This window comes from Triticum urartu, chromosome 6A (genome assembly GCF_056163025.1).
Source record: "Triticum urartu cultivar PI428250 chromosome 6A, HENAU_Tu73, whole genome shotgun sequence".
NCBI lineage: Eukaryota > Viridiplantae > Streptophyta > Magnoliopsida > Poales > Poaceae > Triticum > Triticum urartu.
Genome location: NC_141878.1, coordinates 227598581 through 227742759, shown reverse-complemented (window position 1 = coordinate 227742759; position 144179 = coordinate 227598581).

The following is a 144179-nucleotide window of genomic DNA, read 5'->3' as shown; positions in this document are numbered from 1 at the left end:
TCTCCCCCTTTTGTCAGCAAGGACCAAAAAGGTTTGAAGACATAGTGTGTCTATTCGTTCCCAGGGGCAGCAGGGTCGTTGGAGGTGTTTGGTGGTGCAGAAGAGCTTGGAGGTGCTGAAGCAGGTGGTGGTGATGTAGCATCGTCTTCTTCATCAATGATTCTGGCAGTGACTGTGGCAGCAGATGAAGAAAACTCAGAGTCTTCAAGTGATGGTGTGTTTCACATCACAGCCCTTCTAGGAGGTGCGGTGTCAAACTTGAATCGCTCTGTGAAGCCATCCTCTTCAAGTTCAGCTTCAGTACATATCATTGAGAGCCCTTTCCATGTACGACGACAGGTTTCATGAGTGACGAAGGCATTCTTGGTGGCAAGATTTCAAAGATGATTAACATCCACCAAGAGGCTCTTCATTTGACGCTTTAGCCAGTCGTGATGCCTATCTTGTTTTTGACGAAAGGCCACAAGAAGCTCTCGGTCAGTGAGAACACGAGTGCGCTTCTTGGGTCTTGAAGCAGTTGCACTATCAGTGGCTTCAGTTGAAGCAGGGTGTGGCGCACGTGTAGTGCCAGCCAAAGGATACACCCTGGAGATGGCTTCAACGCCTTCATCATTCTGAGTGAAGCTCTGGTGTTCTGCATTCTGAAGACTTATCGGTTGCTTGGCAGGCTCAGGATATATAGCTTCAGCAGAGGTATCCACATCTGGCAAGAAGATCCGATGGTTTCGGGCTGAGGGCTGATACGAGATCGCAGAGTGCAGTTTGATTAGCCTCATCACCCAAGGAGCATAGAACTTCAAACCAAATAAATCTGAGCCTGACGCTGCAAGTTGGCGTATGAAGAAATCATGTGCGTTGAAGCATTTTCCATGAAGGATACAGAATATCATAGTCTTCATTGCACCCTCGATCTTGGCATTTGGAGAGTGCCCTTTAATAGGCCAGAGAGTCTGCCGGATGATGTGATATTAGGTCTTGGGCAGGAACTCAAAGTCTTCAACGAAGAACTCTGTTGGATAAGGAGCATCGTGGGGCAATGGCTTCATCATTGAGAGCATCTGACTCATATTTGGTTCAGGCCTCTGGAATATGCTCTCAATAGCTTCAGCATGTAGTTGACAGCCTTCCTCGAAGAATTCGCCAGGAGTGGGCAGGCCGGTGAGCTCAATGATATCAAATGCATTGGCTTCATGATGGACATTGCCGGTCATCCATTCCAGGACCCAAGTCTTCGGATCTCTGTTGTATCCTTTAATATGTAGGGTGGCATAGAACTGAAGCAGAAGCTCTTCATTCCAGTGCTCTTCATCAATGACAAACTACAGCAGACCCACTTGCTTAAAGCAATCCAAAGCTTCCTCTAGACATGGCAGACCAGCAATGGCTTCAACCTCAAGGCGCTTGTGTGGGAAAATGCGACCTTGGTTGTATAGGATGCTTGAGTAGTAGCTGCACTGAGGATAGCTCCAGAACCTATCTGATACAATCCTTTCCCTTGAATAGGGGTTCTTGGAGCTGTTGAAGAACGTGTTATCTGCCTTGAAGCTATTGATATCAAAGGAGCCAGGTGCTGATGCAGGACCTGGGAACCTTGGCAGCCTTGGGACTGGCTTCTGTACATGAGGCCTGTGCTCAACATGGTAATCAAATTGAGGACCTGCAGCAGACTCAGGAATAGAAGTGTCTGGTTCAGTAGCTTCGCTGTCTGCTGAAGCTTTTGGTGGGGAGGGCTCCACATTTGCTTCAGTGTTGGTTGTGGCAGTCTCAACATTTTCAGCCTCCGCTTGTGTAGTTGGAGGGACAAACTCAGGCATGTTCTCCTGGAGAACTGCGTCTTGATGGAGCGGGGGAGTGGGTTCTGGTGGTGCTTCTTCATTGTCTTCGGCTGATGCAGCCGGAATTTCTTCAGTATAGACTTGAGGCCTTGGACCTTTGTGAAGCCTGCGGAATGCAGACGACGCCTGTGGGGTTGGAGTGGGTTGGGCCTCAATGTCTTCTTCCTCTTGAGGGCGATCCGCCCATGACGCATCTTGTGCAATTGGCGTCAGAGGACGACCAATGCTGATGAGGTCGCTTGTTTCAAGCTGAGGAAGGACTGCATCATCTTGCACATTGTCCTGGTGACCAATGTCTTCAGCAGCTATGGGGTCAGCTGCTGGAATATCTTCAGCTTCAGGAGCCTCGGTGGGAGCAGGCTCATGAACTGTCAGTTGTCTTTCTGCATATCCGTGAACCATAGAGAGGGGTTCAACCATCAAGGGCTCTGTGGGAGCAGCCCGAGCTTTCTTGATCTTGCACTTCTTCTTGCTGGGGTCAGAAGGAGAGGCTTCAGATGCCAGGACGCCCAAGTGCCTTGCGCTTCTCGGCCTCATTGTAGGCCTGCACACATCTGTCTGCTAGAGACTTCATCCGCTCACGTGAACCTTGAGCTTTGGCACGCTTCTTCAGAAAATTTTCTTTGAGATCATGCAACATGGTTTTGAAGCTCTTCACTTCCTGCACGCTGAGCCTGGCCATGTGCTTCTTGAACTGAGCCTTTTCATGATCAATTTTCTGCTTCAGTTCAACAATGCGCTGGGCAATGGCAAGTTCTGAAGCAATTGCGCCTTAGAAGGCGACGCTGAGGCCAACGGGCAGCTGCAGATCTTTGAAGCTAATGTCTGGTGAGGCAAACCATTCGTCGATGAAGTTGTGGATGATGGCGACATCAAAGAGAGGCAAATTGTTGAAGATTTCAGCTTCTTCTTTGCTTTTGATAAGCTGCTCTAGAGCGGCATCTCCAAGATCTTCATCGCTTGATAGATCAATGGCTTTGCTGCGCAGAATGGCAGCAGCAGTGAGCTCTTTGCCGGTGTGTTGCTGGAGCACCTTTTCCTTCTGGGGCTTGGAGACGCGGGATACGTCTTCAGACTGCACACTAACTTCAGGAGGTGCAGTTGCCAATGGCTTCGCCCTTGAGATTTTTGACGAAGGGCCCGGCTTTGAAGCTTTTGGCTTCTTGGACTGCTTTGGCTTCGGTACAGCAGGAGCTTCATCAGACTCAGAGTCAGCTGGAGGGTCATTCACGGCAGTCCCTTGGACTAGGACGTGGGTGATGAGGCCTTCAAGGTTGGCCAACAGACCGATGATATTGGGTTTGGCGTCGCGTGTGCCATCTGCCCTTGGTGCGGAGGGACCAGGGTTGAAGTCTAACCCAAATTTCTTCTTGTTCAGCTTCGCTGATTGTTGAGCAAACTGGAAGTTGCGCTTGAACAGATTGTCGTCACGACACCAGAGTAGTGACGACGGATGTGGATCATCAGGCTGTGGTCCTCGGACCATGCATGGGTAGAAGCCTTGAGCAATGGCTTCATCTCTGGTCCTGGGTATGAGATTCTTGAAACGGATGTCCCCCCATGGTCTCCTGATGGCACTTTTCTCAGCATACTCCTCGGTGACGAAGCGATATTTGAACCATTGTTCTGCCCAATAGTGTCGAATCCATTGGATTCGAGTCTTGCGCTGCCCATGGTTCTCTTCAGGATCTGTTTTATACATTTCTAACAGGTCTTCAGGCAGATCTTTGGAAGTTCCTTCACGTCTCTGTCTGCCCCCTTTCCTTGCTGCTGCTTCTGAAGCCATAAACTTTAGCTTGAAAGGCTTCAAAACTTTCAAAGGCTTCAAAGGCTTTCTTTTACTGGACCAACAGGAACTGGCTTCAGGAGAGTTTATGTGATGCTGTAGGAATTCTGCAAATGAATGCAGACTATGAGAACCGAAGGATTCTCCCACGGACATGTACCTGTGACAGCATTAAGGTGCGAGGGAAGGGGAAGAGGTCCTATGCATTCTCAAAAGGTTTTGAAGATTAATAAGTTTAGAAGACATTGACCTCATCGTGCGAAGACATTCACTCATAGATAAGAAGTTGGTTCCAGATTTGTACGAACCCACAGATCAGTACAAGTGAGGAATCTAACTACTTCATGAAGCACAAGTGAATATACTAGGCATGTTATGAGATGTAGATTGAGAGATCTAACTTGTGTGAAGATAAACCTTTTATGGTAGAAAGTGACAGAACCATGAGATCGAAAGAGGCTGTAAAAAGAAGTTTTATTTACCACACTTGGAACTGCTAGACGGAAGTGAGAGATGATGCCGAGCAGTTCAGTCCTCCGTGCCCTAACTTGGCAACAGAAGACACCTACGGCGACGGCGGAGAGGACAATGTCCGCGATCGGCGTGAAGACGGCATCGGAGAAGTTGCGGCAGCGAAGCGCTTCGTCGCCGGCGTCGTCTAGTGCTAGCGATGGCGTTAGGGTTCGTGCGAGGGTGGAAGAAGGAGATAATGACTGCGGTAAGTGTGAATTTATAGGCTCAGGGGCGGCACTGCGCTATTACTCAGGTGCCCCTGGCGATTCGCATTTGAGTAGTACGTGGCCATCATGCGATATTTTGGGGGCAGTTCCATATCCCACGCACGCCTGGATTGTCGGGCGGTCGTTCCTACTTCTCCGGATTTTATGTGGAGGAATGAGCATTGAAAATGGACTTTATGGTTGTCTCTTTATCTTCTGCTGACAAGGACCCAGTGAAGACATTCGACAGTTTCAATAGAATGCATATGACTTAGAGAGATAGAGTTTGAGATAGAAAGCATAGAGAAGTTTGGGGTCCGATCACATTCACTTAGTTCAAAAGATTCAACCAAGAAGACATAGCTATAAGTGAATGCTGTAGAGGACAGAACACTAGTATGTATATATCTATATAATCAACCTAGTGAAGATAATCATGCAGACATGTTGAGTTCGAAGCCAAACCAAATGTGAAGATATTGCAAGGTAACGCCATGAGTGAAACACTTCAAAATAGAACGTTTGGTGGTGGCGTTACCCACCGTATAGGAAGTATTAGACCCAGACACGGCGCACAATTATCGTGGCACTCCGAAGTCAAATTCCGCATTAATGTATTCACACTTAGAATGTATGTCTTCATTGATTGAAGATATACTTTACTTTGTGTGTTGTACATCTAAGTCATCAATATGCATAAGTGTTAGGATGTGTGCCTGATCACAGGACATTTGAGGATTCCAGGATATTTAGCTCACACCGTAACTTGCAAAATCTCTTCTCATCCAAGGGCTTGGTGAAGATATCTGCCAATTGCTCTTCAGTGTTGACATGTATGATATCAATGTCTTCCTTCACAACATGATCTCTGAGAAAGTGATGACGAATTTCAATGTGCTTTGTCTTCGAGTGCTGAACTGAGTTGTTGGCAATCTTGATGGCGCTTTCGTTGTCGCAGTAAAGTGGCACTTGCTTCAGATGAATGCCATAGTCCTTGAGTGATTGCTTCATCCACAGAAGCTGAGCGCAGCAAGATCCAGCAGCAATGTATTCAGATTCAGCAGTGGAGAGAGATACACAGTTCTGCTTCTTTGAAGACCAACATACAAGTGATCGTCCCAGAAAGTGACATGTGCCTGATGTAGACTTGCGATCAACTTTGTCACCAGCATAATCAGCATCCGAAAATCCAACCAAATCAAACTCTGAGCCCTTGGGATACCATAATCCTAGAGTTGGGGTGTGAGCCAAATATCGAAGAAGTCGCTTCACAGCTAAGTGATGCGACTCCTTTGGTGCCACTTGAAATCGAGCACACATACAAACACTAAGCATAATATCTGGCCTAGATGCACATAAATAAAGCAAAGAACCAATCATGGAGCGGTATACCTTTTGATCGAACTCTTTACCATTGTCGTCAGGGCCTAGGTGATGTTTGGCTGGCATTGGTGTTGTGAAGCCTTTGCAGTCTTGCATACCGAACTTCTTCTGGCAATCTTTGAGATACTTCTCTTGAGATATGAAGATGCCATTGCGTTGTTGTCGTATTTGAAGACCAAGGAAGAACTTCAGCTCCCCCATCATTGACATCTGATATTGCTCTTGCATCATATATCCAAACTCTTCACTGTACTTCTGATTGGTGCAGCCGAAGATAATGTCATCCACATATATTTGGCACACAAACAGTTCATCATCATATGTCTTCGTGAAAAGAGTGGGATCCAGGGAACCAGGTATGAAGCCTTTGCTCTTCAGGAAGTATTTGAGTGTGTCATACCAGGCCCTAGGGGCTTGTTTAAGGCCATACAGTGCCTTGTTGAGCTTGTATACCATGTCAAGATGTTTTGGATTTTCAAAGCCAGGCGGTTGTGCAACATACACTTCTTCTTCAATTTTTCCATTGAGAAAGGCACTTTTCACATCCATTTGATATAGAAGTATGTTATGATGATTTGCATAGGCCAGCAGTATGCGTATGGCTTCAAGCCTAGCCACAGGAGCAAATGTTTCATCGAAGTCAATGCCCTCCACTTGAGTATATCCTTGAGCAACGAGACGAGCTTTGTTTCTGACAACTTGACCATGCTCATCTTGTTTGTTGCGGTATATCCATTTGGTGCCTATTATGTTGTGCTTCCGTGGATCAGGACGCTTGACCAGTTCCCATACATTATTCAGCTCAAACTGTTGAAGCTCTTCTTGCATAGCTTGAATCCATTCAGGTTCCATGAAGGCTTCTTCAACTTTCTTGGGTTCTGATATTGAGATGAATGTGAAGTGCCCACAGAAATTTGCTAGCTGAGTTGCCCTTGAACGAGTGAGTGGACCAAGTGCATTGATGCTGTCAATTATTCTGTCAATCTGCACTTCATTGGCAACATGAGGATGTACAGGGCGAAGACTTTGCTCTTGCTGATCTGTGTTGTTGTTGGGAGGAATGTCTTCAGGCTGAGCATTGTCTTCATGTTGATCAGGTGCTGAGATGATAAGTTCTTCTTCAGGATGAGCTTCAGAAGGTATAATCTCTCCAGGTCCCATAAGCTTGATTGATTCACTAGCTGGAACTTCATCTAGCACATTTGGCAGTTGCTCTCTTTGTGAACCATTTGTCTCATCGAACCGCACATCCACTGTTTCAACAACTTTGTAATGAAAGAGGTTGAAGACTCTGTAGGAGTGCGAATCCTTTCCATATCCTAGCATAAAGCCCTCATGTGCTTTTGGTGCAAACTTTGAGGTGTGGTGTGGGTCCTTGATCCAGCACCTTGAGCCAAATACTCTGAAGTAACTGACATTTGGCTTCTTGCCAGTTAGGAGTTCATAAGATGTCTTGTTCAGAAGCTTGTGAAGATAAACACGATTGATTGTATGGCATGCAGTATCAATGGCTTCAGTCCAGAATTTTCTTGGAGTCTTGTATTCATCTAGCATCGTTCTGGCCATCTCAATGAGTGTTCTGTTCTTGCGTTCGACGACGCCATTCTGCTGTGGCGTGTACGGAGTTGAGAATTCATGTGTGATGCCCAAGGTATCAAGATATGTATCAAGGGCAGTGTTCTTGAATTCAGTGCCATTGTCACTTCTGATGTGCTTTATCTTGGCGCCAAAATTGTTCATAGCTCGATTGGCGAAGCGTCTGAAGACATCCTGCACTTCAGTCTTGTAAAGGATTATGTGCACCCAAGTATATCTAGAGTAATCATCAACAATGACAAAGCCATAGAGGCAAGCAGTAGTAGTAAAAGTTGAGTAGTGAGTGGGACCGAAAAGATCCATGTGGAGCAGTTCGAAGGGTTGAGTAGTAGTCATGATTGTCTTTGAAGGATGCTTTGCCCTTGTCATCTTTCCTACTTCACAGGCACCGCATAAGTGATCTTTCTTGAACTTGACGCCCTCGATGCCTATGACATGCTTCTTCTTCGCAAGGGTGTGGAGGTTCCTCATGCCAGCATGCCCAAGCCTTCGATGCCAAAGCCAGCATTCCAAAGCTTTTGCAAGAAGACATACTGCAAGTTGTGGCCCTGCTGAGAAATCTACCACATACAAATCATCTTTCCGATACCCTTCAAACACTAGAGACTTGTCAGATTCCATTAGTACTAGGCAACGATATTTTCCAAACATTATGATCATGTTCAAATCGCAAAGCATTGAGACAGACATTAAGTTGAAGCCAAGGGATTCAACAAGCATGACTTTATCCATGTGTTGATCCTTTGAGATTGCAACTCTACCTAGACCCAATACCTTACTTTTACCAGTGTCAGCAAATGTGATGTGGCTCTTGTCGGATGGACGTAAGGTTGAGTCCATAAGAAGGCTTCTTTTGCCAGTCATGTGATTTGTACATCCACTGTCAATAATCCATTCTGAAGACTTTGAAGACGCTGGTGTCATACCCTACAGTGCAGTTAGGGGGATAGGCTTCACGAAGAGAATTGTGAAGCAAAAACATTTGACGAACCAGTGGGTTATGAAAACTTAGATCCAGATTAGGACTAATAGGAAGAGTAGCATGCGATTCAGGAACGAAGTACATAATGATGCCATTCGGGCATTTTATCTTGCGCCCTACAAGATTTTTAAGGTCCCCAGCAATAGCGTCAGAAGATTTTGTTTTTCTGCTGGAGACCTTTCCCTGCAAAAGAGAGTTAAGCTTTCTTAACCACCCACATCTTCAAGGGTGGCTTAGAAGCAATAAGTCTAAGTGCAGCATCTGAGAATTTTGGCTTTGAAGCCTTAGCAAACAGTTTTGCAGGTGGACAATAATACTCATAGGAATAAGCAGAATAATTTTTGGTCATATGAACATGATGGTTCGATGAACCGCTCTCATATTCATATGCCTGAGTATGGTTTCCCTGCAAAACATTTGCGTTAGTGTGACTCAGGTGAGTCCTCTGATTGTATGAAGCCTTTGGACCGTATGAAGCCTTTGGTCTGAGGTTTGTCTTCTTCAAGTGAGGTGTCATGAAGACATTCACAGGAAGATTTTCCAGACACTTTTTCAGAACCCAGATCTTCTTCATAGGCGGTCCATTCCTGCAGTTAGTACCAATGTACCTGGCAAACACTTCACCATTTTGATTCTTAAACAGTTTATAGTTTGCATCAAAGGATTCATCAATGATAATGGGGTTAGCACAAGTGAAGCCAGATAAATTGGATGGATCTGCTGAAAGTTCCTTTGCAGCAACCCATGTGGTTTTGGGGTACTACTCAGGTTTCCAGTAAGAGCCATTTGCATTTATTTTCCTTGCGAACCCAACACCCTCTTTCCTAGGGTTTCGATTCAGAATCTGCTTCTTGAGGACATCACATAAAGTCTGATGTCCTTTAAGACTTTTGTACATCCCTGTTTCAAGCAATGTCTTCTACCTAGCATTCTCATCAGCAATAGCAGTGGTATCCTCAGCAGAGGGGTTAGTTACCACATCAACAGTTGAAGATATTGCAACAGCAGTAGCAGTGAAACATTTAGCAACAAAAGTAGCATTATCACGCTCAATGCATTTAAGACATGGTGGTTCAAATCCTTCTTGAGCGGAACTGATCTGTTCGGCGCGAAGTGACTCGTTTTCCTTTTGAAGATCTTCATGAGCCGCTCTCAATTTCTCAAGTTCTTGCTTCCTTTGAAGATAATCATAGGAAAGCTTTTCATGAGTTGTTGAGAGAGTATCAAGACGATCTTCAAGTTCCTGATACTTAACGTGAAGATTTTTTATGTCTTCAATTAAGGATTCAGATCGAGTCATTTCAGCACCCAACAGATCATCGCTTCTGTCTAACAGTTTTTGAATATGTTCCATAGCTTTTTGTTGTTTAGTTGCAATTTTAGCAAGTGTTCTGTAGCTGGGTTTTGAATCACAGTCAGAGTCATCGTCACTAGATGTTTGATAGCGAGTAGTGCGTGTGTTTACCTTGGCACCGTGTGCCATGAAGCAGTAGGTAGGAGTGGAGTCGTTCTTGTCATTTGCGTTGGTGTCGGTGATGCAGTCATTGTCTTCAGTGTTGAAGATGGACTTGGCGACGTATGCTGTTGCCAGACTCGCAATGCCAGAATCAGACTCCTCCTCAGACTCCACCTTTGCCTCCTCAAAAGCGGACTCCTCCTCTGAATCCATTTCCTTGCCAACAAACGCACGTGCTTTGCCAGATGAGCTCTTCTTGTGTGATGAAGACTTTGAGGAAGACTTGGAAGAAGACTTTGAGTATTTCTTCTTCTTCTTGTCGCCAGAATCATATTCCTTGCTCTTCTTCTTCCTTCTGTTCTCATTGTCCCACTATGGACACTCAGAGATGAAGTGTCCAGTTTTCTTGCACTTGTGACATGTTTTCTTCTTGTAGTCATGAGCAGAAGCTTCATCATTCCTTGAGCTTGATCGTGAAGATTTTCTGAAGCCTTTCTTCTTGGTGAATTTTTGGAACTTCTTCACTAGCATTGCAATTTCCCTTCCAATGTCTTCAGGATCATCAGAACTGCTGTCAGATTCTTCTTCAGATGAGGAAACAACTTTTGCCTTCAAGGCACGAGTTCGCCCATAGTTTGGACCGTAGATATCTCTTTTCTCAGAAAGCTGAAAGTCATGTGTGTTGAGCCTCTCAAGTATGTCAGACGGATCGAGTGTCTTGAAATCAGGACGTTCTTGAATCATCAGGGCTAGGATGTCAAATGAACTATCAAGTGATCTCAGCAGCATCTTGACGACTTCATGTTTGGTGATCTCAGTGGCGCCGAGGGCTTGAAGCTCATTTGTGATGTCAGTGAGCCGGTCAAATGTGTGCTGGACATTCTCATTGTCATTTCGCTTGAAGTGGTTGAAGAGGTTGCGAAGAACACTGATTCTTTGATCTCTCTGGGTTGAGACGCCTTCATTGACCTTGGAGAGCCAGTCCCATACCAGCTTGGATGTCTTCAAGGCACTCACACGGCCATACTGTCCTTTTGTCAGATGACCAGAGATGATATTTTTGGCAGTAGAGTCCAGTTGAGTGAACTTCTTGACATCAGCAGTAGTGACACCTTCTCCAGCCTTCGGAACGCCGTTCTCGACGACATACCATAGGTCGACGTTAATGGCTTCAAGATGCATGCGCATCTTATTCTTCCAGTAGGGATATTCAGTTCCATCAAAGACGGGGCACGCAGCGGAGACTTTGATTATCCTTGCAGTCGACATAGCTAAAACTCCAGGTGGTTAAACCAAATCACACAGAACAAGGGAGCACCTTGCTCTGATACCAATTGAAAGTGCATTATATCGACTAGAGGCGGGGGGGGGGTGAATAGGCGATTTTTATGAAAGTCTTCAAAACGTGGGAGTTATGAAGACAAACAGTGAAGACTTTGCCTATTACTATGCAGGGGAAGTTAGATTACACTAGGCAAGCCATGGTCAAGTATTCAATAGAGTGAAAGCACAAAGACAAACAGCTGCAGTGTAATAAGGATCAGGTAGGAAGAAGTTATGAAGCCAAACAGATCATACATTCACGTTGTGAAGACAAAAGATAGAGCAAGCATGCAATGGCTTCACAATGAGTAACAGTAAGAAAAAGGAAGTGAATATGAAACCAGTGACACGTTGAATACAATGATGTGTTGGACCAGTTCCAGTTGCTGTGACAACTGTACGTCTGGTTGGAGCGGCTAGGTATTTAACCTTAGGACACACAGTCCCGGACACACAGTCCCGGACACCCAGTCCTGAACACGCAGCTCAGGACACCAAGTCCTCACCGTATTCTCCTTGAGCTAAGGTCACTTAGTCCTCGCCCAATCACTCTGGTAAGTCTTCAAGGTAGACTCCCAAACCTTCACAGACTTCGTTCACTGGCAATCCACAATGTCTCTTGGATGCTCTGAACGCGACGCCTAACCGTCTGGAGGATTCACAGTCCTCAAGTGTAATAAGTCTTCAGATCACACCGACAAGAAGACTTAAGTGATGCCCAATGTTCTCTGGCTCTGGGTGGTTAGGGCTTTTCTCCTCGCTAGGAATTTTCTCTCAAAGGCTTCAAGGTGGGTTGCTCTCAAACAACAAAAGCCGTGCACTGAAATCTGAGCAGCCAACTGTTTATGGTTGTGGGGGTGGGCTATTTATAGCCACTTGGCAACCCGACCTGATTTGTCCAAAATGACCCTGGGTCACTAAGGAACTGACATGTGTCGCAATGGTCAGATTTCAAACTCTCATGGCAACTTTACTTGGGCTACAAGCAAAGCTGACTTGTCCGGCTCTGGACAAGATTCGCTCTCATTGTCTTCACTCGAAGACATAGGTTTTTGGATTAGGCATCACTTCAGTCATTCTGACTGGTCCTCCTGGACCCCACTTAACAGTACGGTGGTTCCTATGACTCAGCACAAAGGAAAAAGAACTACGAAAGATCTAAGTCTTCGAGCTCCATTGGCTTCATAACGTGTCTTCTTTTGTCATAGTCTTCCATGTGAATATCTTCATATACCACCTTTGGCTTCAATGTCTTCATACATTTTTAGGGGTCATCTCTGGTAGTAAAACCGAATCAATGAGGGACTTCTACCTGTGTTATCCTGCAATTCTCACAAACACATTAGTCCCTCAACTAGGTTTGTCGTCAATACTCCAAAACCAACTAGGGGTGGCACTAGATGCACTTACACTACACGTTGCTGTTCAAAGTTTATAAGATTATATTTACAAAGTCCCTGCTCATTATTGCAGAATGACCCGGCCCTTGGGGGCTACACTGGTTGAAGTTTTTATGAGCATCAAGCAATTACAAGTCCCAGGTTGCTGCAAGCATGACAACCCGGCACTTGGGGGCTACATATGTGGAATACTCAATTCTGACTAGTGACTGGGATGAACAAGATGGATTTCTTCAAAATTGGTAGTATTTATATTGAAGAAAGTCTTAATCCATCACTTTGTTCTGCTCAAGACTTGGGGGCTACAAGTATTATATTATTATCGAAGAAATATTTTCAAATTCTCTGTTTGAGCAAACCAGATTGACCTGGCATCACCAATCATTATGACCCTGTGGCTGCAATCCGGCGTAATCAATAATCATGAACCGGCGTTGTGAACCGGCGTTGGCAACAATCATGACCCGGAATTATCAGTTTTTATAACCCAACAATGGTGGTAATCATAAACCGGCAAGTTCTACATCTTCAAGCCGGATGAATATCAGATGAGTATTTCAAGACAAATATTTCTTAAGCCCGCGCTTTGGAAGCCGACTCAAGTGGATTATTCTTCACAATATTTCTCTATGAGAAACCAATGACAGCAAATTGAGTATGAAGCTGGCTTATTGGCCTGGATTTTCTAGAAGAAGGAAATGACAAGGAATTAAGGATGATCAGGTGGCGGTTTACAAGAATTCTTAACACGGAGCATAATCTGTCAAGTTTGTTCTTGTGTTTGTTTTACAAGATCAGTTTAACATGGATAAATCCAAATTAAACTGGGGGCTAATGTCGGGGATATACCCCACGGCGTAAACCGGCCGGAAGTATAACCCGGCTGACTTGGCGGTTTACTTGAGACCCGGTTTACACTTGGTGATTCACTGGCGACCTGCCCTGACCTGGCGGTTTACAAGAAACCCGCCGGAACATTATGACACACTGGTGACCCGGCGGACGGGTCAGATGAATGACAAGGCCCAGAAGGCCAGTTTATGTTAATGGTGGGCCGGTTTAAGAAGAAAGGCATGAGGAATATTTACCTTACAAGGAGTTAATACCCGAACTTGTATCCGGTTTGTATTAGAAGGTAGACTAGTCCTAATCCTAATAGGACTCCACATGTAACCCGCCCCTTCAACATATATAAGGAGGGGCAGGGCACCCCAAGAGGGACAAGATTCACAAGTTCCACAAGTTGGACAAGTTAGGTTTAGACAATAGCTCTCAAGATAGAGCACTCTTGAAACCGTGATCATCATCATCAATATCAATGAAGCAGGATGTAGGCTTTTACCTCCACCGTGAGGGGCCGAACCTGGTTAAAACATCGCGTCTCTCATCCCGCTCAACCCCTCTCAAGCTACCACATAGATGCGTTGGCCTCACGACTAAGTCCTGACACTAAGGACATCTGCCGTGACAATTCCACGACACTTTCGACGCGACAAAACTTATGACACGCTCCCCAAGAGCTATTTTTGGCCCAAGATGTTTCGTGATGTCGTCCGCTTCACCAAAAGATGCTCTAGATGTTGCAAAGCTAAGTCACAATCTCAAACCCATGATTTACATATGCCTTTACCTATTCCACACCAACCTTGGGGAGACATTAGCATGGACTTTGTGCTTGGATTGTCTAGGATTCAAAACGGCAAGGACTTCATATTTGTTGTGGTGGACCGATTCTCTAAAATGGCTCATTTTATCCCATGCAACAAGATAGACGATGCTTCACATGTTGCCAATATCTTTTGTATGGAAATATTGCGTCTACATGGAATACCAAGGACAATTGTCTCGGACCGCGACGTCAAGTTTTTGAGTTACTTTTGGAAGACCTTATGCGCCAAGCTTGGAATCAAGCTACTCTTCTCCACGGCTTACCATCCTCAAACCGACGGCCAAACGGAGGTGACGAACCGAACACTCTCCACTCTACTACGCGTCTTGATCAAGAAGAACACCAAGGAGTGGTAGGAGTGTCTACCAATCGCCGAGTACGCCTACAACCGTGCAAGACATTCGGCTACCGGCAACTCCCCCTTCGAGGTCGTCTCTGGTTTCAACCCGTTGTCCCCATTGGAAATTCTTCCTCTTCCACTACAAGAGAGCATCAACATGGACGCGAGCAACCGAGTGAACCACCTCAAGAAGATGCATGAAGATACAAGGCAAACCATCGAGCGCCAAGTACAACAACTCATGACCAAGCTCAACACCCACAAGTCTCCAATGGTGTTCCAACCGGGTGACCTAGTTTGGGTACATCTCCGCAAGGACCATTTCCCCAAGGAGCGCAAGTCCAAGCTCCTTCCACGAGCTGATGGTTCATTCAAGGTACTCGCACGCTACAACGACAACGCCTACAAGGTCGACATTCCATGAGATAAGTACAATGTGAGCGCACATTCAACGTCAAAGACTTGGCCAAGTACCATGGTGATGAAGATCACGATCCGTGAACGGATCTCTCCCAAGGGGGGGAGATGATGCGGAGCATCCTTCCATCATCCCCATGGACTCTACACCAATACATCAAGCCCCACGTGAACCTGTGGCAGGAGCTAGAGCTCGTGCTTTGGAAACCGAGGTGAACTCCTTCCTACTTAACTTGCATACGGATACGAACGGAACATTGTTGCTACCTCACCAAAATATGTTATGTCTCATTAGGTACAAAGAGGAACACCACCAAGAGGCTCAGGAGCATCTACAAGGAGAAGACGGACCCCCCCCCAAGGCCACGCGGACCAAGACGGAGTGCAACAGCAGCAACACAGGATGTCCCAGGCGACCCCATGTGCACGGGCCCCCGAGACCGCATGCCCACGGACTATCCAGGGAGTTGGCACTGGAGCACCCCATGTGCACGAGCCTGTACCGTGCCCACGTGACCCCCGTGCGCACGGGCCTCCCAGGATGGCCGGCTGAGATCTCCGGTTCAAGCCCCTCTTTATCCACTTTGACCCCAAGCCTATATAAACCATACCTAGGGTTATGTTGAGGGTTAGCAAAGTATTTTAGAACACAAAGAGGGCTTTGCTCATCTTCCTCCTTTTGGAAATCTAGACCTCCTCTTGGAGTTGCTCCTTTTGGAGATCAAGCCCTCCTTCTTGGCGAAGATCCTCTTGGATTCAAGACCTCACCTTGTGGGAAGAACTTTACCCTAGTGCTATTTTCCTTGAATTGTTCATGTAATATTGTGGATCTCTTGTGTGCTAATCTACTGGATGTGATATTTGGGTTTGTTTGAGTGATTTGTGTTCTTGTGTTCTTGAGTCTTCTTCCTCTTTCCCCCCTCCAAGTGTGAAAAGATCCCCTCTAGGGTTTCACCCTACAACAATGAGTCTTGCCGAAAGTAAGCAATTTGTGGAAATTGTACGCAAGCATGGAAGTCACCGAAAGAATCAAGGTATTTGGTTTGAACGAAAGTTCAATGCCAATATAGTTGAGTGGGAAGAAGATCAATACCCCAAGACGAAGTTTGTTCCACAACAAGAAAAGTATGGTCCTACTTCTTTCCAAGGGACACAAGCTGAAGATGATCTTCCACCACAAGACCAAAAGCAAAAAGGGAAGGACATGCTTCAAGACGAGATTGATGCATTTGAAGAAGCTCCTAAGGCCTTGGTCAAGTGGGTTCCCAAGACTACATCAAGTTCCACTTCATCAAGTACGACTACAACTCCAAGGATTCCCATCAGGATGATGTGGATCCCGAAGAAGAAGAACTAGAGAGTTCTTAAGGGTGACTCTGCCAACATACTTCACTCATATCTTTTTGGCAAGGACAAGTGCAAACAACCTCCACATCTTGCACTAGTTCAAGGAGTCACAAACCCTCTTGTTGGTAAGACAAGGGACAAGGTAACCTAATTCTTTCATGGACATCATCTTGTGTGTACATCACTCTATGTCTATGGATATCCTTGTTTGTTCCTCATGGGACTAACCCGTATAGGTATTGCAAGTGCAACTCACTCCAATGGATTGCTCCAAATGATCTACATCAACATCGAGCATCCACATCTTCAACACCTACATGAAGTCATTATCGACAAAACCCAAGGTTAGTTCATCCCTCTTACGGGGGATATCACATCTAGGGGAGCTTTACTCTAATCAACTGAGCTAAAGCAACTCTAAAGGTGTGAGCACAACAACTCTTTATGTAAAAGTGGTAACCCCACTTGTGCTTAAACGATGAGTATGACCTATGATCAAATGTTCTCATTTGACTCCTCAGTCAATATACTCATATATAGTGACCTAGTCATCGCCAATTGCTTGATAGATGCTAGAGTGTTTGTGCATGCTTTACCACATATTTCATTTTCCATTTTATTGTGTGAGCATGTTGCTTGCATATTTTACTCATTCAAGGACATCCACTTGTTGTTTTGATTGTTTGGAGTTTTCTCTTTTGCCAAGTGGATCGACAAGAATGACTAAGAACCTCCTCTAGCTATCTATGCTTTTCTCGTGTCAAACTCTATTCATGCTACATCACAAAGTTTGATCAAGTCAGATTCAAACCACACAGTGTGAGGAACACTCGGAGTCCCCGATTCGCCATAGGCTTAAACTTCCAAAACCGCTTTGTGCATTTCGGTATGACCAAGTCATCCACTTCGGTCACACCGAGTTCACCAAGTTGATCTAGGTTTTCCATCTCGGTGCAACCAATTTGAACTTTTTGGCCACACCGAGTTGCAGTAACCGCTTGTGATTTTGCATCTTGGTGCCACCGAGTTGTTCCACTCGGTCACACCGACAGGGTCGGGATATATATACCCACGGGTAAGAATTTGGAAATTTGTTCAAACCTCCTCAGCCCGCGCATATCCTGCTCTGCCTCCTCGGGTCTCCAGATCATCTTATCGCCGCCAGCGACCTCCCGCCGCTGGTTTCCATCGCCGTCAACGGAATTCTGCTCCACCGTTGTCGCCGTAGCGAACTCCCGCTGAACTAGGGTATGGGTTCGATACTTTGTGCTATTTCCTTACTCTGATTCCTAGCACATTGCTTTGCCATGATCATTACCACGTATGAAAACAATCTATCCATAGAAAACATCCTTTAGGTTAGGTTTGACTCGAAAATTTAGGGTTAGGTTTCCGCTGAATTCATCTCGGACCGATTGAGTTGTATAAATCGGTCTCACCGATTTGTCTTAGGCCATTGCACATGCGTTTTCGGTCTGACCGAAAATTGCAACTCGGGGCGACCGAGTTCAACTCTCTGTGTAACCCTGGCAATCTCGGTGCCACCGAACTATGACTCGGTCTGACCGACTTCACTAGTTTAGGTTCCAAAAGTTGCTTCGGTATCACCGAGTTTATCAAATCAGTAGCTCCGAAATGATTTCTGTGGAGAACTAAAACTAAGTTTTTGACTCATTTGTTTTTGCAAAAACTCCTCACTTTGTGATGCTCATCTATTCTACCTCATCTGTATCTATTCACAGGGTTTGCTGTCAGTTTGCTTACCAAGATGTCTGACCAAAGTGACACCCAAAACAGATCTGAAGGGCCAGTGCAATTGAGTGAGGGCACTAGTCCCTCAAGTACCTCAGATGATGGCAGCAGGAGCACTCCCAGTAATTTGCCAAAGGCAGCCACCAGGTCAAGGAAGAAGAAAACCTCAGATTCTGAAGATGAGGACTATGTGGCCACTGAAGAGGAAGTCACCTCTAAGAACAAGGTGCTAAAGAAAGAGTATGGTACTGCTGTGACAACCAAGCCAGGGTTGCATAAGAAGGCACCTGCAAAAAGGATTCCTATGTCTAAGGCCAGAGCCTCCACTCAAGAAACTATGGAGTTCACTCTTCAACCAAAAGAGGCTGGAGATGGCAAGAAGAGGAAGGAGAGGGTCAAGAAGACCACTGCCAGAGTGCTTGGTAGATCCTCCATCATGAGAGAGCTAGAAGAATATGAAGCAGAAGAGGATGCTGAGTCGAGGGCTGCCACATCAAAGCCCAAAACTGCTCCCAAAGCAACAGCTCAAGCTCAGAAGCCTTCTAAGCCCAAGAGAAGCACCAGAAACATTCCTGCTGAAGAGAAGAACAAGGCCCAGTGCCTAAAGTCGAAGAAGAAGATGATGAAGCCCAAGTGCTGAGAAAACTGAAACCCAAGATTCTAGATCACAATGATGCTCATCTAGTGGCTGAGGACATGCTCATCAGAAAGGATGCCGGATTGAGACTTTGCAGGCAGTCTGATCCATATGCTATAAGGAGGAGAACTATAGTGGACTATAGGTTCCACACCAAAGAACAACAAGACTTCTATGAGACCATTCTGCTTGACAAAAAGCCAATTGTCAGTGATATGTGATGGGTCGATTGGGAATTTATTGATGAGAATGAGGATCACTTCATAGGTGTACATGAAAGCTTCAAAGCTTGTGGAGTTGACAAGTTTGTTGAACAAAAGCTCACAAAATGGAATGATGAGCTAATCATGCAATTTTACTCCACTGCTCATTTCTATCCAGATGGGACGATAGTGTGGATATCTGAAGGTACAAGGTACCAATCAACTGTAGATGAATGGTCCAAGTTGATTAATGCCCCAGAAGAGCAAGAGGATGATTTGGATGTGTATGCCAAGAAGAAGAAGGACCACAACACAATGGCAAATATGTACAACGAGATCCCCGATAAAGCTTTGGAGACACACAAGCTTGGATCTATGCACTATTTGTTGTTTGTTCTTCCCACTAACAACACCATCTTAAGGCATACTTTGTTACCCAAATCTAGAGATCACAAGATGATAAGGGGACATTCCATCAACTTGGTGCAAATCTTTGATGTACCACAAAAAGTCAAGGTCATGAGTCCGATTGTGGAGACAATCAAGAGGACAGCTGCTGACCAGAAAAGATCTTGTGGGTATGCTCCACACATTCAGGTGCTCATCAACTCAAATATGGGCACAGGTACTTACTTGTTGGATAAGGAGCATTTAGCCATATACCCAGATTTTGAAGATAATGATGTTGTAATGAATGAGAATGAACCTTCATTAGCGCAATCACAAGAGAAGAGAGCCAAGGCAAAGGAAGAAAAGGCTGCAAGGATGCCAACTGCTGAGGAAGCATCTCAGGTGTTCCTGAAGAGAAAACAAGATCAATTGGGTTATCTGATACAAGCAACATTGAGGATTGATAAGGGCTTGTCCACCCTGGCTCATAATCGAGAGAGCTTGGAAAGGATTATTGAGACAAAATTATATGATCTTGACCTCAAGGTGACTGAGATACAGACTGCAGTTGAGCAGCTCTAGGAGGAAGCTGAGGAAAGGAGAGGAAGGGAAAATACGGATGCTTTTTAGCGTGTGCTAAGGAGTCAGAGGTCAGCTGCAGTGCCATTATCAGATATAAGAGCTACTTCATCTACATCAGCAACAACTTCAGTACCACCTCCAGCACCTGCTCCACCAGCTCCAACATCATCCACCAAGCCTTCGTCCTTGGAGTTCTCTCTACACGACCTCCCAAAGAACAAGCTTGAGAGACGCATAGCACTATGCATTTTTGTCTTTTTGGTAACTTGTTGCCAAAGGGAGAGAAATGTATAGATCATAGGCTTCGAGAGAGTGTGTTTTGCTTCTTTGTCTCTCTTGTTTTTGGTTGAACTTTTTTGTGTTCTTGGTTAATACTCTATGTCCTTGTGTGAGATACTTGTATGATCATGTGTTTGATCATATGCTACCTTAATGCTTGCTTGGATGGCATTCTCTTTTACTTCCTTATATGGCCATCCACTTTGCTTGGTGATGAGTGCATGTTTTAATTCATATCATTTTGAGTGCTCCACCAAGATGTATGTGACATGAAAGAGTGAACCATGATCCTAATCGACTGTGCATTTGCGTTCAAAAGCAAATCTTAAATAGTGCACAAATTTAGGGGGAGCTCTTGCTTATCACATACTTCTCAAAGCAATGATGTATTTCGATCTTATTATCATTTGTTGAAGCTTTGATCTATATGTTGTCATCAATTACCAAAAAGAGGGAGATTGAAAGTGCAACTATCCCTGGGTGGTTTTGGTAATTATTAACAACACATAGCTCATTGAACTAATACTATTTCAAGATGATCATTTCAGAAAGTTCAATGATTAGGATGGCGTGGATTAAGAATGTGGACCCCTCAAAATGCTAAGGCCACATATTTGCTCAAGCTCAAGACTCTACCTTTTTCATTTTAGTGATCCAAGATCACATTGAGTCCATAGGAAAAGCCAATACTATTAAAAGGGGGTGAGGTGTTTCTTAATGGCTTACTTCCTCAAAATGCTTAGGGATATGCTCTAAAAACCCTCAACCACTTTCTCATATCCACATATGTCCCAAACCAAAAAGTCAAACTCAGCTCCACCGAAATGTTCTATCCGGCGCCACAGAGTTCACTTGAAATAGCCACTATCAGAAACCCTAGTCATATTGGTCGTACCGATAGGGATCTTGGTCTCACCTAGATGGGATTGCAAACTCTCTGTTTCCCTTTGTAACGTCTCGGTCCAACCGAGATGAGCGATCGGTCCCACCGAGTTCACAATGCAAACTCTCTATTTACCTTTCGTAACGTTTCGGTCTCACCGAAATGAGCGATTCGGTCCCACCGAGTTTGCCTGACCAACTCTCTGGTTAGCTTATTACGAAAATCGGTCCCACCGAGTTTCTGTAATCGGTCTCACCGAGATTACGTTATGCCCTAACCCTAATCAATCGATCCCACCGAGTTGACATGTCGGTCCCACCGAAAATCCTAACGTCCTCATTTTGAACTGAATTGGTTCCACCGAGTTTTCTGATCCGGTCCTACCGAGTTTGGTGAACTGTGTGTAGCGGTTAGATTTTGTGTGGAGGCTATAAATACCCCTCCACCCACTCTTCACTTGTGGAGAGAGCCATCAGAACATGCCTACACTTCCAACGTTCATTTTCTGAGAGAGAACCACCTACTCATGTGTTGAGACAAAGATATTCCATTCCAACCATATGTCTTGATCTCTAGCCATCCCCAAGTTTCTTTCCACTCAAATCATCTTTCCACCAAATCCAAATTACTAAGAGAGAGTTGAGTGTTGGGGAGACTATCATTTGAAGCAAAAGAGCAAGGAGTTCATCATCAACACACCATTTATTACCTTTTGCAGAGTGGTGTCTCCCAGATTGGTTAGGTGTCAGTTGGGAGCCTCTGTCAAGATTGTGGAGTTGAACCAAGGAGTTTGTATGGGCAAGGAGATCGCCTACTTCGTGAAGATCTACCCTAGTGAGGTAAGTCCCTCGTGGGTGATGGCCATGGTGGGATAGACAAGGTTGCTTCTTCCCTTCGTGGGTAGAGCCCTCCGTGGACTTGCGCAACTGTTACCCTTCGTGGGTTGAAGTCTCCATCAACGTGGATGTAAGATAGCACCACCTATCGGAACCACGCCAATAATCTCTGTGTCTATATGGCGTTTGCTCCCTCCAAACTCCTCCCTTTACCTTCAGGTGCAATGTTTTACAGTTCGTTGCTATACTCTTAGACTTGCATGTGTAGGTTGATTGCTTGACTTTTGCTAAGTTGTTAAAATCTGCCAAGACTTAAAATTGGGAAAAAGATAGATTTTATTTGGTCAAGTACTCTAATCACCCCCCTCTAGACATACTTTCGATCCTACAGATTATAAAGATGCTCTACATGTGTCTCCGATGGTGTTTGTTGATTTGGCATAGATCGAGATTAGGATTTGTCATTCCGTCTATCGGAGACGTATCTCTGGGCCCTCTCGTTAATGCTCATCACTATAAGCCTTGCAAGCAATGTGACTAATGAGGTGATGGAGACCATGCAGGATGGAGGACAGTCAGTGGGAGCGGCGGTGGCAATCTTCGATGACTACTATCACTATGCTTGTGATTTTATCATGACTAAATTCGAACATTGTAATAGAGAGGCAAATAAAGTAGCACATGAACTTGCTAGATTAGCTAGATTTTTTTCAACTTCGGATTGGTTTGAGGAGCCTATTAGTGAAATTATAATGTTTCTCACAAACGATGTATTGGTTATTGCTAATGAATAAAATTTCATTTCATTTAAAAAATGTGACTAATGAGTTAGTTGCTGGATGATGCATTACAAAACGAGTAAAGAGACTTGCCGGTAATGAGAATGAATTACGTATGGTGATAACGACGATGGAATCTCGGGCAAGTAACATACCGATGACAAAGGGAACAACGTATGTTGTTATGCAGTTTGACCGATAAAGATCTTCGTAGAATATGTAGGAGCCAATATGAGCATCCAGGTTCCGCTAGTTACTGACTAGACATGAGTCTCGGTCGTGTCTACATACATCTCGAACCCGTAGGGTCCGCACGCTTAACATTCGATGATGATTTGTATTATGAGTTTATGTGATTTGATGACCGAAGGTTGTTCAGAGTTCCGGATGAGATCACGGACAAGACGAGGAGTCTCGAAATGGTCGAGAGGTAAAGATTCATATATTGGAAGGATATATTCGGACATCGGAAAGTTTTCGAACGATTCGGGTATTTTTTGGAGTACCGGGGAGTTACGGGAATTCGCTGGGAGAAGTAATGGGCCTTATTGGGCTTTAGTGGAGAGAGGGGAGAAGTGCCAAGAGGGGGCGCGCGCCTCCCCTTGCCCAAACTGAATTGGACAAGGGGTGGGGGCACGGCCCCCTTTCCTTCTTCCTCTCCCTCTCTTTCCTTCTCTCCTACTCCGAACAGGAAAGGGAATCCTACTAGGACTTGGGAGTCCTACTATGCTTGGCACGCCCCCTAGGTCGGCCGCCTCCTCCCTCCCTCCTTTATATACGGGGAAGGGGAGCACCCCAAAGGCACGCAAGATTTGTCTTAGCCCTGTGCGGTGCCCCCTCCACAGTTACACACCTCGGTCATATCATCGTAGTGCTTAGGCGAAGCCCTGCGCCGGTAACTTCATCATCATCGTCACCACCCTATCGTGCTGACGAAACTCTCCCTCCGCTTCAACTGGACCAAGAGTTCGAGGGACGTCACTGAGCTGAACGTGTGCAGATCGCGGAGGTGCCGTGCGTTCGGTACTTGATCGGTTGGATCGCGAAGACGTTCGACTACATCAACCGCATTACTTAACACTTCCGTTTTTGGTCTACGAGGATATGTAGACACACTCTCCCCTCTCGTTGCTATGCATCTCCTAGATAGATCTTGCGTGATCATTGGAATTTTTTTGAAATACTGTGTTCCCCAACAGTATCCACTATGTTTTAAGATTGATGTTGCTATGACTTTGCTATGCCTAATGCTTGTCACTAGGGCCCGAGTGCCATGATTTCATATATGAACCTATTATGTTTTCATGAATATATTTGTGTTCTTGATACGATATTGCTAGTTATAGTCACCTACTACGTGTTATGATCCAGCAACCCCGGAGTGACAATAGTCGGGACCACTCCCGGTGATGACCGTAGTTTGAGGAGTTCATGTATTCACTAAGTGCTAATGCTTTGGTCCGGTACTCTATTAAAAGGAGGCCTTAATATCCCTTAGTTTCCAATAGGATCCCACTACCATGGGAGGGTAGGACAAAAGATGTCATGCAAGTTCTTTTCCATAAGCACGCATGACTATATTTGGAATACATGCCTACATTACATTGATGAACTGGAGCTAGTTTTGTGTCACCCTATGTTATAACCTTTGCATGATGAATGCCATACGACATAATTATCCATCATGGATCCATTGCCTACGAGCTTTTCACATACTGATCTTTACTTAGTTACTTTTCCGTTGCCATTGTTACGATTGCTACAAAACTTCTACTGTTACTTTTGCCACTGTAACTGTTACTTCCATACTACTTTGTTACTAAATAGTTTGTTGTAGATATTAACTCTTTCAGGTGTGGTTGAATTGAAAACTCAGCTGCTAATACTCAAGAAATATTCTTTGGCTCCCCTTGTGTCGAATCAATAAATTTGGGTTGAATACTCTACCCTCGAAAACTGTTGTGATCCCCTATACTTGTGGGTTATCACATCCCACTTCGGTGTCAACTTGTTTGTACCCTTGGCAGACTGAATGCGCCTAAGGAGAAGGTCACCTTTCTCAAAACATCGACCATGAACCTTGCGGCTATGATAGCGATGCAAGGCCTACTAATAGTGCGTAGCACGCGTAGCAGCCCGGAGACGGTTCTCCTCGAGTAGCACATTGTCGTCAGGTCGGTGTTGATCTTGCGCTACTTCGTCACAGGGAAGAACTCGAGGCGACCGGTAAAATGAGATTCATGGGGATAACTGCTTCTGCCCCGTAAACCAGGGAGAAGGGAGTCTGCCCGGTAGCTCGATTTGGTTTCGTTCTAAGGGACGAGAGAACTATCAGCAGCTCATCGATCCACCGCCTGTCGTGCTTCTACAGCGTATCGAAGGTTCTTGTCTTGAGTCCTCGCAGCACTTCAGCATTCGCCCTCTCAATTTGCCCATTGCTCCTGGGATGTGCAACAGAGGAAAATGAGATCTTGCATCTAAGGGCATGAACAGATTGCATGAAGGAGCGGCTCGTGAATTGGGTGCCGTTGTCGGTAATAAGCCTTGCTGGAACTCCAAAACGGCACACCAATTCTTTCAACAACTTGATAACTGTCGGAGGAGTCACCTTTCTCACAGCAGTCACATCCGGCCACCTTGTAAACTTGTCGATGGCAACGAACAAGAATTCAAAGCCCCCGATTGCTCGGGGAAAGGGCTGAGGATATCGTGCCCCCAAACCGAAAATGGCCATGATATAGGGATTGTCTGAAGAGCTTGGGCAAGCAAGTGGATGTTCTTGGAATGGAACTGACAGCTTCACACTTAGTGACTAGCTCGACCGCATCTTGGAGGGTTGTGGGCCAACAGAATCCTTGCCGGAATGCTTTCCCAACTAGTGCCCTTGATCCGATGTAGGAGCCACACATGCCTTTGTGTATTTTAGCCAGTAGTTCCTTTCCTTCTTCCCGGTAGACACACTTCAATTTCACACCGTTGGGCCTCCTTCTATACAGTGTGTCAGAACTGTTACATACTAGCCCTCCGGGCTATTCTTTCAGCTTCATCTTGGTCGCTGGGAAGCTCTCCATTTTGGAGGAAGTGGACTATGTGCCTTGCCCAAATTGGAGCCTGGGGCTCGGCAACGAGGACTAGCGGCACCTCCTCAAATGCGGGGGCATGTTCCTCATTCACGGGGTCCATGCGCCCAGCTGGAGGGTGCGGTCCGGCAAGTGGCGAGGAGTTGTTGTCGGCAAGGTCTCTACCAGGAGCAGGCGCTCTACCGGGAAAGGCTTACTGGAGTCCAATTTTCTCCTTTTCCGGGCCATTGTTGTTGGGGATACGGAGGGTTGAGTAAGATGGAGAACAAAAGTCCCTGCTTCCATAGGAAGCTTCAGTGTAGCACACTTTGACAGATGATCAACTATGTTGTTTTCCGCATAGGGTACGTGCTCTGTTTTCAATCCGTCAAAGCGTTCCTCCAACCTCCTCACTTCCTCGACGTATGCCTCCATCAATGGGCTTTGGTACTCCTTGTTGATTTGTCTCACCACAAGATGTGAATCTCCTCGAGTGACCAGATTCTTCATTCCCAATTCTGCGGCAATCCTGAGGTTGGCAAGGAGCCCTTCATACTCTGCTGTATTGTTGGTTGCATCTTCCCAGGCAAAATGCATCTGGACGATGTACTTCAAGTGCTCCCCGGAGGGGGCAACAAGAAGCACACCAACTCCTGCACCTTGCAGGGAAAAGGCACCGTCGAAATACATAATCCATTCTTGGGGCGATTCCTTGCCAGGGATAACTGTCTCTGGCACTTCCTCATTAGGGGTTGGCGTCCATTCTGCAGTAAACTCTGCCAATGCCCTACTCTAGATTGTTGATGTGCTCTCAAATTTCAAACCAAAACTGGATAACTACAAAGCCCACTCCACTATTCTGCTAGTAGCCTCAGGGTTTTGGAGTACCCTTTGCAGCGGGAAACGAGTGACAACCGTGATCTCATGGGCTTGGAAGCAGTGGCGCAGTTTCCTTGAGGCCATGATGAGACCAAAGATCAAGTTTTGCATGTGAGAGTACCTCAATCTAGCCCCCTATAGTAAGGAGCTGACGAAGTATACTGGGCGTTGCACCACTTTCTTCCTTGTCGTGTCTTTGGGGTTACCCTCGCTGTCGGGCTTACTTCTGTCATGATTCTTATCTGACTCTGTCGGTACTTGCTCACTTTCTGCTTCATCGACTTCTTGCTGTGCTACTAAGGATGCACTAACCACTTGGTTGGTTGTCGTTCAGTACAGTAGCAATTGCTCTTGTGGATTGGGAGCAACCAAGGTGGCCACAAAGGACAAGTAGGCCTTCAACTCTTGCAAAGCCGCATCTGCCTCTGGGGTCCACTTCATGGGCCCTGCCTTCTTTAAAATTTTGAATAACGGCAGGGCTTGCTCGGCAGACTTGAGAATGAATATGCTTAGCGTGGCAACTCACTCTGTCAGACGCGTCACATCCTTGACTGACCTTGGTGCTTGGATCTGCTCGATAGCTTTAATCTAAACGGGGTTGGCTCCGATCCCCCGATGGGACACAAAGAACCCAAGCAGCTTGCCGGAGGGAACGCCAAACACACACTTCTCCGGGTTGAGCTTCAAGTTGATCTTGCACATATTTGCAAATGTCTCCTCCAAATCCTGAATAAGGGTGGCTCTATCCTTGGTCTTGACCACAATATCTTCCATATAAGCTTCGATGTTGTTGTGCAGCTGTGGATCAAAACCAATCTGGACTACCCTTGCAAAAGTGGACCCGGCACTCTTTAATCAGAAGGGCATGCGGACAAAACAATACGTACCACATGGAGTGATGAAGGATGTCTTCTCTTTGTCTTCCTTGTACATGAAGATTTTGTGATACCCAGAGCATGCGTCCAGAAAGGAGAGAAAATCACAGCCTGAAGTGGAGTCTACAATCTGACCGATATATGGCAAGGGGAATGGGTCCTTCGGACAAGCTTTGTTGAGATTTGTGAAATCCATGCAAAGCCCCCACTTCCCGTTAGCCATCCGGACTACCACTGGATTTGCCAACCACATGGGTTGTAGCACTCCTTTGACCAAACCAGCTGCTTCAAGTTTCTTGATCTCTTCCGCAATAAACTGCTGCCTCTCCAAGGCTTGCTTCCGGACATTCTGCTTGACGGGTCGGGCGTGTGGGCAAAAAGCAAGGTGATGCTCGATTACCTCCCTAGGAACATTGGGGATATCATATGGTTGCCAAGCAAACAAAGCGATATTTGCCCGCAGGAAGGCAACGAGTGCACTTGCCTATTTGTCATCGAGGGTGGCACTGGTAGTGAAAGTACCATCAATGCCAGCCAGCCCTGCCGGGACCTTCTTCACATGGGGCGAAGTGACCTTGGATTTCTTGCTGTTGGAACTCTTTGACAAGTCATCAATAGACGCAGTGCACTCCGAAGAGACACGCTTCCCGGACTCCTTGCCAGGGTCCCTCCTACCCTTCTTCTTTCCTCTGTCCTCCTTGGCGGGAACTACTGCTGCCGCTGTCTCTGCCGTGACTGCATCCCGGTACATCTTGTCCACGCAAATGATAGCATCCTTCTCGTCTGACGGGATGGTAATGACTCCCATAGGCCCAGGCACCTTCCAGGTATTGTTGGCATAGTGGGATGCCGCCATGAATTTAGCTAGGGCTGGGCGTCCAAGGATCCCATTGTATGGCAGGGGGAGGTTGACCACATCAAACACAATCTTCTCGGTATGGCAGTTCAGCTCTCCTCCAAACGTTACCGGCTGCGTGATCTTTCCCTTAGGATGGCTCTTGCCGGGATTAACTCCTTGAAACATGCCAGTAACCTTTAAGTCTACCTCTGCTATCTGAAGTTTGCTGATAACTGCTGGGGAGATCAGATTCACCCCGGCTCCGCCATCCACCAACATTTTTGTGACCTTGAGGTTGGGAATTGTTGGGGAGACCAACAATGGCAAACATCATACCGCAGTGGTACAGTCAGGATGATCCTCTTCGTCAAAGAAGATGGGCGTGCGTGACCATTTGAGTGGTTTCTCGGCCCCTGGCACTGGTTCCACGTCATTGACTTCTCACGCCCAACGCTTGAGCTGGCGGTGAGAGGTGTGCAAAGATGCACCCCCGTCAATACACAGGGCGTCAGCGGCCTTCTGAAACTCCTGCTCACTGGTTTCCTCTTATCTCCGTCATCACTCCTATCATCACAGGCTTCCTTCTCTCGACCTCTGGCAGGCTTTCCTTTGCTCCTGAGGGGTTTGCCGAGGTGATTTGTTTCACCGCCTCGGCCCTTACTTCCAGCAACATTCTGACCCTTTTCCTTGTCACGCTTCTCATACTCTGCTCTCTATCTCCTCACGAGCTGCTCAACCTAATAGCACTTTTGAAGGACATGGCCTTTGGTCCGATGAATCTTGCAATACGACCCATCACCTTTCCCAGCCTTCTCTGTAGCCGCGGCCTCCCGGCAGTTAGCGCACAAGGCAGCTTCCTTGTTGGGAAACTCAGCCTTAGCCTCCTTGCCGGTACTAAGTGCACCCTATCCTTCAACAGCCATCACTGCCTTATCCTTGTGCTTCTTATTGCGCTTCTTGCTCTTCTTCTGATTGGTAGATTCGTCATCGTCCTCTGAATCGATGTTGGTGCAATCTTCTTCACCAAGAAGCTTCCTTCCCTCCTCCATTCAAGCACACTTATCCACCAAGGCGTAAAGCTCCTTCATAGTCTTGGGCAACCGAACAAAGTGTGGAATTTGGTTGACTTGCCCAATGATCGGCAAGCCATAGAGAATAAATGGATCTTCAAGAAGAACACTGACACTGATGATAATGTTATTGTCTACAAAGCTTGACTTGTTGCGAAAGGTTTTCGACAAGTTCAAGGAGTTGACTACGATGAGACTTTCTCACCCGTAGCGATTCTTAAAGTCTTTCTGAATCATGTTAGCAATTGCCGCATCTTGTGATTATGAAATCTGGCAAATGGACGTCAAAACTGCATTCCATAATGGATTTCTCAAAGAAGAGTTGTATATGATGCAACCAGAAGGTTTTGGCGATCCTAAGGTGCTAGCAAAGTGTGCAAGCACCAGCGATCCATTTATGGACTGGTGCAAGCATCTCGGAGATGGAATTTGCGCTTTGATAGTGTGATGAAAGCATATGGTTTTGTATAGACTTTCCGAGAAGCTTGTATTTATAAGAAAGTGACTGGGAGCTCTAGAGCAATTCTAATATTATATTTCGAAGACATATTGTTGATTGGAAATGATATAGAATTTCTGGATAGCATAAAACGATACTTGAATAAGAGTTTTTCAATGGAAGACCTCAATGAAGCTGCTTATATATTGGGCATCAAGATCTATAGAGTTAGATCAAGACGCTTAACTGGACTTTCACAAAGCACATACCTTGATAAAGTTTTGAAGAAATTCAAAATGTATCAGTCAAGGAAAGGGTTCTTGCCTGTGTTACTAGGTGTGAAATTGAGTCAGACTCAATGCCCGTCCACTGCAGAAGATAGAGAGAAAATGAAAGTCATTCCCTATGCCTTAGCCATAGGATCTATCATGTATGCTATGCTGTGTACCAGACCTGATGTGTGCCTTGCTATAAGTCTAGTATGTAGGTACCAAAGAAATCCAAGAGTGGATCACTGGACAACGGTCAAGAACATCTTGAAGTACCTAAAAAGGACTAAGGATATGTTTCTCATTTATGGAGGTGACAAAGAGCTCGTCGTAAATGGTTACATCAATGCTAGCTTTGACACTGATCCAGATGACTCTAAGTCCCAAACCGGATACGCATTTATATTGAATGGTGGAGCTGTCAGTTGGTGCACTTCCAAGCAAATCGTCGTGGCGGGATCTACGTGTGAAGCGCAGTACATAGCTGCTTTGGAAGTAGCGAATTAAGGAGTCTGGATGAAAGAGTTCTTATCAGATCTAGGTGTAATACCTAGTGCATCGGGTCCAATGAAAATTATTTGTGACCACACTGGAGCAATTGCCTGGGCGAAGGAATCCAAATTTTACAAAAGAACCAAACACATCGAGAGACACTTCAACTCCATCCGTGATCAAGTCAAGGAGGGAGACATAGAGATTTGAAAAATACATACGGATCTGAATGTTGCAGACCCGTTGAATAAGCCTCTTCCACGAGCAAAACATGATCAGCACCAAGACTCCATGGGTGTTAGAATCATTACAACTAGGAGGGCTACCCGCACATTTGCGCGACTGGACTATTTATTTATCATTACATTTTCTTTGACTTTTGACTTAATTCTTTCACTTAACATTATGATTTGATATTTTAGCATTTATTAATTATTATAACATGAAATTATTTTTCTTTTTATGTGTTCATTTTTATCATTATATGAAAGTTATATATGATTGATTTACTGTAAAGATTTTTAATGTGTGTTTGAGTGTGTATTAGAAGGTATTAAGTTTTTGTTTTGTTTCGTGAACCAGTCTGTGATTGAATGGTTAGGAGGACAATTTTCTTCCCAGCCTACCGGGGTTGAAGTACCAGACTTGACACTGGTGGTCGCATTTTTCTGAATTTAATTTAGATATTCAAACGATGCGTGTTCAGTGGAAGGAGACGTTCCGTTGACTATGAAGGCGTATGTGGCGATTTGTATATCTCAAGATGGTGTGCCTGCTCAGCCTCTCAAAGGTTCTCATAGGTGTAGGTTGTGTGTGTCTGTGTTCATGGATGTGAGTGTATGTGCGTATGTATCAGCATTTGCCTCTGTATTGTGTTAAAAAGTATTGTCTATTTTTATGTAGAATTTAGAACGGAACATACGACCTTGTGAAGTTATGTTTCAGAGTTCTGCACATTTGCATGCAGAATTTAACATTATCATGTGATATTTTAGCAATCTTAAAAGATATTGAAAATAAATGATTTTTCTATTTATGCGTTCCCTTTCTCCATTACATGTAAATTATGTATGATAGATTTAATTTATTTAAACCATAAAAACGATTTAATTTATTTGCGAGTGTCATTTATAAGCCTAGAAGCATTTCCTTTTTGATATAGTAGTGTACGGTATAAAGAAGTTAATTCCATTCATACTTTCTTCATAGACAGGACCAAAATATCTTCTAAAAAGACTAGACCAACATTTAGCATGCGCTTTGACCATGCTATTTTTGGTCATTTTTAGCTCTTCTGTAATTTTGTAAATGGTCAAACCAAAATGTTTTTCCTAGGGGGCCTCTAGCGCATCTCTTCTCCGCTTCTTATCTAAGGCAGCACCAGTGCATGCGTCCGTTGCTGGCTGCTTGTAGCGGCATACTACCGCCAACCATAGTCTAAGTGGAGGCAAGATGTACGTCGCAACGTCTCTCGCGACCTTTATTGCCCAATGGATTTGGAGGAGCCTGCACAGGTAAAATCAATAATTTTTTCTGCATCACACGTGAGTTAAATTTCTTACAATATTAGAAATTGTTGGGTAAAATCTCCGTGCCACACAACCATGCTCAAGATTTAGTAAAGATATTTAAATCTCCATGCTGCAAGCATTTTTTCATCGAGCTGATACAATAGAGATTGTGTTAGATTACGGGTTCCGGCTAACCCTTGAGGTTCGAACCCTGGGATGCGCACGAAGAACACTCTCTCCCTAGTAAGCACGCTCAATGATCCCGCGGCATAGCTCGACGAACCCAAGGAACAAGACACACAAGGGTTTATACTGGTTTGAGCCACCTTGCGGTGTAATACCATACTCTAGTGTGGTGTTGGTGGATTGCCTCGCGGGCTAACAATGAACTAATACAATGGATGAACAGCCTCAGGAGGAAAAGGTGTTCTTGAGCTCGGTGAGCTGTGGATGTGAGGATGGAATGGATCCGATCCCAGATCTCTCCCCCCACCAATGGTGGTGGCTAGTCCTATTTATAGTGGCCTCGGTCCTCTTCCCAAATGTAAGGCGGGAAGGGATCCCACAACGGTAAAATTTGAAGGGGGACAACTAGTACAAGCTATCATGACAAAAGGTGGTCTTCTCCTGCCAAAGTCTCTGGTGGTGACGCTGCAGCGGGCTCCGTGGTGACCTCCATTCTGCCGGCCGTCCTGCTGGTCTTGGTCTCGTTGCACCGTGGAAACCTTTGCCTGATGCCTCGGGACTCCTCGCCTGCGCCTGCCTCTTTAGCACGAAATAGGAAGCTGGCACACTGCGCCCACTGGCGCCCGCCTGGCCTATGTCGTCATGGCTCACATCACGCGAACCTCGCGAGGTGCCCCTTGCATAGAGATCTCCTCTCCTCGGGAGCCAGCCTAGTGAGGCTTGCCCCTAGGGAGGTCTTGGCGCCATCCGCCTCGCGAGGCTTGGCCCCTCGCGAGGGTCTTGAGTGGTTGCTGCTGAAGATGGGCCGTACTAGGCCGTTGGTGGAGCCACGCACAAGCCCGCAGGCAGGCAAGTCAGGGCACCCCCGGTCCCAGAACACCGACGGTAGCACTCTGGCCCAAGGCGCGCTCGAACATGGCTTCGAGGCGAAACCAAAGGGCAAGTGCAGAGTGCTGCGGGCCCCAACCGCCTGCGGCCTTGATTGATGCGTGGCGATTGGTGGGACGCAGGCGCCTCCACTTTCTGACGAAGGCCTCGGCAACTGTTCTCGCCTAACAAAAGGCTGGCGCACGCTACATAATCTTCATTGTCTTCCTTCGCCTTGCTCCAGATCCCCTTTCCTGTTCTTCGCCCCAAGAGACTCCAGATCTGCCAGGGCCCCTCTCCTACTCGCACCCGATGGCGTCTGACAAGGCGAAGGCTGCACGCTCGCCCTCCTGGTCCGAGCCCGCCTTGAGCACGCCCAATGTCTCAGAGAAGAACTTCACCACCGCGCTCCTGATGGTGGCAGGCGACAGCAAAGAGGGGGGAGAGACCGTGCTTTGGGTCGGCTCTGCCAAGCCGGAGGCCTCCGGTAGCACCTTCTGCCCCTTCTTCATGCACAGTGTCTTCGGGGGGTTGGTCCCCCCTTTCTCTGAGTTTTTCTATGCCGTCCTCCGCCATTCCAAGCTCCACGCCCTCCACCTTCATCCCAATTCCTTCCTTCTCCTGTCGATCTTCGCCTTCTATTGTGAGGCATTCATGGGGGTGATGTCGTCCATTGCATTGCTTCGCCATTTCTTCTACCTCCGGAACAAGGATGGCGCGGCATGGTCAGGGTGTGCCAACTTCGTTGCGGCAAACGGAGCCAATGCAATTTCGAGAGCCAGGAAGAAGGTAGAGGGCTTCCGGAACAAATGGGTCCACATGAATGCCAAGATCCCCTACCCTTGGCTAGTGCTGCTGACGGGAAGGCCTGTGCCTCACAGGGGGTGAGCTAGCGAGAAGCTCACCGACCCACGGGCGGAGCAGATGTTGGGGAGGATGGCGGCTGACCTGAAGCTAGAGGATCTGAAAGCAGAGAAGCTGATGGGGCCATGATCATCAAAGAGTTCCTGTCGCAACACTTGGCCCCGCTCCAGGCGCGCTCGCGCCCCTTGTGGAGGCTCATTGAAGAAGGAGAGGGTGACCTCCACCTGCGCCCTAATGCCTTGTACGACGAGGAGCTAGACAAGGTCCTCCACCTCTTGGTTGCAGAGGATCATGGGTATCTGCCTGACACCCATCTTCCACTGTACGGCCACCTGGATGGGTCGAAGATCGCCGCCACCATGCCTGTCTTCAACGAGCGCGGGCTCGTGCCGCCGGCACCTACCGGGGATCCGGTGGTGGCGGCCTCGGTGATGGTGTCCTCCGGTGAGTCCAGCGAGGAGGAGATGGCTGACTCGGAGGCGACCAGGGAGGGCGTTGGGGACACCTCTCCTCTCCACATGGCAAACCTCCTCCGCACCCTTCCCGACGACGACGAGGCCAACAAGCACCTGGTGATGGAGTCACCGATCTTTGCTGGAGTCACGACAAGGTCTGGTGGGACCCCCCCCCGAGGAAGCCGCCAGCCGAGGTCCTTAAGAAGGGTAGATCGGCGCCGATCTCCCGACATGATGTTGCCGCTCCATTGTCAGCCGACGCTGATGCGGGTTTGGCATCCACGCCCTTGCCAGCCCCTGGAGCTCGCACGCCTGCGCCCTAGGCCGCGAAACCTTCGGGCTTGGTGTTCCAGAAGAGGCCGAGGGAGTATGTCGTCGTAGATTAGTAAGCGATTCATCCTAATCCATCGTTCCTGTCCTTGCTACAGTTTCTTGATATCTTCCTTGCACTGGCAAGCCAACATCGGTGGTAAAGAAGAAGAAGGAGGCGACCACAACCCCTTAGGCTCCACAGCCAGCTGCTGCTGTGCCTCCTCCGACGCAGAGTGACGATGGTGGCCCCCGAGCCTCAACATCCGGGTCTTCTTCGCGAGATTCAAAGGTCCGACCTCAGGAGAAGGCGATCTCCATGGCCAAGCCAGCTCTGGAGGCGCCTGCCTCCAGTTTGCTTACTGAGGATCTAGAGGCTCAGGAGCCCCCGGCCCCTTCTGCTGCTGCCAACCTACATGCCTTGGCACCGATACTGCCGCCTCCTCTTCTTATCACGCCACCGGGCCGTGATCCTTCTGCCTCGCCTGATGCTTCGGAGGAGGCTGTTTTCGTGCTGACCCAACTTTGTAACGACCTTGAGGGCGCCAACCGTCGCATGGCGTCAGGGTGCCTGGAGCTGATCTCGGGGTGGTTGCGGTCCGATGTATCTATGAGGGCGGTGTGGGGCCAGGTGGTGGCAGCTTTTGAGAAGGGTAAGCAGGCTGTCGACCTGGCCGTAGCCGCCCGCGAGGTGGCATTGAAGTATGTGAGGATGCCAAGGAGCGCTGCCAGGTGGCAGAAGCCGAGCCGGAGACCCTGCGCAATCAATGTGCTGCCGAAGCTCATCAGCACGAGGCACGGGAGGATAGCTGAAGGCTCGATAAGACGCGGTCGCCGATCGTGACACGGAGCTGGAGCAGCTGGCGTAGGTGCAGGCCATGGAGCGCGGCCGACTGGACGAGCTGGAGAGGAAGGTGGAGGCAAACAAGGCCCAGCTGGAGGCCAAGGCGAAGGTCCTTGCTGAAGATCGTGTGGCCTTCAAATCCCTTGAGCTGAGGTCCCACGAGGTGCTACCTCTTGAGCATGCGTTGGTTTTCCCTTGAAGAGGAAAGGGTGATGGAGCAAAGTAGCGTAAGTATTTCCATCAGTTTTTGAGAACCAAGGTATCAATCCAGTAGGAGATAACACACAAGTCATCTAGTACCTGCACAAACAATCAAGAACCTCGCAACCAACGCGATAAAGGGGTTGTCAATCCCTTCACGGTCACTTGCGAAAGTGAGCTCTGATAAAGATAGTAAGATAAATATTTTTGGTATTTTTGTTGTATAGATTGGAAAGTAAAGATTGCAAAATAGTAATGAGATGCGATAATAAAAAGAGATGCAATATAATAAGGAATAGACCCGGGGGCCATAGGTTTCACTAATGGCTTCTCTCATGATAGCAAGTATTACGGTGGGTGAACAAATTATTGCCGAGCAACTGATAGAAGAGCGCATAGTTATGAGAATATCTAGGAAATGATTATGAACATAGGCATCACATCCGTGTTAAAGTAGACCGAAACGATTCTGCATCTACTACTATTACTCCACACATCGACCGCTATCCAGCATGCATCTAGAGTATTAAGTTCATAAGAGCAGAGTAATGCTTTAGGCAAGATGACATGATGTAGAGCGATAAACTCAAACAATATGATATAAACCCCATCTTTTTATCCTCGATGGCAACAATACAATGCGTGCCTTGCTTCCCCTACTATCACTAGGAAAGGACACCGCAAGATTGAACCCAAAGCTAAGCACTTCTCCCATTGCAAGAAAGATCAATCTAGTAGGCCAAACTAAACCGATAATTTGAAAAGACTTGCAAAGATATCAAATCATGCATATAAGAATTCAGAGAAGAACCAAATATTATTCATAGATAAACTTGATCATAAATCCACAATTCATCGAATCTCAGCAAACACACTGCAAAAAGGATTACATCAAATAGATGTCCAAGAACATCAAGGAGAACTTTGTATTGAGAACCAAAGAGAGAGAAGAAGCCATCTAGCTAATAACTATGGACCCGAAGGTCTGTGGTAAACTACTCACACTTCATCGAAGAGGCTATGGTGTTGATGTAGAAGCCCTCCGTGATCGAATTCCCTTCCGACAGATCGCCGGAAAAGGCCCCAGATGGGATCTCACAGGTACAGAAGGTTGTGGTGGTGGAAAAGTGGTTTCGTGGCTCCCTCTGATGTTTTTAGGGTATAAGAGTATATATAGGCGAAAGAAGTACGTCGATGGAGCTCCGTGGGGCCCACGAGGGTGGGGGGCGTGCCTACCTCCTGGGCGCGCCCCTATCTCGTGGAAGCTTCGGGGAGTTCCAGACTTCCACTCCAAGTCTCCTAGTTTGCGTTTGTTCCAAGAAAGATCCTCGTGAAGGCTTCATTCCATTTCGATTCCGTTTGATATTCCTTTTCTATGAAACACTGAAATAGGCTAAAAACAGAAACTCGCACTGGGCCTCCGGTTAATAGGTTAGTCCCAAAAATAATATGAAAGAGCATATTAAAGCCCATTAAACATCCAAAATAGATAATATAATAGCATGGAACAATCAAAAATTATAGATACGTTGGAGACATATCACGAGGCTCTGCAGGAGCTCTACGAGAAGGGCTTGGAGAAGCCGTTGGTGACTGATGATGATGACCCCGCCCAGCTACTCCCTCAGCTTGTCACGGCGCTCGAGGATGTCGTCAACGGGATCGGCCCCATGGTGGAGGGGGAAGCCCACGCACTCTCCTCATCAGCCCTGACGCGCATCTTCAGCCACCTTCATCTTCGCGACCCCAGTGTCGACCTCGACGCCCAACTCGAGCCCGTGGACGAGGAGCGCTGCGAGGCTGCTGCCGGAGCCGTGAAAGACCGGGTGGAGGCCCTGTTGGAGAAATTCCTCGCATCGACCCTGCGCCTCCGGCTGACGGTTTCCCCTCCCCTACAACCATGGCCAATGGCACGGCCGACGGCGACGTTGCTGATGGGGAGGCGCTGCCTGATGACAACGCCAAGGACTAAAGAAGAGGCTTGCTGGTGGACGGTGGTGCTCCTTCTAGTTTTTACTTTCCTGCGATATGCAACGTGCTTCATGGAGGCATCAAAACTTGTGTTTGGTATTGGAGAAACAATATGTCTTGTAATAACTTGATATGATTCTGCGATCTCCTTCCCGTTTGCTTGTTGTTCTACGTCGGAAGGGCCCGGCCTCGCGCATGCCTCAGCCACCGTCGGGTCGTCCGGATCGCCAGGACGAGACCAAGGGGTGAGGGGCTACGTGACCAGTTAGGCTCCTGAGTCGCGATGTTCAGGAGTCCCCCTTGACGTGCAAACAGCCAGCGGAAAGAAAATGCGAAAGTAGGTCTTAATGTTATGCGTCGGCAGGACCCGCCTCGCGCGTGCCTCAGCCGCCATTGGGTCGTCTGGATCACTAGGACGAGACCTAGGGGTGAGGGGCCACGTGGCCAGTTAGGCTCTTGAGTCGCGATGCTTAGGAGTCCCCCTTGACATGCAAACAGATCTTCATACATGTGCTCGCCGAGGTCTCGCTCGGGAGAGGGGCGCGACTACCAGGTTCGGGGGACCTGGCAGGGTGGTGTACGCCAGGCATGACCTGAGCGCAGCCCCCGTGCCCAGCCCCCTCGTGTGAATCTCCCGAGGGAAAAGCGTTGCGACGAGGCTGGACACCGAGCCGGGTGGCTCCTGAGGTTGATGTGGCCATGGGGCCGCCCTCGGTTATTTATCACCAGCATGGAGCCTAGCGCTTCCGCACTTGCACGGGCATAGCCACTCATCGACCGTGTCGACTGCCAGTGTGGAACATGGTGCTTCCACTGGCGCGTTGGTGACGGCTCCCTCTGAGTGGAGCCCCTGGGGCGTGTACAGCCCCGCCCTGACACGTGACTTGCATGGCAGGGCTAGACGAGGTGTGTCTGGGCACTCGTGAGCCAGCGCGGGACTCACGAGGCCCTACCTAAAAGAGGGTTGCAGCTGGTCTTGGCTCTTGGTGGCTGTGATGGTCCTGCGAGATGGTTAGGCAACCTACGCTTGATGAATCTCCTAAGGCAATCGCATGAGAAGGCCAGACACCAACGACCCCAGGAGTTGACGTGAACGGGGCCGACCCGCTAGACAGAGCTCAGTCGTTGGGCTTATCGACACTGCAGGGACATACCCGAGCACAGACGCCGTGCCTAGTCTTCTCATGCGAAATATCCTAAGGAAAGACGACCGGCGCGCGGCTCCCGCGGTGGCGAGGCACCGGGTCACGCGCCCTGTCTTGTCCGTCCGCGATTAGCTGACGCGAGAATAGGGCACCAAGGGCCATGGGATGTGATGTACACGGGAGCTAGCCTACGAGCTAGAGCTCAGCCTCTTGGGTTTAGCGATGCTACAGGACAGACCCGAGCACAGACGTCGTGCTAGTCCTTAATCATGAGGCGGTCGTGAGTGGGCTTGCAAGGGCTCACGACGTTTATGGTATCGAAGTACCGAATAGGCAGGTGATAATCATAAGATGACTCAAGCAACGAGCTAAGCTAGTTTGACTAGATGCAAGAACGATACATGCCACAGGGACGGACCCATGCGGCCTGGGGATGATACAGCCCGAGGGGCGCCCCGAGCAGAACAAGCTAAATATGCCAAAGGATGCATGCCACAGGGACAGGCCAATGCGACCTGGGGATGATGCAGCCCGAGGGGCACCCCCAGTTGAATAAACCAGAAAATGTCACTTGGCACCATCGTTGAAGAGGTGTTGGAGCAGCTGAAGATGCACGCGGAAGAAGTCACTCCTCATGAGTCGTCCGGCGGCCGGTTCCCGGGGAACCACGGAGGTTCCGGCTCCTCCTCCCCTAGGATGGCCTGGCGCCTGGCCTCGCGAGCTTCCAGGGCGCCCTGCATGAGCCGGTTGAAGGCGACAACCGCATTCGGCAGGCCGAAGGGCATGTGAACGTAGTTGTGTGGAGGACCTCCGCACCGACCAACGCTTGATGTCCAGAAGCGCCCCTGAGTTGCGGCCCTGTTGAGCCCTGATGCAGACGCGCAGCTCGTCGTCCTTGCTAGGACAAGGAACCGCGCTAGGTGGTGAGCGGCGGTCGCCGCGCATGGCTCTCGCCCCTTGAAGCTCCTTGGTCGCCTTGGTGACGAACTCCTGAGCACCAGGCACTCCACGCCTTGCGCTCTCTTGAGGGAAACGGGCGTCGAAGCACGCCTCCAAGTGGTGCCCAAGTGCCTCCCTCATGATGTTGGCTAAGTCTGAGGCCCTCCAGAAGAGAGCCCCCAAGCCCAGCCTGAGGAGGGCGCCGGGCACGCCTTCCTATGTGAGCGAGGGAGGCGCCCCATCTACGGGCGCATGTCGTGAGGTGGTGCTGCTAGAGATGCCGCTCTCCTGAAGCCCTCGATGGAGTAGCTGTTTCTTCTTCTTGGGGATGTTCTCAGGAGGGTAGGTGGCGCCTCCGTTATCTGGGTCTTCAGCTGCTGCAGCTTGGTAAGCACGCTCGAGGGAGCACACCATTTCCTTCTCCTCGCAGGCAACCGTGATGACGCCGCAGCTCCCGGGCATCTTGAGGACATTGTATCCGTGATGGGTCACTGCCATAAATTTGGCCAGGGCTAGGTACCCGGGGATGGTGTTGTACGACAGGTGGATGTGGGCGACGTCGAAGTCGATGAGCTCGGTGCGGTAGTTTTCGCGCTTGCCGAAGGTGACAGGGTGGCAAACCTGCTCAATCGGAGTGGTGGAGCCGTCGGTTACTCCTGAGAATGGCTTGGTAGGCTATAGCTGATCGTATGGCACTTGGAGGCGGCTGAAAGTCTCGATGGACAGGACATTGAGCGCCGCGCCACCGTCAATGAGGGTCTTGGTGACTTGGACATTGCTGATGATCGGTGAGTAGAGCATCGGGAGGGCGCCGGCAGTTGCCGCGCACTTGAGTTGGTCGGAGGAGCTGAAGGTAATGGCACACTTGGCCCACCCGAGCGGGCGCGTGGCCTCGAGCCTGGGGAGGGCCGCGTTAACCTCGCAAGCAAAATGCTTGAAGACACGCTAAGAGGCTGGGGCCTAAGCGCCACCCAAGATGCAAGCGATGGTCCGAGGCTCCTGGAAGCTCCCAGCCCCCTCGTCCTGCTGATGGACGTCGTTCCATCTTGGTGGTGGTGGCAGCGGAGGGAGGCCAGCATTGCCCTGAGGGCGGTCCTCATGAGGCTGGTCTCTCCATGTGCCCTCGCGAGGCTGGTCCTGCCAGCGGTCCTCATGAGGCCAGTCGTGCCACTCCTGACGGGGGCCGCGTGTTGGAAATATGCCCTAGAGGCAGTAATAAAATGGTTATTATTATATTTCCTTGTTCATGATAATTTTCTATTGTCCATGCTATAATTGTGTTATCCAGAAATCGTAATACATGTGTGAATACATAGACCAGAACATGTCCCTAGTGAGCCTCTAGTTGACTAGCTCGTTGATCAATAGATGGTTACAGTTTCCTAACCATGGACATTGGATGTCATTGATAACGGGATCACATCATTAGGAGAATGATGTGATGGACAAGACCCAATCCTAAGCATAGCGCAAGATCGTGTAGTTCGTCTGTAAAGCTTTTCTAATGTCAAGTATCTTTTCCTTAGACCATGAGATTGTGCAACTCCCGGATACTGTAGGAATACTTTGGGTGTGCCTAACGTCACAACGTAACTCGGTGACTATAAAGGTGCACTACGGGTATCTCTGAAAGTGACTGTTGGGTTAGCACGAATCGAGACTGGGATTTGTCACTCCGTATGATGGAGAGGTATCTCTGGGCCCACTCGGTAAGACATCATCGTAATGAGATCAATGTGACTAAGGGTTGGTCATGGGATGATGTGTTACGAAACGAGTAAAGTGGCTTGCCGGTAACGAGATTGAACGAGGTATTGGGATACCGATGATCGAATCTCAGGCAAGTAACGTACCGATTGACAAAGGGAATTGTATACGGGATTGCTTGAATCCTCGACATCGTGGTTCATCCGATGAGATCATCGTGGAATATGTGGGAGTCAACATGGGTATCCAGATCCTGCTGTTGGTTATTGGCCGGAGAGTTGTCTCGGTCATGTCTGCATGGTTCCCGAACCCGTAGGGTCTACACACTTAAGGTTCGATGATGCTAGGGCTATTAGGAAGACTTGTATGTGATTACCGAATGTTGTTCGGAGTCCCGGATGAGATCCCGGACATCACGAGGAGTTCCAGAATAGTCCGGAGGTGAAGATTTATATATGGGAAGTCATCATACGGTCACCGGAAATATTCGGAGGTATACCGTTATTGTACCGGGACCACCGGGAGGGTCCACTTGCCCCGGAGGGCCTTATGGGCTGTAGGTGGAAGGGGTCCAGCACCAAGTGGGCTGGGGCGCCAAAACCCCCTAGGGCCCATGCGCCTAGGGTTGGGGGGAACCCTAAAGGGGGCGCCCCCTGGCTTGGGGAGCAAGCCCCCTCCCCCTTGGCCGCCGCCCCTCCTCTAGATCCCATCTAGAGGGGCTGGCCCCCTTCCCCCTTCTCCCTATAAATAGAGGGGTGAGGGGAGGGCTGCAACACCACATCCAAGGCGCAGCCCCTCCCCTCCCCAACACCTCTCCTCCTCCGCGTGAGCTTGGCGAAGCCCTGCCGGAGAACTGCCACTCCATCACCACCACGCCATCGTGCTGGTGTTGGAGCCTTCTTCCACAACCTCTCCCTCCTCCTTGCTAGATCAAGGCACGCGAGACGTCACCGGGCTGCACGTGCGTTGAACGCGGAGGCACCGTTGTTCGGTGCTTAGATCGGATTCGGCCGCGATCTGATTCGCTACGTGTACGACTCCTCCAATCGCGTTCTTGCAACGCTTCTGACTCGCGATCTTCAAGGGTATGAAGATGCACTCCCTTCTCTCTCGTTGCTAGTTACTCCATTGATTGATCTTGGTGATGCGTAGAAAAAAATTTCAATTTCTGCAATGATCCCCAACACCGCGGTCGTCCCAGCGTCCACCACTGCGGCCTCCTCCATGGCCGTAGCCTCAGTCGTTGCGCTCGGGACGTCGACCGAAGCGCCCATCATGGATGGCCCTGAGCTCCTAGCAATCGTTATTGTTGTGGTTCTGCACGTTGTAGAAGGCGCAGAATGGGCAGTTGGCCTTGGATTACTCGAGGTGGTCACAGCCGCGCTTCCTTTGTGGCTCCGCCGTGAGTACGGCGGCCCCTTGCCCATCACGTCCTTGGTCTTCGCCTTCTTGTCTTCTGGGTCAGCAGCTGGAAGCTCGAGGAGGGACAGGCGCTGAGGGAGTCCTGGATTAGGGGGTGTTCGGATAGACGAACTATACCTTCCGCCGGACTCCCGGGCTATGAAGATACAAGATTGAAGACTCCGTCCCGCATCCGGAAGGGACTTTCCTTGGCGTGGAAGGCAAGCTTGAAGATACGGATGATCAGATCTCCTACCATTGTAACCGACTCTATGTAACCCTAACCCTCTCCGGTGTCTATATAAACCGGAGGGTTTTTGTCTGTAGGACAACATACACATCAACAATCATACCATAGGCTAGCTTCTAGGGTTTAGCCTCTCTGATCTCGTGGTAGATCAACTCTTGTAATACCCATACCATCAATATTAATCAAGCAGGACATATGGTTTTATCTCCATCGAGAGGGCCCGAACCTGGGTAAAACTTCATGTCCCCTGCCTCCTATTACCATCCGGCCTAGACGCACAGTTCGGGACCCCCTACCCGAGATCCGCCAGTTTTGACACCGACATTGGTGCTTTCATTGAGAGTTCCTCTGTGCCGTCGCCGTCAGGCCCGATGGCTCCTACGATCATCAATGGCGATGCAGTCCAGGGTGAGACCTTCCTCCCTGGACAGATCTTCATCTTTGGCGGCTTCGCACTGCGGGCCGATTCACTTGGCCATCGAAAGCTACGCCCCTGGCCGTCAGGTCAGATTCGGATGTTTAAACTACACGCCGACATCCACGGGGACTTGATCTTTGATGGATTCGAACCTCTGCCGAGCGCGCCGCACTGTCACGATGAGCATGATCTAGCCCTGCCCCGGAGGCCGCACCCGCGTCGGCTCCGACCCCTAGTTCGGAGCAGGCCGCGCCGATCGAGGACGGGTGGTTGGACACCACCTCGGGGGCTAAGATCCCAACGGCGATCGAGCCGAACACCAGCCCCGCACTCCGCGAGACTCGTGACTCCGAGGAGCCGGACTCCTCTCCGGACTCCAAACCCCCCGCGCCCCTGCCAATCGGATCCGATTGGGCGCCGGTCATGGAGTTTACTACCGGGACATCTTTCAGCACTCGCCCTTCGGCGATATTCTGAAGACACTGGAGTCTCTCTCTCTATCAGGAGAGCCCTGGCCGGACTATGGTCAGCAAGGTTGGGATTCGGACGATGGAGAAGTTCAAAGCCCACCCACCACCCACTTGGTAGCCACTGTCGACGATTTAACCGACATGCTCGACTTCGACTCTGACGACATTGACGGTATGGACGCCGATGAAGGAGACGATAAAGAACCAGCGCCTATTGAGCCCTGGAGCGCCACCTCGTCATACGACGTATACATGGTGGACGCACCAAAAGATGATGACGAGGAGCGGAGGGACGCACCGAAGGATTGTTTCCTCGAAAAGCAGTCAAAGCGGCGACGCAAGCACCGCCTTGACAGAAATAGCGATCACACAGACCCAGCGCTGGAGCAGGGCGAACCGCTGCCGAACAACGGCAATCTGGATAATCAAACTGAACAAACAAATCCTATCAGGGATAATGGCCCGGATGACATAACGCCGGACAGGCACCCGGAGCAGCAGAATGCTCGTAAAAGGCTCGTCGCCACTACGAGGAGCCTTAAAAAGCAGAAGCGAAGGCTCAAGGCCGCGCAAGACACGCTCCAATTCAGATGGAGCAAGATAGTCAACACCGTAGCAAGGTACCGCGACAATCGCCCCTCCAAGAGATACCCAAAGCAGAAGCTGCTACCCGAATTCGATGAGGAGGCCGCAGACCCCCGACAACCAAATATCAAAGCAGCCACCCGGTAGGATAAACGACCCCTCTACCACCGCAGAACGGCATGCAACGCTGCTCAGAATACAACACGCGACCCATGCGAGGGCTCGCACCCAAAGGACGGTGCAACAAGATCCATCTATGGACCACGCAAGCGCTCCCCAACATACAATGCAGCACAACAAACATCCGAACAACGCGGCACACCCAGCTACAGGGGTGCTGCACACCCCCTATGTTTCACCGATGAGGTGCTGGACCATGAATTCCCAGAGGGATTCTATCCCGTAAACATAGAGGCACACGACGGAACAAAAGACCCTGGGGTCTGGATTGAGGACTATATCCTCCATATACATATGGCTCGAGGGGATAATCTCCATGCCATCAAGTACTTATCTCTCAAACTCAAAGGGCCAGCTCGTCACTGGCTCAAAGGCCTCCCCAAAAGCTCCATTGGAAGTTGGGAAGAGCTCGAAGACGCCTTTCGGGCAAACTTTCAAGGGACGTATGTTCGACCTCCGGATGCGGACAACCTGAGTCACATAACTCAACAGCCCGGAGAGTTAGCCCGAAAGCTTTGGAATAGGTTTCTTACTAAAAAGAACCAGATTGTCGACTGTCCGGACGCCGAAGCCTTAGCGGCTTTCAAGCACAGCGTCCGCGACGAATGGCTTGCTAGACACCTCGGCCAAAACAAGCCGAGAACGATGGCCGCATTAACAAACCTCATGACCCGCTTTTGCGCGGGTGAGGACAGCCGGCTAGCCAGATGCAGCTCCAGTGACCCCAGTACATCTGAAGTTAGAGATGGAAACGGGAAATCATGGCGCAATAGCAATAACAAACGCCGGAATAAAGAAGACAGCACGAAGGGCACGGCAGTAAACGCCGGATTCAAAGTCCCTTGGTCAAACCAAAATACGCCCTCCAAAGGCACCAGGGATGAACTGTCCAGCCTCAACAAAATCCTAGACCAAGTATGTCAGATCCATAGTACCCCTAGCAAACTTGCTAATCATACCCACAGAGAATGTTGGGTCTTCAAGCAGTCCGGCAAGCTTAATGCCATACACAAGGGGGAGGATACATCAAGTGAAGACGAGGATGACCCTCCCAAGAAAGACAAGGGGGGACAAAAGAAATTTCCACCCAAAGTCAAAACAGTAAACGTGTTACACGTGATCAAGAGAAAAAACAAAGCGGCACTCCCTGAAAAATATACCCAAGTGCCTGTCACCGCGAAGTCCCCCCACTGGTCGTCCCAACTGATCACCTTCGACCATCGCGATTACGCATCAAGTACCCGGCATGCAGGATGGGCTGCCCTGGTATTAGACCAAGTAATTGGCGGATACCACATCACACGAGTCTTGATGGATGGCGGCAGTAGCCTAAACCTAATATATCAAGATACAATCCGCGGGATGGGGTTAGACCCAACACAAATTCGCCATAGCAATACTACCTTTAAAGGAGTAACGCCAGGCCCAGGGGCTCGTTGTACGGGCTCCCTCCTACTACAAGTTATATTCGGCTCCCCCGATAACTTCCATCGTGAGCATTTAACTTTCCACGTCGCTCTGTTTAAAAGTGGCTATCAAGCACTACTGGGACGCGAAGCTTTCGCTCGCTTTAAAGCAATACCACACTACGCCTCCCTAACACTCAAGATGCCCGGTCCTCGTGGCATCATTTCAGTGCACGGAAGTATCACGCGATCTCTGCGCGCCGAAGAGAGTGAGGCTGCCTTGGCAGCCGCACAATAAAGGCGGCCGGACCAGCAAAAGCATCCAATAGGTCGTCAAGACCTCAGTCACAACTAATCAAGTCCGGCGCCTCTACTCATATCGAATAAATGGTCACACCCCTATCTTTCAAAAGTACAAGGGGCTCAACGCACGCAGACGAGTGGCGATTTCTTCTTATCTTGAATTATACATGGTTTCTTTAGAAGACTACCCTTTTGCACGACAACCTTTTCACCTAAATTCCTCTCTTTTACAGATGATCATCGTGCTACACCCATCCAGGATACGGCACAACGGAGACACAAGCGCCGACGTGCAGCAGGGACCCGACCCAAGGATTCTTTTTAGATTAAGACCCTGCTTAAACCTTTTTTACTGTCTCTTGTTGATACATATCCACTATTGAGTAGGATGCTGACGTTTTGGCATGTGGCCACGCCAGAACAATGCACGTACCTGGACACAAGGGGCTTCTTACAAAGGCCATTCTTCAGGCCCGGTTTATACCAGAAAGACCGAATACCTTAGGGAGTGTTCGGTGTCGCGAGTTTGGCTCTATATGCATCAGCTCCAAATCATTGTCTTTGGTCAAATGTTGGGTTTGCCCGGCTCCTGCGTTTTGGTGCCTTACGTTCCGCTTTACCGGCTAAGGTAGCACCACGAGAACTACTGTGATTGTGCCCTGGTTTATCCGGACGAGCACCTCAGTAGAGAAAGCCGAAAACTGACTGTCATGATCTAGCGTGAGACTGGTCAACCACTCGAGGACTCATGGGAATGTTAGAATTCCTCCGCTTTAACGAAGGGCCGCTTTCCGGCTAGGCATATACGCACCCCGGGATCGGGAGAGTGCGGAGCCACCAGGGGCTATCTAGTAGCCCTACTGTCAAACTCCTATGGCTAAGTGAAAGTGTTAAAGCATTATAGTCCGGTAGCCTCGCTCGCTCCGCTATCACCTCCTTAATAGGACCAAGACGTTGGGTTAAGTGTGAATGCGTGTTTCTGCGAACACCTCCGCATTATATGCGTGGGGGTTGAAGCCGACGACTTCAATCTTTCAGGTTATACTCATGTATACATAAACGGCCGCCTAGGAGGCATCACATTACTTTTAGGCAAAAGTATAAAGATAGCCTCATAAAAATTTATAAAAGCATTTCGCTTACAATGAGATTACATGTCACTCAAACATAATATTTTTTGAGCACTGGGTCTCTATCAAACGAGCACCCTCAAGTACTTCCTCAAAGTAGTGCTTAGCAGCCCTTCGACCTATGGCCGAATCCTACGCTGCAACAGTGGTAGCATCCATCTCTGCCCAGTACGCTTTAGCACGGGCAAAGGCCATCCATGGGCCTTCTATGCACGCCGACCTCTTCATCGCATTTATGCGCGGCACCACATCGAGGACCTACTGCACCAAGCTGAAATAGCGGCTCGGTTTTGACCTTCCAGGCCATAGATGATGCACAACAGACCTCATGGAGAGTCCGGACAACCTATTCAGTTCGACCCATTCGGCTAATTGGTCCGTCAACGAAAGCGGACGCTCGGGAGAAAGGAATTGCTTCCAAAACAGCTGGTCTACTGCGCGGTCCGTATGACTGTGGAAGTACTTGGCCGCATCGGTAGCGCTCGCTGCCAAATCCATATACGCATCCTCCAAACTCCACAGCCGATCCAGAGGGGCATACCGTGGATCTCTGTACTTCCTCTACAACATAAAGGACTTCCCGGCTACAATATCCTCGGCTTCCCGCAGCTCCTCCTTCTTCGCCCTCATAGCAGAGCGGAGGTCTTTTCCTGTTATAGTAGCCTTCTCAAGGTCCGATGCCTTCGCCTGGTTTTCCTTTTTCAAGAGCCTGGCAATGTTCTACGGCGGCTTCTAATTCTACGGCCATATTGGCCATCTTCTTCTGGCTCTCGCCATGTGCGGACTTCTCGGCTCGCAACTCTTCGGCCGCCTTCAAAGCAGCCGCATTACCCAATCTTGCTTGTTCCTTGGCTCGGGCAAGTTCCGCTCACAAGGCTTCAACAGTGGCAGCTCCATCTGCAGTCATAACATGTTAAAAACACTGGCATCATACTCTTCCTATTTGGCGTTTACCAGACAAGGATACTTACCCTGCGCCTCGTCAAGCCTTCTGTTAACAAGCTCGATGTCGGCATCTGCCACATCCAACCGCCGTTCTAAATGGGCAAACTGGCTCGTCCGGCTGGCCACCGGAGCTTCCATCTCCTGCACATAAAGGCAGTATGGTTATTACCTGGGAATATGATCCTCCGTTCGTCATCGTTTCCGACGACAACCAGAGTCTCAGGGGCTACTATATACACAGGGCACACCTAGCATGTGCAAGACTATTACACATTCCTTTTTTACGTACCTCAAAGCCTGTCAGTAGACTCATGAAAGCTTCATGCAATCCGCTTTCGGCGCACGATATCCTCTCCTTCACCATATTCATCCGCACACGGTGATCGTCTGAGATGGCCGCTCTCCCCACCAACTCCCTCAGAACGTCCGATCGCACACTAGACGGCGTCGGACTCTTTTGTCCACTCTCTTCGGGAGCCGAACACGGGGAGCCTCGAGGATCAATAGGATCACCTTCTGGCCTCTCCGAACTCAGAGAGGCCCTCCGCGACGACACTTCAGGGTCACCCGCTTCCAGAGCGAAGGAGTCCGGAGGAGGCGTCTCGCTCTCCATCATCTCTGGAAGAAGATCCCCTGAAGACGAGCTCATTCGAGAGGGGCTAAGGCCCGAACTGCACAAATGTATGCGGTGGTTATCTTCTCAGAAGAAAGGGATGGCATATCTGTACTATTAAAGTTTTTGGGTCACTTACGACTCCAGAGAGAATTGATCCCCCCGCGGACTTTGTGCGGCAGCAGCGCCCCCCAAGGTAGGGTCCCCGGCGGAAGATTTCTTCTCCCGTTTGGAAGCTTCGGCTTCCAAATTCCCGGGCGTGGTCCTTTTCCTCTTCCGGTCGTCTTCCTTCATAAAGACGCTCGCTCCCTTGGTTAGAATAGGCAGCGTGGGGGGCCCGCATCCGCCCGTATTATCCTCCATAGTGTCTTCCTTCAAGGGATCCGGGCAAGGTGCGGCCTGGAGCATCTTTTCCAATACCGGATTCTCCAAACCCTCAGGGAGGGGGGCCGAACACAGAATCAACTTCGCCTTTGCTGGCCAGTCCTGGTCAAAAAAGCAAACTCTCAGAAATAACTTCGTAACGAAGGAGAGATAATATGTTCGGCCGGAAGATTCCTTACCTGTTCGGCGGCGCGGTTACTATTCAGGCCCACGTCCTCAGTGAATTCCGGACACTCTACTTGAGTTCCGAAGAATAACTTATACATATCCTCATGCGTCAGGCCGAGAAAATTTTGAATGGCACGCGGACCCTCGGGATAGAACTCCCACAAGCGAAGGGGCCGACGTTTGCAAGGCTGGACTTGACGGACCAGCATAACTCGTATTACCGCGACCAAACTGAGATCTTCGTCGAAGAGATCTCGAATGCGGCTTTGTAATAAGGGCACGTCCTTGGCTGGACCCCAGCTCAGTCCTCTGCTGATCTATGACATTAGTCATGGCGGAGGGCCCGAGCGAAAAATGGGGGCGGCCGCCCACTTGGCGCTTCTAGGAGTTGTGATGTAGAACCACTCCTGTTGCCACAATGCAGACACCTATGGGATGGAACCTTTGGGCCACGGAGCTCCTGCCATATTGCGTATTGAGGTGCCTCCACACTCTGCATGTTGCCCCTCGATCATCTTCGGCTTTACTTCAAAGGTCTTGAGCCATAAACCAAAGTGGGGGGTAACCCGGAGGAAGGCCTCGCATACAACAACAAAAGTCGTGATATGCAGGAAGGAGTCCGGAGCTAGATCATGGAAGTCTAGCCCGTAATAAAACATCAAGCCCCTGACGAAAGGATCCATTGCAAAACCTAGACCTCGGGGGAAGTGGGGGACGAACACGACGCACTCGTTGGGTTTGGGAGAGGGGACCGCCTGCCCCCGGGGAGGCAGCCGATGCGATATTTCGGCAGTCAGATACCTGGCCTCTCTCAACTTTTCGATGTCCTCTTCCGAGACGGAGGAGGGCATCCATCAGCCTTGAAGGCTGGATCCGGACATGACTGAAGGTTCGGAGCACCTGACCTGAGCTTCGAGCGTTTGAGCTTGAGGTGGGGGAAGGATTCGATTGAACACGGGAGGGAAAAGTAGAGGCTTTGCCCCTTTATAAAGAAGGGTGGATATCAAGCGTCCTCCCTGTGTCCGTTTGGACTTGCCTATGATCTAGGAGTCCTAGAAGCGGTTGGGTTACCCACGCCCGTGTTGATGAGAATCCCGTAATAAGGGGACACGATCTCTGCTTTAACAAGACGTGCCAAGGAAACCACCTCGCATGACACGCTGAGGTGGGTAATTGAACGACTCAGATAAAGGCTTGGCCATGGCGTGTCGCACCACGGAATACGTCAGCAGATTAGATTTGTAGTAATATTATTATTCTCTCTATGGCAATATGTGGAAACTTATTTTACAGAGCCGGACACTATCTTTGTGTTCAAAATCTTCTATGAAGTACTTGGAGGAGGAACCCGCCTTGCAATGCCGAAGACAATTTGCACGCCGGACCCGTCGTCATTGAAGCCTGGTTCAGGGGCTACTGAGGGAGTCCTGGATTAGGGGGTGTTCGGATAGCCGAACTATACCTTTCGCCGGACTCCCGGACTATGAAGATACAAGATTGAAGACTCCGTCCCGCATCCGGAAGGGACATTCCTTGGCGTGGAAGGAAAGCTTGAAGATACGGATGATCAGATCTCCTACCACTATAACCAACTCTATGTAACCCTAACCCTCTCCGGTGTCTATATAAACTGGAGGGTTTTAGTCCGTAGGACAACATACACATTAACAATCATACCATAGGCTAGCTTCTAGGGTTTAGCCTCTCTGATCTCGTGGTAGATCAACTCTTGTAATACCCATACCATCAATATTAATCAAGCAGGACATAGGGTTTTACCTCCATCGAGAGGGCCCAAACCTGGGTAAAACTTCATGTCCCCTGCCTCTTGTTACCATCCGGCCTAGACGCACAGTTCGGGACCCCCTACCCGAGATCCGCCGGTTTTGACACCGACAGGCGCCCTTCCTCAGCTCTTACACACTTGGTCACCATGTTGAACATCTCCAGAGCTATGCACACGTCCTCCTGGATGCGAGCTCCTCCTTCATCTTCACATCACGGACACCATCGGAGAATGCTGAGATGATGGCCGTAACGACCCGAGACCGACGCTCCAGATGTGTCACACCCTGATTTTCATGCCACAACACTTAAGCTACTAAATCATGATAAATTGTGGTTTGACAAAAACTTTTGCATTATTTGGCTTTTATTTGGAGTTGGTTTTCTCTCAGTGTTTTTCAAGTGCTCTTTAAAGTCAACACAACTCCACCTTCTATACCTCATCTCCTTGCACCAAGCTTCTGCCCAGTGATCATGCCATGTGTATAGAGAAATATAGTATTTTCTTACAAAAATAATTTGGCCAAAAATCATTTTCTAAAATTAGTTTTCCAAAACCCCCTGAATTGAGGTTTGCACTGCAAGTACTTGATTTGGGGTGTGAAAAATCTTTCAAAAGGTATATTTGAATCCTATTAGATATAGGGTTCCCATAAACCACAAAAATATAATTTTAAAAGTTATTTTCCTATTTTATTTAAAAGCTTTTTCTTAAGGCCAGAAATGGTCTTTAATAGGGAAAAATTATTTCATTATTTCAAAAATATCTGAAAAAACAGGGAAACTCAGTGGACATATATTTTCCATATAAAAGAGTTTCAACACATGGTCATGTTCAAAATATTGGACAAAACCTCCCAAAACCATTTATGCCCATTTCAAGGATTTGAAATATTTCAATAGGAAATATTTTCATAAAAATCAAAGGAAAATCTAGCAAGTCAAAAATTCATATTGTGATCACCTTGCAAAGCCTCATATCAATCAAGGTCATTTTGGCTCACCAAAATGCCCCAAAACCCTCTCTGACCAGAATCAAATTTGAAAAACTTTGTACTACCAACTTTCTCTCCTTGACCCCAACTTTTGTGAGCATGTTCACATGACCAAATGAGGCCACTAAACCAAGTGGTGCCTCAAGGGGAAGTGATTTGCTCAACTAGATCTACACAAGTTCATTTTTGCTAATTTCTAGGGTTTACAAAAGTTGCATTGGCAACTTTTCCCAAATAAGCTCAAAATTGGTGGAAGGCCCTAATTATATGTTCCATTTCACCCTGTGGAGTATTATGCCAAACGGAGTTCATTTACCTGCCCAAACCAACAACGAACAACACGCCCGACGATGCTTCTCGGCGTCCACAATACGCTACGACCTGGTCCCCTCCTCTTTCTCCCTCCTGCTGCCCCTGCTCGCACGCGCGCCGGCCGCCCGAGAGCTCCAATGAGCAGCCTCACATGCGCGACATCTCTGGCCTTACCCCGCTCTCTCCCTTAGCTCCCCTCGGCGTAGTCCACGCCCAGAAACACCCCAGACACCGCGCCAGCTCCTCTCGAGCCCTGTGGCGACGAGCAGGAGCTCGCCGGTGCACGGGTCCATGGCACCCCGCCATTCGCCTATTTAAGGGCCTCCCCGAGCTCTCCTCTCCTCACCACTCGCTCTCTGCACCACGAAATAATCCCCGTGCACCCCCAGTTTCTCCCCTGAGCCGCCTGAGCCCGAGATCGAGCTCGAGCTCCGCCGCTTCGGCTCGCCGGAGTTCGCGAGGTAAAGGCCTACCCCGCTGCTTCTAAGCCCCGATCTGGAACTCCCGCACTCCACTGATCCGTTTCCCCCTGTTTCCCCTCTCTGTAGCTGCCGGAAACGGCCGAAACCACCGCCACCCGAAGTTCCTCCGCCGCGTGACCAGATCGCCGGTGAACCAGGCCACCCCAGCGACCAACTCCACCTCCGCCCGAACGGCGACACGACACTGAGCCCCGCTGTGCCCTTGCCCGACCTCGCCATGCCCTGCATCATCGCCGGTGAGCTCGCCGACCGTCTGGACTCAAGGTTAGGGATGACAGGCAGGCCCCACCTGTCAGCCTCTCCCCTCCATCGCCTCTCTCTCTCTTGCTGATGCCTGGGCCCCGCCCATCCGGTTTAAACCTGGCGAGCACGCGTGCATCAGTGCGCTGGGCCGCCTCTCAGACCGGGCCTGCTGCGCTACGCCTGTTCTGGCCCAATTGCACAGTGCTTCTTTTCCTTTTTCTTTTCTATGAGACTTGCAAAAATTCCACATGATTAAATATTCATCCAAATGCAATAATTCCAACTCCCATATTTTTCTAAAAATCCCACATATTTAATTGTATAACTTTCACTCATGTCCAAACAACTTTTATGTACTATTCATATTCAAATTCAAATTTGAATATATTCCTCTGAAAATCCATTTCATCTATTCTGCCACTCCAAGTCCAAAACTAGGAATTTTCCCCTTCTTAGTTTTCACCCTAGTATTTAACAAAAATGAGTTGACATTTTTTCTGAGCACTTTGGTTTTTCTGTTTTATTATTGCCTTAATTTTTCTCGTTGTTATTTTGCGACGATAGATTGCGTTGCTGACGAAGGAGTTGGACCATAACACTTTGAATACCTAGAAGACTTTGCTGAGCCAGGCAAGCAGCCCTTTGACCATGTCTATGAAACCCTTTTTCTATGCATGTCATTTAGCACCATATTGTTGTTGCAACAGAATCATGATGAGGTGGTAACCACCTTGATGGGTTGCCTCTATTACTTCCTTGTTGATACTTGCATTATGCATGACCCTACCTTCCTATGAGGGTTATGCCGGTGGGAGTAGATAGGATGCTAAAGTAGTTGCTATGCAAAAAGGGACGGGAATATGCATGGTGATGGAGACAAAGTATTTCCAAAAGACTTTTTTTTGAAAACCCCGTCGGGTGCCACTTATGCCCGAGGGTGATAATGAGATGGGTAACCATTTGATGACGAAGTGGTGTACCGAGGCAAGTGTGTGTGTTGTTTTCGAATACGGATTAGATTTAAGATTTGTCGACTGTCCCAACATTACATGCGCAACCACTCTACCCTAATATGGGAAAGGGCATTATTGATTACCTAGGCCGATACTAGCTTGGAGCCCGCTTTACTAGTGATGGGAGAGTCGTTGTTGCGCTCTCTCGGGATGGGGTCATGCCAGGTAGGGCGGCCATGACTGTTTTCACAGGGCACCGGACACAATGTTGGTACCCCGTGCTTGTGGTATGTGATGAATATGGGAGCAAGGCTCCACAACTTTAAGATGTGAAATGTTGGGCACGTGGGTTACTACCAATCGAGTGGACTCTATGTTAGTGTTGTCTAGGGAAAGATAGTGATCGAGTTCTTACCCCGGGTACTTGAGGTACCGCGGGTCATGGATGACACGGAAGTTCCCTGGATCTTGTGGTTAAAGTGTGCAACCTCTGCAGAGTGTAAAACTATTCGAATAGCTGTGTCCACGGTCAAGGACAGTTGGGCGGTGCTACTTAAACTACGTCCAGAGTTTTACAAACTGTGTTTGTGTGTGTTGATAAAACTATTTGGGTTAAGTTAGATGGCTTGACACGATGATCAAATTGGATTGGTGTACAACTCAGCTTATGTTGATATCTGCAACCTGTCCATACGGATATCTGTACTCCCATGATGCATACTTTACATGTTGATAGATCATGTCATTGCACTCAAAACTAGCTTTCTGCAAACTACCTACTTAGTGATATATCATTGCATTATTGTGCCTTGTTCCAATCATGGGTTGCTTGCAAGTACTCATTGGCTTGCCACTGGTTATTTAATTGGCCAGGCATGGAAGAACAGGAGTTTGATGAAGAATTCTTTGGAGACGAACATGCGAACTAGGACGTTTCCCAGTCAGAATGCCTGTAGGTTAAGGCAGATGGCATGGGTTCTACTTATCGACGAAGATTTCCGCTGCTTAAGTTTATTTGGTATTTAGCCCTTGTGGCTTTATCTATGTAAGAGTTGACCATAATGGTCATAATTCGTGTAAGACAGTATGTATGGATGTAAGACTATTGTTATTCAGCTTTTGTGTGTTCTGTGAGCATTGATTTGTGGGATCACTTTACACGTGCATTCGGTGATCACGACTTATGAGTCGGGGTCCCCACAGAGCTGGTATCAGAGCCATGCTGACTGTAAGAAGCCTTAGTTAGCATGGCCGTTAGATAGGACAAAACCCGTTTGCAAGACCCTCTATGCTCCTCTTATTTGCTGAGATTTCCCAAACCTAAGGGATATTTCTCCTGACCTCCCCTATTCAACTTTTGTAGATGGCCGTTGCCCCCTTGAGACTCCTTATGACAGGATTCCCATCACTCCTAAAACACCGCCTCCAACAATGCCACTATCCCTTGCTGCCCATGTACACCCTGCATGAACTGGAAAATGAAATGCTCGAGAAGGAGTTCTACGCCATGGTTTTTGTGCCTACCAAGACCTCACCCCAGGGGTGGTTCTTCATTGGGCCGCCCATGCCAACAAGAGACCTGGCATTCAGCAAGTGGCATATGAAGCACTCCTCCGTCTTTGAGACCTCCTTCCAGAAATGAAAGAAGAACATGCCACCCGCTACCTACCGGGCAAGAACGGATTTGGAGCCCCAACTAAAGTGATGATTTCCCCAGAAGATGAGGATCCAACTCTCAAGTACCAGATCCGCTTCATCAACGCAGGAGACCACCTTCTACGTCACCTTACCGAAGCATTCCTTAAGGCTCGCCAAGACCTCCCTTCACTTCTGCACCTCTACTGCCTCGACAAGAAGAAGGTGGCCGAGCGAGGACAGAAAATCACTACCTTACAAGCCCACATTGCCAATCAGGAGCAACAAAAATCGAGGAACTTCCAGAAACCCGCAACCAAACCCCACGCAGAAGGCATAGGAATGAATTTCCATATCCACCTCGTAGAAGATTGTCGTCAGGCTACCGATGACATAACCCAAGACTGAATGACAACCTTTTTGCTTCCGTCACTTGTCACGGGTGTGGTGAACTTGGGCACATTAAAAGGATGTGTCCCAACAGGTGGTCGACTGTCGCATACCCATTGGCACCACAAGGGGAACCCAGAAACTAAAGACTGAACGCCCTTCTCTCCGAGCAAGCACGACTACCAAGTCCGAGAACCCCTAGGGTAGGATGAGTCGTGTACCCCCATATGCGTAATTGAGTCTGTGTGATGGTTTGAATGGAACCACGTTCTGTGTTGCTTGTTTTTATTTGTTTGTGTTTTGATATAAGTCGCACATTTGCCCTAGGCAGCTTGTACGCGACCGTATCACCTATCATGTCTTAATGGAATTGTGTGTGGCCTTTACGACACTTGTTTGTTTACACTTGCACCATAAAACCCTCTTTTAGGCATCCCCCTTCTATACTACTCCCTCTCATCTCTGAAGACCAGGAAGACTAAATGCACCAAGGATTCCACCTCGGCAAGCAACTGACACTGAAGACTTTTGCTACAGCCTCCTCGACCAAGTGCAATCCCGTAGTATTAACCCTTATGACTGGAACCCATCCCTAGACCCTTCGAGACTTCATGAGATAAACCATCTCGAATCCTTAACCATGTGCTTAACCCACAGAACTGCAAGAGAACCATTTAAGCCTCCGTAACCTAACTCAACATTGGGTTCATTATGGAACTAGTGGACGTAGGGAATGAGCACATTATCATCCTAATATAGCACAAGAACTGACGATGCCATAGGGAAGACCAGTTTGAGGATATAGGAATAGAGGAAAAATGATTTGATGAGTTTATATCAATGACTTTGAGGAATTATATGAGACTATTTGGTGGATTATGAGGCTTTCATGTTGGTAGATGAACTTGGTGGGATCATGTTTATAGAGTAGCATAACTTTCCTTACCCTTTAGTAAACTGGATTTAGTAGGACAATTATGATCGCAAGCTGGAATTCTTGGAAGTATGTGGATTTAACTTAGCCATGGGATATCGATAGGAGACAATTAATATCACGTAAATGACTTGGGGGAAACATGTAGGAATTCTCGTTGGACGTGAGATTTGGATTTAAATAGATGATCCTAGTGGAGTATATGTGGTGAGTAAGTCTACATGGTTCGGAGTAAATTGGATTTAGACTGATGATCTCGATCATGGTACCATGTTTCTTGGTGGGCGATAAACTAGGGGATTGGATTAATTGTCGGAGTTGATATAAGATTGACCTTGGAGTTTACTTGACCATGGAAGTTGGTGGTCTTACTATAGTAGAGACAGCCCTTTCAAGTATTTGTGGATTATATGGACTTTAGGAGATCATGTGGAACACCATAGACACTGGATTTGTGGAATTAAAGGATTATGTAGTGATTAATGGAAGTTAACGGGTTGTTGGAGTTGATTCATAGGAAGGAAACAAGATTTTGGAGTGGCATACGATGTGATTCCTTAGGATAGAGATACACTAACATGGTCCTTGGAAGAATAGGATGAACACTTGGATTGTTGTGTTTTATTCCCGCTTGGAAGCTTGTATGCTCTACCCATGGATTTTTAGGGGTAGCCATACATATGAGTTTGGGGATCGTAGACATATATGATTTTTTAGACCTCCTCTCGGGAGTCACGAGAATATGGATCACATGAGTAATGATTGGATTTGACCTATACGAAATAATGCTTTCGATGGTATAAGGTTATTTGTTTGAGGGACTAGATAGACTATTGGCATCTCAGAAGCCGTGCTTAAGGATAAGATGATAAATGTCCACTCGCACACTAGAATCCTTGAAACCCTTAAGCCCTACCAAGACACAACATGGTTGGATCATGACCATGAGCTCTGGCTCTAGGTCAAGTAGACCCTGACCAACACTCAACCGTGAGCACCACCACTCCCCAGCCTACTTTATGTACCCTATGAACAAGTCTCCATGGAGTACTTAGACAAGATAGTTGTCATCATTATTTGGTAACCTACTTGTCTACCCGAAGACGGAAGAAGAGTCGTTCAGCTGGTTAAGGAACATTTGAAGACTGCCATGCCAAGGAGGAAGAACTATTGTCAAGGAGTGAACTTTCTCATCGAAGACCAGGTGTATCTGCAAGCCACTTCTCTCAAAGGAACCAAGCATTTCCATGTCAAAGGGAAGCTCACACCAAGATTTATCGGCCCTGTCCAAGATCACTGCAAGACGAAGAATAGATAGCTACCAGCTAGAGTTACCACCTGAGTCACAACATTTTACCACACGACACCACTCCAAAAATGTTTCCAACTTCCTAACTAGTCGGGTCTCTACAAGGACATCGATCACCGAGCCATCGACCTCCAGCCCAATATGACCTATGCGAGAGATCCAAATTGCAAGCTGGACCAAGCAGGACGTCATACACGAAGCCACGCCATTGAGTACTTCAAGGTTCAATGAAGCACCACTCAGAAGCACAAGCAGTATGAGGACGTGAAGACTACCCCAGGTCCAGTTTTTGTATTCCTTTCCACGCCTAGTTTGGGAATCTCGGGGACGAGATTCTTGTAAGGGGGGTAGGTCTGTCACACCCTGATTTTCATGCCACAACACTTAAGCTACTAAATGATGATAAAGTGTGGTTTGACAAAAACTTTTGCATTATTTGGCTTTTATTTGGAGTTGGTTTTCTCTTTGTGTTTTTCAAGTGTTCTTTAAAGTCAACACAACTCCACCTTCTATGCCTCATCTCCTTGCCCCAAGCTTCTGCCCAATGATCATGCCATGTGTATAGAGAAATATAGTATTTTCTTACAAAAATAATTTGGCCAAAAAGTATTTTGTGAAATTAGTTTTCCAAAACTCCCTGAATTGTGGTTTGCACTGCAAGTACTTGATTTGGGGTGTGAAAAATCTTTCAAAAGGTATATTTGAATCCTATTAGATATAGGGCTCCCATAAACCACAAAAATATAATTTTAGAAGTTATTTTCCTATTTTATTTAAAAGCTTTTTCTTAAGGCCACAAATGGTTTTTAATAGGGAAAAATATTTTATTATTTCAAAAATATCTGAAAAAATCAGGGAAACTCAGTGGACATATATTTTCCATATATAAGAGTTTCAACACATGGTCATGTTCAAAATATTGGACAAAACCTCCCAAAACCATTTATGCCCATTTCAAGGATTTGAAATATTTCTACAGGAAATATTTTCATAAAAATCCAAGGAAAATCCAGCAAGTCACGAATTCATATTGTTATCTCATTGCAAAGCCTCATATCAATCAAGGTCATTTTGGCTCACCAAAATGCCCCAAAACCCTCTCTGACCGGAATCAAATTTGAACAACTTTGTATGACCAGCTTTCTCTCCTTGCCCCCAACTTTTGTGAGCATGTTCACATGACCAAATGAGGCCACTAAACCAAGTGGTGCATCAAGGGGAAGTGATTTGCTCAACTAGATCTACACAAGTTCATTTCTGCTAATTTCTAGGGTTTACAAAAGTTGCATTGGCAACTTTTCCCAAATAAGCTGAAAATTTGTGGAAGACCCTAATTATATGTTCCATTTCACCCTGTGTAGACTTATGCTAAATGGAGTTCATGTACTTTCCCAAACCAACAACAAACACCTTCCGCCACTTTGCCAAAACAACTACTTTGACCTCTTCCACTAATCCAAATGAGTTCTCCCCTTTACCACACCGCCTCCTAACCTCCCCCTACCTCTGGCATTTAGCACAAGTCAATGCCCATTGATCAAGGGGCTGAAACCACCAATTTTCTAGTCTGGACAGTCCCATTTCCACTCTTCTCCTTCCTCTCTCTTCACCCACTGGCCACCCAAAGCATCCAAGGCCATAGCCCAATATTTACTTCCCGTAGAGCTACCAGACACCTTTGGCCGCGCCCACATTGCATAGAAAATGGCCATGCCGGCCATTTGGGCGCTCTGGAGCGCGCTACAGTGCACTCTCGCACTGTAGCAGCCCCCTGCCAAGCACATCCGGCCACCTCGGGCCTCCCCAGCATGCCCGACGATGCTTCTCGGCATCCGCAATATGCTACGGCCTGGTCCCCCTCCTCCTTCTCCCTCCTGCTGCCCCTGCTCGCACGCGCGCCGGCCCCCCGAGAGCTCCAATGAGCGGCCTCACACGCGCGTCATCTCTAGCCTTACCCCGCTCTCTCCCTTAGCTCCCCACAGCGTAGTCCACGCCCAGAAACACCCCAGACACACCGCCAGCTCCTCCCGAGCCCTGTGGCGACGAGCAAGAGCTCGCCGGCGCACGGGTCCACGGCACCCCGCCGTTCGCCTATTTAAGGGCCTACCCGAGCTCTCCTCTCCTCACCACTCGCCCTCTGCACCACGAAATAATCCCCCTGCACCCCTAGTTCCTCTCCAGAGCCGCCCGAGCCCGAGATCGAGCTCGAGCTCCACCGCTTCGGCTCGCCGGAGTTCGCGAGGTACAGGCCGTCCCTGCTGCTTCTAAGCCCCGATCTGGAACCCCCGCACTCCACTGATCTATTTCCCCCTGTTTCCCCTCTCTATAGCCGCCGGAAACGGCCGAAACCACCGCCCCCCGAAGCTCCTCCGCCGCGTGACCTCATCGCCAGTGAACCAGGCCACCCCGGCGACCAACTCCACCTCCACCCGAACGGCGACACGACGCTGAGCCTAGCCGTGCGTCGCCCGACCTCGCCGTGCCCTGCATCGTCGTCGGTCAGCTCGCCGGCCGTCTGGACACGGGGTTAAGGATGACAGGCGGGCCCCGCCTGTCAGCCTCTCCCCTCCATTGCCTCTCTCTCTCTCGCTGATGCCTGGGCCCCGCCCGTCAGGTTTAAACCTGGCGCGCGCGCATGCACCAGTGCGCTGGGCCGCATCTCAGACTGGGCCTGCTGCGCTGCGGCTGTTCTGGCCCACTTGCACATTGTACTTTTCCTTTTTCTTTTCTGTTAGACTTGCAAAAATTCCACTGGATTAAATATTCATCCAAATGCAATAATTCCAACTCCCATATTTTTCTTAAAATCCCACCTATTTAATGGTATAACTTTCACTCATGTCGAAACAACTTTTATGTATTGTTCATATTCAAATTCAAATTTGAATATATTTAAACCCCTCTGAAAATCCATTTCATCTATTCTGCTACTCCAAGTCCAAAACTAGGAATTTTCCCCTTCTTAGTTTTCACCCTAGTATTTAACAAAAATGAGTTGACATTTTTTCTAAGCACTTTGGTTTTTCTGTTTTATTATTGCCTTATTTTCTCATTATTATATTGCGATGATAGATTGCGTTGCTGACGAAGGAGTTGGACCAGAAGACTTTGAAGACCCTGAAAACTTTGCTGAGCCACGCAAGCAGCCCTTTGACCATGTCTATGAAACCCTTTTTCTATGCATGTCATATATCACCATATTGTTGTTGCAACGGAATCATGATGAGGTGGTAACCACCTTGATGGGTTGCCTCTGTTACTTCCGTGTTGATACTTGCATTATGCATGACCCTACCTTCCAATGAGGGTTATGCCGGTGGGAGTAGATAGGATGCTAAAGTAGTTGCTATGCAAAAAGGGACGGGAATATGCATGGTGATGGAGACAAAGTATTTCCAAAAGACTTTGTTTGAAAACCCCTTCGGGTGCCACTTATGCCCGAGGGTGATAATGAGATGGGTAACCACTTGTTGACGAAGTGGTGTACCCAGGCAAGTTTGTGTGTTGTTTTCGAAAACGGATTAGATTGAAGATTTGTCGACTGTCCCAACCTTACATGCGCAACCACTCTACCCTAATATGGGAAAGGGCATTATTGATTACCTAGGCCGATACTAGCTTCGAGCCCGCATTACTAGTGACGGGAGAGTCGTTGTTGCACTCTCTCGGGATGGGGTCGTGCCAGGTAGGGCGGCCATGACTGTTTCCACAGGGCACCGGACACACCGTTGGTACCCCGTTCTTGTGGTATGTGATGAATATGGGAGCAAGGCTCCACATTTTTAAGATGTGAAATGTTGGGCACGGGGGTTACTACCAATCGAGTGGACTCTATGTTAGTGTCGTCTAGGGAAACATAGTGATCGGGTGCTTACCCCGGGTACTTGAGGTACTGCGGGTCGTGGATGACACGGAAGTTCCCCGGATCTTGTGGGTAAAGTGTGCAACCTCTGCAGAGTGTAAAATTATTCAAATAGCCGTGTCCACGGTCAAGGACAGTTGGGCGGTGCTGCTTAAACTACGTCCAGAGTTCTACAAACCGTGTGTGTGTGTGTTGATAAAACTATTTGGGTTAAGTTAGATGGCTTGACACGATGATCAAGTTGGATTGGTGTCCAACTCTGCTTATGCTGATATCCGCAAGTTGTCCATACGGATATCTATACTCCCATGATGCATACTTTACATGTTGATAGATCATGTCATTGCACTCAAAACTAGCTTTCTGCAAACTACCTACTTAGTGATATATCATTGCATTATTGTGCCTTGTTCCAATCATGGGTTGCTTGCGAGTACATTCAAAGTACTCATTGGCTTGCCACTGGTTATTTAATTAGCCAGGCATGGAAGAACATGAGTTTGAAGAAGAATTCTTTGGAGACGAACATGCGAACTAGGACGTTTCCCAGTCAGAATGCCTGTAGGATTAAGGCAGATGGCATGGGTTGTACTTATCGACGAAGATTTCCGCTGCTTAAGTTTATTTGGTATTCAGCCCTTGTGGCTTTATCTATGTAAGACTTGACCATAGTGGTCATAATTCGTGTAAGACGGTATGTATGGATGTAAGACTATTGTTATTCGGCTTCTGTGTGTTCAATGAGCAATGATCTCTGGGATCACTGTACACGTGCACTCGGTGATCACGACTTATGAGTCGGGGCCCCACAAGATGCCTTCCATGTTTTGCGTGTCAATTGTGTTATTCATTTGTTTGTTGAATTTCATCATGTGATCATGTGCTTTGCGTTCGTATGTTTTCCTAAAACTTACATCCATTCATAGTGCCGCTTCTCCTTTCATCTCGTGTCCTTTCTCAGATCGACCGGGTTTTGTTTCCCTCTTGTCTCGCCGCATAACATCTCCGTACAACCCACACTCTTTACTGCCTAGTCCGGAAACCTCTCTTGAATCCGACCCATATGGTCATGACCGATGGATCCGGATCATCTCCCAAATATATTCAGTTTATTTATTGGACTCCCCTAACCTTTTATTCTCGACTGTCCAATCGTGATCCGATGATCAAATTTGCTCTGAACCCCCTTTGGTCCATATGCTATTTATTGCAGATGACCCCCTAACCAAATCTGAGCCAACCCTAATTTCTAGGAGATATGTCCATGCCACCAACGCCACACTCGTCTTCCACCTCGGGATCCATCCCCATCCATACCTGCCCAAATCACCACGCTGCGCCGGCACCCCCACAAAAATCCACTCGGCTTTCCGTGCCCGGCCAATCCAGAGCGTAGCTCCTCCCTGCCTCGATCTGGATCGAGAGGAGCGCCAAGCCACAAGCCCCAGTGCGGATCCATCCTAGCCTCTCCTCGCGGAGACCTCCCAGGGAGTCTGCCATGGCATCCAGGGAGGTTCAGGCATCAGCAGCCGCCGTTTCACACCGGATCCACCACGGGAATGGACGGATCCGTCGTGCTCGACCCCATGACCTCCTCCTCCAGGGACCCCTCGTGCCCTTCTACTTCCCTGTTGTCTCTCTCTAAGCTTTCATTCCCCTGTTCTTCTCTCAATTCTCTCTCTCCTCTCGTTCTTCAGGCAACAATAGCCGCCATGGGAGTCGTCGCGCCATACGGCCACCACTCCGGCGACCCCGGCAACCATCAGTATCTTCCCCGTCGAAGGCCGCCGCCGTTGCTCTGGTCCGACGTGACCAGCATGACCAGTGTTGGCGTTCTGGGAACAGGGGTCCCCAGACTTTCCTACCTGCGGCCCACGGCGTGGCTAAGCCAGCAGGCCGTACAGCCCATCTTCATCAACAAGGCATCCAAGACCCTCGTGAGGGGCCAAGCCTCGCGAGGCGGATGACGCAAGACCTCCTCTAGAGTGTCCTAGTCAGGCTGGCTCATGAGGAGTGGAGATATCAAGGCGAGGCAAACCTCATGAGGCTCTCGTGACATGATCCATGACGATCGACACCAGGCGGGCGGCAGGCGGGCGCCAGCATGTGTAGCGTCCTTCTTTCCTCTTTGGTGCTAAGGAGGCCTGCGCATGCAAGGAGTACCGAGGCATCAGGAAAAGGTTGCCATATCGGTGCAACAAGACCAGGGCAAGAAGGACGGCAAGACGGAGGTCATCGTGGAGCCCAAGATGGCGTCACCACCAGAGCCTTTCGCAGGCGGAGACCGCCTTTGTCAGGATAGCTTGTACTAGCTGTCCCCCTTCAAATTTGCCCGCCGTTGTTGGCTCCCTTCCCGATCAATATTTGGGAAGAGGACTAGGGCCTCTATAAGTAGGACTAGCCACCACCATAGGCAGGGAGGACCTTTTTCAGACCACTCTCACCCGCACAAGTTAGCCAAGCACAAGAACACCTCAACCTCAAGAGGTTGTTCTTCCCCTTGTATTGTTCACCATCAGCCCAAGAGGCAATCCACCACCACACTGGAGTAGGGTATTACACCACAACGATGGCCCGAACCATTATAAATCTTGTGTCTTTCTATGTTGTGAGTTCGTCAAGTTCGTCCGCGAGATCTTAGCGAGCTAGGGCGTAGATCGGTGGGAGGAAAAGACTTCGCGAGCACCCCAGTGTCCGAACATTAAGGGTTTGCCGGAACACCACATTCGACATTTGGCGCACCAGGTAGGGGTGCGCCGTAGCTTCCCCTCCTTCGATCTGCGCTCCGTCGCCACCGCGCTTCGCCCACATGGCAGGTGCCCTGCAGCCGACTCCAACGGTCAGCATTGACAACGGGTCCAGGGGGCTCCGAGCTCTGGCCCCCGCCCTACGGCAGGTGCAGTGGCCGCCCAAGTTCAGGCCAGAAATGCTGCCATGCTACGACGCCGCGGTGGACCCGTCAGCTTTCCTGCTTGCGTACGAGGAGGCCGTCCTTGAAGCCGGGGGTGATGACAAGGTCATGGCCAACTGGCTTCCTATGGCCCTCGCCGGCGAGCCACACGCCTGGCTGCTCAACCTTCCCGGATCCACGATGGCATCTTGGGAGGAGCTCCGTGATCTCTTCACTGCTCGCTACGCGGTGTCGGCGCACCACGCAGTCGCGGCCCTGCTGGGAGGCTCTCAAGCACCAGCGTCAGACCGCTACGCCAAGCCGTTCCTCCGTTAGATCGGGGCCACCTCCAGGCGCCCGGTGGCTCCGCCGGGTTGGGCTGCACTAGAGGCCGACCTGACCTTAGGCTCAGAAGACCACCCCGACTCCATCGCCGTCTCTGGAATGCTCCCGATGCTCTGCACGCCCACCATCTGCAATGTGGCCGTCACCAAGACCCTCATCGACGGTGGTGCTGGCCTCAACTTGCTCTCCGTGGAAGCCTTCAGCCTTCTCCATGTGCCACTCGAGCGGCTCGGCCTCAGTAAGCCCTTCTCGGGAGTGGGTGGTGGAGCTGCCCGCTCCCTGGGACAGATCCGCCTCCTTGTCACCTTTGTCACACGCGGCAACTACCGCACCGAGCTGGTGGACTTCAACATCACTCGCATCGGTCTCCCGTACAACGCCATCCTCGGGTACCCGGCTCTCACTCAGTTCATGGCGGCGACTCACCCGGCTTACAACCTCATGAAGATGCCAGGGAGCAAGGGCATCCTCACCATCAAGGGGGACACTAAGGAGGCCGTGACAGTGCTCAGGCTCGCCTTCAAGACCGCGGTAGCAGCACAACCCGCCGACGCCGGTGCCCCTGCGGCCAAGGAGGCCGCGCCCACCAAGAAGAAGCAGTTGTTCATCCGAGACAAGGTGGACACCAAGAAGGTATCGGTCAGCGAGGACGGGTCTTCAGGAGCCACCTCTACCATAGGATCCGGCATTGACCCGGAACAAGAAGAAGCCCTGGTGAGGTTTTTGCGCGCGAACAAGGAGATATTCGTGTGGGAGCCCAATCGGCTGGTAGGGGTCCCGAGGGAGGTGATCCAGCATCATCTAAGAGTATGCCCCAACATCCGTCCCATGAAGCAGCGAGCAAGACAGAAGTCCACTGAGAAGCAGGCCTTCATCGTCTAGGAGACGCACATGCTAGAAGTGGCAGGTGCCATTCGAGATGTTCGATACCCCGAATGGCTGGCTGAAAGCACAAGTGCTCCCTAGGTGGTTTTGATAATTGATGACAACATATCTCTTGTTGGACTAACACTTCTATCTAGCATGTTTCAGATAAGTTCAACAATGAAGTGGCATGGACTAAAGGTTGTGGGAACTCCTTCAAGATGCTAAGGACAAGGGATTGGCTAAAGCTTCAAGCTCAAGACTCTTCACTTTTACATTTTAGTGATCCAAGATCACATTGAGTCCATAGGAAAAGCCAATACTATCAAGGAGGGATGAGGTGTTGCTTAATGAGCCTCTTGCTTCATGTGCTTAATGATATGCTCCAAAATCCTCAACTACTTTCCCATATCCACATATGACCTAAACCCTAAGCCAAACTCGGTCCTACCGATTTTTCCTACCGGCGCCACCGAGTTTCACTTGTCATTAGCTACTGCCAAACCCTAGCAATTTGGTTCTACCGATAAGGATCTCGGTCCCACCGAGATGGGGTTGCAAACTCTCTGTTTCCCTTTCGTAACTTTTCGGTCCCACCGAAAGAGCGAATCGGTCCCACCAAGATTGCAATGTAAACTCAGTGTTTCCCCTTTGTAACTTTTCGGTCTCACCGAGTTCCACTCGGTCGCACCGAAAGAGCAAATCGGTCCCACCGAGTTTGCCTGACCAACTCTCTGGTTAGCTAATTACCAAATTCGGTCTCACCGAGTTTGTGTAATCGGTCTCACCGAGATTACGTTATGCCCAAACCCTAACCGAATCGGTCCTACCGAGTTGCATGTCAGTCCCACCGAAATTCCTAACGGTCACTAGGTTTACATTTTCGGTCCGACCGAGTTTATTGATTCGGTCCCACCGAGATTGGAAAACTGTGTAAGGGTTGGATTTTGTGTGGAGGCTATATATACCCCTCCACCTCTTTCTCATTCAGTGAGAGAGCCATCAGAACACACACATCATTCCAACTCATTTGTTCTGAGAGAGAACCACCTACTCATGTATTGAGACCAAGACATTCCATTCCTACCATATGAATCTTGATCTCTAGCCTTCCCAAGTTGCTTTCCACTTAAATCTTTTTTTCACCAAATCCAAATCCTATGAGAGCGAGTTGAGTGTTGGGGAGACTATCATTTGAAGCACAAGAGCAAGGAGTTCATTACCTACACACCATTTGTTACTTCTTGGAGAGTGGTGTCTCCTAGATTGGCTAGGTGTCACTTGGGAGCCTCCGACAAGATTGTGGAGTTGAACCAAGGAGTTTGTAAGGGCAAGGAGATCGCCTACTTCGTGAAGATCTACCGCTAGTGAGGCAAGTCCTTCGTGGGCGATGGCCATGGTGGGATAGACAAGGTTGCTTCTTCGTGGACGCTTTGTGGGTGGTTGCTTCTTCGTGGACCCTTCGTGGGTGGATCCCTTCGTGGACTCGCGCAACCATTGCCCTTGGGTGGAGCCCTGTGTGGACTCGCGCAACCGTTACCCTTCGTGGGTTGAAGTCTCCATCAACGTGGATGTAGGATAGCACCACCTATCCGAACCACGGGAAATACATCCGTGTCTCCAATTGCGTTTGATCTTTCCAAACCCTTCCCTTTACATTCTTGCAAGTTGCATGCTTTACATTCCGCTGCTCATATACTCTTTGCATGCTTGCTTGATATGTATTGTGTGTGTTGAAATTGTGCCTAAACTCCACTTAAACCGAAAAAGATTAAAAAATTGCAACTTTAGCACTAAGTGTCTAATCACCCCCCCCTCTAGACACATCTACTTCTAGATCCTACACTGGCAAACCCTGTCATGGTGCCGAAAAAAGGCGGGAAGGAATGGATGTGCGTCGACTTCACCAATCTTAACAAAGCCTGCCCTCAAGACCCGTTCCCACTCCCGCTCATCGACTAGATTGTTGACTCCACTGCCGAGTGTGACCTACTGTGCTTCCTGGATGCGTTCTCAGGGTATCATCAAATCAATATGGCGGTGGAAGATGTGGAGAAGATGGCCTTCTTGACACCATGTGGGGTGTACTGCTACACCTGCATGCCCTTCGGGCTGCGCAACGCGGGAGCGACCTTTCAGCGGTTGATGCACATCGCTCTGGGGCGGCAGCTCGGGAGGAACGCAGAGGCTTACGTCGATGACATAGTGGTCAAGTCTTGCGAGGCAAGGGCATTGATTCTAGACTTGGAGGAGACCTTCGAGAACCCGCGCCAAGTGAACTTGAGGCTCAACCCGGAGAAATGCGTGTTCGGTGTCCCCTCCAGCAAGCTGCTGGGATTCCTCGTATCCCACAGGGGGATCGAGGTGAACCCGGAGAAGATCAAGGCTATCGAGGACATGAGCTCGCCGCAGACCCTCAAAGAGATGCAGAAGCTAGTTGGGCGGGTGACCGTGTTAGGGCGTTTCATCTCCAAACTAGGAGAGCGTGCCTTACCATTCTTCAAGCTCATGAAGAGGAAGGGCCCGTTCGAGTGGAACCTGGAGGCCGACCGGGCCTTCCAAGACCTCAAGAAATACCTTACTAGCCCCCAGTGATGGTGGCACCGCGGCCCCTCGAGCCTTTGGTACTCTACCTTGCTGCCACCCCGTACTCCGCCAGCGCGATGTTAGAGGCGGTTCGGGAGGAGCGCCAAGCCAAGGGCGCGCCACGCCAGGACAAGGCTGAAGTAGCGCGGGGTCAGGAAGGCACAGCAAAGGCATCAGCGGTTGAAGGCCAAGCTCAGCAGGGCGGCGTCACAGAAGCTCCTGAGGACAGTTGGGTCTCGGGGACCCTTCCACCTTAGGATATGCCCAGATCTCCATAGGACCCGAGCCTCGATGGCGTGCTAGCCCTCGTCGAACACCCGGTGTACTTTGTCAATGCCATACTACGGGATACGGGAGCGCGCTACCCCATGCCCTAGAAACTCCTGCTCGCACTCCTGGTGGCGTCACGCAAGCTGCGACACTACATCCAGTGCCACCCCATCAAGGTCGTCTCATCCTACCCACTGGAAAGGATACTTAGGAGCCCTAACTCATACGCAAGGGTCGCAGAGTGGAACATCGAATTGCAAGCGGTCCGGTTGGAGTTCAGCACTACTAGGGTCATCAAGGGGCCGCACTCACTGACTTTGTGGCAGAATGGACGGATGCCCCGACACTTGAGGAAGGAGAAGATCGGTCCACCTCCCCAGGAAGTGAGGCTCCGGACGGTTGGGTCATGTATTTCGATGGAGCCTTCGCACACCAGGGCGCGGGGGCTGGGGCATTGCTCATCTCGCCCACCCAGGACAAGCTCTACTACGCCGCGCAACTCTGCTTTCAGCACGGCGAGAAGGTCTGCAACAACATCGTAGAATACGAAGGCATCATAGCTGGCCTGAAAGCTGCAGCGGCCCTACGGGTGAAGCACCTCACCATCAGAGGCGACTCACAACTCCTCTTAAACTTCTTCAACAAGGTGTATGAGCCGAAGGACGAGCATATGGAGGCCTACCTCGCGGAGGTGTGCAAGATGGAGAAACAGTTCTCGGGCCTGGAGCTGCAGCACGTGCCCCGGAGCACCAACAAGGAAGCCAACGACATCGCCAGGAGAGCATCCAATAGGCAACCGCAGGAACCAGGCGTCTTTGAGGAGCGACTCTTCAAGCCATCAGCTGCACCACCTCTTTCAAGCACGGCCCGGCCACGGGAAGAGCTCCCCCAGCCTCCGAACACGGGAGCCCCGACCTATGGACCGACCTCCGGCGCTTGGCTGCTCTTGGCGCTCGACCCCAGGAGGAATGCTGGACCAAGGAATTCAAGGAGTACTTAACGCATGACACGTTGCCAGAGAAGGAAGAGGAGGCGGAGCGCGTGGCCCGACAAGCCACGACATACTGTATCCAAGACGGCGAGTTATATAGGAAACGACCGAACAATGTCACACTGCGCTGCATATCCAGCGACCAAGGAAGGGAGTTGCTGATTGACATACACGGCGGGGACTGCGGAAACCACTCGTTGTCACGGACCCTCATCGGCAAGGCTTTCCGCAGTGGGTTCTACTGGCCTACAGCACTCAACGACGCAGCCGAGATGGTGAAGTCTTGCGAAGCTTGCTAGTTCCACGCGAAGCAAATCCATCAGCCCGCTCAGGGACTTCAAACCATCCCACTCACATGGCCGTTCGCGTCTGGGGGCTGGATATCCTAGGCCCGTTCCCTCGGGCACCAGGGGCTACCGTTACCTCTACGTCGCCATCGAAAAGTTCACCAAGTGGGCGGAAGTGGAAGCCGTCCGTACCATCCCAGCCAGCTCTGCTGTCAAGTTCATCAAGGGCCTCGTGAGCCGCTTCGGGGTCCCCAACTGCATCATCACAGATAACGGTTCGCAGTTTACTAGAAACCTCTTCAAAACCTACTGTGCTAACCTTGGAAACGCAGATCTGCTATGCTTTAGTGGCCCACTCCAGGAGCAATGGTTATACCGAACGTGCTAACGCGGAGGTCCTGAGGGGCCTCAAGACCAGGACCTTCAAGAACAAGCTGGAGGCCTGCGGCAGGGGCTGGCATGACGAGCTCCAGTCCGTACAATGGTCCATCTGGACCACCGCAGCCAAGCCAACGGGAGAGACTCCATTCTTCCTCGTCTATGGAGCTGAAGCAGTCCTCCCTCACGAGGTCAAGCATCGCTCCGCACGGGTCCTGGCGTTCGATGAAACACAGCAGGATGCCACGCGGGGATGGACCTCGTGTTGGGGGAGGAACGTCGCCGCGAAGCTGCGCTACGGGCGGCGAGGTACCAGCAAGCACTGCGGCGATACCACTACCGCAACATCCGCTCCAGGACACTCGAGACGGGTGACCTAGTCCTGAGGCGGGTCCTCTCCAGGGAAGGGCTACATAAGCTTTCTCCAATGTGGGAGGGCCGGTTCAAGGTCGTCCACATCTCCAGGCCTGGCGCCGTGCGCCTGGAAACAAAAGACGGAGTACCTTTCCAAAACGCCTGGAACATCCAGCACCTCCGGAAATTTTACCCATGAAGCAAGGCCCAGAGCCTATGAAGCAAGGCCCAGAGCCCGAGAAGAAAGGCCCAAAGCCTGTGAAGAAGGCCAGGTGCCTGTGAAGAATCGCTGCCCGTGACACTCTCATGTAATAATGAGTTGGGGATGTACACGCCCCCGAGTCTCAGGAGTGCCGGCCTCAGGCCCTGTGGCTCCCGCCCATGCCTAGTGGCAGCACTTAGCTCCGCGCTGGTGAGAAGACTTGAAGACTAGATTAGGTGCCGGACACAGCTTTTCATTTGCTTTCCTCATTTGGCTCCCTTTTCCTTAATCAAAATTTGCTCTTGGCATTCCTTGCTCATTTGACCCCCTCACCTCTCGCTGCATTTTTTCGGCTCGGGTTAGCTCGTGTTCTCTCTCTCGCATGCCTCGCGAGGGGGCTGGGCAGGTGCCCTCGCGAGCATTTTTCTCCCTTCTCTGCCTTCTCGCTCACCACCCTCGTTCGAGCCGAAAAGCTGGCGTGCCCCTTAGGTACCGCAATACAAGGGGCCATGTCAGGGCCAGGGCGAACGACAAATCTTTTAACGCACTTCCTAACAAGCTTTTGCTGTTCCTGAGCAAATGCAGGCCACCAAGGCAATATGGACACGAGGAAATGAGCGCCTCGTGAGGAAGAGGGCGTCCCGGATATACCAGGTTAAGTTATCTTTGCACGAAATAACGACACAACACGCACGATGCCACAACTAAGGAACCATAGTTCGATACACGCCCCCCTGGGCCCAAACTGATTACATTCTTGATGCAGGAAAAAGAGTAAAACAAAAGCAGCGTTGCTGCAATCTGCGGAGGCAGACCCCTAGCGGCACCCCGAGCTTAGCCGGATCCTTCTTCGCGCTTCACGGAGGCACGGCGACAAGATGACTCACTGCCGCCTTCAATGCGTGTGCGGCGGCGCTGCGGCTGGTCGTAGCCACCATTGCTGGAGCTATCGCCGGAGGAGAAGCCGCCGTAGCTGGACAAGGCACGGCCGCCCCCGAGGGCGGGCTCGCCCTCATCCTCGTCGCGACCGTCCGCGAGACCGGAGGCGTGCTTTGGTGGCGCCCCCCATCCACGCTTCCACATGGCGGAGGTGTCGCTGGAGTTCGTCGTCTGGTTGGAGAACCCGGCCGGCAACTAGCTCCAACTTCCCCGCTTCTTCACCGGCGAACTGCCGGCCTCTGATCCAAGTGGACTCTGGCTGCAGGCGGATGGCTGCTGCTGCAAGGCCTCTTGGGTTGCGGTCGAGACTTCCGCCGCGCGCAACATAGCCCTGGCCCGCGGCTGGCAGACATTCCCCCGCGCACACGGCCTGGGCAGGCGGTGCACCCACCACTTCAGGTACGATGGTGGGTCGACCCTTTATGTGACGGTGTTTGGGGAAGAAGGTCGTCGCACCGAGTTCTGCCCCGAGGCGAATGACGGCGAGGAGGTACTCGGCCTTGGGGACGGTCGCAACGAGGACGAGGGCGAGCCCGCCCTCGACGGCGATAGTGTCTCGTCCAGCTACGGCGGCTCTTCCTCCGGCAATAGCTCCAGCAGTAGCGGCTATGACCAGCCGCAGCGTCGCCGCGCCCGTTTGAAGGCGACAGTGGGTCGTGTCATCGCCGCACATCCGTGAAGCGTGAGGAAGGATCTAGCTGGGATCGGGGTAGTGCTAGGTGCCTGTCTTCACGGATCGCCGCAACGCTACTTTTGTTTTTCTCTTTTCCTGCATCAAGAATGAAACCAGCATGGGCCCAGGGGGGCGTGTATCGCACTATGGTTCCTTGGTTATATCAGTATGCGTGTTGTTCTCATGCCGTGTCGTTATTTTGTGCAAAGTTAACTTAACCGGGTATACTCATGATGTGCTCTTCCTCGCGAAGCATTTATTTCCTCGCATCCATCTTGCCTTGGTGGCCTGCATTCGCTCAGCAATTGCGAAAAACTCGTTAGGGAGTGCGTTAAAAGATGTGCCGTTCATCCTGGCCCTGACCTAGCGTTTTGTATGGCGGTACCCGAGGGGCACGAACTAGGAGAGGTGCTCCAGCTTTTGGCTCGAACGAGGGTGGCTCACGAGAAGGCAGAAAGGAGAAAAAATGCTCGCGAGGGCACCTGCCTAGCCGCCTCGTGAGGCATGCGAGAGAGAGAGAACACGAGCAAATTCGAGCCAGAAAAACTACAGTGAGAGGCGAGGGAATCAAATCGGCAAGGAACGCCAAAGGCAAACTTTGATTAAGGAAAAGCAAGTCAACTACGGAAAGCAAAATGAAAAGCCGCGTCCGGCACCTAATCTAGTCTTCAAGTCTTATCACCAGCGCGGAGCTAAGTGCTGTCCACTAGGCGTGGGAGGGAGCCCCAGGGCCTGAGGCCGGCGCTCCTGAGACTCCGGGGCGTGTACAGCCCCACTGATTATTATGTGAGAGTGTCACAGGCGGCGATTCTTCACAGGCACCGGGCTTTCTTAACAGGCTCTGGGCTTTTCTTCTCAGGCTCTGGGCCTTGCTTCATGGATAGAACTTCCGGAGGTGCTGGATGTTCCAGGCGTTCTGGCTGGGTATCCCGTCCTCCGTCTCCAGGCGCGCAGCACCCGGCCTGGAGACATGGAAGACCCTAAACGGGCCCTCCCACATGGGCGAAAGCTTGTGCAGCCCTTCTCTGGAGAGGACCTGTCTCAGGATGAGGTCGCCCACCTCGAGCGTCCTGGAGCGGATGTTGCGGTAGTGGTATCGCCGCAGCGCTTGTTGGTACCTTGCCACCCTCAATGCGGCTTCGCAACGGTGTTCCTCCCCCAGCACGAGATCCATCCCCTGCATGGCGTCCTGCTGCGTTTCATCAAATGCTAGGACCCGTTCGGAGTGATGCTTGACCTCGTGAGGAAGGACTGCTTCAGCTCCGTAGACGAGGAAGAATGGAGTCTCGCCCGTTGGCTTGTTGGCGGTGGTTCGGATGGACCACAACACGGACTGGAGCTCATCGTGCCAGCCCCTGCCGCAGGCCTCCAGCTTCTTCTCGAAGGTCCTAGTCTTGAGGCCCGTCAGGACCTCCGTGTTAGCGCGCTCGGCTTGACCGTTACTCCTGGGGTGGGCACCGAAGCGTAGCAGATCTGCGTTCCAAGGTTAGCACAGTATGTTTTGAAGAGGTTTCTAGTAAACTGCGAACCGTTATCTATAATGATGCGGTTGGGGACCCCGAAGCGGCTCACGAGGCCCTTGATGAACTTGACAGCAGAGCCGGCTGGAATGGTACGGACGGCTTCCACTTCCGCCCACTTGGTGAACTTGTCGACGGCGACGTAGAGATAGCGGTAGCCCCCTGGCACCCAGGGGAACGGGCCTAGGATGTCCAGCCCCCAGACCCCAAACAGCCATGTGAGCAGGATGGTTTGGAGGCCCTGAGCAGGCTGATGGATTTGCTTGGCGTGGGATTGGCAAGCTTCACAGGACTTCACTAGCTCGGCCGCATCGCTGAGTGTTGTAGGCCAATAGAACCCACTGCGGAACACCTTACCGATGAGGGTCCGTGACGACGAATGGTGTCCGCAGTCACCGCCGTGTATGTCAATCAGCAACTCCCTTCGTTGATCGCTGGAGAAGCAGCGCAGCATGACATCGTTCAGTCGTTTCCTGTATAACTCGCCATCTTGGATACAGTATGTCGTGGCTTGCCGGGCCACGCGCTCCGTGTCCTCTTCCTTCTCCGGCAGTGTTCCATGCATCAGGTACTCTTTGAATTCCCTGATCCAGCACTCCTCCTGGGGCTCGAGCACCAAGAGCAGCCGAGCTCCTGAGGTCGGGACACAGGCTGGGGCTCCCGTGGCCGGGGGCTGTGGGAGCTCCTCATGAGGCTAAGCCATGCTTGAAAGAGGTGGCGTACCTGATGGCTTGAAGAGCCGCTCTTTGAAGACCCCGAGCTCTTGCGATTGCCGCTTGGACACTCTCCTGGCGATGTCATCGGCTTCCTTGTTGGTGCCCCGAGGCACGTGCTGCAGTTCCAGGCTTGAGAACTACTTTTCCATCTTGCGCACCTCCGCGAGGTAGGCCTCCATGTGCTTGTCCTTCGGCTCATACACCTTGTTGGAGAAGTTGACTAGGAGCTACGAGTCGCCTTTGACGGTGAGGCGCTTCACCCCTAGAGCCACCGCAGCCCTCAGGCCAGCTATGAGGCCTTCGTATTCTGCGATGTTGTTGGAGACCTTCTCACCGTGTTGAAAACAGAGTTGGACAGCGTAGTAGAGCTTGTCCTGAGTGGGCGAGATGAGCATCGCTCCAGCCCCCGCGCCCTAGTGTGCGAAGGCGCCATCGAAATACATGACCCAGCCGTCTGGTGCCTCGCTTCCTGGGGAGGTGCACCGGTCTTCTCCTTCCTCAAGAGCCGGGGCATCTGTCCATTCTGCCACAAAATCGGCGAGTGTGGCTCCCTTGATGACCCTGGTAGTGGTGAACTCCAACTGGAATGCTTGCAACTCGATGTTCCACTCAGCGACCCTTTCGGCTAAGTTAGGGTTCCTAAGCACCCTCTCCAATGGGTAGGCTGAGACGACCTTGATGGGGTGGCCCTGGAAGTAGTGCCGCAGCTTGCGCGAGGCCACCAAAAGTGCGAGCCGGAGCTTTTGCGGCATGGGGTAGCGTGCCCTCGCATCCCGCAGTACGGTGGTGATGAAGTACACCGGGTTCTCGACAAGGGCTGGCACACTGTTGAGGCTCGGGTCCCACGGAGATTGTGGCATATCCTGAGGTGGTGGGTTTCCTGAGACCTGACCATCCTCAGGAGCTTCTGCGATGTTGCCCTGCTGAGCTTGGTCTTCCACCACTGATGGCTTTGCTGCACCTTCCTGACCCCACGCTGCATCAGCTCTGGCTTGGCGTGGCACGCCCTTGTCTTGGCGCTCCTCCCGAACCACCACTAGCGCCGCGCTGGCGGAGTACGGGGTGGCGGCAAGGTAGAGAACCAGAGGCTCGAGAGGCCGCGATGCCACCATCACTGGGGGGCTAGTGAGGTATTTCTTGAGGTCTTGGAAGGCCCGGTCGGCCTCCGGGGTCCACTTGAATGGGCCCTTCTTCTTCATGAGCTTAAAGAAGGGTAAGGCGCGCTCGTCTAGCTTGGAGAAGAAATGCCCTAACATGGTCACCCACCCTGCTAGCTTCTCCATTTCCTTGAGGTTCTGTGGTGGGCTCATGTCTTCGATGGCCTTGATCTTCTCCGGGTTCGCCTCGATCCCTCTATGGGATACGAGGAACCACAGTAGCATGCCAGAGGGGACGCCAAACACGCACATCTCTAGGTTAAGCCTCAAGTTCACTTGGTGCAAGCTCTTGAAGGTCTCCTCCAAGTCTTGAATCAATGTCCTCGCCTCATGAGATTTGACCACTATGTCATCAACGTAGGCCTCTGTGTTTCTGCCAAGCTGTCGCCCCAAGGCGATTTCCATCAACCGTTGAAAAGTTGCGCCCACGTTGCGCAGCTCGAAGGGCATGCAGGTGTAGCAATACACCCCACATGGTGTCAGGAAGGCTGTCTTCTCCACATCCTCCACAGCCATCTTGATTTGGTGGTATCCTGAGAATGCATCCAGGAAACATAACAAGTCGCACTCAGTGGTGGAGTCGACGATTTGATCGATGCGTGGAAGCGGGAACGAATCCTGGGGGCACGCTTTGTCAAGGTTGGTGAAGTCGACACACATCCGTTCCTTCCCGCCTTTCTTCGGTACTACGACGGGGTTTGCCAGCCATTCGGGGTATCGAACTTCTCGTATGGTACCTACCGCCTCTAGCTTGCATGTCTCTTGGACGATGAAGGCCTGCTTCTCAGTGGACTGCCGTCTTGCTCGCTGCTTCACGGGGCGTACCTTGGGGCACACCCTTAGATGATGCTGGATTACCTCTCTCGGGACCCCTACCAGCTGATTGGGCTGCCACGCGAATATATCCTTGTTCGCACACAAAAATCTCACCAAAGCTTCTTCTTGTCCCAGGTCAAGGCCGGTTCCTATGGTGAAGGTGGCTCTTGAAGACCCGTCCTCGTTGACCGGCACCTGCTTGGTCTCCGCCTTGTGTTGAGTGAACAACTGCTTCTTCTTGGTGGGCGCGGTCTCCTTGGCCTTGGGCGTACGGGCGTTGGCTGGCTGTGCTGCTGCCGCGGTCTTGAAGGCGAGCCTGAACGCCGCCACGGCCTCCTTAGCGTCCCCCTTGATGGTGAGGACGCCCTTGCTCCCTGGCATCTTCATGAGGTTGTAGGATGGGTTTGTCACCGCCATGAACTGAGCGAGAGTCGGGTACCCGAGGATGGCATTGTACGGGAGAGCGATGAGGGCGATGTCAAAGTCCACCAGCTCGGTGCGATAGTTTTCTCGTGTGCCAAAGGTGACAGGGAGGCGGATCTGCCCCAGAGAGTCGGCAGCTCCACCACCCACTCCTGTGAAGGGCTTGTCGAGGCCGAGCCGTTCGAGCGGCACATGAAGAAGGCTGAAGGCTTCTACGGAGAGCAAGTTGAGGCCGGCGCTGCCGTCGATGAGGGTCTTGGTAACGGCCATGTTGCAGATGGTGGGTGTGCAGAGCATCGGGAGCATCCTGGAGGCGGCGGTGAGTCGGGGTGTTCTTCCGAGCCGAAGGTGAGGTCGGCCTCCGGCGCAGCCCAACCCGGCGGAGCCCCTGGGCGCTTGGAAGCTGCCCCAATCAGACGGAAGAAAGGTTTGACATGGCGATCTGAAGGCGGTGCTTGGGAGCCACCCAGCAGTGCCGCAACTGCCTGGTGCGCCGGCACCACGTAGCACGTGGTGAAGAGGTTGCGAAGCTCCCCAGGATGCCACTGCGGATCCCAGGAGGTTGAGCAGCCAGGCGCGCGGCTCGCCGGTGAGGGCCATGGGGAACAAGTTGGCCATGATCTTGTTGTCGCCTCTAGCTTCGAGGACGACCTCCTCATACGCTAGCAGGAAGGCACCGAGTCTGCCGCGCCGTCGTAATGCGGCAGCATCTCCAGCTTGAAATTGACTGGCCACTGCACTCACCGCAGGGCGGGGGCCAAGGCTCGGTATCTAGATTCCTTGCTGCTGGTGTTGGCCACAGAGGTGGGTGGCGGTGCACCTGCCATGGGAGCATAGTGCGGCGGTACGGGGCGCAGGTTGGTGGAAAGGAACCCCGGCGCACCACTACCTGGCGCGCCAAATGTCGGATGTGGGGTTCCAGCAAACCCTTAAGGTTCGAACACTTGGGTGCGCGCGAACTCTTTCCTTCCTACCGATCTACGCCCTAGCTCACTGAGATCTCGCGGACGAACTCGCAACACAGAAAGACATGAGGTTTATACTGTTTCGGGCCACCGTTGTGGTGTAATAGGGAAGAACAGCCTCCTAAGGTTGAGGTGTTCTTGTGAGTAGGCTCTCGATCGGGTTGGATCAAGCTAAGATGAGATGCCTCTACTATGGTGGCTAGCTCTACTTATATCGGCCCTGGTCCTCTTCCCAAATATCGAGCGGCAAGGGAGCCAACAACGGCGGGCAAATTTGAAGGGGGGCAGCTAGTACAAGCTATCCTGACAAAAGTGGTCTTCGCCTGCGAAAATCTCTGGCGGTGACGCCGTCTTGGGCTCCACGATGACCTCCGTCTTGCCGTCCTCCTGGTCTTGGTCTTGTTGCACCAATATAGAAACCTTTGTTTGATGCCTCGGTACTCTTCGCCCGCGCTGGCCTCCTTAGCACCAAAGAGGAAACAAGGACACTGCGCGCGCTGGCACCCGCCTCGTGAGGATTGCCCCAACTTGATATCTCCGCCCCTCGTGAGCCTACCTGGCTAGGCTACTCCAGAGGAGGTCTTGCGTCGTCCGCCTCGCGAGGCTTGGACCCTCGCGAGGTTCTTGGATGCTTTGGTGGTGAAGATGGGCCGTACGGCCTGCTGGCTTGGCCACGCCATGGGCCGCAGGCAGACAAGTCTAGGGACCCCCGTTCCCAGAACGCCGACAGTTTCAGTTCCGGAATACCAGAGTTCGCCGACATCAAAAACGCTTCTATACTCTCTGTGTTGAGAGTAGTTTGAGAACACCCAGTACTGGGGAGAGCGATTAGATGTATTGCCACATCTAGTATATCACATGTTTTCGAAGGTCTAAGGTACATGATTTCCGAGGTTTTCTTGGTTATGTGTTGACAGATGGATAAAGGTGGAGTGTAGGATTTGTTAGTTGTGTGAGATATTTGTGCATCCTTGTATCACCAACACCAGATTTCTTAACCAGAAAGTTTCTGGAGTTAATAGGTGGGAATTCAAGTAGTTACCCAGGATATCTTTTGACAAATGCATGATATGAGATTGGGGTTCGACGTTTAGTGGTCCGCCTATCCAAGGTTGGTTTTACAGTGGTCTCGTTGTGTCTTGAAGAGTCCTTGGCTAAGCTGACTCGGGGACGCTTTGTATGTCATGTGCACTATCTTGTACATGATGGTGCTTTACGATCAAGCCCGTGTGGGCCCCACCATAAAAACTTCGGACAAAATCTCCATCATATGTTTGTTTCCGGCTTATTCTACAAGCCAATCCCTTGTTTTATTTTGAGTTGTGGTATTCTAGTTGCTTCGAAGTCATGTGTTGATTCCATACCTTTCCTAAGCGGTGTTCTCATTTTTCTGTGTGAATACTAATCCTTGTTGATCATCGAGGTTGTCATGTTAATTTTTTATCCAACCGGCGTGCTTCTCTTCAAGTGGATCCGATCATTTCAACATCCATGAGATCAATCCTAAGTTTTCTCAACGGTGTCTGTTTCATCCGTCCCCATGTTGCCTTTTTTTCCCGCCCTCCCACCTTTTTCCTTCAAGGACTCAGGTTTGTTAATCAAGTATCCATCTTATGGTTGTGAAGTCTCTTCATTCTTTTCTTTCATTGTTCTTATCCGGTGATTCTCGGGAAGGTGGTCAGGAGTTTCAAGTTCATCATTCTTCGTACTTTTTTCTTATCCGGTGGATTCAATTCAAGCTTTCGGTGTTGATCATATTCCTTCCCTTTTTTCAAATGCTTTCGCATCCCGATGCACCTCTTAATCATTCAATTCTCGCTATTCAGTTGTTCTGGAGTGCTGAAGCTATCTCAGAAGGCTCGTATTTTCATTCAAGATCCGTTCAACCTATTTCGAGGTTGTTATCACATTCAAGCCATTTAATTCAGCCGGTGCAATCCCTCTTTAAAAATTGTTCTACGGTTTTTCTTTCGAGTGGGCCCATAACCCACAGGTTTTTCCCACGATCTTCCTAACTCTTCTAATTTTTTATGGAGTTATTCATAAATTATTTTAAAAGTTAGATGTAAGAATGAATTATCATCAGTCATATGTCTTTCTCCAAGATCTTTCAAATTCTTTTCATCGTTCATTCAACCTTTCTATTCTTCATTCCGTAGTGCCTCAATAATTCATGGTGGTGTATCTTGTTGTCATTCAAAGCTTTGAAGACCGAAGAGGAATTTTCCTAAATCTTGGTCCGTTATCTCGAATATTCGTAGTTCAAGCTTGATGCCATCCTCTATAATTGTTTTTGATTGTGAGAATCCTTTTCATGAGTTGTTTCATTTTGATTCTCCGAAGGCCATCATTTGGGATATATTTGTTCTCAACGTTCAGCTCTCATTCCCCAATTGTTTCGGTGCATCATTCAAGTATTCTCTAATCAGCTCATGATCTATTCGTTCTCATGTATCTAAATTCCATCAAGTATCTTTATTCGTTTTATAATTCTCCCCGGTGAATTGTGCCTTTGCTACGTTCATTTTCAATTCTTCCCGGCTATTCGTTCTCTTCTCTTCAATCGTTCTTAATTCTTACAGTGGTTTGTTCAAGATTCCTCTTCCTATGTTATCATATTAATTTATTCGTTGTTTCAATCCTACCGGTGGTTCATTAAAGACCTTCCCAAGTTTGGCTATAACTCGTCAATTTTTTCAAGAAGAATAAGTAGTATGCCAAATCCGTTGCTTGTCATCAATTTAAGTTGATGAAGGTTAAACATACAACAAATCTTATTCTTGTTTCCTTGAGGTGATTCAATTCTTTTCTTCCGGAGTTCATTCATGATATCAATTTTTCGGTGCTAAGTTGTTCATCTTTTGTTTCCGGAGTTCCAAGCTCTCTCAGTTAACTCGCCGCAAAGCTCCATCTAAATCATTGCTAGGCTTCATCTTATTGATTTCAAGCTTCTTTTCTTTGCAACCATCTTTTTATCTATCTAGAGTTCTTCGTGAGTTTCTACATGGTGGTACATCAAAGATTCAATCCATTCTCGAATTGTTCTTGAAGATTCTTGTTGGAGCTCAAGTATTCTTCATATTGTATTCCAAAGTGCAATTCTTTTAAATTATCTTTTGAGGTGGTGTTATGTCATTTTTGACAATTTCCTTCATGTTTCATGATTCAAAAGTTGACAGGATTGAGATATTTAAACCCATCATTTTCTTCCTTGGAGTTATCTTGGTATAGATTTCACCTAAAGCCTTCCATTGGGAATGTTTCCATTATGGTGCTTATCTATGATCCAATTTCCGCTTCTCATCGTGATGAAGGAGTTTTCATCTCCTTGTTGATCTCAATCCAATTGATTGATTCCGTTAGTGGCTCGTCTTCACCTCATAATTTGGGAATGTTTTCCTTAAGACCATTGGAAATCATATCTTTTGTTGTTGATTTCCAACAACTCCGTTCAACCCTTCATAAGCATGCTCTCTCAAATTCATTTGTGCTAGAAGTTGTCGTTTTCTTCTTCGACCCTCTATCCCAGCAATCTAGCTTCTACTCGTTCGTTCCGGAGGCATTTTGATGTTGCTCTCTTTGACCCATCTACTAATTTTTTCAACATCATGTTCTTTTCCTTTCTTATCCATTTGGTAGGAGTGTTGTGTTCTCGTTCAAGTTCTTTTCATCTTATCAAGATTTCCTTCTCTTTTCTACCGGAGTGCTGTCTGAATTCTTTTCGCTCTCATTCCTTATGCATTTCATTTAAACCGGAGTGGTATCAAAGTAATTCTCGTTCATTCATTTTTCCATTCATGCATGTGCAACCTCCAAGTTTCGCATGGTGCTCCTCATTTCTACCGGAGTGCTCTCAGTTTTGTTCATTTCCGTTGTGTTCTCTCCATTCTTGCAAGTTTTTTTCAACCTTTCAAGGTTCATTGGTTTCACTCTTTTGTCAAAGAAGCAACTTAGTTTTACCTCTTCCTTCTTTCGTTTCTCTCCGGTGTCATCCCTAGATCTCCGAGCGAGATCTCTTGTAAGTGGAGGAGAGTTGTAATGACCCGAGACCGACGCTCGAGATGCCTTCCTTGTTTTGCGTGTCAGTTGTGTTATTTATTTGTTTGTTGCATTTCATCATGTCATCATGTGCATTGCATTCGCCTATTTTCCTAAAACTTGCATCCATTCATAGTGCCACTTCTCCTATCATCTCGGTCTCCTATCATCGGGTTTTGTTTCCCTCTTGTCTGGTCGCATAACATCTCCGTACAACCCACACTCTTTACAACCTTGTCCGAAAATCTCTCTTGAACCCGACCCACATGGTCATGACCGACGGGTCTGGATCATCCACTAAATATATTTGGTTTATTTATTGGACTCCACTAACCTTTTATTCTCGATTGTCTGATCGCGATCCGATGAACAAATTTGCTCTAAACCCCATCTAGTCCATATGCTATTTATAGCAGATGACCCCCTAACCAAATCTACCCCAACCCTAATTTCTAGGAGATTTGTCCCTGCCTCCGTTGCCGCACTCATCTCCCACCTCAGGATCCATCCCCATCCAAACCTGCCCAAATCACCTCGCAGCGCCGCCACCCCCACCAAACTCCAATCGGCTTTCTATGCCCGGCCAATCCAGAGCGTAGCTCCTCCCTGCCTCAACCTGGATCGAGAGGAGCGTCGAGCCACAAGCCCCAGTGCTGATCCATCCCAGCCTCTCCTCACGGAGATCTCCCACGGAGTCTGCTTTGGCATCCAAGGAGGTCCAGGCATCAGCAGCTGCCATTTCGCGCCGGGTCCACCACGGTAATGGACAGATCCATCGTTGTAGCGACCCGACCTCAGACGGTCAAGTCTCTGTGCTTCAGTGTCATCCCTGGATCGGTAATGCTGACACACATAACTCGAAGGATTTATAACAGAGTAGCAATCACACACTTATTACATCGAATGTCTCAAAAGACAACTTGTTACAATAAATACGGTTAAGTGCACGACAAATGACCTAGTGCATCTTACTCTTCGTCTGAAAAGTCTGCAACATGATATGTTGCAGCCCGAAACGGGTCAACACATGGAATATGCTGGTAATATAACACAAGAGAGCAATGAACTGATAAATGCTATCACTACATGCATATATGGCTGGTGGAGGCTCCATTGTTATATTGTTTTGCGAAAACCGAATTTTTCCCTACAACAACGAAATATATTTTATTTAACTATCATGGTAGTTGAAACATTAAGAAGGTTCCTCCAACTCAATCCCAATTAAAGTAGTCATTAACATCCCAACAAATTAATTTAGAGTGATGAGATCAAATCAATAATTTAAGTACCAAATACTCAAGATGTCCATAACCGGGGACACGGCTAACCATGATTAGTTTATACACTCTACAGAGGTTTGCGCATCTCATCCGTTGGATTTCACGCAATACAGGGTGTTTGAGAAACGGATGACCGAGACATAGTCTTTCAGAAGCATTAACTCTTTACTCTAGGTGGACAGTTACACCTATTTTCCGCTACATCTGCTAGCCCACCACTGAAAGAGGTCACACAACATACTCAACTATACCAGAGCCCATAATGGCTTGTGGCTGCACACGGAAGTTTCTAGCATGAATAATCTTATGATCCCTTTGAGCCTGGGTGGCGGACCGTAGGATGATCACACGGGTACTCCAGGATATCCTTGGACAACACTGGATTCTCCAGGTGCGCACAAGCAATCCACCCAGATGTGTATTAAAGTTTTCACCTTAAGTTGAACCATTAATTTACAACTCACATCTTTCATGGATACTCTCAAACCCAAACCACGTCTACGAGCATAGCATGGCAATAAGCATAACATAGATGTAACTCCCAAGGGTTTGATAATAAAACAAGTTATAGGTTCTACCTCATCATCTACTTCCCAGACCCACATGTTAAGAGATCCGACTCATGCAATATGTGAGGGATGAACTAATGCATAAAAACTGGGTAATAAAGGGGTATGATCAAAGTGTTACTTGCCTTGCTGACGATCTGCAAATCCTAAAGACTCGTAGTAGCACACTTTGCACTCCGGAAATTCTATCGCAAACAAACAATAGCATACATAAGCACTAAAGCAAATATGCACGGGTAAAACTCAAATAACAAGATCTAACCAGAAAGTTCAACTGAAGAACTCCAGTTTGCAAAAAGAATCAAATCAAATAGAGCAACGAAACTCAAACTACAAAAGAAACAAGATCCGATTGCTAATCTAGACTAAAGTCAAATTTTACAGTACCAAAATCTTGTTCAAGTTGGTTAAACAGAAAGAGGGCTTCAAGACGAACATCTAGGTGCTTGTTTCACCTGATTTGGACAAACGAGCGAAAAGATATGCTAAAACGAAGATTAGGGCAGACATCGCGATAAAAAATAATCACGAAAAAACCCAAGAAAATAAAACGAGACGAATAGGCTAACGAACGAACATTCATTGTCTGCGGTGACGAACAACATTCGTTAAAATGAATATACGGACGAACGTCCGCTATTTAACTAAACCGAAGAAAAACCAAAAAAACCAATCTAGAAAAATAAAACCGATCTAGGGTTTTTTCAGAAAAAAGAAAACCAGGGTTAACCGAAGAAAACTGACCGGTCCACGGTCAATGGCGGCGTCTCGGCGAGGTCCGGCGATGGTGGGCGGCGGTGTGGCGCGGGTGGCTAGGGTTTCGGGGGCGCGGGGCTGGCGGCACAAGCTGGGCCTCGGGGGTCACGGGCTGCGGCTTATAAAGCCCCCGGCCGGAGGTCTCCGGCTCGGACACGGCCCGGTAGGTCGATGACTTTTTAAAAAAAATCCTGAAGCAGAAAAACAAATAAAAGTAATACTAAATGGAGTCCAAAAATCCTGAAATAAATTTTCATGGTCCTCTCATAATATTGCGGATAAAGTGAACATTTATTTGGGCCTCTAATGCAATTTTGAAAAACACATTTTTTCCTAATTCAAATAAAATAGCAATAAAAATCCAAATAAAATTACTTGTTTGATTTTAATATTTTCCTTTGATATTTCATTTATTTTGGAGAAGTCATATTTTCTCCTCTCATATATTTTAATTAGAAATATTTTCGGAGAGGAAAATAATTAAAACCAAAAAGTTCCTTGTTTTTTTTCAAAATTTGAGAAAACTCAAATATGAAAATAAAAAAATTCCCAACACTCTCCGTGGGTCCTTGAGTTGCTTAGAATTTCGAGGATCGCAAAGCAAAAATGCAGTAAAATATGATATGCATGAATGACCTATGTATAACATTCCAAATTGAAAATTTGGGATATTACTGTCGTCCTCGACCCCATGACCTCCTCCTCCAGGGACCCCTCACGCCCTTCTACTTCCCCGTTGTCTCTCTCTCTTAGCTTTCATTCCCCTATTATTCTCTCAATTCTCTATGTCCTCTCTTTCTTCAGGCAACAATAGCCGCCGTGGGAGCCATCGCGCTGTTCGGCCACCACTTCGACGACCCAGGCCACCATCAGTCTCTTCCCCGTCAAAGGCCGCCGCCGTCGCTCTGGTCCGACGTGACCAGAGCGACCAATTCATCTGCCTGGCACCTCGTCCTTGTTGCTAAGTCCGTCCTCGACGCCCAGCTCACCTCTGCACTGTTCCCGGACGGACCCGTCCCTTCTGCACCCGTTCGGCCTCGCCTTTTGCCTCTAGGGACCCACGCCGGGCTCTGCTTCACCGGGCCTAGTTCCCCTGCATCGCGCGACTCGCCGAGTCCCCTATGTCGAGGTTTCGTTCACCTTCAAGCCTCCGCTGCATCAAGTCCCTTGATCTCGGCCTCCACAGTCCAGATGTATGCCCCCTGCCGTCGGCTTTTGTCAATGCTTCCTCCGCATCACGCCAGCGCCGCTCTCGTCGTCGTGGCGTTCTTCTGCTTCCGGCCTCGCCCATGCGTCGAGTTCTGCTGCGGTCTCTGTTGTTCTGCAACGAGGAGTAGCAGGTCGTCCGTGCGTTGACCTCGTCCCCCCACCTTGTCATTCGATCCAGCCAGGAGCAGCCCAGCAACCGCGGCATGCCCACTCTCCTGCGGGCCGCCTCACCAACAACCGGCCTCGCTCGGCCTGCCTCTATCAACTGGGCCAGGCCCGCTGGGTAAGCCTCCAACACCAATGCTCCTATCGGGCCAGCCAGTTTCGTCCTTGTAACGACCCGACCTCAAACGGTCAAGCCTCTATGCATAAGTGTCATCCCTGGATCGGTAATGCTGACACACATAGTACTCGAAGGATTTATAACAGAGTAGCAATCACACACTTATTACATCGATAGTCTCCAAAGAGAACTTATTACAATAAATATCGCTTAAGGCTATCTAAATAAAGTAACAGCGGAAGGCTTGGAAGATAAAGTGAGTCCATCAACTCCAACAGCATAGCTGAGTGCACGACAACGACCTAGCACACCTTACTCTTCGTCTGAAAAGTATGCAACATGATATGTTGCAGCCCGAAAATGGGTCAGCACATGGAATATGCTGGCAATATAACACAGTAGAGCAATGAACAAGAGAAATGCTATCACTACATGCATATAAGGCTGGTGGAGGCTCTACGGTTATTGTCGGCGTTTTGGAAATGGGGGTCCCCAGACATGCCTGCCTGCGGCCTGCGGCGTGGCTCGAGTGGGGGCCCAGTGCGGCCCAACTACATTAGCTCAAGCTCAAGACCCTCGCAAGGGGCCAAGCCTTGCGGGGCAGACGACAGGAGGCTTCCTCAGGAGCAGCCTCATCAGGCAGGCTCGCGAGGAGGCGGAGATATCAAGGCAGGGTTGCCTCGCGAGGAGCCCGTGACACAAGCCATGACGATCGAGATTAGGCGGGCACCAGAAGGGCGCCGGCCTGCGCAGTGTCCTTGTTTCCCCTTCGGTGCAAAGGGAGCAAGCATAGGCCAAGGCATCAGGCAAAGGTTACCATTCCGGTGCAATGAGACCAAGACCAGCAGAGCGGCAGGACGGAGGTCACCGTGGAGCCCAAGACGGCGTCATCACCAGTGCTTTTGGCAGCCGAAGACCACCTTTGGTCAGGATAACTTGTACTAGATGTTCCCCTTCAAAATGGCCAATTCTTGGCGCCCTTCCCGCTCATTTTTTGGGAAGAGGACCAGGGCCTCTATAAATAGGACTAGCCCCCGAGAGGAAAAGAGGAGAGGGAGGTCCAGAGGAAAGAAAGAGAGAAGAGAAAGAAAGAGAGAGAGGTCCTGACCAAGTAGAACACACTGCACCAGTTCAAGAACACCTCTCACGAGGCTGTTCTTCCCCCAGTATTGTTCATCATCAGCCCCTGAGGCAATCCACCACACCACACACTGGATGTGATACCCTGGCTTATTAGGGATGATAGACTACTCATATCAATAAGGAATTTCTTCTTTTCCGGGAGCCCATTCGGACAGAACTCCAAAGTTAAGCGTGCTCAGCTTGGAGTAGTGTCAGGATGGGTGACCAACCGGGAAGTTGCTCCCGGGTGCGCACGAGTGAGGACAAAGTGCGCAGAAAATACTAGTATTGATCTGTGGGGCCAGTCTAGATCCCGCCAGGAGTGATGACCACCGGCGGGTATGTCCGGGGCGTTACAAGTTGGTATCAGAGCCGACCCTCGCGGTTACACGGATGGTTGCGGACAGGTGCGTGGTCATGTTGTTCATGACATTTGTGACCCGTCGTGGCACCCGACATGTCACATGTACCGGAGTGGAAGCACAGACGTTTGTGCCAAAAGGGAACGTTCCTGTGGCCCGACGAGGACGTCGGTTCCTCTGAGTGGGGGTGTATGTGATAGCCTGGCTTATTAGGGATGTTAGACTACTCATATCAATAAGGAATTTCTTCTTTTTCGGGAGCCCATTCGGACAGAACTCCAAAGTTAAGCATGCTCAGCTTGGAGTAGTGTCAGGATGGGTGACCGACCGGGAAGTTGCTCCCGGGTGCGCACGAGTGAGGACAAAGTGCGCAGAAAAGACTAGTATTGATCTGTGGGGCCAGTCTAGATCCCGCCAGGAGTGACGACCACCGGCGGGTATGTCCGGGGCGTTACAAGTTGGTAATCAGAGCCTTCCCCGACCTTAGGAGCCCCATTGCTTGATCGTTTTTAGCGGCCGAGTTGTGACTAGAAAAATGTTTTGAGTCATTTAGGAATTATATATCGGAGAGTTTAGGAATTCTTTTTACTCCCCAGTCTCCTCATCGCTCTGGTAAGGCATCTTGACGTAGAGTTTTGACTCTTCTCTTCTCGAATTTCACTAAAAAAAAATTTAGGATCACGCAGGTATCTTGGAATCGTTCCGATGGTTTTATGATGAGAACATTGTCTTGGTGCCTCCTGTCAGGGGTTAAGTGGAAGTGTCCCGGGGAGTTGAGCTCTGAGGTGTTGTCATCATAATTTTATCGTTGCAATTCTGTAATACATGAGTTTAGTACGCCGACGTCGAAAATCTCTTTTATGCAGTTCGTTGGTGAGATAACCACGACGCCACCCAGTACTGGGGCGGGAGTTCGGGAGTATCGCCATAACTTGTATAATGGATGCTTTTCGAAGGTTGAGGTAGATGGTTTCCGACGGTTTCTTGGTTATGTGTTGAAGGATGGATACAGCTGGATGTAGGATTTGCTAGTTTGGGATGGCTCCTCCAACGCGCACGACTCCGAATCCTGATCCGCCACCACCTCCACCTCCTCCGGAGGCATGGCAAGCTGTGATGGCCGCAACCAATGCAAACACACAGTTGATCATGCAAATTCTTCAAGAGCGCAATCAAGGCAACCAAGGGAATCAAGGCAGCAATCAGAATCACTTTGCTGCACTCAACCAGTTCCTTGCTAACGGGCCAAAGACTTTCAGCAATTGTGTTGAGGCAGCCGATGCTGACGATTGGCTTGTGGATCTGCGCAAGCATTTCGAGTGCAGCAACGTCAGGCCTGAGGACTTTGTCAAGTTCACTTCCTTCCAACTCAAAGATCAAGCTGCAGAATGGTTCCAGCAGTACAAGGACTCCAGAGGTGGACGTGTTATCACTTGGGATGATTTCCGTCGAGATTTCCGAGCTCATCATATCCCTCAAAGCGTGGTTGAAAGCAAGCGTGAGGAATTCCGCAACCTGAAGCAAGGCTCTTTGTCTGTCTATGACTACAACAAGTTGTTCCAGAAGCTCGCCCACTTTGCCAAGCAGGACGTCCCTGATGAGAAGAGCATGATATATCAGTTTAGGGGTGGTCTCAGAGAAGAAATCTAGCTCGCTCTTGTTCTCTTTGAGCCTTTGAGATACAATGAGTTCTACAACATGGCACTGAAGCAAGAGGCTGCTCAGTTGAGGTGTGATGCTTCCAAGAAGCGAGTCAGAGATGTTACTCCTTCTTCCTCTACTCAAGTGGCCAAGTAGCAGAAGTATTGGCTTCCTCCTCCTCCGTTCCGTCAGCCATATCAACAGAAGAGCAAAGGTGGCAGTGGTTCTTCCCACCCACCCAACCCTGGCTTTCAGAACAAGACTTCGTCTCAAGCTCCAAGATCGAGTGCTCCGTATCACCGTCCGCTTTCAGAGGTCACGTGCAACAAGTGCCAACAGAAGCGTCACTATGCCAACAAGTGTTTCAACAAGAGGCGTCTTCCTCCTCCTCCTGTCAGATCGGCAAGTACAGTTGTGGTCAAGCATAACCCCAAGCACGCCAAGGTCAACTTGATGAACGCAGCCCAGGCAGAGGACTCGTCAGATGTGATTATGGGTAACCTTCCTGTTAACGATGTTCCTGCAAAAGTTCTTTTTGACACGGGTGCATCGCATTGTTTCATCTCGAGACCGTTTTCATCTAAGCATGGTTTGCCTTTGCAAATTTTGCCTAGTCCATTAGCAGTTGTCTCTCCCGGTAAGCGCATGCATGCTAACACCATTGCTCCGGATGTTACTATCACTTTGGGGGATTATAAGTTTCTATCTTCTCCTACGATTCTTGGTGACTCGGATATTGATCTTATTCTCGGAATGGATTGGCTTTCTAAGCACAAGGCTCATCTTGATTGTGCTGCCAGGCAGATTCAATTGACTCATTCGTCTGAGGATGTAATTGTCTTTGCCGCTCGTGATGATACCATCCGTCTGTTTTCTCTCAATGAGAAGGGTGAATTGGATGCCATCTCTCAAATTCCAGTCGTTTGCGAATATCAAGACGTTTTTCGAGAAGAGCTTCCAGGAATGCCTCCGCACCGGCCAGTTGAATTCGTTATTGATCTTGAGCCTGGCATGGAACCTGTGTGCAAACATCCTTACAAGCTCGGACCTGAAGAGTTGAAGGAGCTGAAGAAGCATCTCGATATTCAAGAGAAAATGGGTCTCATCCGGCCTAGTTCTTCTCCGTGGGGTTGTGGTGTTCTTTTTTTGAAGAAGAAGGATGGAACAGACTGACTTTGTGTTGATTATCGTCCAGTGAACAAGAAGACCATCAAGAACAAATACCCACTTCCCAACATCAATGAGCTGTTCGAACAACCCAAAGGTGCCCAAGTATTCTCCAAGCTTGATCTCCGTATGGGCTATCATCAGATTCGTATTCGTGAGCAAGATATTCCCAAGACGGCTTTCAGGACAAGCTTTGGTTCTTATGAATGCACTATCATGTCTTTTGGCCTCGTCAACGCTCCTCCGACGTTCTCTCGCATGATGAACTTCACATCAACACCTACACCAATGACTTCGTTTTGGTCTATCTCGATGACATTCTGGTTTTCTCGAAGAACAAGGAAGATCATGCCAAGGACTTGCGTTTGGTTCTTGATAAGCTCAGAGAACATCAGTTCTACGCCAAGTTCTCCAAGTGTGAATTTTGGCTCGATGAGGTTCTTTATCTTGGTCATATCATCTCTGCCAAGGGCATTGCCGTGAATCCTGAGAAGGTGTCTTCAATTGTGAATTGGGAACCTCCTCAGAATGTGAAGCAACTCCGCAGCTTCGTCGGTCTCGCAAGCTATTGCCGAAGATTCGTTGAAAACTTTTCTAAGATCGCGAAGCCTCTCTCTAATCTTCTCCAGAAGCACGTTAAGTACATTTGGTCTCCGGAGTGTGACATTGCTTTCAACACTTTGAAAGAGAAATTGATCACTGCTCCAGTTCTGACTCCGCCTGATGAATCCAAGCCGTACGAGGTCTTTTGTGATGCCTCTCTCCAAGGTCTTGGTGCAGTATTGATGCAAGAGAAGAAAGTTGTTGCTTATACCTCTCGCCAGTTGAAGCCTAATGAGATGAACTACCCCACTCATGATCTCGAGTTGGCGGCACTTGTGCATGCTCTTTTGACTTGGAGACATCTTCTATTGGGAAGAAAAGTGGACATTTTCACCGATCACAAGAGTCTCAAGTACATCTTCACTCAGCCTAATCTCAACCTCAGGCAAACTCGATGGGTCGAAATGATTCAAGAGTACAATCCAAGTATCGAGTATACTCCAGGCAAGGCCAATGTGATTGCTGACGCATTGAGCAGGAAAGCTTACTGCAACAGTCTTATTCTCAAGCCTTATCAACCTGAGCTTTGTGAAGCCTTCCGCAAACTTAATCTGCAAGTTGTTCCTCAAGGTTTCCTCACCAACCTACAAGTCTCTCCTACCTTGGAAGATCAGATTCGCCAAGCCCAGCTTCTTGATGCTATGGTGAAAAAGGTGAAGATTGGGATTGCCAAGAGTCAGTCCAAGTACAAGTGCTACCGCCTTGATGACAAGGACACTCTCTTCTTCGAGGATCGTATTGTTGTTCCCAAAGGTGACCTCCATAAAGTGATCATGAACGAGGCTCACAATTCTCTCCTCTCCATCCACCCTGGGAGCACGAAGATGTATCAGGACCTCAAGCAAGCTTATTGGTGGACTCGAATGAAGCGCGAGATTGCTCAATTCGTGAATGAATGTGATGTCTGCAGAAGAGTGAAGGCAAAACACCAAAGGCCAGCAGGTCTCCTCCAACCTCTTGCCATTCCAGCATGGAAGTTTGACCACATTGAGATGGACTTTGTGACTGGGTTTCCAAAGTCCAAGCGTGGCAATGATGCTATATTCGTTGTCATCGACAAACTCACCAAAGTGGCTCACTTTCTGCCTATCAAAGAGTCGATCACTACAGCTCAATTGGCGAAACTCTATACCTCTCGTATTGTCTCTCTGCACGGTATTCCACAAGTGATCTCTTCAGACCGTGGCAGCATTTTTACCTCGAAGTTTTGGTATTCTTTTCAGAAGGCCATGGGCACCAACATCCACTTCAACAGAGCTTTCCATCCTCAAACTAGCGGTCAAGTCGAGCGTGTCAACCAGATTCTTGAAGATATGCTTAAGGCTTGTGTGATCTCCTTCGGCATGAAGTGGGAGGATTGTCTTCCTTATGCTGAATTCTCCTACAACAACAGTTTTCAAGCAAGTTCGGGCAAGGCCCCATTTGAAATTCTATATGGCAGGAAGTGCCGTACCCCTCTCAACTGGTCTGAAACCGGTGAACGTCAGCTTTTGGGTAATGACTTAATCACAGAGGCAGAAGAAATGTGCAAAGTCATTCGTGATAACCTCAAAGCAGCCCAATCCCGCCAGAAGAGCTACTATGATAGTAAGCACCGTGATTTGGCTTTCCACATCAGAGATCATGTTTACCTCCGTGTCTCTCCTATGAAAGGTACTCATCGCTTCGGTATCAAAGGGAAGCTTGCCCCCAGATACGTGGGACCTTTCGACATTGTCAGCAAGAGAGGCGACCTCGCCTATCAACTCGAGCTTCCTTCAAACTTTGCAAATGTTCATGACGTGTTCCATGTCTCTCAGCTCCGAAAGTGCTTCAAGACTCCTGACCGCACCGTCAACTTCGAGGACATTGAGCTCCAAGAAGATCTCTCTTATTGTGAGCACCCAGTTGCTATTCTTGAAGAGACTGAACGCAAGACTCGCAACAAGTCAATTAAATTTCTCAAAGCCAAGTGGTCACACCATTCCGACCGTGAAGCTACCTAGGAACGCGAGGATCACCTCCGTTCTGAGTACCTGGCGTTCTTTCAGTCCTAGATCTCGGGACGAGATCCTTTCGTAGTGGTGGAGTGTTGTAACACCCTGGATGTAACTTTCCCAATTTGTACTCCAACTCTTGCCATTTCGGCGTTAAGTTATTTATTTTCTCGGGTTCGGGTCTTTGTCTCCGTGTGTTGTTGTCGTTGTCATGCATCTCAAATCATGTCATCATGTGCATTGCATTTGCATACGTGTTCGTCTCATGCATTCGAGCATTTTCCCCGTTGTCCGTTTTGCATTCCGGTGCTTCGTTCTCCTCCGATGGTCAACTCTAGCTTTCTTACGTGTGTGGGGATTAAACATTTCCGGATTGGACCGAGTCTTTCCAAGCGGCCTTGGTTTACTACCGGTAGACCGCCTGTCAAGTTTCGTACCATTTGGACTTCGTTTGATATTCCAACGGTTAACCGAGGGACCGAAAAGGCCTCGTGTGTGTTGCAGCCCAACACCCCTCCAATTTTGCCCAAAACCCACCTAAGCCTTCTCCATCATCTAGATCATTCGATCACGATCGCGTGGCCGAAAACCGCACCTCATTTGGACTCTTCTAGCTCCCTCTATGCCTATATATAGATCCCTTCCCCGAAATCCGGATCCCCCTCGTCAAAACCGTAGATCCACCCCTCGCGTGCGCCGGACATTGTCCGCCGGCGCCGGACACGCCGCCTCCAGCCACCCACGCGCCGCCACGTGTCCATGCCACCGCCTCCACCGCCGCGGCCCGCCAGGCCCAAGGAGGGCCCCCGCGAGCCTGCGCGCCTGCCGCCGCCCTCCTCCCACGTCGCGCCGCCTGGGACCTCTCCTCCCCGCACTCCGGCCGCAGAGCCGCCGTGCCGCCCTTCGACGCTGGCGCCGAGTCACCGTCGCCGGCCCCAGCGTGCCTCGCGCCGGCCACCGCGCACCGCCGCCCGCATGGCCGCCGCCTCCGCCACCCTGTCCGGCCTCCTCCGGCCCAACCCCCGTCTTCCCGAGCCGTCGGCAAGCACGCTCCGGTGAGATCCGGCCACCACCGCGCCATTTCCGGCGAGCTGCTACAGTGCTCGCGCCGCCGCCTCGGATTGCGTGCAGATCTGGAAACCCTAGATCGGAGGTCGAAATTCTACTAAGTCCCTGATATTTTGTAGTCCAAGTGCTCATGTTCTCGGCCCCATAACTTTGCATCCGTAGCTCCGATTCATGCATATAGCATATCAAAATGTTCATCTCAGAGAGCACATCATTTCATTCCATTGCATCATTTTCATTTGAGTTCATCTTGATGCCCAAAATGCTGTTAGAAGAGGGCTACTTGAGTTAATTGTCAGATCCGCTACTCCTTTTAGCTTTTTGTCATTTTTGCCATGATTAATGTGTCCATGATATGCCCTGATGCTCTACATGTGTTTTGTTAAGGGTTTTGTCATCTTTCCAGAGGTGCAACCCATGTATTTTTTGTGATGTGTGTGGTGACTAGCACAAGCTTGCAAAGTGGTGCACTTGTTAATTCTGTTTTCAGGGGCTTAGCAATTCCACTAAGTCCTTGAGCTGTTTATCTCATGATGCCATATGTTCATGTTGTTTCCTAGTGATCCGTGCCTCTTTTGAGGATGATCAATAAGGATGTTTTGTTAATATTCATCCATGTCTTTGTTTGCAATGATGGAGCACCCTAGCTTGAGTCAATCGAGCTCTACTTTTGCTACTTTGTGAATCTGGGCAGATTGTCAACTTGTTTGCAATTTTGCCGATGATGTTGTAGTTGATCCGTGCATGCTATACTATTGTTCTTGCCATGTCTAGCTTGAATTTTGTGCCTTCTTGATGGGTGTATGCTTGTCTTTCCATGACTTGCACCGTAGTAAGTGCATCGAGCTCGTAAACATGCCTACTTGAGTTATATTTCAGCATGTGCGAGTTTTCACTAAGTCTGAAAACTGATTATGTTTTTGCTATGTTCACATGCTTGCAATTGTATTTTCTGATCCCTTTTGGCTCAAGGTAACTAAGGGACTTTTGTTAAGCTCTTTGATTAGCTCCATGCCATGCTTTACTTTTCCATGTTCAGGTCCTGTGGCATGTAGTTTCGTTGCTCCGAAGAGTGCTACCTAATCTGAAATTCCAGACAAGTGTTAAATTCACTAAGTCTGAGATCTGTTTGCCATATGCATTTTTGCCATGCTTGTTTGAAGCTGTTAATGGATGAATTGGTCGTAGCTCAATGCTAGACTTTTGATAAGCATCTTGAATGCATCCCTTCCATGTATTTTGTTATCATGTTTGGGTGTTGTAGCATGTTCATCTCATTGCATTTAGATGGCTACTTGCTGTAAATCGCAGACCGGTGTCATATTTAAATCGCTTGCCATTTCCAAACCGTAACTCCGATTCCGGCGTTCTTTATATTGTTTTCAAGCGATTTCATCTCATATTTCAAGTGGAACACTTGGATTCCCAAGTTGAGGCCAGGTTCATGCTGTCCTTGTCACATTTTGCATATGCATCCCGCATCACATCCCGCATAGCATATCATCTTTGCATCATCTTGTTTGATCCTTGCACATTGTTGATTGTGTCCTTGTTGCTTGTTTTATCTTGTTTGGGTAGAGCCGCGAGATGAGTTCGCTAACGAGGAGCCCGTTGAGTTTGCTTTCGAGGACCCAGTCAACTCTGACAACTGTGCAGGCAAGATGATCATACCCTCAAAATCACTACTATCTTTGCTATGCTAGTTTTCTTGCTCTTTTGTTATGCCAATGCTACGATGCCTACCACTTGGTTTCAAGACTCCCAAATTGCCATGTCAAACCTCTAACCCACCATGTCCTAGCAAACCGTTGATTGGCTATGTTACCGCTTTGCTCAGCCCCTCTTATAGCGTTGCTAGTTGCAGGTGAAGATTGAAGGCCGTTCCTTGTTGGAACATTTATTTACTTGTTGGGATATCATTATATTATCTTGTTATCTTAATGCATCTATATACTTGGTAAAGGGTGGAAGGCTCCGCCTCTCGCCTAGTGTTTTGTTCCACTCTTGCCGCCCTAGTTTCCGTCATATCGGTGCTATGTTCCCGGATTTTTGCGTTCCTTACGCGATTGGGTTATAATGGGAACCCCTTGATAGTTCGCCTTGATTAAAGCTTTTCTAGCAATGCCCAACCTTGGTTTTACCATTTTCCACCTAGCCTCTTTTTCCCTTGGGTTCTGCAGACTCAAGGGTCATCTTATTTTAACCCCTCCCCGGGCCAGTGCTCCTCTAAGTGTTGGTCCACCTGTCAGCTACCGGTGGCTACCAGGGGCAACTCTGGGCTGGCCTACCCGTACCTAAGACAATCTGAGTGTGCCCTGAGAAAGAGATATGTGCAGCTCCTATCGGGATTTGTCGGCACATTCAGGCGGTGTTGCTGGTCTTGTTTTAACCTGTCGAAGTGTCTTGAATAACCGAGATACCGAGTCTGATCGGAATGTCTTGGGAGGAGGTCTATTCCTTTGTTGACCGTGAGAGCTTGTCATGGGCTAAGTTGGGACTCCCCTGCAGGGATTGAACTTTCGAAAGCCGTGCCCGCGGTTATGGGTAGATGGGAATTTGTTAATGTCCGGTTGTAGATAACTTGAACCTTAACTTAATTAAAATGAATCAACTGAGTGTGTTACCGTGATGGCCTCTTCTCGGCGGAGTCCGGGAAGTGGACACGGTGTTGGAGTAATGTTTGCGCAGGTTGTTCTCTAGATTCTCGCTCGCGCTTTGCCTCCTCTTCTCGCTCTCTTTTGCGAATAAGTTAGCCACCATACTTGCTAGTCGCTTGTTGCAGCTCCACTCATATATTTACCTTGCCTTACCTATAAGCTTAAATAGTCTTGATCACGAGGGTGCGAGATTGCTGAGTCCCTGTGGCTCATAGATTACTATTACACCAGATGCAGGGCCTGATGCTTCCGCTCCAGGAGACGCACTTGAGATCAAGTGGTAGTTCGACGAAGACTCTCAACGTTACTATGTTTCTTTTCCCGATGATCGGTAGTGGTGCTCAGTTGGGGGTGATTGGGACCGTGTCACATGTTGGGTTCTCTTTTATTTTGGCGTCGTAGTCGGGCCATGAGTGTTTGGATGATGTAATGTTATTTATGTACGTGATTGACATGGCGAGTGTAAGCCAACTATGTTATCTCCCCTTTATGATTCATATTACATGGGATGTTGTGAAGATTGCCTAACTTGCGACATATGCCTTCAATGCGATTATGCCTCTAAGTCGTGCCTCGACACGTGGGAGATATAGTCGCATCGAGGGTGTTACAAGAAAAATTTTGGGGCTATTTTTGTGCGGATTTTCGGATTAGGACAAAAAACAACAAAATCAAGCTAGAAAAACGAAGAGGGGGCTCCGAAATCGTGATCAACCTTGCTCATGATACCAAGATGATGTAGCGTGAAACCCTAGATGGCCGATCTTTCACGAAAGGAGCGGATCCCTACGAGGAACACGAAGAACACGAGGGGAAAAACAAGGGGAAAACACGAGAGAATCACTCAAACCAACAAGATTCGATTACACATGTGCTAGATCCTCGAAACACAAAGAGATACACGATGATCCACGATCAACAAAGGACGATACAAGTAACCGGTTCTTCTCCTAGAAGGAGGTCTTGATGGGGCCGCCCAAGAGGGGGGTCTTGAATCCAAGTTGATCTTCTCCGAAGAGGGGCCGCAGTCTCTCTTGAGGAGTAGATCGGGATGGATGAGCGAAGCTCTATCTCGTAGTATGAGCTAAACCAACGCTAACCCTACCTAGGATGAATGGGGGGTCTATTTATAGTCTAAGTGCAAAAAGGGCAAAGTGAAGGGGTACATGGGCCTCGTGCCCGAATCTGGACGCAGCCAGGTACCGGACGTCCGCTGGGGACCGGTCGTCCAGTGTCTCAGGAGCTGCCGGACGTCCGGTGGCTTCCGGTCGTCCGCTGGTTCTGCTCTGTGGTGGGGGCTCCGGACTTCCGCTGATGTTGCTTCGGGTGCTGGTGCGCCGGTCGTCCGGTCCGGACCAGACGTCCGCTCGTTCGCTTCGGGTGCAGGGGCACCGGTCGTCCGGTCTGGGCCGGACGTCTGCTGGCTGGAGCTCGGCTGACGCTTCAGGCGCCGGACGTCCGGTCCCGGCCGGTCGTCCGGTGGCTGGGAAATTTCCTGCAGCTCTTCTTCTTCTCCGTCTTCTCGTCCATCTTCCTCTTCTTCTTGTCCTTGCTCCTTAGATTCTCCATTGTACCTGAGTATGCACAATGTATCCATATGAGGTAGTAGCCATGCTTCACGTGCATCGGAGTGGAATTGTGAGAGGAGAGATGTCACCTCGCTTTCAAGGGCTCTTGCACGTGATCGAGTCATGGGCCCGGTAGGCACTTGGTGAGACGATGGTAGGTCCATGGGGATGACCTTGAGATGCTCCGCATCATCCTCGTCCATCCTTGCGTCATTCTCTTGCTTGTGATCGTCGAGCTTGTTGTCAAATTATTCCCTTGTACGTTGCTCGGAAAGTCGCAAGTCGGCGGGAAGGTTGTCGATGCGTTCACTCATAGCTTGTTGCTCTTGATGCAAAGCACGTTGTGCACCAAAGAGGTGACTCTTGGTGACGACGGAGTTCATGTCATCATCTTGCTCCATGAAGAGTGGGTTGGTAGAAGTACTTGGCCTATCCATCATTCCAAGACAAGTTTGAGTGGAAGAAAGGGAAGAACAAATATCAAATGTACCTTGACCGATGTTGACAATGGATCAAAGATGACTCCAATGTGTAACAAGGAAATAGCACAATTGGTACCAATTCTTGTCAGTTCTCACACCTACACAAGTAAAATCTTTTGGTGGAGCTTGGTTAGGATGGTGGCACAATTTTTAATATGAATGTAAGTAAGATTCAATAATGTTGGAAAAGATTCGCAAGATGCAATGTAACAAGTAGACCAAGCATATACGGTACACGGAAACACACACGCAAAAAGATAATTGGGGTTGGGCAACCAAGGGTGAGCCAAAATGTGGAATCCACAAAAATGCTCTTGTTGCACAACACTAGAGAGACGCTAGCATGATTGCACGATAGGCGGATACAAGAACTTGTGCACAACCTACTTAGCAAAAATGCAACGGCTTCTATCCCAAACATGTTGTATGCAAGGTGTTGGTATGATATGATCAAAGATGATCGAGTATGACAATCTTAATGTTGTATGATGCTATGGTTCTTGCTTAAAAGCTCTCTGCTTATCTTTCCTCTTTGCTTAAAAGCTTGGTTGGCTCTTTGATGTTTGAGTTCTTGTCGTATGCGACGCTTGACGAACCAAGATAGCAAGTGAGTATGCGATGACAACTTTGTGACACAAGAGATGATAACAATATAATCAATAATGATGCATGTATGTATGCTATGGGGAAGTATGATCACTAAAGTGCACAAGTCTCGTTGCCGGCAATACTCAATGGCTAGTCTCGATGGGTAAGCAACGCAAAGGAGTCAGGTGATGATGGCTAACAATGAGATGGCAAGAATGATATGTCCAATCCCAAGATGAGGTTACCGGTCTTGATTCCGGTATGGTGTCAAAATGGTGGCATGAATAACAAGTCGTAGTCAAGGTGGTCGTTGTTGATGACCGGTGTTGATGACGCGTCCGTGGCGAAAATGAGCGGCGGTGGTCTCGATGTCGAGCCGTACCTAGATAGCTGAAACACAAAAGGATACGGTGCCGCAACTCAAATTCTCAAAACCAAAGGCGACCAAAATCGTCGGAGTAGGTGGCAGTGAGGTGGTGGTGTGGGTTGGGATAATGTCAAAGATTGCGGAAAGTCGGGGGTGGTGTAGCGGATGAAATGGTGGAAGTAGCGGTCGTCCGGTAGTGGACGGATGTCCGGTCGCCGGTCGTCCGGTAACGTCGGACGTCCGGTGATGTGCCGGTCGTCCGGTGGTCGGGGTCAACGTGAGATACTAGATCCGGGAGGTGATTTTGGGGGGGATATGGGGGATTTGGGAGGGATTTCGAGGTGGAGATGGTGGGGGAAGGCTAGATCTACTTGCAACGCAACAAATTCACGGATCAAAACCAACAAAACATCATCAAAACTCACAAAACACAAGAAATATTTTGGGGCTATTTTTGTGGGGATTTTCGGATTTGGACGAAAAACAACAAAATCAAGCTAGAAAAACGAAGAGGGGGCTCCGAAATCGTGATCAACCTTGCTCATGATACCAAGATGATGTAGGGTGAAACCCTAGATGGCCGATCTTTCACGAAAGGAGGGGATCCCTACGAGGAACAAGAAGAACACGAGGGGAAAAACGAGGGGAAAACACGAGAGAATGACTCAAACCAACAAGATTCGATTACACATGTGCTAGATCCTCGAAACACAAAGAGATACACGATGATCCACGGTTAACAAAGTACGATACAAGTAACCGGTTCTTCTCCTAGAAGGAGGTCTTGATGGGGCCGCCCAAGAGGGTGGTCTTGAATCCAAGTTGATCTTCTCCGAAGAGGGGCCGCAGTCTCTCTCGAGGAGTAGATCGGGATGGATGAGCGAAGCTCTATCTCGTAGTATGAGCTAAACCAACGCTAACCCTACCTAGGATGAATGGGGGGGGTCTATTTATAGTCTAAGTGCAAAAAGGGTGAAGTGAAGGGGTACATGGGCCTCGGGCCCGAATCTGGACGTAGCCAGGTACCGGACGTCCGCTGGGGACCGGTTGTCCGGTGTCTCAGGAGCTGCCGGATTTCCGGTGGCTTCCGGTCGTCCGCTGGTTCTGCTCTGTGATGGGGGCGTCGGACGTCCGGGGGCTCCGGACTTCTGCTGATGTTGCTTCGGGTGCTGGTGCGCTGGTCGTCCGGTCCGGACCGGACATCCGCTCGTTCGCTTCGGGTGCAGGGGCACCGGTCGTCCGGTCTGGGCCGGACGTCCGCTGGCTGGAGCTCCGCTGACGCTTCAGGTGCCAGACGTCCGGTCCCGGCCGGTCGTCTGGTGGCTGGGAAATTTCCTGCAGCTCTTCTTCTTCTCCGTCTTCTCGTCCATCTTCCTCTTCTTCTTGTCCTTGCTCCTTAGATTCTCCATTGTACCTGAGTATGCACAATGTATCCATATGAGGTAGTAGCCATGCTTCATGTGCATCGAAGTGGAATTGTGAGAGGAGAGATGTCACCTCGGTTTCAAGGGCTCTTGCGCGTGATCCAGTCATGGGCCCGGTAGGCACTTGGTGAGACGATGGTAGGTCCATGTGAAAGAACAAGGAAGATTATGTGATAGCCTGGCTTATTAGGGATGATAGACTAGTCATATCAATAAGGAATTTCTTCTTTTCCGGGAGCCCATTCGGACAGAACTCCAAAGTTAAGCGTGCTCAGCTTGGAGTAGTGTCAGGATGGGTGACCGACCGGGAAGTTCCTCCCGGGTGCGCACGAGTGAGGACAAAGTGCGTAGAAAAGATTAGTATTGATCTGTGGGGCCCGACGAGGACGTCGGTTCCTCTGAGTGGGGGTGTATGCGATAGCCTATCTTATTAGGGATGATAGACTACCATATCAATAAGGAATTTCTTCTTTTCCGGGAGCCCATTCGGACAGAACTCCAAAGTTAAGCGTGCTCAGCTTGGAGTAGTGTCAGGATGGGTGACCGACCGGGAAGTTCCTCCCGGGTGCGCACGAGTGAGGACAAAGTGCGTAGAAAAGACTAGTATTGATCTGTGGGGCCAGTCTAGATCCCGCCAGGAGTGACGACCACGGGCGGGTATGTTCGGGGCGTTACACTGGAGTAGGGTATTACACGACATCGGTGGCCCGAACCAGCATAAACCTTGTGTCCCTTGTGTGTTCTTCTTTCCAGCCTAGATTTCTTGCGACCCATAGAAGCGCGAGTCGGTAGGGGAAAGATCTCCGTGTGCGCCCTAGAGTTCGAACCTTAAGGGTCTGCTGGAACCCGAAATCCGACATTTGGCGCGCTAGGTAGGGGTGCGCCAGAATCTTCCTCCGCATCGCGTTCTGTCACCTCACCGTTCAGATGTCGAGCGACCCGGCTGCCAACGCCAACCACTAGGCGGCGTGGCCCGCCCACGCCGCGTCGCCGGCTAAGGGCGACCTGAACCTTGCGCCTCAGGCAGCCCGCGCTTCGTAGGTCGCTGCAGGGTGCGGGCGACGCGGCCAGACGCCGCCTGCCCTCAGACCACGGCAGGTGCGGGCCGCAGAAAGGGCCTCAAACCACGCCGGGGCCACCGCGCCGCACACCCGACGGTAATAGGCGAACTCCAGGGCCGCGCTCACGGTGGCCCGAGAGCTGCTACGGTGCCGGCTGCTGGAGGGCGGCCGCGACGTGTTGTTGGAGTGAGTAGCCGAGCTCCTGGACGACGCCGCCTCAGGAGCACCTCCTTTCTGCATCTAGCTGCCGCCCCAGGTCCAGGGCGGGCCGTATGGCGGCATTATACGTGCTCACGCAACTTCAAGCGGACTCCAGGGCCTGTTCAGCGCCAACGCCTCCGTCGGCACCGGGTGACAAGTCGCGCCGGCCCCACCTCCGGCCAACGAAGGGGTGCACGCCATGGCCTCTGGCTTCGGCGGACCGCCGCGCCATCACCCCCAAGACGATGCTCCAAGCCGGACTACGTGGCATGCGGGGCGCTACGGCGAGGCCCACGAGGCGATGGACCCAGAAGCTTATGTGCCCCACATGGTGGATCAGGGGTGCGCGCTGGAAGAAGATCATGGCTCATTCATCGGGCCAGGCTGGGGCGAGGAGGCGCCAGAAGCTGAGCTCTTTTAGGAACCCCAAGAGAGCCTCGACAACCACACCGGCGGCAGCAACTATCGGGTACCACTCATTCCTCAGGAGCAAGCTTATGCTAACCATGGGTCGCAGGAGATATAGGTCGCCGCAGCAGATGGCTGCCCCAATGCTGCAGCCTCCTATCCATCAGGAGGAGGGCGCAGGGGGCTGCAGGATAGGGGCCGAGATCCGGGTTCGCCCCCACGGCGGTCGGAGCAAGGCGCTCTCAGGAGGTAGGCCCTCTGTCGGGGAGGTGCCCCAGGGCCTGCCCCGGCAGAGGACCCGTGGTCATCGGGGGAACCGCTAGCGACTGCTCTACCCCATTGGCGTCATCCTTGGTCTCCGGCTGCCATCAATGGCGGTAGAGTGTGGCGCAAGGCGGGGCCCTCATCAGGAGATATGAAGCAAGGCTGGTACCTGTGAAGAAGGCCCAGTGGCTGTGAAGCTCTCCGCCCGTGACACTCTCACGTAATAATGAGTGGGGCTGTACACGCCCCGGAGTCTCCGGAGAGCCGCCCTCGGGCCTCGGGGGCTCCCACCCACGCCTAGTGGCAGAACATAGCTCCGCGCTGGTGAGAAGACATCGAAGACTAGACTAGGTGCCGGACGCGGCCTTTTGCTTTTCGCTTCTTCCTTGTTGAAAAGTTTCTTCGGTTTGGATTTAAGCTGGATTTGAGCTCGAGACTTGCGTGTGTTTGGGGAAGGGGTGTTTAGTCTCGTTCGAGCAATCTCTCGTGTTCAGATTTCGGCTTTGCGTCCAAAGTTAGCGTCGGCTGCCCCCCTCGTGAGCCCCTCGCGAGCCGGGCCGGGCGAGGCACGACTACAGATGGGACCTCTGTCACCGCACCCTCTCCGGAGGTTCTCATCGCAGGATCAAGAGGATAATCAGAAGACACCCGAGGCGCGGCAGCCCCTGCAGGCCCGCTCGGAACTCGTCGGAGTCGAAAGGAAAACAAGTCGGCTGACCCATCACCGGGTTAGCAGCTAAGCTCACACGCAACGTTATGTTTACTAGGATACTGATCGCAAACCTTTACATGAGGGGCCTCCCCTCCCAAAATGCTCTTACATTCTTCAGGGCCGAGCCCGAACCTTCTTCGTGCGGGGTAAACAGTAGCGACATACGGTCAGTCGGACATATCACTCACCGCGTCTTCTGGGGCACCCCCGGAGGCATCACTGGCGTCGCTGACATCCTCGCCGCCACCGCTAACACCTCCGACAGCGCCAGGCTCGTCCACCACGCCGCCTTCATGGGCGTCCATGAAAATGCCGTCATCGTCAGACGCAAAGGCCCTGACGAGGGCGTCCACGTTGTCCTCCACCCATTGCGCCAGGTCGCCCCAGACGGCTATGGGCATGGGTGCGAAGGCAGCATTGAAGTCGAAGTGGGGGTCCCTGTCCTGTAGATAGCTGAAGACACGGGAGAAGACACACTGAAAGTGCAACTATCCCTAGGTGGTTTTGGTAATTCATAACAACATATAGCTCATTGAGCTAATGCTATTCCAAGATGATTATTTCAGGAAAGCTCAATGATTGGCATGGCATGGATGTGAAAGTGGAACCCTCAAAATGCTAAGGACAAAGGATTGGCTCAAGCTCAAAAGCTCAAGACTCCTCATTTTATATTTTAGTGATCCAAGATCACATTGAGTCTTTAGGAAAAGCCAATACTATCAAGGAGGGATGATGCTTAATGAGCCTCTTGCTTCATGTGCTTAGTGATATGCTCCAAAACCCTCAACTACTTTCCCATATCCACATATGACCTAAACCCTAAGCCAAACTCGGTCCTACCGATTCTTCCTATCCAGCGCCACCGAGTTTCATTTGTCATAAGCCACTGCCAAACCCTAGCAATTCGGTTCTACCGATAAGGATCTCGGTCTCACCGAGATGGGGTTGCAAACTCTCTGTTTCCCTTTCGTAACTTTTTGGTCTCACTGAAAGAGCGAATCGGTCCCACCGAGATTGCAATGTAAACTCAGTGTTTCCCCTTTGTTACTTTTTGGTCTCACCGAGTTCCACTCGGTCTCACCGAAAGAGCAAATCGGTCCCACCGAGTTTGCCTGACCAACTCTCTGGTTAGCTAATTACCAAATTCGGTCTCACCGAGTTTGCCTGACCAACTGTCTGGTTAGCTAATTACCAAATTCGGTCTCACCGAGTTTGTGTAATTGGTCTCACCGAGATTACGTTATGCCCAAACCCTAACCACATCAGTCCTACCGAGTTGCATGTCAGTCCCACCGAAAATCACTAACGGTCACTAGGTTTACATTTTCGGTCCGACCGAGTTTATTGATTCGGTCCCACCGAGATTGGAAAACTGTGTAACGGTTGGATTTTGTGTGGAGGCTATATATACCCCTCCACCTCCTTCTCATTCGATGAGAGAGCCATCAGAACACATACACCATTCCAACTCATATGTTCTGAGAGAGAACCACCTACTCATGTGTTGAGACCAAGATATTCCATTCCTACCATCTGAATCTTGATCTCTAGCCTTCCCAAGTTGCTTTCCACTCAAATCTTCTTTCCACTAAATCCAAATCATATGAGAGAGAGTTGAGTGTTGGGGAGACTATCATTTGAAGCACAAGAGCAAGGAGTTCATTACCTACACACCATTTGTTACTTCTTGGAGAGTGGTGTCTCCTAGATTGGCTAGGTGTCACTTGGGAGCCTCCGACAAGATTGTGGAGTTGAACCAAGAAGTTTGTAAGGGCAAGGAGATCGCCTACTTCGTGAAGATCTACCGCTAGTGAGGCAAGTCCTGTGTGGGCGATGGCCATGGTGGGATAGACAAGGTTGCTTCTTTGTGGACCCTTTGTGGGTGGTTGCTTCTTCGTGGACCCTTCGTGGGTGGAGCCCTGTGTGGACTCGCGCAACCGTTACCCTTGGGTGGAGCCCTGTGTGGACTCGTGCAACCGTTACCCTTCGTGGGTTGAAGTCTCCATCAACGTGGATGTAGGATAGCACCACCTATCTGAACCACGGGAAAAACATCCGTGTCTCCAATTGCGTTTGACTTCTCCAAACCCTTCCCTTTACATTCTTGCAAGTTGCATGCTTTACTTTCCGCTGCCAATATACTCTTTGCATGCTTGCTTGAATTGTGTGATGATTGCTTGACTTGTCCTAAAATAGCTAAAATCTGCCAAGAACTAAAATTGGGAAAAAGGTTAAGTTTTTATTTGGTCAAGTAGTCTAATCACCCCCCTCTAGACATACTTTCGATCCTACAAGTGGTATCAGAGCTTTGGTCTCCATTTGCTTTGATCTCCATAGTTTTGGTGGTCATAGCCTTGGTTTCACAACCTAGGAGAGTATGGCGTCTAGCGAGGGAAATTATCACCGTAGAGGTCCTTACTTTGATGGTACTAATTTTGCTAGTGGAAGCATAAAATGAAAATGCATATTATTGGTCATAACCCCGCCGTTTGGGCTATTGTGTGTGTTGGCTTGCAAGGTGACTTCTTTGATGGGAGAGAACCAAACCGTGAAGCTACCGCGGATGAGTTGAAGATGTTGCAATACAATGCTCAAGCTTGTGATATTCTCTTCAACGGATTGTGCCCCGAAGAATTCAACAAAATCAGCCGTCTTGAGAATGCGAAGGAAATTTGGGACACTTTGTTTGATATGCACGAAGGTACCGACTCTGTCAAGGAATCCAAGTTGGATGTGCTTCAAAGCCAACTTGACAAGTTCAAGATGAAGGATGGTGAAGGTGTCGCGGAAATGTACTCTAGGCTTGCTCTCATCACAAATGAGATTGCCGGCTTAGGAAGTGAAGAGATGACCGATAGATTCATAATCAAGAAGATCCTAAGAGCCTTGGATGGAAAATATGATACCGTGTGCACATTGATCCAAATGATGCCCAATTACAAAGATCTCAAGCCAACGGAGGTGATTGGAAGAATTGTTGCTCACGAGATGTCACTTAAGGATAAAGAGGAACTTCACAACAAATCAAGTGGTGCCTATAAAGCCTCATGTGAAACCCCTACATCATCAAGTGAGAAACAAGACTTCAATGAAGAATTGAGCTTAATGGTGAAGAACTTCAACAAGTTCTACAAGAGTAGAAGCAAAGATAGAAGCTTCAAGTCAAGGTCCTACAATGACAAAAGATCTTCTTGTCGAGAGCGAAACTGCTACAATTGTGGAAGATCCGGACACTATTCCAATGAGTGTACGGCTCCCTACAAGAGAAGAGAAGATTCTCCAAGAAGAAGAAGCAAAGAATCACCACCAAGAGAGAGAAGGAGTAGAGATGATCGTTATGAACGAAGATACTCACGGAGAAGCAAGGATTCGGAAAGGAAGGAAAAATCATCAAGAAGCTACACAAGACGAAGACATCAAGCTCATGTTGGTGAATGGGTATCCGGCTCTGACTCCGACAGCCACTCCGAGAGAAGTTATCACTCTGGCTCTGAAGATACTCAAGATGAAGGTGTTGCCGGTCTAGCACTTGTGTCAACCAACTCCTACGACATATTTGACTCGCCAGATGAAGGAATTGGAAGATGCTTCATGGCCAAAGGTCCTAAGGTAACACACCCCGAGTATGTTGATTTCAATAGTGATGAAGATGACTTGTTAGGTGATGATTTGCTTGTTGACAACTCTAGTGATGAATACTATGATGAAACGTCAATTAAACATGCTAATCAAGATAAAACGAATGACAATGATAAGGAGAAGATTGAGGCTCTAACTAAAGAACTAAACACTCTTAAGTTAGCTCATGAAACTATCTTCGAAGATCATCGAGAACTTTTAAGAGCTCATGAGAAATTACGCTTTGAAAAGCTCAATCTTGAGCAAGAGCATGAGTTCTTAAAAGCAATCAATGATGATCTCCGCAAGAAAAGTTCTTCTTACATTGCCAAGCGTTTACTCTTATCCACTTACATGCCTCAAGTCAAGTCTAGTAACAAGAACAAGAAAGATTCTTCCTCTAGCAGTAACAATGATCATGTTAAATCCAATATTGTTGCTTCTAGTAGTTCTCTTGATTCTACTAATGATTCTCTTAGCCAAGTTACACTTGAGCAAGAAAATAGCTTATTGAAGGGAATTATAGAGAAAGGAGTGTACAAAAGCCTTGCCGGGAGTAAGGAATTCGAGGAAATTGTGCGCAAGCAAGGAATGCACCGGAAGAATCAAGGTGTTGGTTTTGAACGAAAGTTCAATGCCAATGGAGTTGAGTGGGAAGAAGATCAATACGTGAAGACAAAGTTTGTTCCTCAACAAGAGAAGTATGATACTTCTTTCAAGGGGACACAAGCTCAAGATGATCTTCCACCACAAGACTACAAGCAAAAAGGCAAGGACAAGCTTCAAGAGGAAATTGATGCATTTGAAGAAGCTCCTAAGACCTTAGTCAAGTGGATTCCCAAGACTACTTCAAGTTCCACTTCATCAAGTACAACTACAACTCCAAGGATTCCCATCAAGATGATGTGGATCCAAAAGAAGAAGAACTAGAGAGTTCTTGAGGGTGACTCCGCCAACATACCTCACTCTTATCATTTTGGCAAGAACAAGTGCAATCAACTTCCACATCGTGCACTAGTTCAAGGAGTCACAAACCCTCTTGTTGGTAAGACAAGGGACAAGGTAACCTAAAAGTTTTCATGGACATCATCTTTTGTGTGCATCACTCTATGTCTATGGATATCCTTGTTTGTTCCTTGTGGGACTAACCCATGTAGGTATTGAAAGTGCAATTCACTCAAATGGATAGCTCCAGGTGATCTACATCAACATTGAGCATCCACATCTTCAACATCTACATGAAGTCATCATCGACAAAACCCAAGGTTAGTTCATCCCTCTTAGGGGGGATATCACATCTAGGGGGAGCTTTACTCTAAGACTTGAGCTAAAGCAACTCTAAAGATGTGAACAAAACAATGCTTTATGTAAAAGTGGTAACCCCACTTGAGCTTAAACGATGAGTATGACCTATGATCAAGTGTTCTCACTTGACTCCTAAGTCAATATACTCATATATAGATGACCTAGTCATCGCAAATTGCTTGATAGATGCTAGAATTGGTTGTGCATGCCTTGTCACATATTTCATTTGCCATCTTATTGTGTGAGCATGCTGGATGCATATTTTACTCATTCAAGGACATCCACTTGTTGTTTTGATTGTTTGGTTTTATCTTCTTCTGCCAAGTGGATGGACAAGAATGCCTAAGAACCTCCTCTAGCTATCTATGCTTTTCTCGTCTCAAACTCTATTCATGCTGCATCACAAAATTTGATCAAGTCAGATTCGAACCACTCTGTGTGAGGAGCGCTCGGAGTCCCCGATTCGTCATAGACTTAAACTTCCAAAACCTCTTTATGATTCTCGGTTTGACCGATACCCCACTTTCGGTCATTAAGTTGATCTAGGTTTTCGATCTCGGTGCAACCGATTTGAACATTTCGGTCACACCGAGTTTCAGTAACTGCCTGCAGTTATGAATCTCGGTGCCACCGAGTTGTTCCACTCGGTCACACCGACAGGGTCGGGCTATATATAGTCACGGGCAAAATTTTGGAAATTTCTCCGAACCCCTTCACCCGCGCGATAGCCTGCTCTGCCCTCGTGGTCTCCGGATCGTCTTCTCGCCGCCAGCCGCCTCCAGTAGCTGGTCTCCATCGCCGTCAACGGGAATTCTGCCCCGCCGTTGCCGCCGTAGCAAGTCCCCGCCGTACTAGGGTATGGACTTGATCTGTGTGCTATTCTCTAATCTGATTCCTAGCACATTGTGTTCTTCATGATTCGTGCCACGATTGAAACACTCCTATCCAGTCAATACGCCTGTAGATTAGCTTTGATTCGAAAATTCTAGGTTTAGGTTTCCGCCGAAACCATCTTGGACCCACCGAGTTGAAAAACTCGGTCCCACCAATTTGGCTTATGGCATTGCACAAGTGAGACTCGGTCTGACCGAGAATTACTTATCGGTGTGACCGATTTTGGAACTCTGTGAAACCCTAGCAGTCTCGGTGCCACCGAACTGTGACTCGGTCCAACCGAGTTCACTAGTTTAGGTTCCAAAACTGCTTCGGTATCACCGAGTTTGAAAATCGGTAGATCCGAGATGATTTCAGTGGGAAACTAAAACTAAGTTTTTGGATCATTCTTTTGCAAAAATCTCTGCATTTTGTGATGCTCATCCTTTCTACCTCATCTATAATCTGTTCACAGGGTCAGCAGTCAGAGTTTGCAGCATGTCTGATCAAAGCGATAGCCAGAATCTGTCAGAACAGCAAGTGGTGATGAGTGAGGGCACTAGTCCCTCAAGTTCTTCAGATGAGGGCAGCAGGAGCACCCTTAGCAACTTGCCAAAGGCTGCCACGAGACAGAGGAAGAAGAGGACTTCAGATTCCGAAGATGAAGACTATGTGGCAGAGGAAGAGGCCACTTCCAAGAGAGTTGAGCCAGCTCAAGGCACTAAGCCAGGCCTGAAAATCAAAAGGCCAGCAGGCAGGCAGCCAATGTCAAAGGCCAGAATGTCAACTGAGAAGCCCATAGAGCCAGTTGCAGCTGAGGGCAAGAAAAGAAAGGAAAGGGTGAAGAAGACTGTGGCTAGAGTGCTTGGCAAAGCTTCCATCATGGAAGAGGAAGAAGAAGAAGAGGTAGCTGCACCAGCACTCAAGGCACCCAAGCTAATGGGAGATGCCATAAAATCAGGGGGAGCTGCTTCCAAGGCCAAGCCATCTCCAAAGCCAAAGCCAAAGAGGAACACAAGAAGTATTCCTGCAGCTGAGAAGAACAAGGCCCCAGTGCCTGAGACTGTTGCTGAAGAAGAGGAAGAGAATGTCCTGAGAAAGCTCAAGACCAAGATCCCAAACCACAACGATGCTCATCCTGTGGCTGAGGACATGAATCTTAGGAGGGATTCAGGGCTGAGGAAGTGGAGAGAAGCAGACCCATATGCTTCAAGGAGAAGGACTGCCGTGGATTACAGATTTCACACCAAGGAGCAGCAGGATTTTTATGAGACAGTGCTGCTAGATAAGAAGCCCATTGTCTTTGATATGAGATGGGTTGATTGGACATACATCAAGGACAATGAGGAGCACTATCCTGGAGTGCAAGACAGCTTCATAGCTTGTGGAGTAGCTGACTTTGTTGGGCAGACGCTCACAAAGTGGAATGAGGAGCTTATAATGCAGTTCTACTCCACGGCACATTTTTATCCAGATGGGAGGATCACATGGATGTCTGAGGGTACGAGGTACCAATCCACTATTGAGGAATGGGAAAAGTTGATTAATGCCCCAGAGGAGCATCATGATGACATGGACATATATGCCAAGAAGAAAATGGACCACAATTCCATGTCAAATATGTACAAGGAGATCCCAAATGAAGAACTTGATACCTTCAAGTTTGGCTCAGTACATTACCTCCTGTCAAGGCTCTCGACGATCAATTGGATACTAAGGCACACCTTACTGCCCAAGTCTGGAGATCACAAGATGATCAGAGGCCATGCTATCAACTTGCTACATGTGTTTGATGTGCCTCAGAAGTTCAAGGTGATGAGCCTAATAGTGGAAACAATCAAGAGGACTGCAGCAGACCAGAAGAGGAGCTGCGGATATGCCCCTCAAATTCAGGAGCTCATCAACTCCAAGATGGGCACGGGCATATATTTATTGGACAAGGAACATTTGCCCATCCGTCCAGATTTTGAGAACAATGAAGTTGTGATGACTGAGAACGAGCCATCGTCTGCACAAGCTTATGCAAAGAAGGAGAAGGCGAGGAAGGAGAAAGCTGCCAAGACGCCAACTCAAGAGGAGGCATCTGAGTAATTCTTGAAGACCAAACAAGAGCAGCTTGGTTACTTGATTGCATCCAGGCTGAGGATTGAGCAAAGTCTGGCCACCCTCACTCAAAATGAGCAGAGCCTAGAGAGAATCATGGAACAGAAGTTCTATGACTTGGATGTCAAAGTAACGGAAGTTCAGTCTGCAGTGGAGCAGCTCCAAGATGATATGCAGGAGAGGAGAGGCAGGACTACTACTAATGCCTTTGCCAGAGTGCCAAGAGGTCCAAGGTCGTCTGCCGTGCCAGTTGCTGACACAAGAGCCACCACCTAAAGATCAAGCCTGAGTGTCGATCTAGTGCTATGCATTTTCTAGGAACTTTTTGGTAACTTGTTGCCAAAGGGGGAGAAGATGTATAGATCATAGGCCTCGAGAGAGAGAGTGTTGCTTTTCTCTCTTGCTTTATTTGGTGGTTTTTCAAACTTGTTTGCTTTTGAGTGCTTGAGATACTATGCTTGTGAGACATTGATGATCATGTGTTTGATCATAAGCTACATTTAATGCTTAATGAATGCTATTATCTTATCTATCTTATGTGATCTTTCACTTTTCTTGGTGATGAGTGCATGTATTTCATTCTTATCATTTTAAGAGCTCCACCAAGATGTATGTGACATGGAAGAGTAACCCATGACTCTAACTCCTTGTGCATTTGTAGTCCAAAGCAAATTTTAAATATGCACAAATTTAGGGGGAGCTCTTACTTATCACATACTTCTCAAAGCGACGATATATTTCATGCTTATTATCATTTGTCGAAGCTTTGATCTATATGTTGTCATCAATTACCAAAAAGGGGGAGATTGAAAGTGCAACTATCCCTAGGTGGTTTTGGTAATTCATAACAACATATAGCTCATTGAGCTAATGCTATTCCAAGATGATTATTTCAGGAAAGCTCAATGATTGGCATGGCATGGATGTGAAAGTGGAACCCTCAAAATGCTAAGGACAAAGGATTGGCTCAAGCTCAAAAGCTCAAGACTCTTCATTTTATATTTTAGTGATCCAAGATCACATTGAGTCTTTAGGAAAAGCCAATACTATCAAGGAGGGATGAGGTGTTGCTTAATGAGCCTCTTGCTTCATGTGCTTAGTGAAATGCTCCAAAACCCTCAACTACTTTCCCATATCCACATATGACCTAAACCCTAAGCCAAACTCGGTCCTACCGATTCTTCCTATCCGGCGCCACCGAGTTTCATTTTTCATAAGCCACTGCCAAACCCTAGCAATTCGGTTCTACCGATAAGGATCTCGGTCTCACCGAGATGGGGTTGCAAACTCTCTGTTTCCCTTTCGTAACTTTTTGGTCTCACCGAAAGAGCGAATCGGTCCCACCGAGATTGCAATGTAAACTCAGTTTTTCCCCTTTGTAACTTTTCGGTCTCACCGAGTTCCACTCGGTCTCACCGAAAGAGCAAATCGGTCCCATCGAGTTTGCATGACCAACTCTCTGGTTAGCTAATTACCAAATTCGGTCTCACCGAGTTTGTGTAATCGGTCTCACCGAGATTACGTTATGCCCAAACCCTAACCACATCGGTCCTACCGAGTTGTATGTCAGTCCCACCGAAAATCACTAACGGTCACTAGGTTTACATTTTCGGTCCGACCGAGTTTATTGATTCGGTCCCACCGAGATTGGAAAACTGTGTAACGGTTGGATTTTGTGTGGAGGCTATATATACCCCTCCACCTCCTTCTCATTCGATGAGAGAGCCATCAGAACACACACACCATTCCAACTCATATGTTCTGAGAGAGAACCACCTACTCATGTGTTGAGACCAAGATATTCCATTCCTACCATATGAATCTTGATCTCTAGCCTTCCCAAGTTGCTTTCCACTCAAATCTTCTTTCCACTAAACCCAAATCCTATGAGAGAGAGTTGAGTGTTGGGGAGACTATCATTTGAAGCACAAGAGCAAGGAGTTCATTACCTACACACCATTTGTTACTTCTTGGAGAGTGGTGTCTCCTAGATTGGCTAGGTGTCACTTGGGAGCCTCCGACAAGATTGTGGAGTTGAACCAAGGAGTTTGTAAGGGCAAGGAGATCGCCTACTTCGTGAAGATCTACCGCTAGTGAGGCAAGTCCTGTGTGGGCGATGGCCATGGTGGGATAGACAAGGTTGCTTCTTCGTGGACCCTTTGTGGGTGGTTGCTTCTTCGTGGACCCTTCGTGGGTGGAGCCCTGTGTGGACTCGCGCAACCGTTACCCTTGGGTGGAGCCCTGTGTGGACTCGCGCAACCGTTACCCTTCGTGGGTTGAAGTCTCCATCAACGTGGATGTAGGATAGCACCACCTACCCGAACCACGGGAAAAACATCCGTGTCTCCAATTGCGTTTGATTTCTCCAAACCCTTCCCTTTACATTCTTGCAAGTTGCATGCTTTACTTTCCGCTGCCAATATACCCTTTGCATGCTTGCTTGAATTGTGTGATGATTGCTTGACTTGTCCTAAAATAGCTAAAATCTGCCAAGAACTAAAATTGGGAAAAAGGTTAAGTTTTTGTTTGGTCAAGTAGTCTAATCACCCCCCTCTAGACATACTTTCGATCCTACACACACCCGAGCAAGGCTCGGCTCCTCTCTTCGACAAGCCAATGGGACCTCTCGGAGTGGTTCTCCAGAAGCGTCACCACGTCGGTGAAAAACTGGAGGTTGCTGGCGTCGCTGGCCTCATGCGGCTCCTTAGCAGTAGCCTCGCAAATGTTGCCCGAAGCTGTGTTGGCCCTCTCCCTGAGCGTTCGAAGCATGGGGGCATGCACGTGTTCCAGAACCCGCTGCCGACGGATCTCATCCTCATTCCGCTGCGCGATGGCCTCGGCGTCATCAACCCTCTGTTGGAGAAGAAGCAGCTTGGCCTGGGAAGAGGCCAGCTCCGCCTGCGTTGTGCCAAGGGCGGCTGCGGATGAGTCCGCATGCCATGTCACTTCAGCCAGTTTGGCCCTGAGGGCCACAGTCCTACCATCAGCCTCGGCCCTGATCAGCCCCAACATCGCTTCGTATTCGCGCTCGAAGGCCGAGCGAGCTTCCGCCACGCGGCGGTCGACCTCTCCCTGGGCCCGGACTTCGCGCGCAGCAACGTCATCCTCCGCCTGGGCCACCAGGCGCTCCCTCGTCTCCAACCGCTCAAGGTCAAGGTTGCGCTCGGCGCCCTCCAGCGTCAGCGCCTCTTCGCGCTTCAGCAGCTCCACCTGGTCGACGGAGGCCCCCTTCAGGGACTCTAGGGCCGTCTGGCGCAGTTGCACTTGCTGCTCCAGGGAGTTGCTCCAGGCTTGGAGCTCCCATGCACGCTCCTCCGCATCTCTGCACCGATGGTCTGCTTCCTGAGCCTCCTCGATGGCGTGGGAGCAGGCCTCCCGCGAAGCCACCAGCGACGCTTCAGCCTTCACGTTGTCAAGATCACATTGGAGACACGCGAGGGCGATGGCTACCTTCAGTTTGCGCCTCTCCTCAGCAAGGTGCAAACCTTCGGCCTCGAGGCGCGCATCCTCGCCAGCAAGCTCTGCCCTGATCCGGCTCACCGCATCCGCCGCCCACTGGAGGAACTCTTGGCGAAGGGCGCGACGCTCCCGAGTGCGCCTGAGCACGTCTTCCGCATCACCCTCTTCCACCGGAGTATGCGGAGGACCCGAAGGCAGCATGCTCCCTCCCGGCGCGGGGCTGGGGGCTGGCGCCCTAGCCATCGCCGAATGGACCCCTCTGGGAATCCAGCCGGGCGTCGGTCCACCCACGGAGGAGGAGCTGAAGGCAGACTTCAACCATTCACCCTCTATGATCAGAGGAGGAACGCGGGGCAAGCCCAATGTGCACCAGGAGGACTCATGAAGAAGGGACAGCGGGCGCGTAGGCTCAAGGTGCCCGGTGGAATAGACCACTCCACCAACCGGTCCAGCGGCGGGGGTGCCGCTCGAGCTCGGCGCGCCCAGAGCCAATGGAGAAGGCAAAGCTTTAGGGGCTGGCTCCTAGGACGACTGGGTGAATTTGCCAAGACGGGGCCTGAAAGGCCACAATCAGCCGCAGGGATAGTAAAGTAAATGAGCAGAAAAAGAAGAGGACTTACTCGTCCATGGCAAAGTACTTCCTGCATTTCAACAAGCGGAAAGGGCGGTCGTCGCCACCCAAGGCCTCCTTCCTCTTGCGGAGGGCCTCGAAATCCACACGGAACCGACCTAAGCGCCCGACACAGGGGTCGACCTGGGCGCAGAAGAAGCATCAAGAAGATCAGCGTCGAAGGAGCCGACTTGGGGGACGCCATCAGGCATCGCCTCGCGAGGAACGGCCGGGGCCTTGGGAGCCCCGGCCTCAAGAGCCGAGGGCTGCAACTTTGCGCTAGCTGCCGCTCCAGGGCGGGCCTCGGGAGGCGCCGCCTTCAGGGCTTCTCGCGGCATCGGCACCTCGACATCAGTCGCCTCAGCTCCTGCCGATTCTCGTCTCCCCACTCTATCGCCTGAGGAAGGACCACTATGGACGACAGGGGGAGCAACCACGATGGCTGGGTTCTTGCGGGGCCCCGTGAAGCCAGCCGGGTGCAGCCCCCACTCGTCGAAACTGGGCATCTGCCTCGCAAAATCTACACTGCCAGAGAAAAGATACAAAAGGGCACCATCACGCCGAAGGCTGCTTGGGGAAGGATCGCCAGTCAAGACCCTGAGCATCGTCCGCAGCACTTCAGGCGCCAAGTCCTCCTACTGAAGTCACATGCGGTCTCTGTGCCCTGCAAAGTCCCACATCCGGCGAGAGTGGCGCTGGAGAGGAGAAATGCGGCATTGGAGGAACTCCTTCACCACCTTGGGTGCAGTCACATTGAGCGCCCTCAAACTATGGAAGCGGCGCCAGACGAAGGCGGGCCGGGGGCTCACGAGCATCTCATGGTCCCAGCCTGAGTGGGGAACAGCAGGCAAGGTCGGGTGCGAGAGCAGAGGGTTGGGCACTCCGACGTCCACATAGAGCCACCGCTCTCTGAACCTGGCCTTAGAAGGAGGAAGGCCGAAGTCGATCCCTGAAGCGGCCGTCTCTGGCACGGCGAAGAAGCCCATGCACCCTGAGCACTGAGTGGGGTCGCTCAAGCGCAAGGAAAAGAAGTGGCGCAATAGGGCAACGGAAGGAGGAATGCCTACCATTGCCTCGCAAACAAAAGCAAAGACAGCCAGAAGGGTGATGGACTCAGGCCCGAGGTGCATCATGTGGATCTGATAATGGGACAGCACCACATTGAAGAAAGCGGAAAAGGGGGAACCAGACCTGCCCACAGGGCATCGGCAAAGAATCAGACCTCCGTGACGATCCTATCAAGGGAGGCATGGGACGCAGGCCAGACTGTGGTCCTGCCACACTCATTGAAGATAGTGGCAAGGGCAGAGCGGACCTTGTTCAGGGCTTCTGGATTGAGTATGATCGACCGATCAACGGCGGGGGCCGCCACCGGAGGTGAGCGGGGCGAAGGCGCGGGCTTCTTCCCCTTTCCTTTCTTTGTTGGCGCCATGGAGATGGAAGGAGGGAAGAGCTCGAGCCGGATTCGCGGCGGAGGTTGGAGCTCAAAGAAGAAGGAAAGGTAGGAGGCGAGCGAGCAGCAGAAAAGGGAACAAATGTATGCAACTACGGGTCCGCTTAGCCGGGCACGTAACAAGGCGTCATGGGGAAGCGCAGACGCCCACGTCCAATCAATCACCACACGGCGCCTAAGGCCGTAGGCTATTGGGGCCAATAACGCTTCGCGCTTGCCCCTTAGCTTCTCTTCTAAGCCAAGGCCGAGCGCGCCTTGGGCCCGGGGGCTAGTGTCGGCGTTCTGGGAATGGGGGTCCCAAGACTTGCCTGCCTACGGCCTGCGGCGTGGCTCGAGTGGGGGCCCAGTGTGGCCCAGCTTCATCAGCTCAAGCTCAAGACCCTCGCAAGGGGCCAAGCCTTGCAGGGTAGACGACAGGAGGCTTCCTCAGGAGCATCCTCATCAGGCAGGCTTGCGAGGAGGCAGAGACATCAAGGCAGGGGTGCCTCGCGAGGAGCCCGTGACGCAAGCCATGATGATCGAGATTAGGCGGGCGCCAGGCGGGCTCCGGCCTGCGAAGTGTCCTTGTTTCCCCTTCGGTACAAAGGGAGCACGCACAGGCCAAGGCATCGGGCAAAGGTTACCATTTCGGTGCAACGAGACCAAGACCAGTAGAGCGCCAGGACGGAGGTCACCGTGGAGCCCAAGACGGTGTCATCACCAGTGCATTTGGCAGCCGAACACCACCTTTGGTCAGGATAACTGGTACTAGATGTTCCTATTCAAAATGGCCAATTGTTGGCGCCCTTCCCGCTCATTTTTTGGGAAGAGGACCAAGTCCTCTATAAATAGGACTAGCCCCCGAGAGGAAAAGAGGAGAGGGAGGTCCAGAGGAAAGAAAGAGAGAAGAGAAAGAAAGAGAGAGAGGTCCAGACCAAGTAGAACACACTGCACCAGTTCAAGAACACCTCTCGCGAGGCCGTTCTTCCCCCTGTATTGTTCATCATTAGCCCCTGAGGCAATCCACCACACCACACACCGGAGTAGGGTATTACGCCACATCGGTGGCCCAAACCAGTATAAACCTCGTGTCCCTTGTGTGTTCGAACCTTAAGGGTCTGCCGGAACCAGAAATCCGATAGTTATAATGTTCTGCGAAAAGCCAAAGTGAGTCCATCAACTCCAACGGCATAGCTGAGTGCACGACAATGACCTAGCGCACCTTACTCTTCGTCTAAAAAGTCTGCAACATGATATGTCACAGCCTGAAAACGGGTCAGCACATGGAATATGCTGGCAATATAACACGGTAGAGCAATGAACAAGATAAATGCTATCACTACATGCATATAAGGCTGGTGGAGGCTCTACGGTTATAATGTTTTGCGAAAAGCCAATTTTTTCCTACAACAAAGGAACATGTTTTATTTTACTATCATGGTAATCGAACAACATTGAGAAGGTTCCTCCAACTTAATACCCAATTAAAAGTAATTATCAACCCAACAAATTAATTTAGAGTGATGAGATCCACATGATAATTCAAGAACCAGATACTCAAGATGTCCATAACCGGGGACACAGCTAATCATGATTAGTTTGTACACTCTACAAAGGTTTGCGCACTTTCCCCCCACAAGATTCTATCTCCTTCGTCGGATTTCTCGCACTACATGGTGTTTGAGAAACAGATGACCAAGACATAGTCTTTCAGAAACATTAACTCTTTACTCCGGGTGGACAGTTACACCTATTTTCCCCTACATCTGCTAGCCCACCACTGAAAGAGGTCATGCAACATACTCAACTATGCTAGAGCCCATAATAGCTTGTGTTTGCACACAGAAGTTTCCAGCATGAATAATCTTATGATCCCTTTGAGCCTGGGTGGCGAACTGTAGGATGATCTCACGGGTACTCCGGGATATCCTAGGACATCACTGGATTCTCCAGGTGCCCAAACCAACAATCCACCCAGATGTGTATTAAAGTAGCCACCTCAAGTTAACTATTAATTAAACACTCAAATCTGTCATGGATCTCTCAAACCAAACCACGTCTACGTGCATAGCATAGCAACATAAGCATAATGTAGAAGTAACTCCCAGGGTTTGATAATAAACAGGGCAACATGTTCTACCTCATCATCTACTTCCCAATACCCACATGTTAATCACATCCTAATCATGCAATGTTTGACGATAGAAACTAATGCATAAAAACAGGGTATGAAAAGAGTATGATCAATGTGTTACTTACCTTGCTGACGATCTACAAAACCTAGTGACTCGTAGTAGCACGCTTCGCACTCCGGGAATTCTATCGCAAACAAACAATTGCATACATAAGCACTCAAGCATAGATGCACGAGTAAAACTCAAATAAGAAGATCAAATCTGAAAACTCAACTGAAAAGATTCGATATGCAAAAAGAATCAATCGAATCGGAGCTACGGAAATGAAACTACGGTCAAAAGAAATTTGAATTCAAATCTGCTTGAAACCAAAATTTTAAATTGTCAAAACCATGTTCAAGTTGATTAAACAGAAAGAGAGGTCCCTGGCCGAAAAATAAAATAAAAAGAAAAGACTAACAAAGGAACGTTCACTGTCTGAACCTAAATGGCGAACAACGTTCGTTAAAACGAACGAACGGACGAACGTTCGCTAAATAAATAAACCGGCGAAAAAACAAACCAATCTAACTAAAAAAATGAACTGATCTAGGGTTTTTTAAAGAAAATCACAGTTTTTACCTAAAAACCAAAAAAACCGGCGGCGGCTCGAAGTCAACGGCGGCGGCGGCGAGGCAGCGAGATCCGGCGGGCAGGGCGGCGTCCGGCGGCGTGCGGTGTGCGGCAGCGGCGGAAGGCATAGCGCAGGCTGTGGCAAGCGGCAGCGGCTGGCTAGCGCTGCTGCTGCGCTGTTGGCGGCGGTGGCGATGGTGAGAGGCAGCCGGGGGACGCTATATATAGGAGTTGGCGTCGTGTGATACGTCTCCAATGTATCTATAATTTTTGATTGCTCCATGCTATATTATCTACTGTTTTGGACATTATTGGGCTTTATTATTCACTTATATATTATTTTGGGACTAACCTATTAACTAGAGGCCCATCCTAGAATTGCTATTTATTTGCCTATTTTAGGGTTTCGAAGAAAAGGAATATCAAACGTAGTTCAAACGGAATGAAACCTTCGGGAACGTGATTTTCTCATCGAACATGATCCAGGAGACTTGGACCCTACGTCAAGAAACAAAGGAGGAGGCCACGAGGTAGGGGGGCACGCCTACCCCCTCAGGTGCGCCCTCCACCCTCGTGGGCCCCCTGTTGCTCCACCGACGTACTCCTTCCTCCTATATATACCTACGTACCCCCAAACGATCAGATACGAAGCCAAAAACCTAATTGCACCACCGTAACTTTCTGTATCCACGAGATCCCATCTTGGGGCGTGTTTCGGAGCTCCGTCGGAGGGGGTATCCATCACGGAGAGCTTCTACATCAACACCATAGCCTCTCCGATGAAGTGTGAGTAGTTTACCTCAGACCTTTGGGTCCATAGTTATTAGCTAGATGGCTTCTTCTCTCTTTTTGGATCTCAATACAATGTTCGCCCCCTCTCTTGTGGAGATCTATTCGATGTAATCTTATTTTTGCAGTGTGTTTGTTGAGAGCGATGAATTGTGGGTTTATGATCAAGTTTATCTATGAACAATATTTGAATCTTCTCTGAATTCTTTTATGTATGATTGGTTATCTTTGCAAGTCTCTTTGAATTATCAGTTTGGTTTGGCCTACTAGATTGATCTTTCTTGCAATGGGAGAAGTGCTTAGCTTTGGGTTCAATCTTGCGGTGGCCTTTCCCAGTGACAGTAGGGGCAGCAAGGCACGTATTGTATTGTTGCCATCGAGGATAACAAGGTGGTATTTTTATCATATTACATGAATTTATCCCTCTACATCATGTCATCTTGCTTAAGGCGTTACTCTGTTTTCATGAACTTAATACTCTAGATGCATGCTGGATAGCGGTCGATGAGTGGAGTAATAGTAGTAGATGCAGGCAGGAGTCGGACTACTTTTTTCAGACATGATGCCTATATACATGATCGTACCTAGATATTCTCATAACTATGCTCAATTCTGTCAATTGCTCAACAGTAATTCGTTCACCCATCGTAAAATACTTATGCTCTTGAGAGAAGCCTCTAGTGAAACCTATGGCCCCCAGGTCTATCTTCATCATATTAATCTTCCAGTACTTAGTTATTTACTTTGCTTTTTTACTTTGCCTTTATTTTACTTTGCATCTTTATCACAAAAATACCAAAAATATTATCTTATCATATCTATCAGATCTCACTCTCGTAAGTGACCGTGAAGGGATTGACAACCCCTTATCGCGTTGGTTGCAAGAAGTTATTCATTTTGTGCAGGTACTAGGGACGTGCACGCAACCTCCTACTGGATTGATACCTTGCTTCTCAAAAACTGAGGGAAATACTTACGCTACTTTGCTACATCATCCTTTCCTCTTCGCGGAAATCCAACATAGTGCTCAAGAGGTAGTAGCGTGGCTTGGGGAGTGGGCCGGCTCGAGGTGGAGTCCGGCTCGGACTCTGCCTCGGCATTCGTGCCGGCAACGGCGCGGCGCGAGGGAGGTGGCGCGGGGAAATGGGCCGGCTGGGCTGCGGCCCAGTGCGGTCCGGGATTTTTTTAAACAGATTCCGCCGAGAAAAATCCTAATTAATATAAAAAAAATTCTAAAAATTCCGAAAACAATTTTCCCCGTCTAAATAGAATATTTAGAACTTAGTGAACATTTTCTTGGCCTAAAATGCAATTTTCAGAAAAATGCATATATTTTCTAAATCAAATAAAATGGCAATAAAATCCAAATAAAATTATTTATTTGATTTTAGTATTTTTCCTCCAATATTTCATTTATTTTGTAGAAGTCCTATTATGTCCTCTCATATAATTTTAATATGAAATATTTTCGGGGGGGAAAAATAATTAAAACCAAAATGATCCTTGTTTCGATATTTGAGGAAATTCAAATATGAAAACGGTGAAATACCCAACTCTCTCCGTGGGTCCTTGAGTTACTTAGAGTTTTCGAGGATCGCAAAGCAAAATGCAATAAAATATGATATGCATGAATGCCCTATGTATAACATTCCAAATTGAAAATTTGGGATGTGACAAACCTACCCCCCTTAAAATGAATCTCGTCCTCGAGATTCGGGTTGGCCAGAAAATAGGTGTGGGTGGTCTTTCCGGAGATCATCCTCTCGTTGCCCAGTGGCTTCATCCTCGGTATGGTGGCTCCACTGAACTTTGCAAAACTTGATAACCTTGCTGCGTGTAACTCGGCTGGCAACCTCGAGAATCTTGACTAGTTTCTCCTCATTGGTCAGATCAGTATCCAACTGAATTGCTTCCAGGGGCACTTTATCTCTCAGAGGGATATCGACCATCTCTGCATGGCATTTCTTCAACTGGGAAACGTGAAACACATCATGAACTCCTGACAGTCCTCCGGGTAACTCCAACTTGTAGGCTACTTCTCCCATACGTTCCAAAACTCGATATGGTCCTACAAATCTCGGGGCTAACTTTCCCTTGAATCCAAAACGTTTAACTCCTTGCAGAGGTGACACACGACGATATGCTCTGTCTCCGACTTCATAGACTACCTCCTTGCATTTTGAATCTGCATAACTCTTCTGCCTGGACAGAGCTACCTTTAGTCTATCTCGAATCAACTTGACCTTCTCTTCTGACTCTTTGATTAAATCTTCTCCAAACAACTGATGGTCTCCAACTTCATCCCACATCAACGGTGTCCTGCACCTCCGTCCATATAAAGCTTCGAAAGGTGCCATCTTCAAACTGGCCCGGCAGCTATTATTGTATGAGAACTTCGGGTAAGGCAAATTGTCATCCCAGCTAGATCCATAATCTAGCGCACAAGCTTTCAACATGTCTTCCAGATTCTGATTGACTCTCTCGGTCTGTCCATCTATCTGCGGATGAAAGGCTGTACTAAAACCTAGTCTGGTCCCCAAAGTCTGGTGCAACTGATTGCTACCTCTTGAGCACTGCATTGGTTTTTCCTTGAAGAGGAAAGGGTGATGCAGAAAAGTAGCATAAGTATTTCCCCTCAGTTTTTGAGAACCAAGGTATCAATCCAGTAGGAGGCCACGCACGAGTCCCTCACACCTACAAAAACAAATAAATCCTCGTAACCAACACGATAAGGGGTTGTCAATCCCTACACGGTCACTTACGAGAGTGAGATCTGATAGATATGATAAAATAATATTTTTGGTATTTTTATGATAAAGATGCAAAGTAAAATAAAAGGCAATAAAAATAACTAAGTGTTGGAAGATTAATATGATGGAAAATAGACCCGGGGGCCATAGGTTTCACTAGTGGCTTCTCTGAAGAGCATAAGTATTCACGGTGGGTAAACAAATTACTGTTGATAAATTGATAGAATTGAGCATAGTTATGAGAATATGTAGGTATGATCATGTATATAGGCATCACGTCCGAGACAAGTAGACCGACTCCTTCCTGCATCTACTACTATTACTCCACACATCGACCGCTATCCAGCATGCATCTAGAGTATTAAGTTCAAGAGACAGAGTAACCCTTTAAGCAAGATGACATGATGTAGAGGGATAAACTCATGCAATATGATATAAACCCCATCTTGTTATCCTCGATGGCAACAATACAATATGTGCCTTGCTGCCCCTACTGTCATTGGGAAAGGACACCGCAAGATTGAACCCAAAGCTAAGCACTTCTCCCATTGCAAGAAAGATCAATCTAGTAGGCCAAACCAAACTGATTATTCGAAGAGACTTGCAAAGATAACCAATCATACATAAAATAATTCAGAGAAGATTCAAATATTGTTCATAGATAAACTTGATCATAAACCCACAATTCGTCGGTCTCGACAAACACACCGTAAAAGAAGATTACATCGAATAGATCTCCACAAGAGAGGGGGAGAACTTTGTATTGAGATCCAAAAACAGAGAAGAAGCCATCTAGCTAATAACTATGGACCCGAAGGTCTGAGGTAAACTACTCACACTTCATCGGAAGGGCTATGGTGTTGATGTAGAAGCCCTCCGTGATCGATGCCTCCTCCGGCGGAGCTCCGGAACAGGCCCCAAGATGGGATCTCATGGATACAGAAAGTTACGGCGGTGGAATTAGGGTTTTGGCTCCGTATCTAGTAGTTTGGGGGTACGTAGGTATATATACGAGGAACGAGTACATCGGTGGAGCAACAGGGGGCCCACGAGGGTGGAGGGCGCACCTGGGGGTGGGTAGGTGCGCCCCTACCTCGTGGCCTCCTGGTTGATGTCTTGACGTAGGGTCCAAGTCCTCTGGATCACGTTCGTTCCAAAAATCACGTAACCGAAGGTTTCATTCCGTTTGGACTCCGTTTGATATTCTTTTTCCGCGAAACCCTAAAATAGGCAAAAAAGCAATTCTGGGTTGGGCCTCCAGTTAATAGGTTAGTCCCAAAAATAATATAAAAGTGTATAATAAAGCCAAATAATGTCCAAAACAGAATATAATATAGCATGGAACAAACAAAGATTATAGATACGTTGGAGACGTATCAAGCATCCCCGAGCTTAATTCTCCTCGTCCTCGAGTAGGTAAATGATAAAAACAAATTTTTTGATGTGCAATGCTACTTGGTATAATTTCAATGTAATTCTTCTTAATTGTGGTATGAATATTTAGATCCGAAAGATTCAAGACAAAAGCTGAATATTGACATAGAAATAATAATACTTCAAGCATACTAACTAAGCAATTATGTCTCTTCAAAATAACATGGCCAAAGAAAGTTATCCCTACAAAATCATATAGTCTGGCTATGCTCTATCTTCACCACACAAAGTATTTAAATCATGCACAACGCCGATGACAAGCCAAGCAATTGTTTCATACTTTTGGTGTTCTCAAACTTTTTCAATCTTCACGCAATACATGAGCGTGAGCAATGGACATAACACTTTAGGTGGAATAGAATGGTGGTTGTGGAGGAGACAAAAAGGGGAAGATAGTCTCACATCAACTAAGCGTATCAACGGGCTATGGAGATGCCCATCAATAGATATCAATGTGAGTGAGTAGGGATTGCCATGCAACGGATGCACTAGAGCTATAAGTATATGAAAGCTCAACAAAAGGAACTAAGTGGGTGTGCATCCAACTCGCTTGCTCACGAAGACCTAGGGCATTTTGAGGAAGCCCATCATTGGAATATACAAGCCAAGTTCTATAATGAAAAATTCCCACTAGTATATGAAAGTGATAACATAGGAGACTCTCTATTATCAAGATCATGGTGCTACTTTGAAGCACAAGTGTGGTAAAAAGATAGTAGCATTGTCCCTTCTCTCTTTTTCTCTCATTTTTTTATTTGGGCCTTTTTTATGGCCTCTCTTTTTTTCATCCGGAGTCTCATCCTGACTTGTGGGGGAATCATAGTCTCCATCATCCTTTCCTCACTTGGGATAATGCTCTAAAAATGACGATCATCACACTTTTATTTACTTACAACTCAAGAATTACAACTCGATACTTAGAACAAAATATGACTCGATGTGACTGCCTCCGGCGGTGTACCGGGATATGCAATGAATCAAGAGTGACATGTATGAAAGAATTATGAACGGTGGCTTTTCCACAAATACAATGTCAACTACATGATCATGCAAAGCAATATGACAATGATGGAGCGTGTCATAGTAAACGGAACGGTGGAAGGTTGCATGGCAATATATCTCGGAATGACTATGGAAATGCCATGATAGGTAGGTATGGTGGCTGTTTTGAGGGAGGTATGTGGTGGGTGTATGATCCCGGTGAAAGGTGCGCGGTATTAGAGAGGTTAGCAATGGTGGAAGGAAGAAAAGTGTGTAAGATCCATGGACTCAACCTTAGTCATAAAGAACTCATATACTTATTGCAAAACCTCTACAAGTTATCAAAGCAAAGTATTACGCGCATGCTCCTAGGGGGATAGATTGGTCGGAAAAGACCATCGCTCGTCCCCGACCGCCACTCATAAGACTATCAATAAATAAATCATGCTCCGACTTCATCACATAACAGTTCACCATACGTGCATGCTACGGGAATCACACACTTTAACACAAGTATTTCTCAAGTTCACAACTACTCGACTAGCATGACTCTAATATTACCATCTCCATATCTCAAAACAATTATCCAGTATCAAAATTGTTATAGTATTCAACACACTCATAAGAAATTTTTTATTAATCTTGAATGCCTAACATAATTAAAGCAAATTACCATGCTGTTTTGTAGGACTCTCAAAATAATCTAAGTGAAGCATGAGATAACAATAGTTTCTATAAAACAAGTCCACTGACGTGCTCTCAAAGATATAAGTGAAGCACATAGAGTATTCTAACAATTTCCGAATCATGTGTGTCTCTCTCAAAAGGTGTGTACAGAAAGGATAATTGTGGAAAACTAACAAATAATGACTCAAATAATACAAGCCGATGGAAGTAGACGAAAGAGGGGATGCCTTCCGGGGCATCCCCAAGCTTTGGCTTTTAGGTGTCCTTAGATTATCTTGGGGTGCCATGGGCATCACCAAGCTTAGTCTCTTTCCACTCCTTGTTCCATAATCCATCAAATCTTTTACCCAAAACTTGAAAACTTCACAACACAAAACTTAAAGTTGAAAATCTCGTGAGCTCCGTTAGCAAAAGAAAACAAAACAGCACTTCATGGTACTGTAATGAACTCATTATTTATTTATATTGGTGTTAAACCTACTGTATGCCAACTTCTCTATGGTTTATAAACTATTTTACTAGCCATAGATTCATTAAAATAAGCAAACAACACACGAAAAACAGAATCTGTCAAAATAGAACAGTCTGTAGTAATCTGTAGCTAATGCAAGATATGAACCCCAAAAATTCTGAAATAAATTTCTGTATGTGAGGAAATTGTCTATTAATCATCTGCAAAAATAATTACCTAAATATCACTTTCCAAATAAAAATGGCAGCAATTCTCGTGAGCGCTAAAGTTTCTGTTTTTTATAGCAAGATTAAAAATACTTTCCCCATTTCTTCCCAACGGTTCTACTTGGCACAAACACTAATTAAACACAAAAAACACAACCAAAACATAGGCTAGATAAATTATTTATTACTAAACAGGAGCAAAAAGAAAGGAATAAAAATAAAATTGGGTTGCCTCCCAACAAGCGCTATCATTTAACGCCCCTAGATAGGCATAAAAAGCAAGGATAGATCTAGGAATTGCCATCTTTGGTAGGCAATCCATAAGTGGCTCTCATAATAGATTGATAAGGTAATTTAATTTTCTTTATAGGGAAGTGTTCCATGCCTTTCTTTAACGGAAATTGGAATCTAATATTCCCTTCCTTCATATCAATAATTGCACCAATCGTTCTAAGGAAAGGTCTACCAAGAATAATAGGGCATGAAGGATTGCAATCGATATAAAGAACAATAAAATCTATCGGCACATAATTCCTATTTGAAACAATAAGAACATCATCAATTCTTTCCATAGGTTTCTTAATAGTGGAATCCGCAAGGTGCAAGTTTAAAGAGCAATCATCAAAATCACGGAAACCTAGCAAATCACACAAAGTCTTTGGAATCATGGAAACACTAGCACCCAAATCACACAAAGCATAGAATTCATGATCTTTAATTTTAATTTTAATAGTAGGTTACCACTAATCATAAAGTTTTCTAGGGATAGAAACTTCCAACTCAAGTTTTTCTTCATAAGATTGCATCAAAGCATCAACGATATGTTTAGTGAAAGCTTTATTTTGACTATAAGCACGAGGAGATTTAGCACGGACTGCAACAAGGGAATACAATTGTCGGTGGGAACGACACTTATGGGATCACAACAATCCCTACTGTTGGCGGGGCGCGGGGTCGTGAGAAGAGCGGATCTAACAGGTAGCACACGGTTCGTTTATCCAGGTTCGGGCCACGAGGATGCGTAAAACCCTACTCCTGCTCTGGTGGATTGTATATCTATGTTCTTCAGCTAGCTATTGGGCGTGAGGAGCTCCAAAAAGTCGAATCCCTCCTCTGGTCACCTCGGTCCTCCTTTTATAGAAAAAGTGGTTGCCACAGTGGCACACAGGAGGTGGAAAGGGTACAGTGATGCGAGGTTATCCCTCGCATTACATGACAAGGCGCATTTAATGCGTCTTGCTTATGTGTCCTTGCTTTATCGGGGACGGAGGAGAGATCTGTCTCATCCGTCGCCGCTCCTTCTTGTGTCGACACGCGCCCTGGCCAGCGATGCCTGAGATGCCACGTAGCTAGGCAGGCAGCTGAGGTGGCGGAGTGGTGGGTCTTCACGAAGATCTGCATGCCGCCACGCAGGTGCCTGCCCAGCTGGTTGGGTCGGCAGCTGCATGCATGCGGTGGTGGAGGTTTAGTCGGCGTGGGCCTGATGGTGGCCCCGCGGGTGTCCTCGGGAAGGGCCTTGCCGGGGCCCCGGCAAGGGTCTTGATGAGGCACCTGCTGTCATCCCCGGCAAGGCGCTTGTCGGGGGCCTTGTGGTCTTCCTCGGCTGGGATCCCGCCAAGGGTTGTCATCTCCTTAGTGCGTATCTGATCTTGAATGTCTTCACGAAGATCTGCATGCCGCCACGAGGATGTCTCCCGAATCCTTGCCCTTTGGGGGCGGCGGACTCAAGGGTGATTCGCTCCATAGGCGTGGGACGAGTCGCCGCGGCAAAGGTCTTGCCGGGGCTGCTAGAACTGTCTCCCGGCAAGGATTTTGCGGGGGGGTACGCTTCGTCCCCTTTGCTCTTCCTGGTCTTGGCCTTGGCGTCGTAGTTCTCTTGAGCTTCGGTCTTACCCTGGCTCACCTCCGTTGCCTTGCTTGGTGTGGTTGTGCCCGTGGCTCAGACTGCCCGTGCACAGTTATAGGGGTACAAAAAGTGTACCCCTCTTTTTGTACACCGACAGGAGCCCCCGGGCCTAGTGCACACATAAGCGCAACACGTTGTTGGGCTAGGCCCAAAAACGGTGCGCGGGCAGGAGGGGTGGTTTTTACCGCGGTAAGGTTCTTCGCGTGCTGCGATTCCCACGACTCCCGCGCGTGGCGCGGCGTGGGGGGTGCATGTGAGGTGGGCAGCATGCGTGGGGTTGGTTCCCGCGGGCATGCGTCACACCACAGTTAATGTGAAAGGAGGCAGCCCGTGTTTTGCCCCATAAGAAAGGAATAAGCGCGGGCGCGCTGCTCACTTTCTCCTCTTTCCTCGTGCCTTTTCCAATCTCAGAGCCGCCGTTTCCTCTCTCCCTTCCTTCCTAAGCTTCCGTCGTCGCCCGCCGTCGTTGCTTCGCCATACCCCTTCCTCAGCCCTCTAAACTTCTTGGTCGCCATGGCGCCCAAATCCGTCAAGGGCAAGTGGGTGGCTAAGGGCACTGAGACTGTGGAGCCGCTGGAGAGCGCGCTGTCGGGGGACCGGACGAAGTCCGCCTTTTTCTTCCCCTCGACGGTTGATGTTCAAGAGCTCTGGGCCTTCTTCAGGCCCCTATGGGGAGCGAAGACGGGGGGAGAGAATTCGGGACACCCGACGACGCGTGTCATTCCTGCTGCTTGCGTCGATCCTGCTCCAAATCGGTATCCCTTTTTCGTCGATTATCTTTCTTGCGGGTTATGCCCCCCTTTCTCCGATTTCTCCTGCAACATTATGCACACCTTTGGCTTTCGCCTCTTGGATTTTACTCCAAATGCGGTGGCGTGCATGGCTTTCTTCGCGCATCTTTGCGAAGGCTTTGCTGGGGTGCAACCCAACACGGCGCTCTTCCGCCATTATTTCTTCCCTTGGATCCAGCTGGGAGGTCCCGTCTCTGGTTGCGTCACCTGGATCCCAAGATCCAAGGGGGCGTACCCAGACGGTGCCGTGAAGGAGAGGTGAGAGGAATGGCGTGGCCGGTGGTGCTGGATTGAGGATGAAAACCCGCCGGAATTCTGCAAGGTCCGCCGAGTGCCGCCGTTCCGTGGCAGCGATTGGAGTGATGTCGACGCCGCCGACGGGAGGCTCACTGTTGCCACTACTAGGATTCTCCGGCTCACCTGGGCCGGACTCACCCTTGGGATGATCGGGGTGGACTTCATTCGCCGCCGGATCGCCCCGTTGCACAACAAGGGGAGGCCAGCTTGGCTCTTTACGAATCCGGCTGACATTATGCGACTCCGCCATGGCCTCGATCACAACTTCACAGTGCTGGCGCATGCCCACTTCTGCCAGCGTCTTTTCCAGCTTGATGTGGGTCGCGATGGCGAGGTCGAACGGACCGGCAAGGCCACGAGGGTTGCCGCAAAGGTTGGCAAGGCCCTCAAGGGGCCGTTTTTCAAGCTGCGAGCGGGGGTGCTCCCGTTGTGCAACAATTCGCGTCGGTTCAAGATCATCGCCATGATGCCGGACTGTAATGCGCACGACCCTGTCCCGAGCTGGAAGGAGTCGAAGGATGCGGATGTGCAGCAATTCTTTGACACCCTGATCGAGGTGTATGTCAATGCTGGCGCCGAGCGGTGGCTTTTCATGGACACCACCCAGGTAGAGCTGGACTACATCGTGACTAGGGCGAGGGAGGCACAGCTTGCCATGGAGGCCGGCAGCGCCGGGGGTGTGGAGGACAAGGCCGCAATGGCTGCGGAGGAAGAGGAGCTCACCCGGTGGGCGGCGGCCTCCGGGGAGGTCAGCAGTGCCGAAACTGGAGCTCCGCTCGTCGAAGACGCGGCCGACGAGTCGCCGGAGGAGGAGGATGTGGCGGCGGGCTAGACGCCAACTAGGGGAAGAGGGCGAATCCTGCGGCGGGTTGGCTCCAGCGAGCCGGTCTGGCCCGGCAGAGCTACGCGGCCTCAATTGACCCTGGAGGGGTCTGGGCGTCACACGAGGCCCACGGCAGCCAAGAGGCTGACGAAGGCCGCTGAGAAGAACAAGACAACAACCCCTTCCTCATCTGGGCGCACACAAACCCCGCCGTCTTCGCCTCCTCGGGCAGATGTCGACTCGGATGTTGACGCGGAGGTCACTTTTGATCTCGGGCCTCTCAGCCCGAAGAGGAAAAGGAAAGTGGTGGAAGAGGAGGAGGTGGATGACGAGTAAGTACTCTGTTCCTTACTACCATTTCCATTCCTCTGAATTATGTCACTCATCTTGATCCGTTTTTGCTTTTGCAGGGATGCAGAGACGTTGGCCCAGAGAGTGAAGAGGGCGAAGGCCTCGGCGAGAAGTCAGCCCCCAGCTGGGGCTTCAAAGACGCCACTGGTGGTGTTGAGCAGCCCGGACAGCAGCCCCCAGCACAGCCCCCAGCGTAAGTTCGTCACCCTCCTCTTATTCGACATGTGGTAGGCGTTCGATTCTATGGTGTTGACCTTGTCGGGTTTGCAGGAGGGGAGCGGCAGCAGGAGGAGCCGCAGATGGCAACCCCCAACTAACCACCCCCGTCGACTACGCCGCTGCGAGGGGCATCCCCGGCAAGGGCATCAATCACGGAGCCCACACCCATGGAGGAAGAGGGGAACTTGGGCACTGGTGACTCTGCCACGGCGCCAAATGCTGGCGGGGAGGGGACTTCTGCTTCACAGCCTGGCACTGGTGAGTCGCCTGTCCTCCGTCTCTATTTTTCCCTTATTCTTTTTCTTGGCTTCAATGCTCCCATTACTACGCAGGCCCTCCTTCAACGGGTATGGAGGACGTGGATACTGTTGTTGGGAACATTGCTGAGGAGGCCGCCAGGGATGCTGACGAGGTCGCCGCTGATGAGGCCGCCAAGGATGCTGCCGAGGACACCGCTGCGGGGCCGCCAAGGCGACTGGCGAGGCTTCTGCCGAGGGTGCCAGCGGTGGGCCTGCCGGGGAAGCCGGCAAGGCCGCCGCCGAGGAAGAGGTGGTTGATGATCAGCCTCCCTCCTCCTCAACCTCAGGCCCCGGCAGATACCTGAAGGTGGGCGACAATCTTTTCGTCCATCTTCCAGGGGCGTCAAGTTCCCGGGCGCCCGCCGAAGGGGAGGTCTTTGACGGCGAGGTGCTTGTAGCCACCGGGCTTGAGGTTGTCGATGAGCCGGGCGTTGGCGGTGATGGTTCTCCAGAATAGCAGCTTTTCCGCACTATGGGGGCGAATTTCCAAAAACTCCAGGCGCTCTACCGTGTCTGTCTGGACAAGGTTAAGTCCAGGACGGCAATGGTGGACCAGGCGGAGGTGGATTTCAAGGCGCGCGTTGCTGAGACGCAGACCTGGTTCCACCAGACTCGCGAGGAGCAGAGGGCCTTTCAGGAGGAATTGGCCAAGCGCAATGTCGAGCTCACCATGAAGATGTCCGACATCGAGAAGGCCCAGGAAAAGGCGGCGAACTTGGCGGCCACGGCCGAGGCCGTCCGGAACCAGCATCGAGCCGCACTAGATTCCCAGGAAGAGGACCTCACCGTGCGTGAGGCGAAGCTTCGCCGCAGCGCTCCGTGGCAAGGATGAGGAGCTCGAGGCCCTTGTCGTGCGGCGGACTCGTGAGCTGGAGCAGAGGCACAAGGAGGCACTCGATGCCCAGGCTCTGGCCCATGCCGGCAAAGTAAGGGAGTTGGAGGTGGCGCAGGACGAGCTGAAGGAGCAGGCCCTCAAGCTGTTCAACGAGAACAGCACGCTCAACAACGCCTTGGTGGAGGCGCAAGGAGCGGTCATCAGCAGGGCGGGGGAGCTCTCCGAAGCGCAAAACTCCGTCAGAGATCTCAAGCTGAAGCTGGATGATCTCGAGAAGATGTTGTCGGAGAGTAGGGCTCGGGAGGAGACCTTGACCAGGAGTCTCGAGGAGGAGAAGCAGCTGCGGGCGAACGAGATCGCCTCCCTCCAGGATTATGTGGCGGGCGAGAATAGATGGATCAGCCGTCTAGAGGACGTCGCCGGCAGGGTCACCTCACAGTTCGCCACCATGGGGATGCCAAACGTGAGGTACGCCCCTGAGCGCAGCGGGACCATCAACACCAAGCTGACTCTGTTCTTCGAGGGCGTCCTTGGAGCCTTGGCTTATCTTCACTCCAGCAGAGCGGCCACGTTGGCCGGGGAAGCCGGGTGACTTTGCCGGGGGGTCATGACCAAGGTCCTCACCAAGATGGCGTACTGGAACCCCGACCTCGACTTCGGTGCCGCGACGGATAGCTTGCCGGACGGTATTGACCTCACAGTGCTCAAGGAGCGCATCAAGCCCGTCATCAGCAGCATCGACGAAATCAAAAGGGTGGAAGGCCAGCGCCGGGATTAGGCATCCTGTTCTTCACCGACGCTGCAGGTTCACGACCAAGACAAATTCCATCTTTAGTTAGAACTGCAGCAATGATGTGATGTAATATAACTCTGCAGTACTTTTAATTTCATGCACGTTATTTCCCCTTTCAATTCCTCTTTGCATGCGCGCCCTACGTCGATTGGGTAGGCTCGCCGGCGCAGAAGCCCATAGCGGCATTTTGGGGACGGATCCCCATGGGCCTGCTGGGTACGCGTGCTGCCGAACGAGCCACCATTCCGTTCTGAACGCGGCCGCTCGAACTGTCAAGCTGGACTCGAGTCAGAATTGAGAGCGTTGTTGATCGCGGAAGGCTACTCTGCCATTCCCGACGCAGCCGCTTGAGCTGTTGAGCGGACTCGAAATAGGGCAAGGGTGTTGCCGATTGTGGGAGAGCCCCCTGGCGTGCAGGTTTCTCATACAAAGTCGTGACATCTCCGGGGGGAATAACCTCATATAAAAAGGATAGAACAAATAAGGGTTCAATGCGACTTAGCTTCTGTTTGTAGTCGCTCGAGCGCTGATCTTCCGGCCTCCTTCCCTCTCCAAGAGCCATGGAGACGAAGGAGTGTTGGGCTGATTGCTAGAGCCGATTCTCACAACTGCGCCCCTACCTGGCACGCCAGAGATGTCGATGGGAACGACACCTATGGGATCACAAGATTCCCTACTGTGGTTGGCGGGGCGCGGGGTCGTGAGAAGAGCGGATCTAACAGGTAGCACACGGTTCGTTTATCCAGGTTCGGTCTGCGAGGATGCGTAAAACCCTACTCCTGCTTTGGTGGATTGTATATCTGTGTTCTTGAGCTAGCTATGGGGTGTGAGGAGCTCCAAAAAGTCGAATCCCTCCTCTGGTCGCCTCGGGCCTCCTTTTATAGAAAAATGGGTTGCCACAGTGGCACACAGGAGGTGGAAAGGGTACGGTGATGCGAGGTTATCCCTCCCATTACATGACAAGGCGCATTTAATGTGTCTTGCTTAGGTGTCCTTACTTTATCGGGGACGGGGGAGAGATCTGTCTCGTCCGTCGCCGCTCCTTCTTATGTCGACAAGCGCCCTGGCCAGCGATGCCTGAGATGCCACGTAGGTAGGTAGGCAGCTGAGGTGGCGCAGTGGTGGGTCTTCACGAAGATCTGCATGCCGCCACGCAGGTGCCTGCCCAGCTGGTAGGGTCGGCAGCTGCGTGCATGTGGTGGTGGAGGTTTAGTCGGCATGGGCCTGATGGTGGCCCCGCGGGTGTCCTCGGGAAGGGCCTTGCCGGGGCCTCGGCAAGGGTCTTGCAGAGGCGCCTGCTGTCATCCCCGACAAGGCGCTTGCCGAGGGCCTTGTGGTCTTCCTCGGCTGGGATCCCGCCAAGGGTTGTCGTCTCCTTAGTGCGTATCTGATCCTGAATGTCTTCACGAAGATATACATGTGGCCACGGGGATGTCTCCCGAATCCTTGCCCTTTGGGGGCGGTGGACTCAAGGGTGATTCGCTCCGTAGCCGCGGGACGAGTCGCCGCGGCAAGGGTCTTGCCGGGGCTGCTAGAACTGTCTCTCGGCAAGGATCTTGCCGGGGGGGTCCGCTTCGTCCCCTTTACTCTTTGTGGTCTTGGCCTTGGCGTCGTAGTTATCTTGATCTTCGATCTTACCCTGGCTCACCTCCCCTGCTTTGCCTGGTGTGGTGGTGCATGTGGCTCAGACTGCCCATGCATAGTTATACAGGTACAAAAAGTGTACCCCTCTTTTTGTAAACCGACAACAATCTATCAAAGAGCAATTATCATAATTAAATTCCTTGAAATCCAAAATAGTGGGTTCATTAATGTTTAAAGTTTTGACTTCTTCAATCCCACTTTTAACAATTTTAGCATCAAGATCTAAAGACTCCGAATTCTTGGAATGATGTCTAGGTAAAGGTGGATCATATTTTTTCCCATAATTACCAAGATTCATTTTGCAAAACAAAGATTTAATAGGGGACACATCAATAACTTTTAGATCTTCATCTTTATTATCATGGAAACTAGAAGAACATGCTTTTATAAAGCAATCTTTCTTAGCACGCATCCTAGCGGTTCTTTCTTTGCACTCATCAATGGAAATTCTCATGGCTTTGAGAGACTCCTCGATATCATGCTTAGGTGTATTAGATCTAAGTTTCAAAGAATAAACATCAAGAGAAATTTTATCAACATTCCTAGCCAACTCATCAATCTTAAGCAATTTTCTTCAATCAAAGCATTGAAATTCTTTTGTGAAGTAATAAATTCTTTAATATTAGTTTCAAAATCAGAGGGCATCTTATTATAATTTCCATAAGAATTGTTGTAGGAATTACCATAATTATTAGAGGAATTACTAGTATACAGCCTAGGATTAAAGTTTCCTCTATACGCGTTGTTACCAAAATTATTCCTACCAACAAAATTCACATCCATAGATTCATTACTATTCTCAATCAAAGTAGACAAAGGCATATCATTAGGATTAGAAGAAACACTTTTATTAGCAAATAATTTCATAAGTTCATACATCTTTCCACTCAAAACATTAATTTCTTCTATCACATGCACTTTCTTATTAGTAGATCTTTCATTGTGCCATTCAGAATAATTAACTATAATATTATCTAGGAGTTTAGTAGCTTCTCCTAAGGTGATTTCCCTAAAAGTTCCTCCCGCGGCGGAATCTAAAAGATTTCTAGAAGCAAAATTCAATATGGCATAAAATTTTTGTATAATCATCCACAAATTCAAACCATGCGTAGGGCAATTACGTATCATTAATTTCATCCTCTCCCAAGCTTGTGCAACATGTTCATGATCAAGTTGCTTAAAATTCATAATATCGTTTCTAAGAGAGATGATCTTAGCGGGTATAAAATATTTAGAGATAAAAGCATCTTTGCACTTATTCCAAGAATCAATACTATTTTTAGGCAAAGATGAAAACCAAGCTTTAGCACGATCTCTAAGAGAAAAAGGAAAAAGCTTCAATTTTACAATATCATTATCCATATCTTTCTTCTTTTTCATATCACACAAATCAACGAAGCTATTTAGATGGGTAGCGGCATCTTCACTAGGAAGGCCGGCGAATTGATCTTTCATGACAAGATTCAACAAAGCAGTAGTGATTTCACAAGAATCAGTATCGGTAAGAGGAGCAATCAGAGTGCCAAGCAAATCATTGTAGTTGGTATTGGTGAAGTCACACAATTTAGTATTATCTTGAGCCATCGTGACAAGCAAGCAATCCAACACACGAGCAAACAAGAGACGCGCAAAAACAGGCAAATAGAGAAAGAAAGGGAGGATGGAGAGAGAGAGGGTGAATAAAACAGCAAGGGTGAAGTGGGGGAGAGGAAAACGAGAGGCAAATGGCAAATAATGTAATGCGGGAGATAATCGTTTGTGATGGGTACTTGGTGTGTTGACTTTTGCGTAGACCTCCCCGGCAACGTCGCCAGAAATCCTTCTTGCTACCTCTTGACCACTACGTTGGTTTTCCCTTGAAGAGGAAAGGGTGATGCACCAAAGTAGCGTAAGTATTTCCCTCAGTTTTTGAGAACCAAGGTATCAATCCAGTAGGAGGCCACGCACGAGTCCCTCGCACCTACACAAACAAATAAATCCTCGTAACCAACACGTTAAGGGGTTGTCAATCCCTACACGGTCACTTACGAGAGTGAGATCTGATAAATATGATAAAATAATATTTTTGGTAATTTTTATGATAAAGATGCAAAGTAAAATAAAAGGCAATAAAAATAACTAACTGTTGGAAGATTAATATGATGGAAAATAGTCCCGGGGCCATAGGTTTCACTAGTGGCTTCTCTCAAGAGCATAAGTATTCACGGTGGGTAAAAAAATTACTATTGAGCAATTGACAAAATTGAGCATAGTTATGAGAATATCTACGTATGATCATGTATATAGGCATCACGTCCGAGACAAGTAGACCGACTCCTCCCTGCATCTACTACTATTACTCCACACATCGACCGCTATCTAGCATGCATCTAGAGTATTAAGTTCAAGAGAATAGAGTAACGCTTTAAGCAAGATGACATGATGTAGAGGGATAAACTCATGCAATATGATATAAACCCCATCTTGTTATACTCGATGGCAACAATACAATACGTGCCTTGCTGCCCCTACTGTCACTGGGAAAGGACACCGCAAGATTGAACCCAAAGCTAAGCACTTCTCCCATTGCAAGAAAGATCAATCTAGTAGGCCAAACCAAACTGATAAGTCGAAGAGACTTGCAAAGATAACCAGTCATACATAAAAGAATTCAGAGAAGATTCAAATATTGTTCATAGATAAACTTGATCATAAACCCACAATTCATCGGTCTCAACAAACACACCGCAAAAAAGATTACATCAAATAGATCTCCACAAGAGAGGGGGAGAACTTTGTATTGAGATCCAAAAAGATAGAAGAAGCCATCGAGCTAATAACTATGGACCCGAAGGTCGGAGGTAAACTACTCACACTTCATCAGAAGGGCTATGGTGTTGATGTAGAAGCCCTCCGTGATCGATGCCTCCTCCGGCAGAGCTCCGGAACGGGCCCCAAGATGGGATCTCGTGGATACAGAAAGTTACGGTGGTATAATTAGGGTTTTGACTCCGTATCTGGTAATTTGGGGGTACATAGGTATATATAAAAGGAAGGAGTACGTCGGTGGAGCAACAGGGGGCCCACGAGGGTGGAGGGCGCGCCCCCTACCTCGTGGCCTCCTAGTTGATGTCTTGACGTAGGGTCCAAGTCCTCTGGATCACGTTCGTTCTGAAAATCACGTTCCCGAAGGTTTCATTCCGTTTGGACTCCGTTTGATATTCTTTTTCTGCAAAACCCTAAAATAGGAAAAAACAGCAATTCTGGGCTGGGCCTCCGGTTAATAGGTTAGTCCCAAAAATAATATAAAATTGTAAAATAAAGACCAATAATGTCCAAAATAGAATATAATATAGCATGGAACAATAAAAAGTTATAGATACGTTCGAGACGTATCACTTATGCCAAAACTTTGAGGTGAACTGTGTTCCTCTTCTGATACGATGGTCCTCGGAACTCCATGCAGACATACGATTCTGGTCATATATATCTTGGCCAACTTCGCACTCGTATAGGTGGTTTTAACTAGGATAGAGTGAGCCAATTTGGTCAAATGATCCACTACTACCCAAATAGAATCATATCCCGATCGGGTCCTGGGTAATCCGGTGATAAAATCGATGCCAAGCTTAACCCACTTCCATTCGGGTATCGGCATAGGCTACAGTAATCCTGCTGGCTTCTGATGTTCTGACTTCACTCTCTGACATACATCACATACTGCTACATACTCGGAAATATCCTTCTTCATTCCTGTCCACCAGAAACGCTCCTTCAAATCCAAATACATCTTGGTGTTTCCGGGGTGTATCGAGTATGGCGAGTCATGAGCCTCCTGTAGAATCTACTTCCTGATCTCTGCATTATTGGGTACAGAAACACGGTCCTCAAACCACAAGGTGTCGTGCTCATCCTCACAAAAACCTTTGGCTTTTCCTTTGCTCATTTTCTCCTTTATCTCGGCAATTTCTTTGTCATCCTTCTGAGCTTCTCGAATCTTTTCCAATAATATTGACTGAACCTCCAATGCGGCAACAAAAGCTCTAGGAACTATCTCCAAATGTAGTTCCCTGAGATCCTCCACTAACTCCTTTGGTAACCCTCCTGTTAAGAGAGTATTAACATAACTCTTCCGGCTCAAAGCTTCTGCTACGACATTACCCTTTCCTGGATGATAATGCAGCTTCAAATCATAGTCCTTTATGAGCTCCAACCATCTCCTCTGCCTGAGATTCATATCCTTCTGAGTAAAAATAGACTTCAAACTCCTATGATCCGTGTACACATCACAACGGTTTCCAATAAGAAAATGTCTCTAGGTCTTGAGTGCATGTACTACGGCTGCTAACTCCAAATCATGCGTGGCATAATTCAACTCATGCGGTCGAAGCTGACGGGAGGAATAGGAAACAACTCTTCCGTCTTGCATAAGTACACCTCCAAGTCCTGAGCGAGATGCGTCGCAATATACTTGGCAATCCTTGCGTATATCTGGCAGAATCATCACTGGGGCTCTAGTCAAACGTTTTCTCCAACTCCTGAGAACTGGCCTCACATTTGTCTGTCCATTTGAACTTGATGTCCTTCTTCAACAACTCCGTATACTTATCCTAAGAGCTTTGGTGGGCAACTTATACTTATCCACAAATCCCCTTGAAATGTATGAATGCGATGCACTAGTATCAAAACGAATGAGAGCGGTAAATGACTTAACCAAAAACTTACCGATAACTGCGTCTGGCTGCTCTTTAACCTCCTCTGTGTTAACGTGGTTCACTTGTCCCCTGTTGAAAGGGCTGGGCTTCTTCCCCAAGCTTCCATTGCCATTACCATTCTTCGCTTCAGGGAACTCAGTGGCATAGTGTCCAGTCTTCCCACACTTGAAACAACTAATGTGACTTAGGTCCTTCTTGCCGGGTGTGGCTGGATTGGAGCAGTTCTGGTTGCTGCCTGCTCCATTCCCATTTTCATTCTTGGGGCCACTGTGGTTATGCGAACTTCCTCCACTGTGGGTATGGCCTCCATGATTATGGGTATGTCCTCCTGAGTTCAGGGTAAAATGAGGCTTCTGCTGAGCTCCTGAATTGTACTTCCCTTGTCCATACTTCCTTTTGCGTCTCTCAATCTGCTGCTACTTCCCTTCAATCATAAGAACCTTATCTACCAATTCCTGGTAGTCGTTAAATGTTGTCACCATCAACTACATACTCATCTCATCATTTATCCCTTCCATAAACTTCTCCTATTTCGTAGCATCTGTGGCCACATCATCTGGGGCATAGCGGGCTAACTTGCTAAACTCATCCACGTATTGCCCCACAGTACGGTTGCCCTGGCGTAAGTTGCGAAACTCACGCTTCTTCATGCTCATAGCTCCAGTTGAAACATGGGCTGTGCGGAAATCTTGCTGAAATTGTTCCCAAGTGACATTGGCTATAGGAAAAGTGGCTGTGTAATTCTCCCACCATGATGCTGTAGGTCCATTCAATTGATGTGTAGCAAAACGCACCTTCTCCGCATCTGTGCAACCTGCGGTGGTCAACTCCCTTCCAATCCTGCATAGCCAATCATCAGCTACTATCAACTCGGTTCTACTAGAAAACACCGGCGGTTGCAACCTCAGAAAACGCGCTAAGTTTTCAACTGGAGGTGGTGGCGGTGGGTTATTGCTATTGTTGTTGTTGCCTTGGTTCTGGACTAGCAATTGCATCCGTGTATTCTGTTGTTGGATCAACTTAGTCAGCTCCGGTGGGAAGACAAATCCAGGGTCACGTCTCGGAGGCATCTGATGGGTTTAGAGGGGAGAGATTAGAATAGAAAGATGTCTAGTGAGAAAACACTACCCATATGCACATGAGTCAAACACAATCATATCACACCAAATAAATTTCAAGCAAGGGCATACAATCGATCTAACTACCATTATAGTGCTCGCACTATACTATTTACATGGGGGAATACTACTGATCATACGGTGGTCTACTAGAAATTTTGATCAGTGGAAGACTCCATGATATCTGCTCCAGCTTGGTCTTCATAATCATCATCACTGATGTCGGGGTCGTCGTTGATGTCATCGTCAATGATGTAGTCTTTAGAAGGAGTGTCCTTGGATTGATAGTCATCTCCTCCTAGCATGGGGTCTCCCATGAATACTCCGAGCTTCCTCGTTAGGTCATCATTGTTCTCCACTAGTATTGCGATTTCTTCCTCGTATCCGTCGCGTGTAGACTTGAGTTCCTCTTCTAGCTCCATGTTCCTAGCCATCAACTTCTTTAGATCTATCATGCTTGCACACATCTGGTTCTCCTGTCGATGAATGTGTTGGTTTAGCTCCTGGATGAAAGCTGCCATGGACCTATCCCTCCTGGTGCTGATCATCTCCCATTGCTCATCTCGGCGCCCACACATTTGGTAGATAGTGTCCTTCAGCTCCTGTTTGTAGACTTCTCCGATGTGTCCCATAGCAATGTGGGCCGCCATGCTCTTGCCTAGACTCCAGGTTGGTGCATCAAAGGAAAACTCTATGGGCGTAGTGACTGACGTGAATGTCCTTCCTAGAACTTGAACTCGAATCATCCAATGCTACTCTTCTAATAAAGTGGCGGTGTAGGTCCCGGTCAAGCTTGGTATTCCTATGTTCAGGTACCTAGTGACTTCATTCAAGTGCCTTCCAAACGGGGTGTCTTCATCCGGTTGTGACAACTTGTTCCTTGAGTCGGTCATCCTACAGAGTAGAAAATGGAGAGGAGTCAGAAGTGAGTAGAGAAGAGTGACCTATGGCTCATCTTAGTGTCATGTCCTACATTCAGCGTGTGATATGATACCATCTTGTAGCGACCCAACCTCAGATGGTCAAGCCCCTGTGCATAAGTGTCATCCCTAGATTGGTAATGCTGACACACAGAGTACTCGAAGGATTTATAACAGAGTAGCAATCACTCACTTATTACATCGATAGTCTCCAAAGAGAACTTGTTACAATAAATATTGCTTAATGCCATCTAAATAAGGTAACAGCGGAAGGCTTGGAAGATAAAGTGAGGCCATCAACTCCAACGGCATAGCTGAGTGCACGACAACGACCTAGCGCACCTTAATCTTCGTTTGAAAAGTCTGCAACATGATATGTTGCAGCCCGAAAACGGGTCAGCACATGGAATATGCTGGCAATATAACACAATAGAGCAATGAACAAGATAAATGCTATCACTACATGCATATAAGGCTGGTGGAGGCTCTACGGTTATAATGTTTTACGAAAAGCCAATTTTTCCCTACAACAAAGGAACATGTTTTATTTAACTATCATGGTAGTTGAACAACATTGACAAGGTTCCTCCAACGCAATCCCCAATTAAAAGTAATTATCAACCCAACAAATTAATTTAGAGTGATGAGATCCACATGATAATTCAAGAAGTAGATACTCAAGATGTCCATAACCGGGGACACGGCTAATCATGATTAGTTTGTACACTCTGTAGAGGTTTGCGCACTTTTCCCCACAAGACTCGATATCCTCCGTTGGATTTCACTCACTACATGGTGTTTGAGAAACGGATGACCGAGACACAGTCTTTCAGAAACATTAACTCTTTACTCTGGGTGGACAATTACACCTACTTTCCCCTACATCTGCTAGCCCACCACCAAAAGAGGTCATGCAACATACTCAACTATGCTAGAGCCCATAATAGCTTGTGGCTGCACATGGAAGTTTCTATCATGAATAATCTTATGATCCCTTTGAGCCTGGGTGGCGAACCGTAGGATGATCTCACGGGTACTCCGGGATATCCTTGAACATCACTGGATTCTCAAGGTGCCCAAACCAACAATCCACCCAGATGTGTATTAAAGTAGCCACCTTAAGTAAACCATTAGTTAAACATTCACACCTGTCATGGATCTCTCAAACCAA